This window comes from Gymnogyps californianus, chromosome Z (assembly GCF_018139145.2).
Source record: "Gymnogyps californianus isolate 813 chromosome Z, ASM1813914v2, whole genome shotgun sequence".
NCBI classification, from domain to species: domain Eukaryota; kingdom Metazoa; phylum Chordata; class Aves; order Accipitriformes; family Cathartidae; genus Gymnogyps; species Gymnogyps californianus.
This window is the reverse complement of record NC_059500.1, coordinates 43811995-43956173: the sequence shown is the minus strand read 5'-3', so window position 1 is coordinate 43956173 and position 144179 is coordinate 43811995. Positions and strand designations below refer to the sequence as shown.

At 38.4% G+C, this 144179-nt stretch overlaps 1 protein-coding gene across 1 annotated transcript; it reads right to left on the bottom strand.

Annotated features, from left to right (window-relative positions):
* Positions 1-25742: 25742 nt before the first annotated feature.
* Positions 25743-137539, bottom strand: PRUNE2 (prune homolog 2 with BCH domain). Its single transcript, XM_050913590.1, has 21 exons — positions 137525-137539; positions 137271-137375; positions 136605-136807; positions 135078-135241; positions 126983-127135; positions 124303-124397; positions 87460-87618; positions 79922-86465; positions 78885-79477; positions 78646-78776; positions 53273-53352; positions 52152-52352; positions 46094-46270; positions 40821-40923; positions 36982-37113; positions 36743-36829; positions 33240-33338; positions 31104-31139; positions 30545-30583; positions 28963-29010; positions 25743-26753 (listed from the first exon to the last, which is right to left on the bottom strand). Exons 1-21 carry the CDS (start codon positions 137537-137539, stop codon positions 26732-26734), a joined length of 9186 nt encoding a protein of 3061 aa, XP_050769547.1. The 3' UTR covers positions 25743-26731.
* Positions 137540-144179: the final 6640 nt, after the last annotated feature.

The following is a 144179-nucleotide window of genomic DNA, read 5'->3' as shown; positions in this document are numbered from 1 at the left end:
GTTAAGTGCTGCTCTCTTTAATTGCTGGAAAAAAGAAGGAAAAATAATTCCACCAAAATGATTTCACTTTCTGCCGAGTGCTCTGTGTCATTTGTTGGCAAACGTAATGGAAGGAAAAAGAGCAACAAAAAGTGACCATAAAATGGGTTTTTTGCATTAACAGCACTGGCTCCAGTTTTCTTTCCCATATTTGGTATTGCCTAAACTGCAGTAAATGACTATGATACAATTTGTATTTCAAGCTGCTAGCCTTGGCCAATTTTCAAAAAGAACTGAAAGCACTTAATGTGGGAACTTGGATTGTTATGTCCAAAATTATGTCCCTGCCCTACTGCACCTGAAGTTAGAGGCATCTTCTTTCCATCATATTCTTATCTTTGATCTTTCGTGCTTTACCTAAACATGTGAATCTACATGTCTCCTTGCACCTGGCCTGGCCCATGCTGCATGGCTCAGCGCCTAGTTAATTTTTAAGTCTGCACAAAGACATACTGCTGTAGGCACACTCAGAAAGCTTTCCTTCCCTTCCCTTCCCCTCTGTCTTGGAAGAACAGCACACCTTCTATTTTTTAAAACAATAGGAAATACATGTCTCTATCTACACAGGAATTTGGGCTCTTCTCTAAAGAAGTCACCAGTTCTATAGAGCCAAGTGGGTTAAAGACAAACTCTTCTCCATACTATTGCCTTGGCCAGCCCCATGCAGCTTGTAACTCCCTGTGCTGGTTGTTCATGCTCTCTATGGAGCCTGGCACTTAAGCCCAGAATAGGGAATCAGGCACGTACTTCCAGCATCCCTCTGGAAAAACATTTTAAATGCTGTGTGTAAATGCAGCCCAATGTGTACTGATGTTTGCAGATCTCTGTGCAGATATTGCGTGCTATTCGGACTTCATAACTCCAAAGGAGGAAGTATTGCTCTATTTGTCTGATGTCAGGTTTCTTGTGTCTTTCTCTGAGGTTATGGTACAAACCAATCAATATCAGAGGCACACCACCAGACTGGGAGGTTGGCTCAGGCTGATGGTAAGTCTCAAGAACTGACATCTGAAAAATGCCAGGCACAAGAAGTCAGGAAAACACAACAAAGCTATACAAGTTACAGTAGCCTGGACTCCACATAGTTGCAGGAAGAAAAGTTTATCAACTTCAAAATGCTTAGGCAAATGAACCTCAGCTGGAGGAAAAAACTCCTCACTACCCTGCCTTTTAAACATCTCCTCTATTACCAGGTAGAATATTCTCTGCCTTTATTAAAAAAATGGGAAGTAGAATAAAATGTCAGCCTGAATGTTAAATGGCAATCTGCAGAAAAGGATTAGGCTGTTGGATAAAACACTGCCAAATAATAAAGTATATTTCAAGAGGCCACTGGCATTTTTTTCTCACTGAATCAATTCCAGTGCTGCAGTTCAACATGCAAATCCTGGCTTCAGACCTGCTCAGTCCCCATTTGATCACATTATTCCTGCCATAAGGAGTCCAGCTGCTGGGCAGATTTGAGGCTCCGTGATGCAATTTCAGTGCTCTACAGTCCATTATAAGAAGGTTCACACATCACATTTTTGTTAGACAAAGAACATCAGCAGACGTTTAGAAAGCACAGTGACTTCTAGGCAAATTGAAATTGTCTACATTAACTTAGAGCCAAAAAAAGTCTTAAAAATGAGCTGTGAAAAGCAGAACCAGTGACGAGACTCTGCTTAGCACAAGCACTTCCTTTTTTCACATAGTAGGGAGATGGCAAGAAGGGACAGAGCATTCAGTGTTAGATGTGAAGAAGTGAAGTGGCTAGGGAAGCCCATGTAAACCTTGGGAACACAGTAGTATGGAAGAGAAAATGACATGGATCCATTAACTTTTTCTGGAGTTCTGGCAGTGGATGCATACTCAATGGACACATACTGGGGGGAAAAAAGAAGAAAAAAAAGAAAAACAAAAAAGATTACCCACAGTATGGCTTTTATTAGAGTTAAATATTAACTTGTCCAGAGGAAATGAAAGGCAGCAAAATGTCACAGGGTTATTGATTTCATTGTAACTTTATCCAAATGCCCTACTGTGGTAAGTACTAGGTAAACAAACAGGAAGACAGACCATCTTCTCCAAAGAACCTGTATCACAAAAATCACAGGGCAATGCACTAAAAGGCAAGTGAGATGAAAAATATATTTTGTTATACTGACAAAAATAGAATGAGAAAATAATGTGGAATAAAATAGATTGGAACTAGAAAAATGGGGAAAAAAACAGGAAAATAGGAAGGCTGATGAAAAAAGAGAGAGCAGAAAGGGAGGAACAGAAAAACTAGCAAAGGGTAATGATAGTAAAATGGCAGGAGATGGTGGAATAAACTGTTGTAATGAATTTTTGACATTTTAAAAAATTGTACATTCTGCCTGTTCATCTTTATCCATCCTGTCCACCACTACTGTGCTGAAGTATTATAAATGACTTAAAGTTTTACTTGTGGAAAACTACAACTTTCTGGCAACAGAAGCTGTAGTGATCCTGACTGGGAGACCACCATACATTTAGAAGCCAGTGACTCACACTGCAGCTAACCTGGGCAGGTGCTGCATGCCCAGCGTGGCCTCCAGGCTGTCCTGAGCCGTGCCGTGCTGCGCCGTGCTGCACGCCTTCCTCTGCCGCAGCCTGCGCGTGGTGCCGGAGGAGCCTGTGGGCAGCTCCCACTCAGCACTGGTGACAAAGCCTGGTCTTTAACAGTGCAACAAGAAGTTCTCTGGAGAACGTCTTTCCTTTTTGACAGTAGAAATGATGAACAGAGTTGCTTTCTTGCTAGGAAATCCTAAAACAGCTTGAATGACTGGCAGGGGTGACTCGCTGTCTTTCTCTGCCATGGACGGGGTCTGCAAGGCGTCTTGCACGTGGATCGGAGTCCTGTTCGATGCCTGGGGCTCCCAGCACCTAAAGGGATGTAAGATTATCTATGCTTTTTTCTTCTTATTGTGTTAGCTCTAATAAATACCGTTGTGAGTGATACCTTACAGGATCTGAGCACTTTTCTTACTGGGATGGCAACAGACTAGCACCTCCTGGGGCAAAACCAGAAGCCTAAATGAATATCAGCTCTAAGCAGCTAAAAACAGCACCTAGTAATAAAACTACAACATAATGAAGTTAAAGCCTTTACACTATTGTCCCAAGAACAACTGACATAATCTCCTCCCACCTGCAAGGTAGTACATATGCGTTCAGTATGAATGACATCAGGCAATGCCAGAGATTTGACAGTAAATGGAAATAAAACCCTTTCACAGAGTCTCTTAGGGTTTTTCCTTCCTGGAAAGTTAAATTTCTACCTTGCCTAAAATGGAACAACTATTTGGGAAAATCTCTCCTTGTGGAAAATTAGTTCAACATAATAATGCCTTTATCCTTTTTTTATCTAATTCTTGACTTAAATAGGAACAATGCAAATATCATTCTGAAACAAGGCCATCCACGCTGACTTTTACTAAACAAAAAAGTCTGAGATAACTGCACAAACAGAACAGTGCAGATCAGGATGCTCATTTCCATCTGAAAGTTGAAAGAAAGGAAGTTAAGCATTACACATCAATCGTCTTAAACCATGAGACATATCTCTTGACCCTGTATGCAGCCATATTCTAGCATTTTCTCACAATACATCCACAATCTTGCCTAAATCATAGCGGGAAGCCATCTAGTACCCACTACATAACACATTTTCATCTAGTCTATATAGGCTGTTCTTTAGGCCTAAAAGTAAAATAAATTGAGTTTTTAGGTTTATTACTACCAGACAGCTAAGACTGCTTTTCTTCCTTTGGGAGCATACACCCTGCTTACTATAGTGATTTATGAGATACTGTAACCCAGACATTTTTGTCATGAGTAGTACAGTCACTACAATTAGTATTAGAATATATTCCAGACACTTCATATGCACTAAATGGAGATCAAACTACATTATGTGCTTATACTGCAAGAAAACCACCTGATTCTGTGTATCCTCAGCATCCGGGTGATTTCAAGATGTCAGTCCAAGGTTAATGAATTACAAGAGCACAAACCAGCATCAACAAAGGCCTGAATCAATGCAAGAGGTCTGGGTCTCAAAATCCCTTTCTATTGCATATAGATAAGAAAATGCACCCTGTCATAACATAGCAGGACTGAGGGAGAGTTGTGGTGACAGGCAACACTGCCCTAGCCTTCCTGCTACTGCCAGCTCTGCAGATTTAGTCTCAGGTGGCCTTGGATGAGGGGGCTGCTCCCCAGCACGATGGTCTTCTGGGGCTGCACACAAGATTGGCAGTGGCCACTCGGGGCCAGTGAGCACTGGAGAAATATACGGTGGCCTTGGCCTGGGGGGCACCCAGAGGGGAGAGCGAACAGGGGACATCTCACGCGTCCTGCAGCTCGACTGAGGCAGAAGGGCACTGGGTCGGGGGAACAAGGCGCTTTGCATTTTTTCTGCTTCAATGCTAAGTTACCCTTGGTGCGACAGTTGATCGACTTCCCCTGCCTCCACTCTGACAAGGCATGTACCTTGTCAGATTTAAAAATCAGAGAATCTAGATGTCTTGAGAATTAGTGTGTTAAAATAGTTTTTATTCACCAGAAATGGAAAAGGTTGACAGTAGGGAACCACCAGTGCATAATTTATTTTACGTATCAAAATGTTACCCTTCTTCAGCTAGGCTGCTCTTCTTTAACAGTAGCATTGCCACAAAGATAGCACAATATTTATTCTTAGTCCTGTCACTACAATTAAGGAAATGTTAAAACCCGCAGAATATTTCTTTAGAGAAGGTGTTAACTGACTGACTGACTTCAACAGAGCCAAATAAGTTGTGTGTCTAATGGTACCAGACAATCTTTAAACAGAAGCCTTTTAGCTAACAGTAACCAGCTGCCCCCATCTCGCTGTTCTTTCACCAGTAAATTTTTCTTAAATTCCTCCATTTTATCTTTGTCCCAATCCCCCCAGGATCAAGTAGCACCACATATGGACATATGCAATTTTTGCAATGATGTCAGTCATTTATAAAAATTACAAGTTGGGCATTTAAAAATATAATAGTACATTATTCTCACTAGATACTTAAAAACAATGAATATAGTTTTATGCCTTCATTCAGTGTAGACCTTTACGCAGTTAATTTTAAAAAATCATGCACTTTTAGATGATAACTTTTTATTTAGACTATCATTATAAATTAAACCATTAAATAGCACTACTGTCTTCATGACAGAGAAATGGAAGAGAAGTACAGCAATGAATGTTTGTGTTTAGTTAGATGCATACTTGTGTAAACAAAAAATTTTTTAAAAGGCACGATGTCTTGGCAATAAAGAGAGGTTCCATTGCACTGTACAAGACATAATTTTTCAAATGCCAGAGATGGTCACACTATTTGTTAAGAAAGCCTGGAAAGAATAAAATAACAGGGAGAAAACCTTTGCCCATTCCCCCTGCACTGCTTTTTATTTGACATGCAATACCCAATTTCACATACAAGACTGACAGAAGAGCAGCTCTGCACCTAAGCTTCTCCCAATGGTGAGGACACTTTCCAGGGAAGAGGACATACAAAATTGAATGTTCAAAGCCTAAGAGGGACATCTGTAGGTTAATATCCTGTTCACAGAGCAGACACTGAAGCTTGCATATTAAGGGGATTCAGCTGCATCAACGCAAAAGAAAATCTCCTTCAGCTCCATCCCTAGGGATTTACTTGTCTCCCCTGTATCTGGATCCTGGCTGGATTCAAGCAACAGGTAGGTACTGAGCAGCTCGGGCTCAGGTAGTTTTAGGTAGTAACTGAGCAGTGGGTTTTATTTTTGCGACTGAGCTGTGGAAAGACATGGATTGCAGTTTGGGGCTTATCCAACAACAAAGTGCCTGGATCCTGCTTTACATGTGCACATCATTTTGTGGATCTAATTCAAGGTTAAACTGACAGTCCTCTGAAGAAACATGATCCCAAACCCACCAGCATGTCAAACTCTTTTTCCCTAGTTTACTTTGAATCAACAAGTGCCATCTACTTCAGTCAAACATGTTTTCCTTTCACATTTCTCCAGTCCTCTGTTTATTAGCCTTGTTTTGAACGCAGGAACAAGCTGTCTGGAACAAATTGTTCGCGGACACCATCTCACCCGTCACCTCATTAGGACTGTTGAGGCCACCTGAGATGCCTTTTTGGCTCCAAAAGTCACAGTGCTTGGCTATAGTGTGGTGCACAAGAGGACTTTATGCCAGCCTGGTCTCCTAGATGCTACTCTAGGGCTAATTTTAACTCCACTTGCTTCAGCCGGTCTTCAGCTGTGCATCTTCCTGCTTGTCTTTGCAAGGACAGACTGGCAGCCTCAGAGAACACTACATGGCTTAATTTCATTTTTCACAGAGTTTTACATTTGCTTATTTCCAGCTCCCTTTCTCTCTCCATCTGGTAGTAAACAATGGGAAGTCATGTCAGCAGTTGCAATACCTTTGGGAAGTTTGGTACCTATAATTCGTGTCATGTATATTACCCACTTGTAATTTGTTATGATGACTGATGACTCGTTCAAAGACCTTCTAGGCTCAACACTGAATCTTGCACTCACAGGAGCAGACTGAACAGAGTAAGGATTCACCTTGTCTCCTATGCAGGTATATTAGGTAATCCCAATCTTGTTTATAAATCCTGGGTAAAGAAAGACACCTGCAGATGTATCCTACAGGGAATGAGATCAATACCTTCACTAGCTCCAGCTGGGTAGCAGTACTTAGTATTCTCCAGGGTTTGCTCCATCCATAGACAGAGAGAATTACTCATACAGGGAAAAAAAAAAAAAGAAAAGAAAAGAAAAGGAAAAAAAAAAGTCAGAACTGAACATGATGGCAGAAAATAACTATGAATATTATGGAACTAATTAAAAATTAAAAAAATCAAGGGCAATCATCATGTGAAAGTTTGTTAACTAAGCAAAATCAGAGATAAGTTCTTCTTGCTTTGTTCTTAATTTTTCCATGACTTTGCATCTGGAATTTCATCATCAGTAGATCAGGAAAATTTCTTTGTATACAAAGGGTCTTTATAAAGCAGTGGTCAAAAAGAGCTTTATATCACAAAAGGTGGCTTACTTCCCATCTACATCAGTTTTCCTTGAGGTATCTGAATTTCATTTAGGACTCTACAAGTCTCTCTTGAAATCAATCCCATGCTAATTTTTTTGATTTTTTTTTTCTATTGGTGGTTTCATTTTAAATGGAAACTACCTCTGCAGCAAGCCCTGATGTACAACTACACTACTGATTTACCCGTATGCAGAAAAGTACCTGTCCAAACAAATTCCTGCGTTTAACCTCATTAATGAAAGCCAAGATACAATTGTTTTTCTTGGCTGGACATTTGGTTAGTAGTTTAGTCCACACAGCATAAAGCATGTTTGTTTAAGGCTCATAGGAGAGTAGAGGTCGGAAAAGAAAGCCAAGAATTCATTTACATTAAAAAAAAAATCTTTTAAAACTTTAGAGTAATTGTTATGCCAGATAAGGTTTTGAAAAAGAAACAAAACCTGTTCGGTAAGTTTCAGTTTGATACAAGCCAAGAGTCACCAGGAAATTCCAGTTCCACAGATGTTCTGCCAGTACTGGAAGGGTCACTCTATTTGCTTTAACTTCCCTGGCTTTAAAAAGGATGTAGTAGCTTTTTACATTTATTAACCAACTTTTACATTTAGCTTCCTTAAGAGCAATGGGGAAATGCTGAGGAAATGTGTATACATTCTTAAACATTTTATTGATCTAATGTCTTACGGAGCACCCTGTCTTTCTAGGATAATTTTTTTCAGTCTAAAATTACTCATATATATATTTCTATGGACAATGAATTTGTGCTAATGATAAACTCAATCTCAGTGCTGGCCAGCTGTAATAGGTCATTTCGCTCCTTAGTTAGGCACTTCAGTCAGTGTTTCTGAATGCTGCTAAACATGCTGACTGCAGAATAACAACAGGATACTTGGATTTGGCCAGGTGTTAAATTTCAAACCACTATAAGTTACTTTATTGTCCTGATTACAAGCTGGCTCTTTTTCTGTACACAAAAGGAAAAAAAAACAACCCCCACCCCAAATGGTCACCCAGCAGTAGCACTGTAAGATGTCACTTCAGCAGACAGCCACAAAACCATCAAACGACCCCTGGTTATCTAACCCTCCCCAGCTGTCCGGAAAGCTGCAGGGCCACGGCACCAACTTGCCTGCTCTGGGGCTCATCCCGACACTCCTGCTGCCACGGCTGCTGGTGCTGCTGCCACGGCTGCTGGTGCTGCTGCCATTGCCACATCTCTTCCCGCTCTGTCCGTGGCAGGGGCAGTGAGAGCAGCAGCACTGGTGATGCTGGCAACAGCAGGAAAATAGCCGACACCAGCAGAGCTGAGGATCGGAGCAGCAGCAGGGGTGCCCAGAAAGGAATAAAACTGAACCTAAGTGTGAAATCAAATGCTGTTCTGAGTCAGCTTGTAATCAGAATAATGCAGGTACCATCCACCAAGCTGCAAATGGGCTTTAAAATTAGTTGCACACAACAGAACATATTACAATAGTGGTTTCAAATGTGCTTGTTCATAGCCAATGGCAACTGTTTCTGTCACAACTATAGTAAACAAGAGGCAAGCATAGTGCTCTCCAAGGATGGGGGCGCATCATGAACCATCCTAGTTCTCTGGGTGACACCGTGGAGTTGCTGGAGTTCTCTGTATCTAGATTTGAAACTTTCTTTCCTAGATTTCTCAAAAATTGAACCTGTGTCTCTGCAGTCACTTTCCTGGGTACCTTATTTTACTTCTAGGTCTAAGCCCTAGGCTGCCCATTATTTTGTCAGGTCTATTCTCAATGAACTGTAACTCCCCAGAGGAAAAATATGGTTTTATTATGGACTATTTCCCCTGTAAGGGATTAGTCAAAGAAAAGATGGGTAGCAACTGTGTTCTTTTTAATCATTTTGACATCCCATCAGAGTCATCTGGCTGTACTTATTTCCAGCACGGTGTCATGGTAGGCCATTCTGGGCGCAGCATCGCAAACATTTGCCACATGCTGTGATTGTGAACCCTTCAAGGAAACAGGTGAGCCAAACTGATAGGAACTACTGTTTGCATGGAGGGAATACCATTTAGTCAACTTCCTTTTCTTCTCTGTCTCAGGTGGAATGCAAGTTCTCCACGCCCCATCCCCTCAGGATGCAAAACAACCTCATCTTGGAAGTACCACACACTTCACAGTCAGCTGCCTGAATTAGAGCAGATAACCCTCAGAAAATGCTTATCGCACTGAGTGGGGAATTCTCATTACTGTTTCTTGTCTGTTTTCATGGAATAGATTGGCTTCTACATCTCTCCATTTAAATAGGTTCAACATTTGTAAATACCCTGGCTCTTCCAAGTTGGAGACTCTAGCCCAGCCAGCTCACTTCTGTATCCATCCAAAGGGAATTCACTGAATGTAAAGGGTGTCCCAACTGACTATGATTTGGTCCTAAAGTCACTTCCGTTCACTTTAATTTGGGAATGAGGATTCAAAGCAAAATAGTTATATAGGCCTGACTACAATGACACAGACTTTCCTCCTCTCTAAATTAATGTGAACAGGAGTATAACTGGAGAAAAATAACAGTTCTGTTGAAAAGTCCTGAGCACATACTCGTGGAAACTTTTAAGAGGCTAATAAATAAGACCATTTGAGTGAATGAGGCTTTTATTCTCAGCTTGAGACTGCAGTGGCTGAAACTGATATGCAGCCAAATTAATATGAGGCACTCTCAGCAGAACTGAACTCTCTTATTAAGTAGTAGTTACTCCTGTTCTGAAGTAAAAGCTTTAGCTAGTCTGTGATTAATATTGTATATTGATTTGGTGTGAGGGCAATGAAAGAGGATTTCAAAAGTAATTATATCTGCCAATTTGAATAAATACTTTCCAAATCTGATGAACAGAACAGCAAACAGAAGACAGTAAATGTCTGAGGAGAAAACTGGCTCACATGTGTGGAAATATATGCATACCGAGGATGTCTGGAGGCAGGTACTGAGGTAAGTAGCCCAGCTGAGGTTGCCTTTATGCTAATGAGCAGCACTCAGTGGGCTCACCCTCCTGCCACGGCCTCCAAGCCAATGCATGCGCCTTTTAAAATATTGCTGATTTTTAAAAACAGATTTATAGTACATCATAATGTGAGGATATTAATACTTTGCCAACACTTCGCACCTTCCCTCAGAAAATCTGCGTGGCCCTTTTTACACTGCTTAGCACTTACAAAAGAAATCTCCTATGACTACAAAGAAACCCCAAACTGGACTGTGTAATTCTGTTTTGACACTACTGATGTTACCCCCTGTTTACACCAAAGAACAAAAGCACAGATATAACTTTCTGAAACTTATACACCGAAATTCATACAGATAGATTTAAACTTTCACTTGTATTTGGTGGTATTTAGGAAGCTTCAAAAGGTGTTAGTTGACCATTTCAGCACTATTGAAATTAAATTCATGACTAGTGTGCTCACAAATTAAATTTCATTCATTATTTGGTCAAAGTCACAAAAAAGAAAGAAGCAGAACCACAAATGTAATCAATGTATTACGTGAAGCAAAGCTTCATCTTAGCATTCATACAGACAGCTTCTGCTCACCAATGTAAGTGTTCACATTTTAGGAAATGGGAGAGGTTAGCTGGTTGTTTTTAGCTGCACACATTTGCATTGACTCATTCTGGAAAGTTTTTGTCAAGATGAGTATCCGCATACTAACTTTTAGTACTGAACAGGGTACTCCCCACCTACCAGTAGCAGAAATACTAGCAAAACACTTTGGGCCAATAATAATAGATGGCTCATCCCCATCTTTGAAATGGAGGATTAATAATAAAAATAATGACTAAACTGTTAGGGTATTGCAGTGGGACTAGAAGGAAAACATAAAAATAACAATATGATTCACCTTTTAGCTAAGGGAGTGCACTGTTCTAGTTAAGCAATTTCTTTTTTAAAAGACACCAAAATAAGTATTCAAATTAGAAAGCAACTTGAAATACAGTATGTTTGTTTATCCAGACTACACTTAATCTGGTGCTAAGCACAGAGTTGTGTTACTTAATTCACCTTGGCTCCTAGATGTAAGCAATGAGGGTGAGTATGCGTTCAGGACTGGAACACGGTGTTGTGCTGGGGAGCACCAAAGGCAGGTACAGCCAGTACAGCTGCTTATAAACTTACTAAAGTATATGAATAAGCATATTGCTAAGAAAAACGGTAAGTTTTTTTTCAACGCATCCTTCCATTGCTTAACTTTATTTTCTACCTGAACTTTTTCTCCCACATTGTTAGAGTGTTACCTTAAGGAAAAGAGGAGGATGAGTCCATCCTCCTGAAGGTCTGAGACCCAGGCAAGGGGACAGGCTTTCTGGTTTGTATGGTCTTGTAATATCTTTGTACAGTCATGTTTGTAAGGTCCTGGCTTACGCTGTGCTATTCCATTTGCTATAGCACTGCGTTAAATACACTTTTCACTTAGAATAGCTACAGACCTACTTACCACAAGAAGATCTTTTAAGAATAATACACCTAGTGTTTATCAAACACTGAGGTCTTCACAGATTGAGTACAGCCAATGGGTTTGGGGCCTATTTTCCCCAACCTTCCTCTCCCCAGAACAGAAGTAAAAAATCCATGAAAGGTCTTTTAATAGGAAGGGTAAGAAAGCAAAAGTGAAGGTAATGCATAGAATAATTGGAAAACTATGTAGCCAGTATCAAGATGTGAGAGGTCTGAAACTAAAAAAGGTCTCATTGGGGAAGGGCAGAAAAATTTGCAACCAGACTTTTCCTGGGGTATTTATATATCTGTAGAAATTGAGCCAAATAAATAGTCTGAATTCAACAGTGTTGCCAGTAGCTACCACAGATTTGTTACTCTCTGTATTTTCCCCACCTCATAATGACCTGCTTGTCCCAGACAGAAATACAGTTCAGCAAAACTGCAAGCTGAGAGGAGCTTGGTTAGTTTTATTAAAACTATTTCCTGAGCTAAATACAAGAGTCGATAGATACTGGGTAACATTTCAAATGAAGGTGTGTAAGAAAGCCTCATAATTAAGTATTGCAATAATACTTTCATCAGGTAGCAGACTAATCCTGATTCATCCAGACCAGTCCAGAACTAGTTTCTATCGGGTAGCAGTTTTCTCCTTAAGGAGCACCACAATAATAGGTAAAAACAGCCTTTCCTAGATTTCACTATAGTTACAATGGACTACTGCATTGTTAATAGAATAGCCAGAGAATGTAGGTGTGTAAGTGTACCAGCCCTACACTGGTTTTCTACCTATGCAGATAGTTACAACCCATTACTCTCAGAAATGCAAGAACACAGTGGAAGAGAAGGGTAATCCAGAAGGCTAGAAGAGAGCTCAGGGAGGGGTGTGTGGTGGGAGGGCAGCAGCCAGACAGTGTACAGCCAGAGGCAGGAGCGGATCTGGCAGCTGGTAAAGAAGGTGCTCAGATAAAATGTTTACTCTGAGCAACAGCCTCTCCGCAGGCCACCCTGGGAAGCAGAAATAGCCCAAGCCTGGCTTACGTGAAGCAGTGGTGAGGGGAAGGCATTGTTTGCTGCCTGTAAGTTGTAGAGTAAGGGAGGCTTCTGGCTCTCTGAGCCACTGCAGGGTCTTGAGGGGCAATTCTTCTTCAGAATAGAAAAAAATTAATTTCTTTAATACATGTATTTACTTTTAAACTGTGATCTGGCTCTACGCGAAGAAGCTCCCAGCAGACAGACATGGTCAGGTTTTCATTTTTCTTGTTAATATACTCAGGAAAATCTCAGCTTTGCAACCTGGATCACCAATTTGTATCTTGAATTCCCCATGCATGCCCAGTTTCTAATTCTTGAGTGAGCTTGGAACAGCTGACAGAGAAGTCTCCCTAAGATGAATCTGTCTGCTGATGGCCACAGCTACACTACATTCAAACACTTGTGTTTCCCAAGTGGAGGCACTGAACAGGCACCTGTAACTTCTGCATGTTCAAAGGAATGTGCAGTCAAACTCTGTTCAAGTTCTTGGACAGAGCTTAAGAAAAATTAAAAAAACACTAGAGACTCATAGAAGTTCAAAGTTATTCATATTGAAAATTGAAATCAGGAAGGATGTTTAAATAATCTGGAGTTTCCTTTTCTAAATCCATTACAAATATTTTCTGGTTTGCCCCTTCTTTATCAAGCAATTAGTCTTGTTTGCTCTCTTCTCCTGTTTCCTCTCTATCAGGTGTTGTCGGGGCTACTTGTGTTTACTTCCTTATTTGCCTTTCTTTAATGGAGACAAAATGTCCAGGCACCCAACAGACTCAGCAATTTACACAACAAAGTCCTAGGTAAAAGCAGCACAACATTACTCAAGATTTTCTCTCTCACACACTTGCACATCTCTGTTTGTCTTCAGCTGAGCAGTTATAACCTACTGGACGAAGAGCTATTCTGTTTGGTCATAAACCTTACCAACCAGAGTCTCATAGGAAGACTTGTCTGCCAGTTCAGTGGGCCAGCTCCAAAACTGAGACAGCGGTTCTTCCCATCATTTAAGACTCAACTATTCTGTACAAAGAGGAATAACCTCAAAACTTGGTTTATTTATTGAGGTCCCAAAAGAGAAAAAAAATACTTAAGTTGTTTGGGTTTTTTTCCCTCTATCAATAGTATATAATAAAAGTGAAAAAACACATGTAGTAGCAGAGCTATTAGTCATTACACTTTATTTTACCTATTTAAATATCCTTAATCCTCATGTATGCAGAGAACATCCCTCACATACACCTTGGGTCCTCCACAATATTAAGTACAACATATCTGATTTTGGAAAGACAGGCTGAGAATGAGTTTAGCTAAAATACATGGTTTAATAAAATTCTGAAGGGATGGGAATAATAATGACAGCATGATGTTCCTACCCAGGGTGACTGGCTGCAGCTCACCTTCTGGATTAGAAGGCCACCCAGTAGGGCTCAGGAGCATGTGGGCATGTGGAAGGGCAGAAGAACCTGGGAAAATTTGAAGGAATATTCCCTCATTTCCCCCTGACCAACAACTCTGAGGGGCTATCACACATCTGCTCAATCCATATATGCCACATGGATTAGTGGCATGAAAAGTCAAGTTGGTTGAACCAGTTGCCCATATATGAGGTAGGTTCCTTGTGGCCTCCCTGATGAGAGTCCCCTGGAAATCATGGGGGCAGCTGTGAGCTCTTGCAGAAGCTGGATGGCCTCCATGCTGCCCCTCCCGTGGGAAAAAGGAAGGTGCTGGCACCGACTGGGCACCGCATAGACATCAGATCTGGATGTGTGGAAGTGCAAAGAAACTAAAACAGGCAGGCCCTCCAGAGATTTTTCTTCCCCTTCATTTACAAAATCTGCCTACAATTCACACTGAGAAGGAGGGGAAAAAAAAAAAAAAAAAGACAGCAAGTAGCAGTGAGATGTTGCATTTCCAGATGGTGACTTACCACTGAAACAGAGTTAGAACTCAAACCACAGAATCTGCATTTTTGCAGTGTACCTAAAGAAATCTATACTTTTATCCTGTTGGGCATAAGGATGGCCAAGAGTATGCTCTTCTGGCAGACCTCAACTGAGGTAGCTCAGCTCAAGCAAGAGCAGCCACAGAGCAAGTCTGTGTTTGCATTGCACTTTGCTGTCAGGGTTGTTTGGACTTCCTGTAATAAATCCCCAAATTATAAGTCCTGCTGTACACAGAGGCAGATGCTGGATCCTTTACCAAGGCACTCTGGAAGATGTCTGCCCTTTTGGACAGGAGGGAAAAGACTTGTGGGAAGATGCTGGAGAATTCATGTCACAGCAGCTGTTCTATCCTGCGGCTGCACCTTGGAGCCATCCTGTTAGCAACTGGTATGTTGTGCTGACCTAAGGTTTAACCAGCCCACTCCTGGGCCACTTGTAGAGAGTGGTATTACCACAACTAAGGAGAAGGTTGTGCATATGGATAGAAATCACTCTGGAATAACATAAAAGTTTAACGTTTGAATTAATTTTGCAAAGAAGGCAAGCCCTGATAACTCACAGTAGGGGCTAGGAGTCAGAATTATATGCAGATCATATCTTTTTTTCAAGAAAATAAATACTGGAACACACTCAGGAAAATCTGAATAATAGTAAGATCTCAAAAGCTTGGTATTACCCATTTCCTCATGACGTGATTTGATACTGTAACATCAAAGGATGAGCTGTCAACTCACTGATGCTATCTCCACACTAGAAAACAATTCATTTGTTGTACAGGAAAGCAGTTTAGACCAGTGGATCCTTTAACTGTTGTATCCCTGGAACAGCTAACTTAACATCCAGCACAGCATCAGGCAGCAGAGCAACAGCTGCAGATGTTTTCTTAAAGCTTGAATGCAACATAAAAGCTTGAATGCAATATAATCTTTTTCAACTCTGGCTTTGCTCATATATTTATGCATCTATGCATATGTGTGTGTGTATATACATACATGCCTGATGCATCACATCACATCTGGCCACCTAGGGGAGTTGTCACCACCCTCTGTTGCACAGTGAGCAAGCCCAGGAGCTTCAGGTCAATAAAGGTACCGAGGAATCTTCTTGTGCTCTCCTTGAGATTCCCATTGCACCACATTCCTGCTTCAAGAGAAGGCAATTAACAAAATAGTGCTGTTTGAATTAGAAACATGAAAAGACTAAGCCTAGCATCAGTAGCAATTATTTGTTTGAAGCTGGGGTAACGTTAGGAAGCTTATCAATGGAAGAATTGCTAGTAAATGGTAACGCGGAAGTAACACCTAATACAGAGTAGTCAGAATAAACAAAAAAATAACTTATCAGGCTAAACAAACCAGAGACAAAAAACAAGAGTAAGCAATTAGGGATGAGAAACAGAGTGTCTCTTCTGGATTCTGTTCAGCATTCACAAAAAAAGCCCTACTCTCGATCTCATCACGCTCTCTTTCCTGTGCTCACAGTTTCTGCTCACAAGAGGGGGGAATGGAGTACCAGCTTTGTAGGAAGTGCAGCAGCTGAAATCACAGAAGAAAATGAGAAGGGTGTCTAGACAGCCTCAGGAGGGTGATTCTGAGGGCCCTTTACCCTGCTTTGTCCCTGTCTGATTTGGCTTTGGGGGAAAAAAATGGAGTTCCTTTTTCTTTCCAGGACTTCTTAGAAGAGACCTAGCAAATGAGTTAACTGAATTGGTGACATTGCCTGTGTGGGTTCATGTCACTAGTCTCATCACTTTTTACTCTCTTCACTATTCCAGCAATTGAGAAAGCACTCTGCAGCAGGTACTGAACCTGCCTGACAACGCTCCCATGAACTGGACATGTCTTACCAACACTGATAGCATTTAGCCCAGTACCTAGCTGATCACTGCTCCATATAAGGCAGAACACTTTAATCTAAAGACGCCTGAAGTGAGGTTTGGTAGGTCAAAATTATGCTTATTAACAGCAGCCTGTGTTTGATCTTCTGGTGCACTAGTATTGTCTGAGATAGAGTTAATTTTCTTCATAGCAGCTTGTATTGTGCTGTTTTGGATTTGTGACCAAAAAAATGTTGATAGCACACCGATGTTTTAGCTATTGCTGAGCAGTGCTTACATAGAGTCAAGGCCTTTTCTGCTTCTCACCCCACCCCACCAGCGAGCAGGCTGGGGGTGCACAAGAAGTTGGGAGGGGACACAGCTGGGACAGCTGATCCCAACCGACCAGGGGGTTATTCCAGACCATATGACGTCATGCTCAGCAATAAAAGCTGGGGAGAAGGAAGAGGAAGAGGGGGTGTTCATGGTTATGATGTTTGTCTTCCCAAGTAACCATTACGCGTGATGGAGCCCTGCTTTCCTGGACATGGCTGAACACCTGCCTGCCGATGGCAAGTACTGAATGAATTCCTTGTTTTGCTTTGCTTGCAGGTGCAGCTTCTGCTTTGTCTGCTAAACTGTCTTTATCTCAGCCCACGAGTATTCTCACTTTTACCCTGCCAAATCTCTTCCCCATCCTGTTGCGGGAAGTGAGTGAGCAGCTGTGGGGGGCTTAGCTGCCTACTGGGGTTAACACACAACATCTGTGAGATGAATAAGAAAAGCAGAAAGTTCTCCATCCAATAGCTGCTTCTCACAGATACTTCCAGGCTGACAGACAGAATAGAGATTCCAAATCCTATTATCCTATCCTAATCCAACTACTGAAAACTGAAGAAAATATTATTCAAAAGGAAATTTTTCCAAAGAAAACTTTTTTCAGAGAAAATAGCAGCAGCCAGGACCTATGAATTTTTCCTCCTGGGAGTACAATGACCACTTGAATACTGTTACTTTGCTGGTGGACCAGGTTCTGGGAATGGTGTGTGTTCAGGAAGTATGGTCATATCCGTGATGGAATTCCATAAAAACCACCAAAACCAACTCTTCAAAGAGTATCAGACCAGCTTTAGTGGATCAGCAAGGTCTCACTCATTTTGGTGCTTGCTCCCCAAATCTGCACAGTGTTAAATCCACTTGCTTTCCCCACACTGGTTTTTTTTTCCTCTTCCAGTGGTGATGGGGTAGGAAGCGGGTGAATGGGTAACTTGAGATCTTTTATTGCTGTATACGTCCATACCATCATGCACCACTGAGACACCTTCAGGAGATGGCAGCTTCTCCACTGAGCACTGCTACTGACCCATTAAATAGCACAGGAATTCTCTTCTGAGGCAAGTAGCTGCTTTTTTTTTTTTTTTTAAACATTGCAGTTTTGGTCTCTGTTTATCCTCTTTGGCATAGTTAATCTCCTATTCTGTCGTTTCTCTCCTGCAGCTATTTTCGTCTATGAAACACTTTTCCATATGCCCCCCTATTGCATCTTGCTCTTTCCTTTCTATATTTAATTTGTTCCTTTATTCACACCTATGATGTCTGATTCATGCCTATTCTCTGCAAGTCACTGGGAAATATGTAAATTTTTTTTCTAAATTCATGCAACATTTCCCATTTGTTCCAGCTTCCTCTTCTGTGCTGTCTACACAAGGGCTGAGAGGGTTTTATTCTACACTGAGTGAAAACTAGATTAAGGTACTTGTCTCCAGGGATTCCATCATTTCTTTAAATGAAGAAAGAAGAACATTTGGAACAGAGCTGACTTGCACTTCTTTGGAATCAAGGCTCCAGGCAAACAGGGCCTGCTGTGTTTCAGAAGTTCTCCCCAAGGAGAATCAGAATTTGGAAGAAGGCTGGAGCCCCAGGCAGAAAGATGTCTGTAACACTACCTTCCCCCGTTCATTTCCTGACCTGTCCTTACCTCCCCTATTTTTCCTTTCCCAGACTGATAATTTTAGCTGTGTTCCTTTTCCTTTTTTTTTAATAAAGCCCACATCTCACATTAATATTCTCTGTGTTCTTTAGGTTGACTGTTTAATGCAATGTTACTCATACTTCAAAAGGATGAAGACAGGGATGAAGTTCTACAGTTCTGATGGCTTAACACAGGTCGGTCATATAAAGCCAGCACTTCATTTTCTGAGTCACTCTTGTGCAGGAAGTCTGCTTTACATATCAGGTCTCAGGGAGCACTGTGGGAAGTACTCTGTGGATTATTTTCCTGCTATTGCTGGAGGCTGCTTTGCTTGCTGTCTATTGAAGTACATAATAGAGAGGCAAGAAGATAAGGTTCTGACATTTCCAATTTGAATTTTCTTTTAACTGCTTCTGTTTTTGTAGTAAGTTGTGATTTGGCTAAACAGATAATACTGGGAAGTGAGCTTATGCTTTTTATTTCTTCACCTGTATTTGATTTCTTTAAACAGTCTGGCTTGACAATCCTAGAGTTCAACAGATTTTCTGACAGACTAGATACTGTATGAGAGACACAGTGCACTTTTTTTTCTGCAGCAGCCCACCGCTGAGGTCACAGGTGGTCATCTCAAACACAAAAGAAACCTCATTCTCTGGAGTTGTCATTTACTTCCAAGACTATTAAGTTACTATTAGGTTACTAGCTAATGTTACGGCAGGGATGTGGGTCTATTGGTCTGTGGCCTCAAGGCATTTAAAAATCATTCAGAAATAGAGCTGTGCTGGATTCAAATTACCTGTTCATGATACAGAAATACTGGCTTCCAATGTAATTTCTTCTAACTTTATAATCCAAATATGACGCAAACTATAGTGATAACACAGTAGAGTGCATTCTTACGTGTAACATAATTCTGGATTTAAGACCAAAATCTTAGCCCACTGAAGCCAACAAATACCTTGCTAACAATGCTAACGTATGCATGCTTTAGCACATGAAATTACTTTTTCCTAATAATACTTACGAAATGACTGTTTGAACTTCTTTCTTCAAAAAGAGATGAAATCTGATAATAGTATTCAATTCTTTAAAAAAAATTCATAATTTTGCCTTGTTATTCCTGTCTTGCCTAGAAGACCAAGACACTGGATTTTCCATAATGAAGAAAAATGAGGAGATTGCAAGTGTACTTGTAGAATCAGTCATCTGTGTTTTTCCTTAACAATAATTATTGCTACAGGAACAGCCAGCAAAGATAGAGCAAAAAGCCTATACCAGTCCGCACTTTTAAATGTACTATTTACGTATTATTTACGATAAGCCTTGAGAGGTGTTCTGCCTTACTTCCACAAAGCTGTGTTTAATAGGGTTATCTTAAGTTAAGGAAAGCAAAGAGGAAGAAAAAAGAGGCAGCAGGCTCAGGCTGCATTTCGTTTCAGGTTCTCGAATTTGGTAGAGCTCAGCCCAGCCCATTCCATTGCTCCCGCTGAATGGACAAACCCAGAGTCACTAGAAGGACTAGTTGAGAGAAGTCACTCTGTGCAAGCAGCAAGTGATCATTTTTTCTTAAATGGGTGGATCTTTCTAGGAAAAATAACTGTAAGAACTAAGCTCATGATTTTTAAAGAGACTTCAGTAGTTTTGCAAAATAATTTATTTGGGTGAGAGTTTATATTCTGTAGTAGTTGAGCATTTGTCAAGGCAAAGATTGCAGAACTGTAAACCAAAACAGTGCAAACAGGAACAGCAACATTTTAACTTCACAGTGCCATTCTCTGACCTTCCCCTGAGCATAGGCAGATAACCACACAGAACAGCATCTACAAGTAAAATAGGTAATAATTTGTTCTTCACTAGATATTGCCTTCTACCAAGAAGCAATTTTAAAATGAAAGTTAAATTATGCTATAAGCCATGACTGCAATTTCATGATTTTTTTCTAACTGCAGACCTGGAAAGTGAAATGCTTTCTTCAATAAAGGATTTTTTGGTGGTTTTTTGTTTGTTTGTTTGTTTGTTTTTCACTTGCACAAAGCTACTGGTTAAAATGAAAAGATGGTGGTATTTAGCATGTGGCAAGACATGAAAACGAAATACAAACATAACAGGAATCAAGAAAGATCAACCAGCTGGATGGCAGACCAGTAGCTGTTGTTTAGAAACTAGAACAAGCTCCAACAAAACAACTAACTCACAAACGTTTACCTCTGCCTACTTCAAGTGCTGATGTACAGAAAGCAAGCCCACGGGAGGCAGGGGGGAAGCTAAAGGGCAAGGCTGCATCAAAGAAAGGATTAGAAAAAATTAAATGCTTACAGTAACAAGGCAGTGGTCTAAAGCCCTTGGTAAGTTCCCCATACATTTCAGGGATTTATGAGCTCCCTCATGAATTTAGGCCCTTGTTTTAAAGCTTTGTAAACATTTAGTTAATTGTCACCATCTGCCCGCAGAGTAGCTGTAGTTTGCAATGGGAACAGGGTGCTAGAGGGGTTGCATATCTGGAGGAAAGGGACAGCAAATGTGGAGTAGAACAGTGAATTTCGTCATGCTTGCTCTGTTGGCTTCATGTGTGCCGGGTAATACAGGGACACCCCTCTTGTCTCTAGAAATAACTATATATGGCTGCACAGCTAACACAATCTGAGACCTGTCTTTTATTCCCACTAGTGGCACCAGTAGGAAATTGAGGGCCACTTCCAACACTCAAAAACTGCCAAAGATTATACCATAAATCTGAAAATCCGTGTTTGTAGATTTTGTATTTCTAACAAAATACACTGCTGGCACTGTCACAAGCCTTCAACACAAAGAAGTTTAAATTTTAGAGGATGCAATTTTACCAGCCCAAAGGCTTCAGAGGGCAGAAGACCAAAATCAGGTGGATCTAAATAAACCCATCCACTATTTCCCAACTCTGTATTTGTACTTACACTTGAAGAATCTTTAATACTTTTTTTCATAAAGAAAACTAGATATCCTTTATTTTTTCTGTATTCTAATGCACAGTGATGAGTCCCAACAGCTCTGCCAACAGCACTTTCCTGACTTAACAACTACAGCATAACTGTGGTTCTTTGTCCTGCAAAGCTGTAGAAATTGTAACAGAACAAATGAGATTGGTACGAATGCTGTATGAAAGGAAATATGCATGTGTGTGAACGCAGTCAGAAACAGAGCAGAAGAGGGGTTAAAAGAACAGCAGGGACTGATAACAAAGAGCACCTCCGAGGACACTGATCCCAGCAGTAAAATCGAGGAATCTTTTTTTTAATGTCAGGACCATAAGACCTGCACTCTGGGAAGACCAGAGGTTGTCAGTGGAAGACCCTGCCACCTAACATCAGCAGGGTGGCAAAAAGGTTACAGTATATCACATACAGGGTGGTGCATGTAATAACTTGCTAAGAGAACAAACATATGCTTCAAACAAAGGAAAAAAAGCGGCCTCAGATTTATCAGGCTGAAGGAAGCATGACTCTCAAGCAAAGGACCAACCAATAATAGCTACTGACTCCTAAATTGGATGAAGGACTCAAAATCCCCACACCCAAAACCTAGTTTGCTGTCTGCAGTAAAAAAGACGAGAAACATGATGAGGACTTGGTAGCCAGCAGCTCTTGTCCTTTGTGCTGCCAACAACTGCTTATGGTCAGGCCACCCTGGGAACACATGTCCTGGTGCTTTTGAGCATGTGGGTGTGACAGTGTCAGTGAATGAAGCCTAGGAGAGGAGGAGTGTGAGCAGGTGGGAACAACTTACTTGGAGATTCTGTAAATAAATATGGTCTCCTTTCATAATATCCGGCATTCAGCTTGTTAAACTAGTTCTCCCATACAGAAAACAATCCAGGTCATCAATTTCTGCTTTAGCTTTAAAGACTGAGCTAACAGGAATACAAATCTTGGAGAAGCGGGGAAGCAGAAAATTAACACAGTTGGGAAATGAGTGATAATGTTAACTTACTGCATGGCAATGGATTTCCCTTTGTTGCTACACTTTATTTTACACCACTGAACTGTGCTGAAAACTTATTTCATGACAACCTTCCACTGAAAATCTATGAGAAAAGAAAATCTTTTTTTTTTTCCACTCCTGAAGAAACACCAAATGAGCAGAACATACAGTTTAAGTACTTTTACACCTTTTAACACCTTTTTTCTTGAGAAAAATATTAAGATGTCCCAAATATTCACAACATGGACTACTTAGAGACTATCAGAGAACAGGAAGATGTCAACAGTTAACATACGAGGGTTTTCTTTTTTGAAAAGAAGGCTTCTGTGTTATTACTTACCTGCATTTTCAGCTTCTCCTTGTATAAATAGCTGTGTCTATCGCACCAGTGTTCCCAGCTACAAAAGCTGAAAACAGTAGTCAAATTACTGGAAGACATAAATTGCCAGGTGGTGAGGCACACAGAAGGTAAGGAAGAGAAAATATCTGAGCTCTCATTACGACTGATAGTATTAGGATGACCCACAGCTCTCCCAGCTACAGCATTATAGCTGGATGTAAGCCATTCTGACCCTTGAGATTTAGGGTATAAATGATTACTGCATACTGGAGATCAACGGCCAACAAAACATTTAAACTGTAATTAAATTATATTGGAAGGACCTGGAGAAAGATAATCACAACCAAAACACAATTTAAGATTCCTGAAATCTAGCAGCACGTCTTTTGTATGACAAGGCCATAATTAAGTCCGCTTCTGAGGCTCAATTTAAGTCCTAAATGATCAACGCGTAAGATCTGATAAATCTTCAAACCTATCAAAAGTCAAGGAGACTATTCTCAACAAGCATGAAAGGTTAGTTTAATCCAACCTCTTTGACTTTGCCCTGAAAAGGTCTAAGAGCATTCATAGAGTTGCTTGCATGTGGGTGGCAATTAAGAAGCCATAGATTATCCCCTTTTAACTCATATTTGGTGCCTCACTGGCCAGTCCTCCAGGTTAGCTGTCCAAAAGTCAGCCAGGTTTATTTGAAGTAGTGGCAGTATAAATTGACCCATTTGACACAGACGTAGACTGGGACAGGAGTGGGCACATGGTACCAGGTAGGTGAGAGGACCGAACATCCACCAGCTCTGACTCCTTCCTTCACTGCAGTCAAGGTTGTGAAACTGCTCAGGGTGGTTTCACAGTCAATCTGTTTTCTGCCTACCATATGAGATGGAGTGAGACTATCTACGCACTTGATTTTTAGATAACAGCATAGACACAAATTAGAGAGCGATTTGAAGAGCTCCTCCTGCTTTCTTTCAGGAACAATACTGCTAGTATCAGCAAAGCAAGGATTTGAATACATGGAGGTGGGGAGTAACATCATGAGACACAGAATTGACTCAGTTTCAATTTTTGGAAGGACAGGTAGGGAATGGAAAGAAAAAACTATTTGTAACTATACAAAGAACTGTAATTTGAAACGGTCAAGTGTTTCCATGCACCCAGGGAATAAAGAAAAAAAATTGGAGGTGAAAGGAAATACTTCCAGTGGTGGGTTGCAGTTCTTTATTTCTGATTCATATGTATATATACGCATACAATGATATTAGATATCCTTGTATTGCTTAATCTATAATTTAAGTCAGCATAGGTCTTTTAACAAAAAAAAATTGCAACTATTAATTTGTATTTCATCTGAGCACTCTGATACACAGTAGAAAAAATCCGTATATAAAAGATTATATCTGTGCAATTATACGTACTATATTCCTCTTTCAACAAACTACTGATTTATTAATATTGATACATTATTGTTAATATAATATAGAATTGCCATATCATAACATTAAAAAACTTTTCAAAATATATTAATAAGCAAAGATAACCACACCTTGATCTTGCAATCATTTTTGCACCATCCCATTGAAGCCCCATTTTGTTTTAATGTGACATTTGGCTTAAACAAAGTCCTTCCATCTCAGGCTGCCACTATTAGTCCGCCCACATTAATCGTATTAATTCATGTATAGCTTTGCTGTTCAGTAATTTCACACAAAGCCTTTAGAATTGAACTCACCTCTGAGCTGACATCCACCACTAAGACCACAAATCTCTTATACCCCACTTAGATCTCAAACAGTGCATAAAGATTTGTGCTGAACCTCTGCTTTTAGCAAACCCTTCTCCCACCTATAGCATAACGCAAGTCATCTGGCTCATTCTAGGTGGCTTAAACTACACGTCTACAGAAGATGTGACTTCATGCTACTAGATGTTTTTAATACTTTAGATCTAGGTGAAGCTTAATTAGCATCTGGAAGTTAATACAAATATTAATCTGTACATAAAACATTATCCCCAATATACTAAGTGACAGCACTTTTATAAGGCAGACACAAGCCAAGATTCAAATATCTGAGAAAAGGTGGAAACTACCAGATCCTAATTGAGGGCAAGGTTATAGAGCAGCAACAATGGTCAGCAGGATTAGGCCCTTCCTCTGTGAAAATTAACAGGAACTGACAGAAAGATGCGATACAGCAGACTAGCTAGTATGACAGAGATACAATGTACCACTGTCAGTACAGAGCAAGGACTGCAGAGGTGCAGATATTTCAATTTTGATGCTGGCAGACAAGAAAGCATTTGGCAAGTTCTTGCCTTTCTGACAATTTTGTCAATCTTCATTACAGTAGCTGAACAACTGTGCACGCGATGATGGATGCTTGCTTCCTTGCTGCAGACCACCTTGCAAATACAAGATACAAATTGACAGAGAGGGAAATGTGCAAACCACAGAACAAAAATATCAATCTTTTAAACGAAGGACGAAATATAATTTTCACTCTCAGTTTAGATCCTACTGAAAAATCAAGGCTCATGCTGTCCTGCCTTTTGCTTAAACTTTATTCCCCAAGAAAACTTTTGCTTGTCTTCTCTTTCATTAATAATTCTGGACTGGAAGCAGGACTGGAGTTAGTGCACACATAAAAAGAAGGTGCAAATTATCTTGAATTGTTATGTCTAACGACTTATTTACAGACAAAGTACAGAATACACAGATGTAATTCTAGGGCATAAGGGAATCTCGTGAAGATAAGAATAATATTTCAGAGAGTGCGTAACACTATTACTTCTGTTAGGACATCGCAAAAGGCAGGTGAGTCAGCAGGTTTGGAAAGTGTATGCGTGTGTTCATTAGGGGAAGAGAAAGCATTAGTCATATTCTTGACTCTTGTCTTTTTAAAGCAGACAAGCAGAATTCACTCAATAATTTGCACTCTCTTGCAAAAGAATGGTCTGAGAGAATGCAGTTATTTTCCAGTGAATATGAGGACTTGCTGCAGTGTCTTTTGTGCCAGTAAACAGGACAGTAGCAAACAAGAAATGCTTAAGGTTTTTTTCCTTTTCATGTTTTTACTGCTGTGTTCTATGACACAGACAACAAACTGCATTGTAATACTTATTTTTTTTTATTTTAGATACACTTTGACATCTACTCCTAACAAATGAGTGTGACTCCCAACTGTAGATTTATACATTTAACCTTCAGTTGTTAGTAGGAAATACTAAGTACTTGTTTCATATTCATAGCATTAATAGCCTTTACAATTGGAGTTAGGATGCCATCTGAAGACTTGTAACTTTAAAAAAAGTTCTGGAAAAACAGATTTAGAAAAGAACAACAACAACAAATTAATGCTCCAAGGCTTTTAGAATATATGACAATCATTTACAGGATTAGCTGCTTCTAAAAAACTATCCCTAAAATAAAGATACTAAATTAAATTATTAAAATAAAATTAATTTCAGTTACTCATTTGTCCTCTGGGAAGTCTGTTTGATGACTAATTATTATTTTCTTAGCATATCAGTCTTTCCTGTGACCAAATAAAAAAGTCATTAGGGTTAAATAAACATGGAAAGACTTTTCAGACAGCAAGAAACAGACAAATACAAGGAAGTCCTGCATCATTTCTAGAATTATTTTTAAACAATAAAGTTGCTGCTGCTCTGTGACACAACCAAGCTAACATTTATTGTAACAATAACTATTCTGTTCAGCTATGCATAAACATTAATATGCTGAAGACAAAAATGAAACAAAAATCCACATCCTCATTGACTTGTTCATGAGGCACACTAATGGTAAAATGGTGCCCTTTTAAACAGAAATTGCACACACACAGAGAAACCAATGCTAGATGATACAGCTTTCCTAATGAAAACTCTGTTTCTGAAAACAACACAAATAACCGGGCCCAAAATTCTGCTGTTTCCATGGCAACAGGGTTGGCCCTTTTGGTCTTCTTGACTTGCTGAATGACATGGAAAAATCACAAACCAAACAAAATTAACCCAAATTGCCTATTGTACACCATGGTCGTGGGTGTCTGGGTGATGAAAATCCAAGCGAACACTCTTCTTCAAATGCCTGGCAACGATGCTTTTTATTTCAGGGTCATGTCAATGCTATATATTAAAGACAAAAAAACAAACACAAAAGAACAACAACAACAAAAAGAAATCAGTGCTATGAAACACGTGGCTAGTCATTTCCCCAATCCTGAGCTCCCGCAAAGTGTTGAGTATCCCCATCTCTCATTTACTTAAATGCATTGGTGTCAAATAATTTACACACATCCTATCTACTATATATGGAAAATACACACCTTAATAAGATCTGTTACTGTTTTATTAAAATTAATAACTACATTCCTGGCAACTCCCATCTGAAGTAGACACCAGATGTGGAAAAATCCACTGGTGGAATGACACCACAGTGCAGCAAGATATGGGTGCCCCTAAAAATAGTTCTAAGAGTACAGTTTTGCTATCTAGTGCAAAGCACATTTCATCAAATACTTTCAAAGCGTTCTTCAGAATAAGAAGTTGTCATCATAAACGTTGCATCAAAATACAATTTTCCTCACAGAATACATAACTATTTAAATCACCCTCAATATTTATGAACTGTTACAGAACACACAGGGTTCTTTCACTGTGAATTATTTCACAATGAATTTTTTTTAGAAGTCCTGAGGAAGTGCAAGAAGTTGAACAACATAGAACACAAGAGAGCATGACAATAGACAAAAGCCTTTGGAACAGATATGAAAAAGACAACAGAAGCAAACTAAGAGCTGGGCAGACTCCAGAGAGGTTTCAGCAGAAAGTATACAGAAGAAAAGTCTGTGTAAAACTGCTGTTATCATTGTGGAGGCATTTACATGGGAAATCCTATTTCCTGAAGAAATGACACCAGAAATGAGTGATATGACCACAGGAAAATTATCGCCACTTCTGAAGACAGATTCATATTTATGCAGAGAAAATAAATGGCAGGAAGGAGCATTAATTTGGCCTCAACTATATTTACTTAAGTTAAGTATAAATTCTCTTCTTATATTGCTTTTTGCTGCCCAGCTTCTCTTTTGAGAAAAACAGAAAAATTGTTCAAGCCACAAAAAGACTAAAATCATAAATGAATAGTCTTTAACATGTTATTTATTTTCCGTTCTCATACTTTAAAAAAACAGTTCTCATATTGACTCATTACAGAATAAACAGTGTCTCAGGAAAAAAAAAAGATGCTCAGAGCTTTTATGTCAACTGCTCCAGGAATCAGGAATTTAGCTTATGGTTCTAACCTATGTATCAGGTATGACTGTGACAGTTTACTACAGTACAATTTTATTTTAAAAAAGTGAAAAGAAAAGCTCCATTTTATTTATGCATCTGTTTGCTACACGTACTTCTAATTATTTGCCTGCTTATTAATACTCATGTTGTTGATGGAATCTTTTACTGAGGAGTCAGGTTTACTATATGCTATTTCCTGAACAATATTCCAGTGTGAGACACCAGGGTATTTCTACATACCAGTCAGCTGGGCAGGGACAGCAACGTCCCCAGTCACTCCTCCCCTGTACACACTGGCCAGGAACACACACACCGCTGCAATGGCTAGTCCTCCTGACATGCTATTCTAGCAATGAATTGTTAGTGCTTGCGTGACACACTACAGCTACAAACACCCTCACTGATGCACGGTAAGAGCAGTGCAGGGTTTTCTATTTGCATGCTTCAGTTACGGTATCAGACAGACGAACAGCATGCCAGAGGACTCACACATTCCCATTTCCAAGGGAACCAGTCCAGCTTTGAAAGGAAGAGACATAAGATACTGGAGATTTAATCAGGGAAATAACTATGAAAGAAGCTGAGAAGCACAAAAAGCAAAGAGAAGGAAGACATGAAGAGCACGACCCAGAAATCAAAGTAAAATATAAGACTTCTTAATCTGTGAATGAGAATGGCAAGTTTACCACTTTACATTTAATTGAGCATAATGCATGGGACCATCTTCACTCTGATCATGTTGCACTTTTTCTATCTGTTTTTCACATAACTTAACCTGAATATCCTCAGGCTAAGAATTCTATCTGTCTCTGCTTGGACATGGTCGAGGACACTTTAAACACATCTGCAATGCAAATATAATAAATCCCAACTTCAGTGCTTTTTCTGCTTGCATTTGTTGAATCAATTTCCTGAAAATAACTATAAAAGCATTTAGGTCTCCAAAAAGCTTTATGGAGTCTACCCAGCCTCAGTTCCTAGCAGCGTGGTTGTAAAATAACGTTAAAATATAATGACAGTATTAGGCATAAATTCTTACTCCTGCTCCACTGAAGTCATTTCTGGATCATTTGAGAGGCAGCTAGTTCTGGGTACAAGGAAAAAGAGGTAGTAGTAAACATTTCTTCTGTGTTTATTTCTTTCTCTTTTTAAATATGACATCAAATTTGGAGGATGTAATAACTAACTGTAGTGAATATATTTGACAGCACCAACACACAAATGTTATTGATAGGAATGTAGTGAGCTTAGTGCCTGCAATACAAATTAGTCTAAGTAATAAATTTTTAAGCTATTTCTTTAAGTTGGGGAAGGGAAATGCACTACAGTGACTTCATACATCCAACAATAACAATAATCAGTGATGCCTCATATGAATATTTAGTTCCCCTTTCACTTGTTATGCTGCAGCCTGCACTCTTTTAAATGAAAGGAGTAACAAGAAAGCAGCTTTCTTCCACAGAGTTTTCATTGTTCTATACTACAATGCATTTGAAAATGTTGGAACAGAAGGGATAGAAGTTGCATTTCAAGATTGGGTGGGCCTCTTATCTTTTGTTTAACAAAATATTCAGGTGGTATCAGATAACTACTTATGTAAATCTATTACTTCTGAGGCAGTCTAACTGCTAGAATCAAAACATAGTGGCCAGTGTTTTGGGTGTTTCTCTGTGGTCATTTTAAAAGCTGTTATCAGGAGAACCGGAAGAAAATGTGTACCGCACAAGAAGAAACTTCAGAAAAAATACCACAAAGAAGAAACGGTAAGATGAAAATTCTGAAGTGCACAAGCTAAAGGAAGGAGACTGAAAAGAAACTTCAAAACCTCAAAATCTTTGGTTACAAAAACCACAGGGAAAATGTCATACTAGAACTGACAGACACAGCTCCTTTCTCCAGAATCTTGTGTACAATACACACTGAAGAAAGTGTACTGGATACTTTCTAAGCTCTGCTCAGTGAGTCAAGGATTGTGTCCTTCCACTTAAGGACACAATGTAGGACATCGTGTCCTACAACATACTGCCTCAGTACATTGAAGTCAAAGCACAGAGTTACAAGTTTAAAGTATCTGGTCATCAGCTGACACTGATTTATTAAGTGACCATAGACAATACAATATTATCAAGTATTAATCCACTGGCCTATCCAACCAACACTGGAAAGAGAGGAAGTTACCTACCTACCTTAACTGAGAATGAGGTACAATATCTATCCCTAACTTAGTAAATTGTAAAAAATAATTTTAAAAAAGAAATACCTCCTCAAAAATTTATGGATCATCTGACGTAATGGGTGAAGGGTAGAAATGTTTAATGAACCATTTTAATGGAGTAAAAAAGTGATTTCAGTCCTCCCCATGACTATAGAAACAATCATCAAAAAATAGCAAAAATGTTTTTTATAGTGTAAAGGTATGATTATTCCTTACTGAGACCAAATGGTACAAAAGCAGGCTGCTTATAGTGAGAGGGGAAGTCAATTCACAAATGTGGCAACTTACACAGTAATTGAAACTATGAGCTAATTGCTGTACCAAACACACAACATACTACTGCATTCAGTCTATTCCTGTGAAACAAGTAAATACAATGCCAGCATTCAGCTGAAAGCTATCTTACTTAGCTGTTTCTGAAGTTTCCCTCAGCTCTTCATCCAGTCTGCATGAGTAAAAGTTATTGATATAAAGAAACAAAGAAGCAAGCAGAGCATAAGAGAGAAGCAGAGCAATAGCAGAGCAAAGAACAAATATAGTACATGCTCCTAAAATAGGCACTCAGTATTATGCACTGACCCTAAAGCTCTTCAGTTCAGTATGATACCATTTATCCCTGTGCTCAACCCACCTTTAATTTGTAACTCCTTATTTAGCTCATTTGGAGGCAGAAACATAAAAGCAGCAGGGATCTGAGGCATGCCCAGTGGACAGAGCTGAAAGCATTCAGTTGCTCTATCAGATAGTATTAAACTAGCTGCAGCCTGGGCCAAGTCAAGGACGTTTACAGTTCAGTAAGTTTTATTTGCAAGGGAGGCTGATCTCAACAGCTTGAAGGGGAAAGTAAGATTCCACATCATTGCAAGTCCTCTCTCATTCAGCTGTTGAGGTCGCCTGCAGGTGAAAGGCTGTCACACAGATTCACTCCATTATGAGCAGCAGCATGGGCTAGAAAGCAAGTTTACCTCATTCTTCTCTTAATACACTTCTCTTCGTCATACCTTACAAGATAAGAGTGGGTGAAGGAAGACAAAAGATGTACAAGTTCATATGATACAACAGGCACATTGTATCCCACTTCAGTAAAAACTACCAACCAACCACACAACCCAAATCCTGGCATAACCTTATATACTTTCTACAGGTGGGATTCCGCATCACCATAGGTGGTATTTCTGTTCTTGCCAGTGGAGCAATTATGAAGTCGAAAGCTGAATTTTATTTTATTTTGCTACAGGAATCTTTCTTAATTTGCAGCAGAAAGGAAGCTATCAGCTGAACACTGCTCTTCTCCCTGTGGCATGGGAATAACCTCTCACAGTGCCTTGAATGCACACACCCACTAGATCTTCATATCACAACATCTTGAAAATGCTTGCCACCAATGGGCACAGTTGTCATGTTTCAGTTTTTTTCTTCAGTAAAATAATGATCTATCTGGCTGCTGATGACATGAAGTAGGCAGTTCCCTAAAATTTCTTAAGTTCTAAGTCCTAAAGTTTCTTTAGTATGGGTGCTGTGATCATATCACCTTTGGTCTGAGAGGTGAATGGACTTTCCGAACAGTTTTCAGTCTACAGGGAAGAAAAGATGTGTGTAACACAGATGTGTGTACTGCTACGGACAGTGTAACAGTAAAACATAGCAAGGAAGCAGAGAGAGAAACACACCGAAGTATCACGTTACGGTCTGTATCGAAGGGAACGATAAGAAATTAAAACGTTTACAGGAATCAAAAGAGGAAGGGAGGGAAAGGAGGAAGGGATGGAGGGAGCATGAAAAAATTTTAGGGATGTTAAAATATTCTGGGCATCTCTTTATCAGGTGACCAATGACTTCTATACTCCATATTCTTAGCATCACTCCACCTCTAAAGAAGTTATAGCAAATAAATTTGAGTGAAAGTACCTATGATCCCTGATTTCATGACTGTAATTTACTATTTTTACAAGTGCCACTGCAAGAACTGAGCTTCCCAGTGGCTCCCTGGAACTACACCACAAGTATCAGAGCAACCACCAGCTTGATGAAAGAAATTATGCTGCTTTCACAACTACTGAGAGGCAGGTGTGAAAACTCCTGCCTGGGTTGAAGAGATCTATGACAGCTCCAAAAGAAGTGTTCTTCATACCTAGTCATTCAGAAACCATAAGGAAAAGACAAACATACTTCTGTATTTACTCATCAAAATACTTTCTAGAGCAGAATGTTCGCCTGTTCAAAACTTAGGACATTTGATAAAAAGAATAATTAAAAAAAAGCATTCCTGAACACCATATTTTTTAATAATGACCACATGAAAACCATGATTGATTTCCATGGTTTTCAGTCTCGGTATACCATTTCAGTTCGTTGTTTTCAGGTCTGAAAAAAAGCCAGCTGAGGTGAGCAATTCAAATCAACTTCCTACAATTTTTTAATTGTATTTAATCTTTCCTTTAGAAATACCTGCATTTAAAAAACCTTTACACATAAGAAGCAAGAACTGAGACACTGTCTTTCAGTGGTTTTGGGTTAAACCATGAAAATCAACAAGATAAGGAACGGTGAACCGATGGACTTTCAGTGGTTTTCTACTGAACAGGCTATCTTTCAATTATTGTTTCAGTTCAAAGCTCTGTATGACTAAAACTTAAAAACACTTCTACTTAAATAGTGGTAAAAGTTATGGAAAAATATAGCATAGGTGATACGTGTGGAAGGGTTAAACTTTTTTCCTATTTTCTTTCTGGGTTGCAATTAGTGAGTGAACAGTCTGTTCCAATTCAGATTATATGGTCATAGGGTTGATGAAGGGACTCTGAGCCTGAAAGTTTCTCTTCATTTTACCAGCAGTATCATTTGGTCCAGTACAAAACCTTCTTCCTCCTATAAACGCTGGTTCCCCTAGGAGTATATATTTATTGTGTTTTGTGATTCCATTACACAGTGTTTTCCTGCTTCTGAGTTTGACAGTGGAATTTTTGTGGAACAACACATAAGCATTTGGAAAAATATCAGGAAGGGGCTTTATGTTTTTCTTACAGACTCTGAAACGCTATTATTAGTTTTCCGAAATAGTTTCCATTGGAACAAGTACACACTTACTGTACATCACTTACTTGACAATACTGTCTGGTATGTGCACATATTCCATTGGAATCATCTCACGAAGCTCTGCCAACGTGTTGACGTACTGTATCTTACTGCTGAACTTAGAGCTGAAACACAGAAACAACATGTTAATTGACTTTCTGCCCAAAATCTTTTATGATATATTAAAATAAAAGAGAAAGTATACATTTAATATATTAAATAATTAAGCGTTTTGTTATTCATATTTCAATTACAGACTTCAGCTGATCATGAGCATACCTGAGTTCTAGTGAGGCTGAAACCAAGTCTAGACCTTTTGCTGTTCCTTGCTTAGGCTGAATCACAGTATTTAGGACAACATTATAAATTGTAATGCCTACATACTAGGCAATGCAATTCATTTTACAGTTCGAAGGAGATGTATTAAAATTCTGAAAAGAATCAAATCCCCTACAGCATACTTACATGTAAAAAGAGATGGGAAGCATTCACTTAATGTGGTCATGATGAATTAACATCAAGTGATTGTGATGAATTAGCATTTATATTTGACACTGGTTCTCAAACATAATAAAACTGAACTTCCTCATTTGGTTAGATGAGTACAGATCTGATTCTGTATGTGCATGTTTATTCTTACTGCAGGGCCCTCTTATGAGGAAATACTTCCTTTGTTTGTTTCAACTGTGCTGTATGATAATTTATTGTGTTTCAGAAACGATCACTCGGAAAAAGGCTAAATTTTTCAGAAAACACACTTAAAAAAATAAGGCTATTCACTTGTCTAACGTGAATTATTTTATATGTATCAGCTTATGAGAAATTTCTCTTTCTCATTTGGCTCATAAAGCAATTTTCCAAATTTAGCTCTGGTTGTGTTTAGATAATCTTTTAACATCAGTAACAGTGACGAATGCACCTTGACCGTGAATGTTCTTAAGTGTAGGCCATGAAAAACAGAACATATTCTTGCTATTTACTGCTGATTTGGGGGTATGACCAGACAACACGAAGCCTCTGAAATAGCTCTGAGCAGAACGTTACTGCCCTTCCCCTTACCATACATATCTTCCTAATAAGGTAAAGTGAGACGACTGAAACAGGAATACTTGAAGGTACTGTGAATAGTTGTTTAAGCTCACCCATTTTAATTTGTCTCTGTACCAGATTAGCATCATTAGGCACATGCACTGGAGCAGGCCAATGGTCACGTTTTAAGATGCATGAATCACTCACAATTGTCCAGTCAAAGCCATGATAGCATACAGATAATTCTTAGCATTTTATCCAAAATGTTAATCATAGTCTGCATCATCTGAACTGCCAGCTAAAGTAACTTGGCAAGCTGCAAGCCAATCAGAAGCTTCTAAAGACTGGGTGAGGGGAGGAAAAAAAAAAATCTTTCAAGGGTTAATTTTTCCACTTGAGGATTCTCCTGGGTCCACTAATTCCACCACAGTGATTGATTTCTGAGTAACTGCTTCATGTGTACAGGCATCCCAAATACATGACTGAAAAAAGAAGTCCTTGTTTCTTTCAGACTTTAGGGGAGGCGTGCTGCCAATAGTGGTAAACTTCCTATTATTTAACTATTTCCATCAAATGCCCAATATCTTTCACAGACACTTGCTTTATTAGAAATCAAATTTCTTACCTAACACAGCTAAGATGATCTCTAGTGTGCATATCTGGTGCATAAAGAGTATCTAGGATCTATCTTTGCAACCACTAGTTCTTTCATCTTGTGTATTCAGGCAACTGTTTAGTGTTTATCAGTCAAGATGAGTCCCAGACCCCACCGAATGACCTTGCCAGTTTTTGAGGTAGAATTGACTGTAGCATACTCTCAGTGACTTGACTGTCCCTTGCCATTCTGTTGTCTTTCAGCTTCTTGATTCCTACTGTTTTGTCCTGCATCTCAGCTGAAACAGAATTAAAATTATGTTGCTCATGTTTAGCTATCTCATTGAAATTTCTGCTTGCCTCGGGACCAACTCATTTCTCACTCTAAAATTCCCACTGTGCATGTCAGCGGTTTGGTGAAGAGCTCGGGGCTAGCAAACTAAGCTACAGCCATCGGCCTTCAATCTAATCAAGTTTCTATCTCCTTACATTGCTTGTTACTGAATTGACTCTCTCTTTTCCTGCCTCACGGAGTTTTTTTACTCAGCTTTCTTATAGTGCTCTTCTGTCCTCTGTGAGGGTTCAAATATCTTATGTCATCTTCCACAAAAGTCACATTGGCCATGTGTCCTGCCCACCTTTTTTCAGCTCCCATTTGCACTTCACTTTCTTCTTGCGCAGACACTCAATCTACTTGGCTGAAATGGAGAGTTTTAACTGGTCTCTATTGCATCTAGTTTTGTACTGTTAATCTGCTTTGCCAAACTACTCAGAGCGAACCTTTCCTCCTGTTTGGCCATGCAAAACCTCTAGTCACTGCTGCTCAGTATGGTCATTCTGAATAAATGACTAATGAATTCAAACAGACATGGCATATTTGATTTTTTTTAATTTTACTGCCTACCTTTCCTCTGGGAGCAAACAGGATGCCAACAGAAATGTCTCAGACACCAAATGCAACTCAGTGAATCCCCATCATTACTGTTGATAACTCCCAGTATTGTTTCCCTGTTACTCTGGTATTTTTAATTGTCACTTTCTACTTGATATTAAAGACACCACATCTGAAAGAAGAAGCTCCGTTATGACACTTAGCCTGTCGCACTTTGGCAGCAATGGGAGAACTCATGTGCTTCCCCATCCCAATGGCACCCTGTCAGGACAGAGCGTCCTGCAAGAGGCACCTCCAGTGTTCTCATCTGCAGCCTGGGGGCAGACGTCTCTGAGGTCTGTCATGACGTGTATTATTCGCTGTGTGGCTTCTGTAGACGATGCTTCTTCTCTTGCCTGAAGCAACTCTTTCTCACACCTGTCAGTCTGCTCTCCCTGATCTCAGGATTTCAACTGCCTATTTGCACATCTTCTTCAACAACTTGTGAGGTCTTCAGGGTCTGTAACATTTCTTTGTTTTTTTACTAATCAAAGCACTATTTTTGGTGGCATTAAGCCTTTTTTGGAACCGGAACTCCTATGCATTCAAACAGCTCAGGGTGCTGGCGGTCCTCTTGCATGAGCAGCAACTAATTTTTTTAAACCCAGAACTGTATCTTAATCTTGTCCTGTAGCCAGGATTTTTTTAATGAGGTGATTATCATTAAATGCAGATGCCTTTTCTACATGCCTTTTAGCTGGGCTTGAAACAAAGACAATTTTAAGGGAATGAATTCCCAGTTCTGCATATACGTACAGGTTTACGATATCATGCCTGTGATGTCTGCAACTAGATACTCATATAAATCACGAGTTCTTTTCCACTTACTTTAGGAAAGTCAACTTCAACTATCAAAATCCCCACATGAACTGAAAAATGAGCACTCCTCAGTGAAAGATTAACGGCCTTGTTTGATGATTTAGGGTGCTTTTGTATTCTCTGAGACATAGAAAATCACTGGTATTCACTACGTACCTTATAAAAGGTCGTGTCACAGCCAGAATTGTCCTGATAAACCACGATGGATGAACAATTATAAATGACTTCAAATTCTTCCGTAATCTAAGTAAAAATGAAATGGTTTCTTAAAAAAAGAAAAACCCACAAAGCATACAAAAAGATCATATACAGTGAACGCTGTCATACAGGGAATTAACAGAAATGGGCAGTTTTCAAAATAATGGCTGTGGATCAGAAAGAAAAATACTACTCACCGTCGATCAATCATCTGGTAACATTTTTTCATCCAACCCAGTCCAGGCATCCTCCTTCTTGGTGTTGCTCCATTCAGGTAGACAATCATATAGTCTTCAGCTACCATCAGCTCTAAAGTACTGATTACATAGCTGATAAAAGTACAGAAGTAAGTGAGCGCATACTTTACATTATCCACTTATGCCCAAACTAAATCAGTCTACTAGGAATAAATCAAGGCAGACTAAGCAATTTATGACAAGACAGCGTTTTGTTTTCCTTTAAGCCAAAGCAAACATTTAGCACTGGTCGCCATGCTACCTGTAGATGTATAACTAGAAAACCACAATCTTATCTGCATCTTCAGAAATATGTGGTTTCCTTACAAAGATACGGTTTCATAGTGAGTTTTCAAATCTCACAGGTGACTTTGCTTTTTCTTAAAAGGGCATTAAATCACGAGATTTTGCAAGGGACAACGTGGCAGGACCACGTGAAGTTCCAGGAACTTCTGAAATTAACTGTTGAGAAACTTCTCTTCACTAATTAATCGTCATGTTTGTTCAATGCAAAAATAATAAGAGTCAGGACAAGATGCTTGTCTATAATTCTTGTGATCTTCACACTACTGCTACTGAGTCTGTGACTGCCAACTACAAACACTTTGAATCTCAAGGCTAATAAAACTTGTCCATCAACCTGCCTTCTGAGGGGACAGAGCACTGCATGGCATCACTTCATTTTGTGAGCAAAACACTCCAAACACTTATTAAATTCCTCAGCTCGGCAATGATAATTCAGACAGAACAGTGCTCTTGGGGCTAAACTCACCCCACCTAGAAGACCACAGTACTCAGTGAAATGAAAGGGTAGCTTTAAATTCTTGTCTGGGACTATATATGCCGATGCTCCGCTCAGTAGTCCCTACCTCACTTGGGACTTGTTCATCACAGGAATGTTCAAATTGTTCTCTCTACTATCCAGCCCCAAGGCATGTCTATGTAAAAACTACAGTGAAAAATCACAAGTCACACCTTAAAAACCTGAATGCCTCGGGTTCGCTTACTACAAAAGGCAGCTCTATCCCTGAGCATAATGGCCCCTTTCACAGGTGTATGGGAATGACTCATGGTCTAATCTGACCCTTCAATTCCTTAAGATGCAGTTTCTTTAAAAGAATAGTAGGAAATCTAGTTCTCACCAAAGAGAGTGATATTTTACCTGGGCATAAAGTAGGCAGGCATTAACTGACCAGTTTCATGCATTTGATAAATCCCATCTAAATCACTACTCACTCAATGCTTTTCACTGCTCTCTTTCTCACCTTGCAGTTGTTCATTTCCTGCTTTTGCCTGACATTTGTAAAGGCTCATGTCTGACAGTGAAATATCAAAGCAAGGGATTGTATGGACATTCTGACGCAAAAAGCTTAATTTAACTGAACCTACTGACTATTTGACAGGTTATGAAATCAGCCCTTCCCATAGGGCACAACATCTAGTGCTTTAAAGGCATTTAGACACTGAAACATACAGAAAAGCATGTATAAGTACTTCTCAAAACACTACAAGCCTTTCAGTTACAGAGACAGTCTGAAAAATGTCTATGTTTGCCTAGGTGCAAAGGGAATTGTGAATATTATGAATAACTAGTTATAATAAGAACAATCATGCATACTTCTCACCAGGAATAAGAGGAGTATTACAACAAAAAGGAATCTGCTGGTTTTTTAGTCAGATCTCACTTATCTCATGTACTTTCACTCAACAGCTCTTAGTCACTGTGGGTTGAATTAGACCATTTGCCATTTTAGGGATGCTGAGCTCTCTTGCAAACCTTACCTAACTGGTAATTTCTTATTATTTGGTAGTAATGGTAATTTCTTTATTATTTGAAAAGATGGACAGAATTTTTCTCATTGACTAGAACAATTCACTCACTCTGAAAGCACAAAGTGCTAGTTTTGATTTTCAAAGTGTAGTATTTCAAGTTGTGATTCTTTTAAAAAACTTTTAATCTCTAGACTGTATCAGGCAGCCACAAATGAAGCAGCAGAATTTTCTGTGTTGTTCTGCATCATCTAGAAGAAGTGCTGTAGAAGATGCTCTCTCAAGAGTTTTGGCTCAAACCCAACTCTTCAAAGACAGTTTTACAGGATTAGTCAAGGTAACAAACAGGAACAAGGTAATGGGAAATGTGAAGGGAACCCAGATGGGAAAGTAACTGCAAAACTCAGGAACAACTGAGGACAGCTGTTAATCAGAAACTAGAGGTGGCTTATATACTGCAAATGCACAATTATCTATCAGAAACATGCTGTATAAAAAATGAGAAGAGATTTAGTGATTTGTATGTCTCTCCAGACCCCTGTATAATTCAATAGTAAACAATTCACAAATATTTAAATATATCAGTTATTGGTTATGTGGTAAACTGTTGCACTTCCTCTATTTCAATGCAATTAATAGGCCTACAGCTGAATGAAAGGGGTGATCTGACTTTCCCTTTTCTTGTTGTCTTACAGAGAACCAACAGTCTATAAGCCTTAAAATAAGCTGAAGGTTCACACCCAACCTGAACTCTCTCTTATACTACTACCGCAGAAAAAGACAGTGAGCTATAAAATTGACTTTGGCAATGTCCTCGAGTGATGTGGAAAAGCCTCTTAAGGCTTGAAAAGGCTTTCTCTGCAAAGTCCATTTACCACCAGCTCTATCTATGAACAACAGTCTTGGGTGAAGTCAAAGAACAACTATTTACTGTCAGTCACAGTTACTGTCAGCTGTGTTCCCTAGTTATCAAGTTAAAACCACTGTAGCAATTCCTCCCCTCTAAATCATTGGGTATTGTGTAAATCAGTTAATGTAGATGACATGGGGGTCTTAGAGGCTCTACCAGACAAATGCTAGCAGTTGGTCTGACCTGGAACTAAAGCACTCAATCTTGTTTTTCACATGTAGACACAATTTTGAAGGCATTGGCTGTCACCACGCGCATCTTCAAGGACTGGAGTTTTAAGGAGACTGGGTCTGTGCCTTTGGTGCCTTGTAATCTGCAAATGGTGAAGGCTAGGCCTCTGCTGGCTTTAGAAATGACTTGCTGAGTTTTAGCATAGAAAATGCTGGAATGATTGATTTTTTAACAGCTGTGAGTGGAAGTAGCGGGAGCACTTCAGGGGAGTGCTGCCTTCACAATTTTTGGCTGCCAAACCAAGTTGCTATTAGGAGTAATTTTCCTGCGATAAATTTGGGTTCATGTGGCCAAATTTGTGTCCTGCCCAACTGGCCCCTGCCACTTACAACTGAATCAGAAGCAGCTGGAGTCAGAAAAAATACCTAGAGCTGTTTGTGTCAGCAACTGTCATTTATCCTGTATTTTTAAAACAAGTGTCATAAAATGGCCCTATGATTCCTAAACACAGCCACAGCATATATTAAAAAATATGATATACAGTGATACATCATGTTAATATATAATAAACAATGAACAGTGAAAACCAGTGTGGTGGCCTAACTCCCTGCTGATTGTTCTCAGCAGGGGCTGGAAATCACTAGTGAAACAGTGCAATGATTGTAGGCCCACGAAGCTGAAGATACTGCATTCCTTGACATTTAGGGAGATACTACAGTCAGATTTGGTGCTGACAAATACACCTTAATTTGGGAGGGTGAGTAGGTAAAGAATACCAAAATAATACTTCACTGAGCAGTTTATCTAAAACTGCTATTTTCCTTGTCATTCAGATCACTCCCTTTCTAATGACCAAAATTACCTCTTAATTAAAGACAGGTTATCTCTCACTACATCATTATGAGTACTAACTCAAAAGACTTTGTCACATTGCTCACATATCACTCACAGGAAAAGATTTTCCATGACATAGTTGTAATCAGTTCGACTGCTGTCTGGCAAGAAGCATGCCGCAAACACAATGATAGCATTCAGACCATCACCATAGTATCCTGTGGAAAAAAAGAAAAGGCATTTTTATCTTTGTCAAAGGCTCTTAAGATAAATTTAAAAAGAAATCTCAAAGTCCTGGAATAGAGCTACTATGTCTACTGCTGAAGAAGACCGAAAATGTACGACCTATCATCAAGTGATAAGGAAGTAGGATAGCCAGTTATGGTGAATTCCTGAAAAACACACTTAGCACACCTATGAGTGAACTTTTTACAGAGACCAGCAAAAAAACCTTGTAAGTAATACAATCTTATCTGAATTCCTGGTTCATTGCATCTCTATGGCAATCGTGCTGAATGCTCAACTTAGACTGAGGCATAAGGGGCTAAAGAAAATATCCTACATTTGTTACCCTGCATCTTTTGAATGATGTTTCATGAAGTCTCACAATCCAATCCCAGTCAGCTTTTGCAGCTCCAATGGCCTCAGGATACTACAATTATGACTGCACCCCACTATACCGTAAAAGCTCATGGAGATCAGTTAAATCACTTGCTGCAAGTTTTGTATAAAATACTTTTTTACCTTGGACACTCCAGTTGTCCAATACTGGCATTCTCTGGACTGCACCACTGCCTAATGATAGCTGTAAACCCTCAAAGCTGCAGCACTAGCATTCTGGGGTCCAGGACAGTTGCTTGTTACCCAAAAGAAAATTTTCTTTTTTTTCATGATGGATTAATGCTGGTTAATCTTCTCCACAATCCTTTGCAGCTGCTATGGATTTCTGTATTATTAATAATAAATACAAAATACTCCTGCATTTCAGTTGAAAGTTTTGTTTAAAAAATACATGCAACAAGGAGGCCATTTATAAAGATGCTGTAGAAAAGGTAGTAGGTAGATAGCACTAATGATGCACAGAGATAGAAGTTGGATATACTTAGAGAACGACTTGAAAGCCTTTCAAAAGAGGCTAGGAGAAACTAACCATGAGGGAGAGATGATAATGTTTGTGAAGGAAACCCTGAATCTCCCTTGGAGATAGCAACACATTCCTGACAATATTAAAGGATAATACTGGCACCTATACAACGCTTTCATAAGGAGATTTTAAGATTTTACAGTGCCTTTTGGATACTAGAGAGCAGTATCCAAGCCTAACTCAAACGTTCATAGAACTTCTTACATTGCAGTCAGTCAAGCAAAGCAAAATTCTCTGTGGAAAGACAGAGGTAATACACAATCTGCGTATGCTAACCAGGGAAGAGTGAGAAACTAGTTTGTTTTCTCCTTTCTCACTCAACACCTAAGATGCGTCTCAGCTAGCTGAAATAAGGAGAAGATGTTAATGTCAAGGAAGTAATTTCTTACATGGCTTTGTAAAGATCTTCAAAGAATCCAGAAACCCTGACAAAATGGGTCCTTCAAGGCACTTGCCCATGAAATCTTCCGTGCCAAGGAGAACCACAGCTGATTAATCTCAACACTATCCCAGTCATGAGGACATGCACAGAGGCACTCTCCATTTAGGGCTCTCAGCTGTTCCTTAAAGGACAGAAAAACACCACTGCTTCCCCTGTTACAAAGGGGAGCAATGTCTCTGAGAGGAAAATGTGCATGTCACGAGCAAGTCTCCTGCCTCAAGCCATATTGTTTCAAATCAAGGCTTGGCAAAGCAACCTGCTGAAGGATTATATCGGACTTTTTTCTTTCTGAATTTGATTTGGTAGATTTGAGTAAATATAATGCATTGGATAAGACGATAATACATCTTGTTGATGGTAACACCAACATCGAGTTGCGAATGTTAGCTAGCCTAGACCTCATCCACTGAAGAATCACTTAGACACTGCAGGAAGCTTTCTGTCCTTAGCCTTAACTCCATCCTTCCATGATCTTGGCATCTCTTGTCTTCCCAGCACTGTGAAGTAACTTTTTTCCTGGCTCTCAGAGGCCAAAGGCCAGCCAATCTACAGCTGGGCTTCCAGAGCTAGAGAACCCACTGCACAACGGCAGCCCAGCATATGTCCACTGTCTTCTCCAGTCCCACAGTGCAGTGTTGCTCTCCATCCTGTTGAAGGACATCGACAGGCAGAAGGGCTCAGGATTAGGGTTTGAGTTCAAGCCAAAGGGCAATGTGGATATAACCACTTTAAACCATGTGACATGGCATGGTGTGTCATAGCTCCAGCTCATGTTAGGATCCAGGAAACATGAACAGCATATCTATAGATATAGATATACATATAGGTGATTGACTTTGGTGTCCCAGTGAAGATATCAAGGTCAAATTCAAAGAGCAGCATTGCATTCTCTAGCAAGGATGTATACAGGCAGGGCAAAAAAACTCCAGTCCTGTTTTCAGCTCCTTCACCTGTTAAGAATTTTACATGAAGGAATATACCAGTCTTCTTAAAAGAAACAAAGAGAAAAGAACTCCACCTCCCACACTCATCACTTGATACTACTCTCTGTTATGTTTTCATCTTTTCAATAGACGCACTTACTTCCAAAGAGACAGTACTCCTTTCACCTATCGCATCCTAGCTCATCCCTCAGCTAAATCATTATAGAATAAGGCAGTATTTTTTTCCCCCTCAGCTTTACAAATAGGGAGGAGATTTCCTTCCTTCCATAAATTTAAAAATCCTTAAAAGACTTTCAGGACAATTTATATCATGCTGTCATAAAGCAATCTGTCCAGCTGGCTCAGGAGTTTGGCAGTGAGAGCACATTGTGGCAGGTGTGTCCACTAAATTACACAACACAGTTTGCAGTTCATGTAAAGCAAAATGATTATGTGCAGATGCCACCTAACAGCACACAGAAAAAAAACCCACAGATAAATCTAAGCCACTTTTTCTTACACATGCTTGTAGACAGGGAATGTTCACCCAAGAGAGAAGTGCTTTTTAATTCATCACTAGAAGCCAGTACAAGCCATTTGCCCAAATTGTCAGTCAGCCTATGCAAAGAGACAGATCTCTAAGAAATTTCTCCATCAATATATGTGGAAGGCAATCTCACACCTAGACTGCCAAGGCTACTCTCCTGTTTTGTGGCTACCATCTAGATTCTGCATTTGGTGTTATCTGTCATTTGGCAGGGAGGAATGTTCAGTAGATCAAAAGATGCTTGACCTGACTTCCAATTAACGAATTTTAGCCAGAATCTGTTCTTTATCTTGAGGTTAAAGGAAAGATTCGTGGCCTCTAAAGCACTCCAAAGATACAAAAGTATTGCCAAAGGGAACATCATACAGAATAGGTCTAGCCACCATAATGTAGAAACTGTTCAAGCTGTCCAAAGTTTTCCCCTGATCCATGCATCAAAATGATTTTGTTTCCACATCTTCAGTCTGCCACTTCATAAACACACAATTTAATCCAGTCCTTAACTTGCTTTGATATGGCTAGATTTCAGGCAAAATTTCCAATTTAGCCAGTGGTGGGCTGCAACTTACTGTTACATCTCACACCATTTCTTTTACAATGGCTAAGTTGCTGACCAGCACCCATTCAAAAGTAAAGGAAACTTAATGTTCTGTATCTTATTTGAGCGATCTAACAAAACAAGATGTCAGACATGTAAAATTTGAATCCTGATTATTTCACACTGAGAGCCAAGCTGAATGACCTAGACTCCCATCGATAACTGTGCATTATTATGTACTTCGTAGTTGCCATCAGAGATGTCTGCCACTGGAACTAGTCCTTGTTCAACCGTCAAGCAGTGCTCAATTAAGAGCTACTTCTCCATGCACTAAAATGGACCTGTATTTATTTTTCATAAAAGCTGGTATAAATGTATACATCACCATCTAGTAGGAACTGTACATGACAGTTTTCACCCCAAATGTACCTAGTTTACAGCATACAAAAAACATCTAAATAAACACCATTAGCAAGGCCTCAAAATACTTTCTGTTTGTTTCCTAAATTATGCCATCTGTGTCTGTTTGCTAAACTGTGTCTGAGGTGTCATCACATTCATAAATCTTTGATGGCGTTGTTATAGTGGGAAAATGCTTGGAGGTTTCAAAGTCTTTATTAATTCCAACTAAACCTTCTGCACACTGGCCACTGTGAACATCTGTAGGCTAGCATTTAGCTGCTTTTAACGTAAATGTGTAAACCTGAGGACCACATCCTCAGGTAATATAATTAACCATTAATTTATTTATGTCACTTTTACCAGATAGAGATTCAACATTGAAAATATACTGGAAACAATGGTTTACCTTTAAATGATGTTACGGATCAGCAACACTGTCACAGAAGCTTCCTCATATAAACTCACAAATCTTACCTCTGAGATGCTAAGTTACCTGCCTCAGTTTTTGCAGGAATAGAATAACTCATTCCTACTTAATACCTTACTTAACAGCTGGCAAACAGTGTCCCCCAAACATAGAGAATCCAAAGATAATCTAAACCTGAGACACCAAAGAAAAGGCGCTTATAAAGACTTGTTTCATTTTCTTCCTTCAATATCTATAGTAATATTTACCCATTTGAATTAATTTATACAGAAGGTGCTAGTAACACCAGAACTACAAATTCTCTGAGGAGGTTAGGGAGCAGATGAGCAAAGGAGACAATATGGCAAGCACATGAGGTCATTTTCCTACTTTAAATGTTTTCTTTGCTATGTTATTTGATAATCATTAACAAATTATGTGAAAAAAACATAAAACAGTTGCAGGTGAAATGCTACCTGCTGACAACTATAAATGGCAGAAACATAACATAAGGAGCTCAGCCAGACAAATGGAAGCCCCAGGGAAGACTGTATTTTTTTTCTTTTGCCACTCTACTTGTTTAGATCTGTGCACCCACATGCATCAGTCAGCAAATTACAGAGCATTATACTTCCTCGTGCAAAAGTTTTTTGCCAAAATCCACAGAACAAAGTTTTCAAAATTTTTTTTCGGTAGGACAAAAGGTTTTTTCCTTACTCTAAGACAGTTCTAGCCTACAGTGACCAGATTGTTACTGACACATGTCTGTCAGTTCATTTGCTGGTCCTGAAATTGCTTTGTATTTAACATAGTCATTAGTCATTGCCACACTGAATTGAAAGCCGGGTTGATTTCAGCCATGGCTGAAAAATAAACTCTCTCTCTCCTTGCCAGTATGATAACTGAACTAAAATAGAAATAAATCATGCTCAATAAAGCAAGAATTTTTTACATCAATCTAAAAAATGCATTCAGGAGTTTCCTACCTCCATGTGAAATGACCTTTTTGTAAGGTTCAATGACTTTCATATCAATTCTTTGTTCTTGTTCTCCAATAACCACCGTTCTCCATAACCTGTTGTCCTCTCGCTCCTCTTCGGCAGTGTACTCTGGAATTGATTCAGACTCCTCCTGGGAAGCATCCTTAGTAGCATTCTGCTCTTCTGAAAAATAAAATTGTATCTATTACATCTTCCTGTAAAAGCTCTAAATATTTTCTCTGTTACATACATTTGAAATGGACAACTGAAATCAGCTGGATTTTTACAGCACTATCCTGGATCTGCACTGGTATAAATAAGAGCAGAATTTGATAATCTAGAAGACAGTAAATGAGAAGTTTCCATTTTTTTAAACTTTTCATCATTATGAACATAAAAAGAACAGCAGCAATTATCACTATGCAGGATACTGCCAAGGGATTTTTGCATTTTTGCATGCCATTAATAAAACTGATCAGCTGCTCACTAGAGGTACTGCACTGTAGGTCTTTAAAAAATCTTTGTGTTGCAGGTATAAGAACTATAATAAAAAGCAAAACAGGGAACTAAAAGTGAACAGTGATGCTTCTTGTCTAACAAGGAATTACCACAGAGCTGCAACTTCTCAACTTTTTCCCAGTTTGTCTCCAATCTCTTCACATCTGGCACCAGCAAATATGAAGAACGGCCATCTTCCTCTGCTTCAGTCATTAGATAATGCTGACTCCTCATATAAGCACAGTATTCGCCTCCCCCAGGGCCTTTTGTTTGAGGTTAAATACCAGTTCCCTCCCAGATGTGAAGTACAGAGCAGCCAGACAATCTGGCCTGTTCATACCAGCACCCATGAGAGAACAGGCACATGTAGTCCACAGACAGAATGATCACAGTAAATAAACTGCATGGCTGACAAGAGACTATGAAGTCTTATAGCACAGCCTCTCTGCTGGATACTCTTAGTTTCAGAAAAGCTGTGAAGTAATTAACAAAATCTACATTTCCATTGCACATTGATGAGATGGCTCTTAACAACAAATTTAACTGCATTCCAATTTTTCAAACTTAATGGCTGGTTACAGAGAAAGTGACATGAAAAGTGATTCTGTCCACAGCTGGAATTATTTCATTTCCTTCTTTAGTTATTGTTAAAACATACTGTTTTTTCTGTGGGAAAAAGAAATCCCTCTTTTGTACTATTATTCTTGCTGAAGCACCTTTGCCTTGTGGCTGTGTGCATATTATTAATTTATCTTCATAGTAAAGATTCTATACATCTTATGCATTACACATATTTGAAGTAAACAAATAAAATCAATTGTTCTTTTTAAAGTATTATTCTGGCTTTGCAGTCACAAGTAAGAGCAGAATTTGATCATGTAAGTCAATAAGCGAGGTAACGGTAAATAAAGATATAGTGAGATACATAATGACATACATGTGTGTACATAAAAAGCTTATCAGACATCTTATTTGAAAATACCAGAGAGTTCTACGAGAGTTAAGAATAAACTAAAAGAAGCGATTTTAATTGACAAGAAGAAGTAAAGAACACAATGTTTCATGGAACTCCTTAAACCTTTCTATGTATTGGTTTACCTTCGGATGCCTCTTTGATTAATAGAATCATAGAATCGTTTAGGTTGGAAAAGACCCTTAAGATCTTCAAGTCCAACTGTTAGCCTAGCACTGCCAAGTCCACCACTAAACCATGTCCCTAAGCGCCACATCTACATGTCTTTTAAATACCTCCAGGGATGGTGACTCAACCACTTCCCTGGGCAGCCTGTTCCAATGCTTGACAACCCTTTCGGTGAAGAAATTTTTCCTAATATCCAATCTAAACCTCCCCTGGCACAACTTGAGGCCATTTCCTCTCATCCTATCACTTGTTACTTGGGAGAAGAGACCGACACCCACCTTGCTACAACCTCCTTTCAGGTGGTTGCAGAGAGTGATAAGGTCTCCCCTCAGCCTCCTTTTCTCCATACTAAACAACCCCAGTTCCCTCAGCTGCTCCTCATAAGACTTGTTCTCTAGACCCTTCACCAGCTTCATTGCTCTTCTTTGGACACGTTCCCGCACCTCAATGTCTTTCTTGTAGTGAGGGGCCCAAAACTGAACACAGTATTTGAGGTGCGGCCTCACCAGTGCTGAGTGCTTGAACTACTCACACAAATGGAAGCATATGATCCTTAAAACACACCAGTTTATCATAAGAATTAAATCAATTATCTTTATGAAATCAGGAATAAGATAGTATACTGTGTATATACCACATATATCTACACACATAGAACCTATGGGCACATACACATACATGTACTGACTATTAATTTGTAAAACTGATTTCTGCATTAAAACCTACCAATAATTCCACCAAATTTGTTAGGAATATCAAGTTCCGCAAAATACAAAAAAAAGCTTTGAACTTTTTTAAAAAATATATATTAGGTTGAGCACACATTTGTTATTACACTAGGACTAACGAACTGAATTTCTACTGCCACCTGTCTTGTATTTTCTGTCCCTAATACAAAGTATTATCAGCAAATAATACTGGTGGAATGTCCCCCTCTCTGAGGCAGATTCTCCCATGTGCAAAAAAAGCTGAGTCTATCATCAATTCTTTTCTTTACCTAATTCCTGCCTGCTGGAATCTTGCAAGAAAGCAGTAATATTTCACCTCCTACCTCACTGCCTAACCAGCCAATGAGTTAAAAACATATTCAAGCAAAATTGCATTAATGGTGGAAACAGGAATGGAAGATCAAGAAATACATACACATGCATATATAATGTGACCACACAAGCCTTTTTTCCTTGGGAACTGCAAATAAAGGGAGTTCGAGGAGATCCAAGGTTGGGAAGAAGAACGGACAGCAAAAGGTGATTTTTCTCAAGTATACTATTTCAAATTGGTTTAACAGTTGCTGCTCAGTAGATTATATACCTTGGAACTGAAGTATGTATTCGTGCCTTCTCAGGGTGCAATGCACATGATGTTTAATAACATACTTAGCATTCAGTTTTGAAATAACGCACATTCCGTGACATTGGGAACAAGCTTACAAAATGCATTACCCGGCTCCCTCCAGACCTAGATACCTTAATGCAATTTTGTATGATGCTAATTTTGTAAAGGTACCATGGGAAACAATATGAAAACCACATGCATGCAGTCAAGCTATGCAAACTTTGACAGGCCATCACAGGGTGGTCCATTCCTTTAAGGATATAGGGTCCCCACAGGATGCTATTACGCAGCTCAGGTGCTTTCAGAATAGACAGATGGGATTATCAGAACAGCCTAGGAAAACTGTCTAGTCAGCTGGTTCCTCGGAGCGTAGAAAGAGCATGGCTGAGGGAGAGAACTTCAGCTGGCAGAACAGCTTTTGTGAAAAGAGGCTGGGCTAGGTAACTGGCAGACTAACATTGAAATTGTATTTGGGGTTTGATAATTTTTTTTTTGTTGGTGAAACTGCAAATGATGAAAAACAATTAAAAGAGATCCTGATAAAAATTACGATGCTGGAACTGGCCAAATGAATTATTTTTCAATAGAAATGGTACTAGATCGCCTCCTCCTCACTAAGTGGCTATGCTTTACTGCCTGGAGTGTTGATTGTGCAGAGAAAGATGCACCAGTGTGAAATTCGGAAAGGAAATAAACATCTGCAGACAAAATAATAAACACTCTTCTACTTTCCAAATAAAGCCGATATGGTGGGAGGACTTCACCTATATGCACATATGGTTTTCAGAAATGCAATTTTTATGTCATCTAATGTAATAATTATAAAAAGCTCACTTCAGAAACAAGAGCAGGTTCTGAAAGAGAATGTTTAAATGTTAAGGTATCAGTGACAAAAAAAACCGCTGTGAAACTGATGATCGACCAATCCCTAAACAAGTCAGGTGCTAGTTTAAGACAAGTGCTTTAGTATTTCTGCTCTCATCTATTTTCTTGCACATTGCAGTTGTGATGATTCTTCTTCATCATTCTTTTGAATTAATGGGTTTCAGTATTTCTTGTATTACAGAGCCATCAGTTTTCCAGCAATGTGGTGGGCCCCTGAGTCATGACAACAGTCTTGCTTTTCTCAGTTGCCTCTTATAGTTCAAATGGACCTTCAGCAGTCTGAGCATGACAAGCTAAAAATCACTGTTCTCTACAGCCTCAATAGCTATGTCTTCTCAGTTGTTACTTCCCTGGGTTTGGCACAACAGTCTAGAAACACTGATCTGTGGGAGATTATGAGTGCTGGTAACAGCAGAGTGCATACTGGTTAACAGTAGCATGACAGAAGTACAAAGATAACAAAGGCTATTTACCATCCAAATAAACCATCCTGCACTAGTTCTTATGACTCTACTCTTAGCTATCAGATTCATGTAATATATAGCCTACTTATTTTGTTGCCAGCTTATTTTGATAAAATGTGATTTTTTTTTTTCTTTTCTACTCTCTGTTCCTGGCTCATCTAAGTGGAGGGCATTTTGCCGATCAAGTAGGTCTAAAATCAAACTACACAACTGTAAAAATGTCACTCAAGCACCTTGAGTTCTTCTTCACTTAGGAGTTCGGGGAAACTGGTCCAACTTTAGCAACTGAATGAATCATTGCATTTAGAAAGTAGCAAAAAAAGCTGGGGAGAAATGCTTGCCATAAATAGAACTGCCACCAAAATCACTGGAGTTGATTTTATTTACTTGAGGGCTTAAAGGCAAAATCTGTTCCACTGCAGACAGAGATTTTTGCTCTCACACAGTGGTCACAACAGTCTAAAACTGCGAGCACATGCTGCTCTGGTGTGAGCGCGCGCGCGTGTGTGTGTTAGTTTTAACCTTTGCTACAAAATATTCTAACCATCAAGCAACTCATTACTATGCTTTGCATCCACCCATAAGGAAATCGGCCTTCTAATGAGAAGTAACATTAGAGACGCTCATGCATGATTGAGTACACAGTAATGCCTCTTTGGCAATATCACTTAAACTGATGCAACTGTTCTTGTATGCTCAAAAGAGCATACAATTTTTAAATTATAGTGACCTCACTAGCAATAGAGAATTTAAATGCAAGGGAAAATTCAGTTTAAATTGATCCGTTTTTAAAGTTTCTTTCTGTTGTAGATTTTAAAATGGTCACACTCGTTTTCCCCTTAAATAGCTTATGATCTCTATGTATTTACATTAGTGAATACAGTCCTTATACGGTTCTTAAGGTACAAGCAAGGAATGAGTGTTAACACCCTATTTCATACATCATGAGGGTAAGTAAAGTGAGTAAGACAGTGTAAAACACTTTTACACCACGTGAGAGAAAATCATTAATATGCGAAGGAAGAGTGAAGTATCCATTGCACACTTCAGGGTGTATCTATACTGTACAACTAGTCCTGCTGAGAAAGCATATTTAAACTGGTGGAATGAGGAATTCTGTTGTTCCATCACCTGAGCTAGCTTTATCATGCCATGCACATACCTTCCACATCTCAGCTTTCCAACCATACATGGGAATAAAAAAAGACCTTTCTCACTAGCAAAGACCTCTCTCACCACACTGTGTCTACTTCGTTTATACACTGCAAGCTCTTTGGTGCAGCTTATGTCAGCCAACACGTTTTGCACAAGGTTATATCCCTAAGTACTACTGATGTAACTGTAACCTAGAGCTGGCCAGAGCTGCATGAAGGTGCAGTTAGCTATAGCATTCCCTACAACAGAGAGCAACTGCTTTCCCCTTCTTGAACAACTCTTTTCAGACAAGTCCTATGGTAGTGGACAAAAACAGGACTTTGAATTTGTTTCTCTCTAGGTAGCTCTTCTTATTTTATTTAATCAGCTGTACTATGTCTTTCTGCACTCTGCATAAGTAGAAATGTGTTACTTTACACAGGGGAAGAAAGGTTAAAAAATAGCAGACAGTAAAAATATCTGGACACCCAGCATTAACTCTCAAATGCTTTAACCGTATTCATAGCCTGACAGACATGAGACTGATCATGTAAGCAGTAAAAAAGGAAACAGAGATGAACTCTACATTTACAATCCAGAACGTTACCTTGTCCAGTGTATTCAAAAGAGTCTGCTTCATCAGGAGTGTCAAGGTCATCTACATTGATGTCAATTTCGTCTGGCGTATCCAAATTATCATCAGAAAGTACAGACCCTTCACTCTGGTCCAAAGAGAGATTGATATTTGGAGCAGTGAGCTTTATCCTTCTGGGATGGGAACCATCAAGATCAAGAGAATTGGGAGGTTCTGAAAAAAGAGGAAGAAAAAAGGAACTTTATCTCCTCTGCATACCATTCATCTCCCAGATACTTAAGAATCACCTTCAAACACACTGGGACAGATCAATTTTAGTAACACCAAGCCATTTAAGACCACCTAACATAAACCACAAATATAAAGATTAATGTTTAAAGAAATAAAACAAGCATCTACAGGAATGGCAGATGTAGCTGGGAGCTCTTAAATTATGCAAAATCCAGATTCACTATTTTGCAATCATCAGACAAAAATCAAGCCCTGGACATGCTCTGACCCACAATGTTTAAGAATTTAAAGAGCAATATACAAATCACTTGAGTTACAAACAAAGGCATTGCTGAATCCTGGAAAAATTAATATGAGTGAAAATCCACTGTAAATATTTGGGTTTTTATGCACTTAGTGCTATTCAAATGGTGCTGATTTGCAAGTAGCTATGTCTTTAGTTTTAATTATACAATATCTTATTCAATACAGTAACAGAGATAAAAATACCTCTGAGTCTTTTACTCAGTCTTAAATACAAGTAGTCTTCAACAAGACAAAAGCTAGATATGGCTTTGCCCCCTGCCACTGCATTGTGTGGCACATTTCAAGCTGTTGTCTGAAGTATTCTAATGCTAACTTAGTTCACTTAGACAGTAGTCAAATATAAGATAAATAATAGAGACTACTTAAACTTCACAAGGACTAAATGGGCGATGACAACAATGCACAAGAGAAAACGGCACACTACAATTATCATTTCTCAAGTGAAGAAGAAAATTGACTAAATAAAGCGAACTTAACACTTTTTCTTTTTAACACTGAACTGATTCTTTACCAGCACAGAAACATCCTTCTCACTGCGTAATTAAATGCCAAGGGAATAAGATATAATTAAGAAAATGAGTAAGAGCTTCTCTCACCGGGTCTCATCTCTGTAGAACTGGGGCTTAGTACACCCTCAGCAAAGGGGATGTCCATTCCCACATCCTCTTGCACCAACCTGAGAAGTAAAATACAAAGCAAAATCTTAAAGAGATGCGCAGGTTGACCTTGCTATCAATACAGCTCATGATCTCATACGGAACTGAAACCTTCCTCAACATAGCCAGTGCAGAAGTCTGATCACAAACTGATGTAAGGGGGAAACAAACACAGCTGTTGTAATTCTACTGTGCATTCTTACCCCTTATTTATGCACACATCTGTAGAGCCTTTGGAGACTATAGCTCACACATAGCCACTTTTACTTGGATCAAGACATAGCACTGAACAACAACAGGCTGGCAAACAGCAATGTTTCTCATTTCATACAAATTAAGTTAGTCTTTTGTCATCTGGCAAACCAGACACATCGTTGCAGGGAGCTTCAGCTACTCTTTGCAAACTGCATGCCACAGTTAAGAGTTCCGTAACAGTATTTTCATTGCTGTACATACAGTTACTGTATAGCAAAAATGATAGAGTGGTTTTTTTCATTGTTTTGATATAATTTGTACTTCAGAGCAATTCTGACCCAAATCAGTCATTTTGTAATACTGAAACAGTAGATATTCTGCATTGAAAGAGTACAGAAAGCACAACAGTGAGAACCAAAACTGCGTCACAGATTTTCAAAGACTAAGTTGTTGCAAAATACCCTACCTAAACTCCATTTTTAAGAAGATAATAAGAAATTACATTTAACATACCTAGATAAGACAAGTAAAAGGCATTATGTGGTGAAAATAATAACAAAGGTGTTTGAATGTTTAAAGCAAATTGACTTGAACTGTTTTCATTTCTATTTTCTATTCAAGTATTTTACAAAATGCTTGCTGGGAGAATGGTTCAACTGCAGATAGGAAACAACATTTTATATTTTCAAGACACTCTTGACAGCTTCCAAACTATTTGCACTAAAGAGGTATGACTCCAAAAAAGCTTCATTTATTTTATCAAAATAATTATAGCATTTTTTCTATATTCCTCTTCCAAACTCTTTATTTTTAAATTTCTTTTTTTTTTTCCCCACAAAAGCTGAAGAACAGACAATTTTTACACTTTGATTAACAGAACTGTGATGAGATCAAAGAAGATACCTTTGCCTGCCACAGCATCAGCTAGCTGTGTTCTGAATGATTCAGCTGAATGGGTCTGAATAGGCTTGGCTTGTCGCTCCTGCAGTTTCCTCCTACCCTCACTTTCCCCATGAGCACTACCCTCATTATTTTACTGTGTGCAGACAAGACTCTTCTGGCCAATCATTGCATCAGAGTGTGAGTATAGTTTCTGTCATGTCTTGTTAATTTCATATAGATTGTATATAAATGCGTACATGTAGGCTTGCCTGTAAGTGAGCCAAAGGCTTCACTGTGCTTAAAGTTGCAAAAGATCCTTACCTCAAGCCCCATACCATCAAATTCCCAATACAGACAGGCAAACTAGAGAACTCCCACTTTTCCCATGAGGCCAGAAAGAAAAAAGACAATATAAAGCTAGAGTCAAACATGTTGGTGCTGCTCAACTCATGATGAGACCTTGTCTCTCAATAAAAACAAAAACATATTCATCTTGCTAATTTTACTACATTTATTCCCACATACTGTAGAGTACATCTTTCACAAATACAGAGATTAACTGCTTACTGATTTCTACAAAACATGCCAATTCTGGAATATGTTTAATTACTGTCAAATAAGGCTTGAAATATTCATTATCTTTGGATACATAATAGAACAGTAAAGAAATTTGATCAAAGTATCCTGCTCATGAATAAAATGAATGGCACAAATTTTCTGTAATGTACCATTTCCTTTTTTTCTGCTGTGTAGCATCATCTGTGTTCAGAAGCTGTACAGAAAACTGATACACAGAATCCCATCACAATTTACTTAGAAAATGTAAATAAGTCATTAGAGTCTTTGGCTTTTTTTGGTATCTGTTCAATTCATAGCAAAATGTGTGTAATGAAGTCTAATTTATTCATCTGAACTTAGCAGAGACAAATCTGAATTCTAACGAAGCGCTGTAAGTAACAGCTGGATAACGTAAGAAACCACGGTGGTGGAAACAGTGTGGGGAGAGGATGAATACTTCTAATCCATTTTAAATTCAGATTAAGATTTTATTTGGGGTTTTATTAACCTTTCCAAATATAAAACTATGAAAACTGCTCAGATGAAAGCAGCTCAGGACTAGTCATATGATGACTTATGGGTACTCAAGGGTGCATAGTTTGGCTGGACAGAACACGGTTTTGATACTAACATATAAACCATTCATTTATAAAATCTCTTACAGCCTTATCACACCAAATGACAACACCTTACTGAACAGGCTTCAGAAATCACTGCAGGAAATTATTTGAAAGGAAATGCTCTTCTTTCAAGTTGTGTGAAGAGCGAGCTACAGGACAGTGAATTTTCAGGCTTTCTGTATTAAAAAGAGACAGTATTCTTTGCTGTAAGCCTGTAAAAACGTTTGAGCAGAATGAAGACCACCTTCTCTGTATGATAAGAGCATGACTGAGTTTTATATACTCTATCCCTACAGAAACAGTGACAATTATCATCTGAAAAAAGCAATTTCCCACAAATAATTAATTCAGAATTTTGAGAGTTGCCTAAAATTTTTGCAATGCCTGGGACAGAATTATCCTAAGTCATGAGATTTCTGGGATTGCCTCAAGACTGCTCTTGTTCCTGTGGCGTCTTTATCTTTTTTTAAAAAATGCATATGTACTTGGAGCTGGCATTGCTGCTTTCTCCAGAATCTCTTACACTTGCATGAAATAAATTTCAAATGTTTTTCTGCTTTCAGTGGGACTACTACGGCTGAGTTAAACCTGAATTTTATATTACAATTGTGTTTACAATAATGCTACTTTTCTAGGGAATTGAAAGATAAATGTGTTTCATATCATCATGTTTGAATTACTACTGAAATACAGCTACTGCTACAGGCAATATATTAAAAAAATACTCCTGGCTTAGGGGTTACAAGTAAACAGCATCAGAATTTGTCTAGGAATCTTTAACTTTATTTTGATGGCACAGTGTTTTTAATGTCAATAATCCATATCGTTCATATTGGGATATTTGATTTGGGAAGCAAGACTCTGCGGTCCTGAAAGATCTGGGACAAGGCAGGCAGTTAAAAATCAGTTCAAGCCCAGTTACCAAAAGCATTGCTGACACAAGGTTATCCATTGTATTTTCAATCTCATAAAAGACGTTATCACCTTTCAGAAATTTTTTAGTTGAGATTAGATTTCCTCTTTTTATTTTTTTTTTAAATTGTGTCAGGTTCTCATTTACTCTCAAATAAACAGTCAATGTGCTTTTCAGAGAAGAGAGAGTCTGACTCTGGAGTTGGTCACATTTTTCCAGATCCCCTGTACTTTACTCAAACAGATTATAAAGATTCCTTGCCAGACATACATACTGTATGTTCAGTGAAAGTTCATATTTTTTAAAAGCCGTAGTTAATATTTGTTCAGTCACAAATTAATAGGCAATACAGGCATCTTTCAAATCTGGTAGGTTTAGAAAGCCGGTCACAGAGCATGGCTTCTGTGACATTATACCTCAACATATGGCTCCAGACTCCCCATCAGTGTGAGAATGAGCAAGATATGGACGCAGTTTGTTTTCTACCGACATAGCTCCCCATTTTCTGATGGATTTTGAGAGCATGCTATGCTGAGCAGCTCAACACCTTGCAGAGTAAGTAATTTCTGGCTGTGCACAAGCTCTCAACAGATCTCAGCAGGAACCCTAGTAATGGAAGAGGGACTCCAGAAACTTAAATTAAGCAACTACTTCCTCTTCCTTTCCCACAGACTACTTCACATACTTCCAAAATTCTGGCTTACAAAATTCCTTGCCTTCCATATAGGTGCAACTGATGCCATGGATGATGTGGCCAAAAGTATGAGAAAAAGAAAACACTTCTCTTTTTTTTTTTTTCCTCCTTTTAATGAATACTCCTTATTGAAGAAGTAAATTAAGTTACTTTAGAAAGCTCCATTCTAATCAGGTATGATTTACTGGATTGATAAAAAAAAAGAATCTTTCACTCGGAACAGAGGTCAAAATCAAATAAGCTTTTTGTGTCATAAATGACTTCTTTCATGTGGTACACAGACCAGTCATTTAAGGATCAGCTGCACTAGGAATCAAGTTACTGCATATTTGCTTTGATAATTCAGGTCTACATACTTGTTCAGAAGTAGCTAAAAAGCTCCTGTTTCTCAAAGGTGGATCAGAGACAGATAACAAATTCTTATGAAAAGAGGAAAGAGAGGCTGGAGGCTGAAATCCTTTCCTTGCTCTTTCTTGGTTCAGACATTCTTACAGCTCAATAAATTAATAATCTTTAAATAATTCTTAGTGCCCTCTCAAATCAGTATTTCTCAGAATAAAAGTTATCCTTCCTGACTTTTCTAGGTACAGCAGCATTCTGCTATTTTGGAAAGAGCAGCTCTGAATATTCACAGCAATATGTCATAATCCCTATGGGCTTTGCTGCCTCACCCTTGTGTCATATGTGATATATCACCAGTTTCCCAAGCTGCTCCACAGCTATTACATATCAAGAAGTTAATTTCTTTAGTCTAAACAAATAATTTCTCCAATGGGTTGCTCTGAATGAACACCTACAACCTGCACAAGACAGCAACATTAATCCAACGGTGACCGTCATCTTTTTAAAGTGAATCCCTCCACTCCAACCCACCACAACTTGCTCACCAGCCATACTTTAAATTGTATACATCTTCCAGGCTTCTGTACTCACCAATGCAAAAGTTTAATCTGAAGTGGAGCCTACAACTGCCAAAAACTTTTCCTAGATAAGTAAATCATGTTTCTTCCATGCTATTCCCTCTATACACAGAAATACTTTTATACTTAAATTTTCACAAGATGTTGAAGGTTTTTATAAAGTTTCAAAGCATGATTAAGTAAAAGGAATGACATGGATGAAATCACCTCAGCTCACATTAATACATGCTTGTTTTGGAAACTAAATGGGAGGAGGGGAAATGAAATACAATGAAAAGGTTATTCAAAGACTAGACATCTGGCTTTTTTCATATTCTCAAATTCCACACATTATGTAGTCACACCCTGGTCTTGGATGAAATAAAAGTCCTGCTTATAGCCCACTGTCTCACTGGTTTGCAGTGAAAAATTGAGCTGTTTTGAGGAAGAATGCATGAACTGTGAAATTTTAGGTACAGAAACAAGGTAAGGGAACTTAAGTTGTTCCTTGAGTCGCTTTTGCAGAACACAGGCAGCACGAAGTACTTTTCCTTTGAACCCCTCCTGTCCCCACCCTGTAACACCACCCACATGCAAGCACAGAGACCAGGAAAGGAGAAACGAGAACTTGAGGGACTGGGCATGACAGTACAGTATTTTCCTTGGAAGGTATGAAAAAGCCCTTGGTGTTTATCCAGTGACACCTGTCCACTGACTCAGCGTGACTCCATCTGAAAGTGCCCTTATGATTAAGCAAGGTGAAGTGTTTTGCTAGGCCAAGGCCAGAGTAGACAGCACCTTGTGTAAGCCCATCTCTGGCCTTTCTCCTGCCAGAGGCAACCTACTGATGGCTCGCACAGCATTTTGATTGCTCTGCCTGGAGGATGTCAAACCTCTTTTGGACAAAATGAGAATGCTGTTCTTCCATACTCAGAAGCAATAAAAAGCCTCAGAAGTGGAGTCTAAAGCAAATCATTAAGCACTCCACCAATCAGAATTTACATCAAGGAAGAGCTGACACAAAGTGTTTTCTTAATTACTGTATTCCTCTTCAGTTTACAATTCTGTGCTACAGAAATTTATATAAATTTAAAGCCAAAATATCTCACCAGATAGCTCACTTACAAGGGGTGTTTTGCTATCATCCATCTCTGTAGCTACTCCAACATTCACCTCACCTCATATAAAAGAATAGCAAAACCCAATTATCACGATTAAACACTTGACACGTTATTCCATTTTTAGAACAGAAACTGTTTTGCTGTTTTGCATTTATATCCAAATAAAACATCTTTCCCCTTCTTTCATATGTTATATATGTTGCTCCAAGCTTGTGGCTTGTAATTGCTGTTTCATTTCTGTTCAGAAAAAGTTAGAGTTTAGAAGTTCGCAGACCCTTGCTATAATAGTATGTTTTAAAATAACAGCAAGTATCTACTTTCTGAAATCACTACTCTTTCTTGGAGTGCTCAGAAAAGACAGAATATAGTCATTCTGTCCTTTGTTTTAAATAGGTGATGGTTCTTCTGGTTATAGAGGCAACTCCATAAACTACGTTATAACTGAGATGTGTTATTTCAGAGACCTTTAATGCTAAATGACTAATAACAAATACGAATTTAATGTGCATGTGTTTGCGTTTTGATGCTTATCATCCATGTAAGATGGGTAGAAATGTTCTACAAGCAAAGTCAGAGAACTGTTGGACATACTTCAATACCAACTGTGTCTATAGCCAAAAGGAGATGCTATAGGAAATAAAGCATTAGTATATAAAGTTGAAAAATAAAACCTGACAAAATATGGGCTTTAGTCTGAAGAAAGTTTGATGAAAACACACAGAAAGAAACAGAGAAAGAAGCCAGGAACATTAGTCCCCAAAAACCCAACTGGATTGTGCACTACAAGAAAAAGAAACCCATTAGCAAATACACTCACTAAAAACAAGCCCCAAAATTACTTCCTAAAACTAGTCGTTTGCTACAAAATTTCCAGACAATAAATAAAAATTTCTACAGTTGCCTATTCAGAGATAAAGGAGACTGCAGTGTGAATTTTTTAGGTTCAGCAGAATTAATGATCCCTACACTGTAGTGGAGTATGCAACAAATCAAAGTGACATACACTGTGCAGGATTCAGTCAATATCAGTCAGAGCCTATGCTTCAACTACATCTACGTACCAAGAAAATGAGCATATTGGAAGGAATCCACTCCAGGATATCTGAGACTAGAAAAAAGTCATTACTTTTACTCACAGCTGTGTAAAATAATCATACTGTATACAGGTGACTTGTAAAAATGGATTAATTTTATAACCTCCCGAGAGCTGCATTTACCAACCATATGTTAGTATACTAAATTAACTGTGTTTCTATTGCTATTTATTTGGTAGCTCTTAATCACAAATTAGTTCAGGAAAAATGTATAGACTGAGCACTGGAACCTATGCATAGCATGAGACTTTTATTCCCATCTCTGGATGCAAACCAAAAACCCCCCAAAATTATCTGTGGTGCTTTGTTTGAGCCAAAAGCTTTATTAATTAACCATCTGTGCAAATGTTAACTAATCATTGTCATACTGCTGCACAGTAGATAAACACATGCTGATATTCCTACTTTACAGAAGAACATGTCGCTTACTTTCTCAACAGCCACAGAATAAACCATTGCTAAAAATTAGTAAAAGTCATAACTTCCTAGTTTTTCACACTTCAGTCTTTAGATTTAAAGCTTCTTTTACTGATTATACTGTTACTTGATGTTTTCCATGTGCTGATTTGTTACTCCATTTTCAGCATCAAAGTTGGATGAAAAAGTTAGGCGTGTCTGTAAGAGGTAATATTCTTTCTGTAGAAAAATTCTGTATTCTAGCCAGAAGATTTAAATTGTTTGTATTTCAGTATGTTAACTGAAAACATGTTAGAATTCTTGCTTTGGGCCACTGAATAAATTTTTTAACCATTTTTTATGAAAATGTTTCCTAGTCTCCACTCAACTTTAGTATCTGTTTATCTAGCCATCTTTTTCCTTGCTCCTCCTCTTAAATCTATACTGTAAGCCTCAATTTTTTCCAGGTAGCCACTCATAGTAGTAGGCTCTCCTGTCAGCGCTTATCAGTTTAAGACTATTAAAAAATAAAAGCTGCTATTCTTAAGCACACGCTGCTGCTTTCACTGCTGCTAGGCAGCCACAGGCTGTCTGTCCTGACTCCTTGCCAGCTCCCTCACTGTGTCACATCGCAAGAGAAGCAGGCAAAGCCAGGGAGGGATGGAGGGAGCCATGGAGGGACAAATCTAAGTAAATAGATGAGTGATAATGGGATTCAATAAGCTATTTCATCAATCTTATGTATATGCCCATGGATGAGGAAGGCTCATGGAAGGAAGCCAGGGCTCCAGGCTTCTTCAATTATCTGTGACTTCCAGCCACATGAAATAAAAGAGCATCTCTATATAGAATGAGGGAAATCGGATTTAAGTCCAAACCTAGATGTCTTGTTGAAATGGGGTTTTAGGAATGCAAGCCAGGCTGATGCTGCCTGCAGCAGATCCCAGAGTCCCCAAGAGTTTCTTCCTAGAGGTTTGTCACCAGCAGGTCATAGGATGCTACAGGAAAGACAGTGCAACCCAACGAACAACTATTTAATAACTTATCTTCTCCTTCCTGCATCCCCAAGCGTTATTAACTGTGCACCATTCAAACACTGCTCTAGAGACAGGACAATCAGTCCTTTCTGGTGCTTTTCAGAGCTGCTAATCACTTGAGTATTGGGCATTTCCCAACATTGTTTAACATACCTTGGACAACAGCTTTATGAGTTAAAGATAAGGAATTATTCACTGTTACAGAAGAGAAACAGAGAAATTAACTTCGAAAGCACCCATTAATTGTGAGTTCCTGATATGTGATGCCTAATAACCTTTGGGTTTTTTTCTGAATATGTAGCGTTTTATAACATCTTCTATATGCCACTACTGATCCTCATGACTAGCTGCCACTGAAAAAGACTGGTATAGTCAGACCCCAGTGGCTTCACTTTGGCATCCAGAAAAAGAACAAATCAGACAGGGGTCAGAGGAGAAGGATATGTGCAATTCAAGCAGCTGCTGACTCCTAGTGACCTGCCCTGCACCACATAACTTCATGGCACGGACACGGACAGGGGACAATTCTTCAGGGTAGTGTTATCTGACTCTAGACATCTCATCTATCAGCCCATGAAATAGCGCTGTCTCCAACTATGCCTATTACAGTGGAGTGCAGAACGTGCTAGGCATTTCCTAATATTATCATTTTAATAATATTTTCTTAACTCAATATTTTGTGTGCAAAAGCAGGTCGAGAGTACAAATTCTAAGGTAGAAATAACATGCCACTTGACATCTATTGCTCTGCTTTGGCATTGCATTCACATACCACCATGGTATGCACACACATACCATGGTCTTGCCCTCAGAGCAGGGGCTCTCCTCTGTTATGTGCCTAGCTCAATGCTGCTTAACCTTTACTGAGCCAGTGGAAAATTACTAGAATTAACAACACAAAGTTGGGGAGCCTGTGTGATGGGTGCTCCTCCATCAATGTTGGAAGATCACAAGGTCTGGCAACAAGCTATGTATGTTCAGAGCAGTATTAGCGTTTAGAAGGCTTGTTTAAACTTATCTGATCTTTCTGCTCGTAATAACGTTGTTAATATTCCACAAATAACATCTAGATGATCAGTTAATCAACAACCACTGTTGAACAAACACTACAAATGCACTGTAACAAGGTAATGCCAGCAGAGAAAGTAGGAGTTAAATCAATCTGACGTAAAAGAGCCTTAAGTATATACAACCTGAAAATGCATTTTGTTTGAAAATTGTATTTCTAAAAATTTATTAAAGTGCCAGGCCTAATCACAGAGCTGGGACCTGATTCCCACCTTCCACTTTCATGGAGCAATTTTCTTTCCAGCATGTGCGGTTCACAGTGACCATTTTCCTGCCATACTGTGCTGTCAAGACCATTCATCAGAATACCTGCAGCTTCAAATGATGCAATTGGCACATGAACAGCACTTGAAAAAGCAGCATGCACCTTATAGCCAGTGCAACCATCTGCACTTTCAGGAAGTACGCTAATGCTTTGAGAGTAGTTAACGGGGTAGAGGTTGCAGGATCAGAAGCAGAAAATCTTCAGGAACTTCTACATTTTGCACCCTACTGAGATTCTCCAGTGGAGTTGTGAAACTCCCCTCCAACTATTATTACAGTCTACACCTTATCAAGCACATTTGCTTCCAAATGAAGACATGCTAAAATGCCTCAGACTGCTCATTAGTAATAACCACTAGTTCTGCAACTGAGCTAACTTCTGAACTTCAGTGGCTATCTCCTGTTTTCTACTTGGCTTTTCTGTAATACTGTCCACTTTTTGCATTGCTTAATGGATTTGTTACTCTGTGTGTATGAATGCTGACATGTACAATGATCATGATACTTATTATCATACTACACTAGCTGGAATCAAATGTTTTAACTAAGCACCTTACAACAGGTGAACTCTGTCTTGCTGCATGATAAAATGTGTTTAGGGATGATTTTCAGAGCTGTTAATCATAACAACTCACTTAACATCAAGATGTACAGATTCGTAGCACTTTTATTGATCTGTTCATTAAAGCATTAGGATTTTTCTAGCACTCCTTTGATTTCAAGTTCAGCCTTTGCACAATTTATAATATGCTGGTAGACAGGAAAATATACATGGCAACAGTTATTTTATACTGTATAACTTCTATCCTTTCCTGCCCTCATAATGCTTTTTCTCTGGTCCTATTTAAGACTTCATTCCTTATCCTTCTCAAACAACTTCTATTCCTTCAATACCTTAAATCTTGTGAATTTGTTCATCTTCTTTTTTCTTCTCACTTCTGTGTCATTGTACTGCCAAATTCCATCTTTCCATCTTTTCCATGTTAATGTAACTATGATTTCACAACTTCTGATGTTCAATGTTGTTATAATTTAGATTCATATCTTACCTACTGCAGCAAACCTACAAACACCCAATGAACAGCTACATTTTCCCTATCTTGGCTATGACTGAGCTAAAGAAAAGGCTCTAAAAAGATGCCGATGTTAAACTTCAGTCTCTCTTAAAGCTGCAGTTGTCAGAGATGTAATAGATAGAAGGGGAATGTAAGTGACAATGCAGAATGTGGAGAGGGAATTTTAACCAGCAAATTAAAATGGAAATACCCTAATGGGTGTAAATTGGTAACTGAAAAGTTCCCACCCATACTGGGTGATTTGCAACTTGGGAAACATACAAGAAAAGCGCAACCATGAGCCAGAGGAGACACCTAATCAAGGCACATAAGCTCTACTGAAGTTGTAAAACTGGCACCAAACAAGGCAGTCCTGCAGCCTGCTTGCACTGGCAGGAGGTGTTCAGAGCCGGAAAGATTGTCAGACCCTGCAGTAGGCAGGTCTGAAAAGGCATGTGCAAAGGGAGATACGAGACGCAGAAAGCCACCAGTTATCTTCAGAAGCAGAACTCTGTCACTGAGTTGGAAGGGCCACAGAAGCAGTAGGAAGATAAAAACCAACCTAAGTGTCGGAGAGAGGATAATCTCAGACATAGCAAAAATGCTGTGAAAGAGCCAGAGCGACAGGAAATGCCAGACTGAAGAAGTAACGTTCAGGAATGAGGTGAGAAAACAGGGCTCCTCCTTCCCCCACAGGGCACTCCTCACACATAATAGCTTGAGAAATACGAGGGCAAGGTTAGCTATATGCTCTACTGCTTTAGACAAGCAGGTAAAGGTATATCCTGCTGGCCTGCTGTCCATCAGACAGCTCTTTAGAGTTTGCTGCCAGCGTTTTCTGCTAAGGAGGGTGATCTTGTTCTTATAGGACACAGTCAGCTTTCATCTGGTAGCCTGAAATAAGGAAGTCTGATCTGCTGCTGTCTATTTTTCACAGCTGCAATGGCTATAGAGGAGACCACAATCTACAGGATATGCTAAGAACTAATTAGTAATATCTGAACGAGTTAATTCATAAAATCCCCTAACAGCTAAGCCATTTCCTTCAATGTCCAAAGGAAAAACAAGTAGATAAACTAAGAAATCTGTCAAGCAACTGGACTGTCACTCCCATCCTCCCCTCTGCCTCGGTCTCATTTGTTGTTGCAGTAGCACCATATTTTTCTGGATATTTGTACAGGGTCTGATAGGAAGTGTCTCCAGTCCTGAGGACACGGCAGTGATAAAAACAGCTTTATCAACATTCACAGCTGCTAACAAAATCATATTCTCACCTATACATTATTTCTTGGTAAGTTTGAGAGCTGCATCTTTTGCATGAACAAAGACTGTGGCTTAAAGATTGATTTTTTTTTTTCTCTGCCTTTTTCTACAGATATATTACAAGCTGCTAAATAACATTGCTCTCCTGTTACTGCTGAATTCTACGGAGGTGCCACAAAACCACAACAGACTGCTTGTAGCAGGATCTAAGTTTTTACAGTAGTGAACTTACGCGTAAGCCAGACTTGTCTCTGATGACATGAATTTTCTATAATATTGTCCCGATTTATGCAGGGCCAGATAACAGCCAGACTCATCAAAGACAGGAATAAAAAGGCTATTTTAGACCTTAGTGCTCCCCTGCTCTACAAGACATAGCAGTGGAGAGCATGAGTGAGAGTAGTGGGAGGAACACAGCAGTCCTGGAAAAAAAGTGTTTTGGCAGGGTAAGGATTGGTGTGTGTCGTTCCCCGCACCCTGACCCCCACAGTTGCCTTAATGCCTCCTGACAGCGCTGCTAGAGCTGTGTGCATCCTCCCTTTCTCAACACAGCTCTGCTTCCCAAGAGTATTAATAAAGATAAGTCCAGAAATTACCTCTCTGCCAGCCCCCCATTTCCTTAGAACGATTCTGGCTAAATACACCTACCAAGCCTGCATACATTTCCTTTCAGTGTTGCTCTAAGTAGCTAATATTTAGACATTCTATAAATTTTCATTGCCTCCTGTACATCACTATCATTTGTTTGCTTACCACACATAAAACTGAAGAATATTTTCATTCCTTCATCACAGACAGAAAAGCAAACAACTGAATGGAGCTGAATCAAGCTCCTATAATTAAATTTAAACAAAAATACTGCCTGTACAAACCAACTTTTGCAGTAATTTTTCAGTCCTCTTACCACTGAGACTATTGCTGCATCCTCGAGCGGTTAACCTTCAAAGATTACATATTCTGTTCACTGCAACATTTTAAGAGGACATTGTAAAAAAGTAAAAAATCATATGCTTCAGTTGATAGCAGAAAACCTGAAAACAATACCATTGTCAAGTAGTCTACAATGACAGCTATCACAATCACTATGCCAGTAATCAAGCAGTCTTAAAAGCAAGTTATCCACTGACAATGCCTCACGTTCGTTCCTTTTTTCCCCACCATATCCTCAGAGCTAGCCAAACAAGCTGAAAATAATCTAACATGCTAGGTGACCGTGCAGTGAAGTTTTGTTTCCTAATTACAAATACTGTGCCTGCGCTCAGACAAAAGAAATCCCATTGAACTGATGTAAGCTTCTCTCATAAAGAGCTGCAACAGAATTAAAATACAGCTGCCTGGTTTTCAGTAATGAGGTCCTGGGTGCTTTGCATCATGCTGACAAACATTTCCCCTTTTTCTGTCGAAAGTAACTGCAACAATAGAGCCATTAATCAGAAAACCTTCTGCATATCAGCCTCTTGGAGTAAAGAGACGCTTACCTTGTAAAGACTTGAAGAGGCCTTTCTACTGGGAAAATAATAAAGATGCTTTACTGCTGCACTTCAGCATCCCTCTTTCTGTAGCAGTTTACTAGGAATACACATCCTCCACCATTTTCTTGTCACGTGGCTAGTGGTACTGCTAAATAAGGGTGATCACCTGCCTTCAGATAGTCGGCTGTGTGAACCAGCAGCTACTGGGCTTTGGTTAAAGCAGCGCTTAAATGTATGCAGAGCTGTGCTTTGGCCGTGAAAATTATTATTTTTTTTTTTACATTCCCTGTGGAGCTTTGTCGGAGCATTCCCAGACTTTGATACGGCGAGTCAGCTGGCAGTAGTGAAAAGCTCCCTGCTGTTTCATTTCAGAGTCCAAGGAAAGCTTGTGATGAGAGACTGCATGACAAAAGTTCTTATGGATTCAGCCTGTCTCAGCCCTCATTCCTGTTTGCATCAATGGTTATAGAGCACATGCATATTCAAACATGCTTTACATAATTCGTTCGCTTTGCAATTCAGCTATGGGAATGCAGATGCAAATTTAAAAAAAAAAACCCAAACAACCACCAGTTCAGAAGGCAGGGTGAATTCTGGAAACACAAACTGTACAAGCACCAAGAAGCAATGCTCACGGCCTTTGCTCTTGACTGTGTTTCTTAGGGGTGTGCTTGAAGGAACGACATTTCTTCCCAAGCAGTGCAGTCCCACAGTCCCCTTTTATAAAAGCCTGTTGGGGGTAGGGTCCCTAGAAACTCCAGGTTTCTTTCCAAATGCAAAACATCGTTCAATCCTATTCCCTTGCAATCCTGTGGGGTTAAAACAGCAAGGCAACAGGCCCTAGGATGGCCTAACCTTCAGCTAGTTTCTCCCTTCACACTGTGCAACTCCTCCTTGAAGATGAGTTACGTGAGAACTGGAGATGCTTTCACATCAAATTGCTAGGCCATAAGCAGTCAAAAACAAACAAAAGCCTAACCCCATTTGCATGTCAGTACAGCTCCACGCACACCTACAGCACAGTGTAAATAAAAATTCAGTGGCTCCCACCTTGTTCTTCATGGTATTAGTAATCCTACAGAGAAAGTTCTCATCATCTGCTACAGATCTCCTGAGAAATCAGTCCCCAGCTGCTATTTTGAAGAACCACAGACCAACACCATGCATTTAAAAAAATTTAAAAATCATCACCAATATGAAAATACATTTCTAAAGAGGACATTGCTGCAGACGTGATCTTCAGTGCTTCTGTCAGCTAGCTCTACCTGAAATTTCCAACAATGGGGATACTTTTTAGCACTTTTTCAACTGGACAATCTTTAATTCCTTTGAAATCAAAAGTCCAGACACCTAGAAGCTGTATCCAGGAAATAGGGCTATAAAGTATTTATGTACAATAGAAGTCATTAGCAGCATGATTATGATGAAGCTATGAAATTAGTAATGTGGCAGAAGCTATGGCCTTGATCCTCCGTGCTCAGAATGACACAGAACATCTTTGAGATTTTAGGACGCTCTGCTGGGACCCACTAAGCTCACTGGGGCTCACTGTCAAAGTCAGGTCTGTGTCAACAGGGATAAGTTTCAAAGCTCATTAATGCTTTAGGCTGAAATCTCATCTCATTGATCACATTGATTGGAATAAATTATATAGTGAATTAGCTCAGAAAACTGTGGGGTTTTGAATAGCGGGGGAGTTTTTCATGTGACCGCTAAACCATACTAACATAGTCCAGGTCTTCTTGCTTTAAGAAAGTGGCTGTATCAGCCCAATCTCACAATTTAAACAAAATTTCAGGACCACAAGTGAATAATAGTAAGTAGGGCTTTTTTCCTTCTAAAATTGTTTTTCAGTCACTGAAGTATTGTTCTCATTAAAAGGTTTTTATAAAGTACTCTGTATTTGTCACGTAAATACTAACGCTGTTTTTACAAAAATGGGATCATCACCATGTTGGCTGCTGCCATTGTTTAACAGCTGCCTCTGCAATGGAAAACTAGGGTTTTAGTTTTAATTAATTTTCAACATCCAGATGGTGATGGAAAATACTGTATCACCCCAAAATTGATAACAAAAAAAATGGTTGTCATGACTTCATAGGCCAAATCAAGTAGAGGGCAAGAAACGGTGTTACTAAAGCCCATGCATGAACAGCATATGTTGTTACTTCCATCAGTAAAAAAGGTTAGCAGTGACATTCACTGACATTAAAATAGATTATTACAAAATTGAAAAAAATAATAAAATAATAAAATATTTTAATGTATTTACAGCTATGTTGTTGGAAAGTTCCCTGCTCTGAATCTGTCCCAGGGATTCTTCTATTTTCACAGAAGCAAATCTTCACAAAGGCTAATATATAACACAGAGCTTCTAATACATAATGTATATTACTATAATGATTATAATGCTATGATACATAATAACGTAAAATACATTAATTATATACTTTCCCATCCTAAACTCAGATGAACACTGAAATCTCAAGTTCTGAGCCATCAATCTTAAAGAGTTCTTGCTCATGCCAATCTAAACATTTTGTTTAGTTTCAATTTGCTTTTTTACTTTTGTTACAAGGCATTAACTTTCATTTACATGGACTTTCCTACAAGCAGCCTTCTCAGTTGTTGCTCCTTTCCTTACATGTTTCGTTTTAACCTTTAAAGCATGGTCCTTGTGTTTAGTCAATTGTCACGCTTTGTGCTGCCAAGTGGGAGACCCGAGTTCAATTCCCATTTCAAGTCCATAATCTTGCAGTTCAGCAGGAGCTGGAAGCACCACTGAAGCAGCATGCCTGGTCCCTAGAGTGCCTGGAATTGCTTTCCAGCAAATCTGGCCAATTAATAAACAATCTTGACAGGAGTGAAAGATGACAGCCCCACGGGTATGCAAGGAAAAAAGGAAACAGAGGCATCCAAAGGGAAGTAAAGTTACTTTGCAGAATGTGGCCTCTTAAACTTACAACAGATTTTCAGTCCTTTAGGCTTCCTACATATAGCATCCTGCTTTGCCCATTAAAGCAAGAAGCAAACCTGAGCTCCCTAATTCATTGCCTTATCCTAGCTTTGGCATGATAGAACAGACATTTTGAGAAAATACTGGGTGAAACCCTTGGTCCACTGGAGTGAATAAGAATTATTTCCCTGGTTCCATTCTGTCAGTATTTCAGTGCAGTACTGGATATTGATATTTGACCTGAATCATTAATGGCTTTGAGATATATGATGTGCATTTGGCTAAATCACAGAGACAGCAGAGTAGTCTCAGAACTCTTATTAATCTTGAAATAGTCACAGATTTTTCTTTCATTATATTTAATTATCTTTATTCACCGTCAACCACAGGCAATGTGATGAAAACGGGCTTCTCTATTAAAAATTTACTGGATTGCTTACAGTACTGGGCAATTTTAATAGTCAGCAGCACAGCAATGGTCATAGACAGATATTTTGGACCGAGGCAGTGGAAGAACTATCTTTTCCAAAAAGTTACTATACAAGTGAGCAGAAAAGACTGATTCCTCCTTCTTTGAGAACATTCTATTGGAAAGATAAATGAAGCTTTCTTTTGCGGAAGCCTTATTCTAGTGGGTTAAATAAATCTTGGCAGTTGTTCAAAGGAAGTTGTCTTTCGCTCAGTTTTGCCACCAGTTTTCCAAACTCTCCCCCAAACCTTCCAAACATCAATGTCCTTATCTCTACTGCTCTCACTACTTCTTATTTCTCAAGTCAATACGTCATTTCATAGTATTTCCCTGAGCTCTTTCTAACCCTTCCTACGAAGGAAGAGGATAATCCTTCCCTACAGCAAAGGTAAGAGCAATAATGATCTGGTATACAGAACCACTAACACACCCTGAGGAGTGTGCTGGTAGGTAAAAGCTAGCGTAGTCATCTGCATCAAAAATCAGTCTCTGCCTCCTGACCACTGCATCACCACTGAGCTTCATACAGCTTTGTAAGACAGGACAGCTTCTATCAGGAAGAAAATTACCTCCAGTCTTTATAAATTTTACTGCTGGCAGACCTCCAGCCACAGCAGCAGCAGCAAAGTATGTTATCCTGCCTACCCAACATTTGTTCAGTGCTCCACGAATTCTTCCTTTTTACATGTAGTCACTCTCAGCTGTTCACATATGGAAAGCCATATAAAAAGCTATTTTCTTTCTGGAGAGACTGACATTAATAATGTTCTACCAAATCTTTTTGTACTTTTTTTATGAGGCCAAAGAAACCTCTAGGTTTTATTATTTCTGGTGTTTGTATATTACTGACACAGGTCTATATCTTTTCTTCAGTGTTTTAATGCTAGCAAGCATCCTCATACTTTTCTTATCTTCCTGCTGCTGCTTTTTCTTGCAGAAGGAAAACAGGACAGGAGGGAACAACTTTACCACCAGTCACAGACTTTCTTAAAATGCACCTGAACAGCCTGGAGAGTTGTTCTGCTTGACATTGGGATGAAGGGGACAGTGACCAGCAGACATCAAGATTTTAATCCACTGCTTCATTCTCATTTTTGTTTACGCTTTCTGTTTCAACACTTTAATTCCCTCTTCTACAAAACAGTCAATTTTCTTAGACAAAGTGACAAACACTTTCTTCATGAAAGCAGAAAATAATGCAAACTGCATCCTTTACTGACCCTTATTCCACTACTAAAGGAACCTACTTCAGCACAGTATGCAAGCATGAACTTCAGTTTTTCTAAACAGGGACATGTGAATAAATTGTAGATTCAGAAAGGGGCTTAGAAGGCAGTTACTGAGTAAATGCCTCCATAAATTTTGGACTACCAATTCAATTGTCCATTGGTTGGGATGTCCCCATCATCTGTTTGAGTACCAACGATGAGTTTATTCTTCAGAGATCATAGAATCATAGAATGGTTTGGGTTGGAAGGGACCTTAAAGACCATCTAGTTCCAACCCCTCTGCCATGGGCAGGGACACCTTCCACTAGACCAGGTTGCTCAAAACCCCACCCAGCCTGTGGGGCATCCACAACTTCTCTGGGCAACCTGTTCCAGTGCCTCACCACCCTCACAATGAAGAACTTCTTCCTTACATCTAACCTAAATCTACCCTCTTTCAGTTTAAAGCCATCACCCCTTGTCCTAACACTACATGCCCTTGTAAAAAGTCCCTCTCTGGCTCTCTTGTAGACCCCCTTCAGGTACTGGTAGGCTGCTATAAGGTGTCCCCAGAGCCTTCTCTTCTTCAGACTGAACAACCCCAACTCTCTCATCCTGTCTTCATAGGAGAGCTGCTCCAGCCCTCTGATCATCTTCGTGGCCCTCCTCTGGACCCATTCCAACAGGTCCATGTCCTTCTTATGTTGGGGGCCCCAGAGTTGAACACAGTATTCCAGGTGGAGTCTCACCAGAGCGGAGTAGAGGGGGAGAATCACTTCCCTTGACCTGCTGGTGATGGTTCTGTTGATGCAGCTCAGGATATGGTTGGCTTTCTGGGCTGCAAACACACATTGCCGGGTCATGTTGAGCTTCTTGTCAACTAATACCCCCAAGTCCTTCTCCTCAGGGCTGCTCTCAATCCAGTCTCTGCCCAGCTTGTATTTGTGCTTGGGATTGGTCCCACGTGCAGAACCTTGCACTTGGCCTTGTTGAACTTCATGAGGTTCGCACATGGGCCCACCTCTCAAGCCTGTCAAGGTCTCTCTGGGTGGCATCCCTTCCCTCCAGCGTGTCGACCACACCACACAGCTTGGTGTCGTCGGCAAACTTGCTGAGGGTGCACTCAATCCCACCGTCCATGTCACTGACAAAGATATTAAACAGTGCCAGTCCAATACCAACCTCTGAGGAACGCCACTCATCACTGCTGTCCACTTGGACATCGAGCTGTTGACCATAACTCTTTGAGTGCGACCATCCAGCCAATTCCTTATCGACAGAGTGGTCCACCCGTCAAATCCATGTCTCACCAATTTAGAGACAAGGATGTCATGCAGGACAGCGCCAAATGCTTTGCACAAGTCCAGGCAGACAACGTCCGTTGCTCTTCCCTTATCCACCAATGCTGTAACCCCATTGCAGAAGGCCACCAGATTTGTCAGGCACGATTTGCCTTTAGTGAAGCCATGTTGGCTGTCACCAATCACCTCCTTATTTTCCATGTGCCTTAGCATAGTTTCCAGGAAGATCCGCTCCATGACCTTGCTGGGCACAGAGGTGAGACTGACTGGCCTGTAGTTTCCTGGGTCTTCCTTTTTTCCCTTTTTAAAAATGGGGGTTATGTTTCCCCTTTTCCAGTCAGTGGGAACTTCACCAGACTGCCATGACTTCTCAGATACAATGGATAGCGACTTAGCAACTTCACCCGCCAGCTCCCTCAGGACCCACAGATGCATCTCATCAGGTCCCATGGACTTGTGCACCTTTAGGTTCCTCAGATGGTCTCAAACCTGATCTTCTTGTACGGTAGGTGGTTCTTTATTCTCCCAGTCCCTCCCTTTGCCTTCTGCGACTTGGGCTGTGTGGCTGGAACACTTGCCGGTGAAGACTGAGGCAAAAAAGTCATTGAGTACCTCAGCCTTCTCCATGTCCCGGATAACCAGGTCTCCCGTTTCCTGCTGGTGAGGGCCCACATTTTCCCCTAGTCTTCCTTTTATCACCAACATACCTATAGAAGCTTGTGTTTGTGCCATACATAAATACATGAAGGTGAAGTACATACTAAAAATAAGGAACCTAATTTCTATACCTTGCCAAGGGGTATATGAAACAACAACCAGCAGTCCACAAGTAAAGCTTCCTTGCAGGAAGCAAAGGCTGCACTAGAGAAAGGCCCAGATTCAGGAGCTACTTCTAAAACTGCTATCATAGAGATGGGTGTTACAGGTTCAGAATGTAAACTTAATTGCATAAAGCAAAAGTATTTGACAAAACAAAAAAATGAGCAGAAAGTGTAATCCATGCTCAGGGCACAGCTATCCAGCCAGACCTTGAGATTAAGGGTGCTCAATTTTCTTATACCAAGCAGGCTTAATTAAGCGTAAGTTAGGAAATAGACTATTCAGTCAAGGCAAGAGTCACATTTAGGGAAGAATCCAAGAAACTTTCCTGAGTCAAAATTATGGCCTTTCAGAAGTACAAGAATTCAGGCAGAAGGACACTTCTGAGAGCCGAGTATCAGTTACTTAGACTTTGGTTCAGTTCTACCAAAGCCTACTTCAAAGATGTAAATATTTGGCGGATGCAGAACCTGATGACTAGCACCATCATACCATCCAGAAACTCTATTGCAATAAGAACAAGAGAAAAGCCTTAGTTTCTTCTCTTATGTGATGACACCAGTGTTTCTGTGCTAACCTCCCACAGGGCTGGCAGTTCTGCTGTATCACATTGTTTTAAAATTTGTTGGCCAAGAAGGGCAATTAATTTCACACTTAAAAGCTGCACACTGAGGTATGTTTTAAGAAGGAACTTGTGTTTTTAAAACTGTCAATGAAATGCATTAGAAAGCATTTCTAAGTACACACTTCTACTATATCAGTTGTTGTTTCTTCACTGTTTATGTAAGAGGTTTAATGAAATTGACATATAATCTGGAAATAATTATTCCCATATGTGTTTTATCCTTTCTACCATAATATTTTTTGTGTGTTTGCTTTGGTTTCAAAGGAATCAAGGCCTCCGTGATCATGCTGTGGGCATGCATAGGGACATCTGCATGTGTCTCTGCTATCCCCTAAAAAGTCTGAAGTCATTATCTAATGACCAAAGACATAAGCTTATGACAAGTTTATTGAACATGAGCTACCAAGCACGGGGGAAGCTGAGGGGAAAGCAGCACCATAAAAGCAATGTCTATTAGATATGAAATCCTCATACAAGAGCAGTATTTTTAATAACGTTAATGGTGGAAAAAGCTTCCATTAGATTTCACACCTTATCAACAAAAAAGTCTAACAACAAAACATAAACCCAAAGGAAAGTAGGTTTTACTGGTTCCATGCTTCCATGAATAATTGTTAATGCAGATGCTGAATAAATTCCTTGCTTTTCTTTACTTCTCTGGGCTTCAGCATCACTAGTGTTAAGGACAGAAATGGCCACTTCTATCCACTGAAAAGGCATTTGGTATTAAACAAGTATTAAACAACTTCTGAGTCAGATAAGAAAAAAGCCTATAGTGGAAGCTATAGTGACCATATATATATTCTATACCAAGAACTACTATATCCTTTCCTTGCAGGATGCACCATATTCCATTATGCATTTACGTTTTCACTGAAAACACTCTTACATTAACATGGACCGGTTTTGGACTTTAATGTGGGAATCAGTCCAAGAGAATATACTAAGCTCTAAGAATAATGAACATACTACATCTGAAACACCAATGCGAACTACTGTTGTATACAAGATTCAAGTTTTTACTTTGGGAACTTACACAAATTCCTAAAGAACAGCAGAGTTCTTCTCAAAGTGGATCTAACAATTCATAGCAATAAAGACCCCTATAAATCCATGGCCACAGGAATGATTTTTCTAGTGCCAGTGTAAGTTCAAAAATCAGATTCTTTTCTTGAGGTATCTAACAAAGATTCTTACTGCTTCAAAGTTATCTCAACTCCATTGTGTTGATTTATAAAAATAACTTAAAATCAGATACCTAGACCAGTTTTCTTTTCCTCTCTAAGAACATCATGGGCATGTAAGCATGGCAAGTCAAACCCTAGGGTGCTGCCTGCATGTAATTAATCAGTGTGACTTAAGCAGGGTCAGCATCTGGCTGCTTTTAATATAAAATGCTTTATGGGAGACAGAGGAGTTGACAGCTGATTTGTTCATGTCAGATTTGCAAGCCTGCAACTAGCCAGCACCCTTCCTTTTTCCTGTCCCATTCACCATTTATTGTGAGCAGAGGTGGTAAGCGCTTTTTGCATTAAAGATATACACTAGAAATTACTGGTTTGTCAAAAACCAGCTTTATTCATTGAAATTAGTTGGTTTTGATGAACTCCCAGTGAAATCCTGCAGAGATAATGGAGGAAGAAGACTTCCAGGGTGTGGACTAGTCCTAACAAGCAAACCACCTCAATCCAAAGCCACCCTTCCACACAATAATATGGATGCAAAACAACTGCTTGGGGATTTTGCTTGTTTTGCTTCTTCCACATTTCTCTTTTGTAGAAAATGTCTACTTTTCCTTCTGGAATGGAAGTTAGAAGCTTGGAGGATTGGGTGCAACAGAAATGTTGTGCCAACCAGCTCTTTTGATAGTTTCAAGGTCAAGCACTCAGCATTTGGTTTACTTCAGACCTGTCGTGGTTGAACCCCAGTCAGCAGTCAAGCACCACGCAGCCGCTCCCTCACTCCCCGCTCCCCTGCCCCGCTCCCAGTGGGATGGGAAGGAGAATTGGGAAAGAAGGTAGAACTCATGGGTTGAGATAAGAACAGTTTAATAACTAAAGTAAAATATAATACTAACAATAATAATAATGAAATATAATAATAATAATAGTAATGAAAAGGAATATTAAAAAAAAAGAAAAAAAAAGAAAAAAAAAAAAACCAGTGATGCACAATGCAATTGCTCACCACCCGCTGACCAATGCCAGAGCCGCGATCTGCCCCTCCTGGCCAACTCCCCCCAGTTTATATACTCGGCATGATGTTCCATGGTATGGAATATCCCTTTGGCTAGTCCTGGCTATGCTCCTTCCCAGCTTCTTGCATACCTGCTTGCTGGCAGAGCATGGGAAACTGAAAAATCCTTGGCTTAAGATAAGCGCTACTTAGCAACAACTAAAACATCAGTGTGTTATCAACACTATTCTCACACTAAATCCAAAACACAGCACTGTACCAGCTACTAAGAAGAGAGTTAACTCTGTCCCAGCTGAAACCAAGACAAGACCGTACAGAACTGGGGAGTGCTCGTCTTCTGCTAACCCTTCTGAAGATTTGCCTCTTTCTTGAGGGCAGTAAATGCTAACCTGCATCAGTAAAAGCTGTCATTGCCCTACCGAAACAGAGCTCCTCTCATCTCATATCCTCCTCAGTGCTGTTCGTCTAGTCAGATTGAAGCGATTTCAGCCAGGGGTAGCATGTGAGGGCAAAGTATGCTCTGTATACTACTTAAAATCTTGTCTGTCAAGAAAAGCTGAAGTCCTATACAGGTGCTTAAGTTTAAGCCTGCAAGTAACGTCATTACATTTCAGAGTATCTGATACTGGGCTTTCTGTTTAGGATGAAGCCAGCACTTACTGTATATTAAAAATAGCTCAGCTATAACAGTGTCTGATCTTGTGGTAACGATACGCTCTTTGAAAAATGTGTGAAAACATTTAGAGGGGAGGTATTTTAACATCTAGGGGAAGATAAATCGCAGCTATTGAAGTATTCATTCCTGAAATCTTAATAAAATGTGAACTGTTTGGGGTGGGGAGGGTGGGAGCAAAAATCTGTGCTTTTCTATCACAGATTATTTGTACATGCTGTTATCAGGGTTATATTATTATACACAGGCATGTCACCTTTAAGGGAAAAAATCCCTACTGCTAAAATTGCAAAATGATTAGTGAAAATTTCAAAAAGTAAAGTCTAAAATAAATTGCAAGCCAATTAAAACCTGATAATAGAAGTTGTGAATGTGATGTGTATTCTACACTGAACTGACAAGTGCTTGGGAGAAACTTGAAAAAAAGTGAAAAATCAGTCTTGCATTTCACACAAACAGTATGTTTCCACGTTTGACACCACATATGTTCTTTTGGGTAAGTGTGCTTCGAAAGGAGTAATAAGTACAAAGCAGTTACACCCCCTGGTTTTATTTGTACCAGGAAGTTTCTTTTACTGCTCACAAGAATTTCACTGTATAAATGCAATGCCAGGTTCCTCTTTGTAAAACTGCGGCATGTCAGTTGTAGATGCCCAGAAGAAACGAGGTCGGACTTCCACACTTGTATCTCTGGGGCTACCCTAGAAGTCCACTGCAGCAGTTACAACCTGCTGGTTGTAAAAGAAGAGGAGTCAACAACAGAAGCACCCTCTCCAAAATGCTACAGTAAATGGAGTCAAGAGAGTCATCTCTCTCTCCATCTGGTGACACAGCAGAGAGACAGCAGGCAGTAGTAATGCTGTCAGCACAGAGGCTGCACTTCTACCCAAAGGCAGGTGCAAATATACTCTGCCTCAACTGCCAGTCCAGTCTGAACAGACAGAAAAGCTGCTTTGACCGGACAGAAAAGCTGCTTTGACCTGGCTATAGCTTGGAAATAACCACAAAGACCATAATTTTCCACCATCTTTTTCTTTCCTCTATAAGCAGCACTTTTTCTGACTCCGGGCCTCAACTCCCTCCCATCTTCCTTCCCAGGAGTTTTGCATTAGGCAGACAGTACTTCACTTTGATCCCTCCATAATCTCATCACTAGCATTGTATCTGGACTAGCAATACCATCAGTACCTGGCTTTGGCCTGCATTCCCTGGCCACATCTGTTTCAGATTTAAAGGTAGGTTATAAAGTCTATGGGACTTCATAGAAGGAAGACGGACTCATTCCTGCAAGGAAGTGGCCTTACAAGCTTCCTGCATTGCAAAACAATCCTAATTTGTCTCATATTAAGCAATCAAGAACCAAGACTCTGTTTTTAAAAAGGGAGGAATACAGTGATACTTAAATCATGTAAATATAATTAGTACTTCAGACTTGAAAGTCCTGCCATCTATTCACAATATGTCATACGCTTCGATAACATTAATAACAAGTGAACAGAAGACTCCTGAAAGGAAACAGGTTGGTTTTTCCTTACCCTGATTTTTGACTCAGTTCTCTTTCACTGTTGAGAAGCACCATTTCCTCCTTCATTTCTTGTTCTGTTGCTATGTTATTTCCAAGTCCCTGCTGAGAATTTGTTTCCCTTGCACCATCACCACCAGCCACCTGCAACACATGTGTTCCTGTGATGCCTGAACTCTCATCCTCGGTAGTCAGGCTGTCTGAAGGAGAACAGCCCTCATGTTCAAAAGATTTCTGAAGGGGAGTTTCTACCTGAAATTCTGCCTGAGTGTCAAGAATCAACTCCTGTGATACAACAGCTGCCAGTTCTTCGCCAGAATGTTCAGACCCTGATTTTGGCATCTCTGACTCGGGAGAAATTTCTTCAGGTGATATGTCACTGGCTTCATTTTGGCCCAATATAATCCAGCCCTCATCTTGCCCACAGCTTTCCTGTGATCTCCTTTCATCATCCAGCTTTTGAGCCACAACAGAAGAACTTTTCTCTTCTAAGTGAACAGAGCCCCATTCAGTCCCACAAACAGAGTGATCTTCCCTTTCATTTGTAATGGAGATTGGCTGAAAGGTATCCAAGGAGCCCGGTGAAAAGCCTTCATGAGATTCTGTTTGTTCAGCTACGTTAGCTTCTTGAAATGCAAAATCACTTTCATTTCTTTCAAGGGTATCCTTCGATGAAGGTGTATTTTCTTCCTCGGTAACAAGGATGTAATCCATCTCCAGTGAAGTTGGATCTCTGTGCACCTGCATCCTCACATCTTCCTTACTGTCTGTACTTTTCAGTTCAGGGCTCTCAGAGGAATTTCTCAGCTTATTCTCCCTACAAAGCAGGGAGTTAGTGCCAGCTTCTAAAAAAACAAGCAAACAGAAACTCCTTTTAGCTTTTGAATTACAATTTCAGTCACCATGATTTCTTTAAATCAGTACAGTGAGATAAAGCTCTTCTCAGTTTGCTTAGCTCTGTTAATGTGTACTTGAATTTTATAACATCATCATCATCATTATTGTTAAAGATTATACATTAACACTGCAATCATTCCTAAGGGACGAACGTCCCATATGCTAGGCCCTGTACAAACAATAGAAATAATGTTCCTACTTCAATGTTTAAAAGCTTTAGATCTGTCTAGAAGGGTAATGCTAGACGTCTTCCCAAAGTACAGAGTTTTGTACATCAGGGAGACACACAAACTTCAAACTTCACTCAAAGCCTCATCATTCAGCAGTAATACTCCAGACATTTCCTTCTTTCTTTGTCCTGTGAACTTGCTCTGGAAAGCAGGTTTTCTTACCATCAGGTGATCTTTTATCTCCACCTGGCGGTGAGTCAGGATCAGTTGTTTCTGCTTCAGGTTTTCCTATGGAAATCTCAGAAGCTCCTAGAGTTACTTCAGACTTGGAGAGTGAAGGTACTGATGTGTGATCTTCCTGAAGGCACTCTGTGGATGTTTCAGACATCTGATCTTTAATGCTGCTGTCTTTGGTCATTAGGATGCCTCCTGCACCTTCCGAAGGAGTTGGCAGTGGTAAAGGTTTTTCCAGAGAAACACTGTCACAAAATGGCTGCTCTAACAAGAGCTCATCCTTTGCATACTCTCTGCTGCCAGAGAGTTCAGCATCAAAAGATACATAGGATGGTGGAGTACACACCACTGGTGATTGGTCACTGGGCACTTCCTTAAACACAGGAACAAGATTTTCAATTACATCTTCAGATTCTTTTGCTATGTCATCAACCAGTTGATTATCTGAATCAGATTCACGGGCTTCATCACCACCAGGCTGAAAGGATTTGGGAAAGAATATCTGTTTATCCTTTGATTCCCCTTCTGCTGCTTCACTGCCTACTACTGCCAGTATGTTCATCCCACCACATGTGCTTGCCGGGACATTAGTCACTGATGTGTTCCTGACGTTATGTTCTACCCCTGTCTCAGATTCATCCACACATTCTTCTGACATGTCTAGCTCATCAACAGTTATTGCCATATGGTCAATATCAGAATATTTTCCAACTTCAGCCAAGGCACTAATTCCTTTTAAGCTTTGTTCTGCCCTATCAGGTAGAGTGAAATCCATGGGAACCAAATGCATTTGGGAGGTTGCTATTTGAGCTGTATCAGTTGGTGTTCCTTGATGGCTTGCAGGAATAAAACTTTCATGGAACGTGTCTTTCAGATCTAAGGACGTCACTTCTAAAACTTCATTGGTAATTTCAGCCAAGTCAACTGGGTCAATAACAAGTTTATTTTCTAGACCATATTCTTCCAAAATTGCAAATTCAGGAGGCTCCTGAGTATTAGAAGAGATTAGCTGATAGGATTCATCGGTCTTTCTCTGTTCATAGTCCTGGGGACTACCACTTTCAGACTGTGTCTCTACCTCCTGCATTACTAACTGACACTTTGAATCAAAATCTGCCTCTTTACTCATATTTGGCCATGCGTGAATCAGCTGACTATCTTTGTCTTCAGGCTCCACCCCCATCTGAGAAGATGGGATAGAGGCATGCTTAGCTTCATACTCCTGGCAAACATCAGGACTGCTTGGTGCCTCTGAACTGTTGTCTTGGTCACAGTGTCTTAATATATCAGGATTTTCACCATCTGATTTCAAAATGACAATCTGCTCAGCATTAGTCCACAGGTCAGGCTCCACTGAAAACAGCTGATTACTTTCTTGTGTGTTATCTTGTAAAATATCTGGGACAAGTGCAGTTTGGGGAACTAATATACTCCACCCTGGACTTGACTTTTCTGTCATTTCAAAAGATAAGTCTTCCACAGTGAAAGCATCTGGCAGGGAGTTGTGCACTTCTAATCCTTCACAGGTGTCCTGCTGTTGTTCTTGAGTAATGAGACTTGCATTTCGCTCATTGTCTTTTGGTAGATCCAGTACAGTGATTTCTTGAACTGATGTATTTGGCATACCTTGTTCCTCATCTGAAAAAGGATTCTGTGGAGTCAGTTGATTTTCCTCATCTGCAGGCAACAACTGCTCTTTCAAGCCCCTTTCTTCTTTATCCAGTATGAAAGGATCAAATTGTTTGAACTGTACAGTGTCTTGATTTATTTGACTATCAGGAATATTCGTAGGATGTACTAGCCTTTCATTTTCTTTTTCATCACAGTACAGGGGAGGAGGCTGATTTCCATCATTACTTGCATTAGTGAAATGTGCTTCTGTTAGTTCTTCATCTTGTGAAGGTGATCCCCAGGAGTCCTCTTTACTATTTGTTAACTGGTTTGTTGCAGAGTGACTTGAAACAGAATACTGATCTTCCAATTGCTTTTCTTCACAAGGCTGTGAATTCCACCATTCTGAACTGTCATCTGGAAAACTGGATGTTCCTACTGTGGATTTTGGATCAGTTCTTAAATCAGCTTCCAATGACATACTCCACATATCTACAGCTTTTGAAGAGTACTCTTCTTTATCGACAGCAGCAAAAGTCAGTGTAGTATCTTCATTCATTTGAATCAAATATGAGTCTTCTCCGCTACCTGTTTTTTCACTGAAAATGCTCACCTGAGCTTTTTTCTGAAGTGTTTCCCAGTGGCCTAAATATTCAGAAGTCTCATTACACTCCATTATAGTCAAGTCCTCCTGCAATACTTTTCTAGCTTTAATTGTTTCAGGATTTTCATTGAAGATGCCTACCTGGACCTCCTCTCCCACCTTAGTTTTTGCATCTAAATTGTCTTCATCTGCTTCAGGACTTGTTGCATTGGATTGAGCATAATCCTGTCCAAATTCAGACGCTTTGTGCTGTTTGTTTTCATACGTGGAATCTTCATGAATCACTTCTGGACATGCCTCTGAATCCTCTGAATCCTCATTTATGTCAGGACTTGATAAAGAAGATACAGTATCATCATCTACATGGGCATTCCAAAAATCTAAGCTTTTAGGAACTTTGTTCTGTTCAGCGCTTCTTTCAAATCCTTCTTCACATTCATTCCCAAATTCATTCCTTTTACAAGCATCTTCAAGGTTTTTACTATTTTTAATATCCCACATATCCCTACTTCTTTTGTGATGACTGGCAACTGGAAGGTCTCCCCACACATTCACAGATGCATCACTTAAATCAGGACTTGTTCCACTTGAGTGTGCATAATAATTTATTGAATCACTCCACACATTATCTTCTTCCAAATAACTTTTGATCTGTATATCCTTTGAAAGGCTACTTGTGGTGTTTGCCATTTCAAGGACTTCACTTGCCTCAGGACTTGTTCCAGGAGATTGCAAATCTTCACATGGCTGTGAATTCCAAGCAGTCTGGGGAAAACTGTCATTAAGCATTACACATGGCTCTCCGCAAAGATTACTAGCAGGTTCTAAATTTTCAGAGTTTTCATTTCTTCCAGAACCTATTTCATGTGAAAATGAATTTTCCACCACAGACATATCTGTAATGTCAGGAACACTGACATATCCAGAAGAAGGACTCTTCTTAAACTCATCTATGAAAGACTCTTCATGAGTCCTGTTCAGTTCTGAGCTATTTTTGAAAGATACTAGCTCAGAATTACAAATGCCTGGATGGTTAGGAACCACTTTGTGTAAGCCCTCTTTCATTTCTCCCAGCGTTTCTTGTGGGTCATTCATCAAAGGAATCGATGTGGCTAGGCAACAACCACTCTTTCCAGAGTCATTCCAGATGTCTGAGCTTCTGAGCATTTTAGAAGAATTATTTTCAGGATTATCACTACCCTTATCAGAACCTTCAGAGATACTTTCCATCTCAGGACTTGTTGCATCCTCTATCACTGTAGTCTCCTTTTCAGCTTTCTCAGAAAGCAGCTGTGATGTTTCACTATAATTGTAATTTTGTGGTCTGAAGTCATCAAAAGATTCATAATTTCTGCCTTCCTCAGAAGCACTTGGAGAAGATTCTACATGATTCTGTGACAAGTCTTTCCTCTCTTCCTGACTAACCGGATAACTTTGATTGGAAAATGACTCATTCTCTGTGACTAACACTTCCAAACTAACACCATTCCTCATTTTTTCTGGGGAGCTGGGAACTTCAGTTGTTGACCTGTTTTCTTCCGAATCTGCATTACATGAAGATTCACTGTCCTCTTGCACTGGTTTATTACAAACGTCACTAATCATTTGCTGTCCACTTGTCTCATCGGTTCTCTTACATTCCTCTTTTCCTTCTTGAGAGATGACAATGGCATTGTCCCAGCCTTCCTCACAACCCTGCTCACTCTGTAAAATCCATGAGTTCAGCTGCTGCACTGAATCCTCACTATCCAGCTTTTCATCAACTTCAGCAGTGTTTTGTGCCGCCTTCTTACTAAGTATCTCACTCCCTAAGTCACATATGTTCAGATCCAAACCATTGCCAGTGTCTGAAGTTGACGTAGATGTGTCTGTGTCTTCTACAGGAACACTGGTCACTGTTTGTATATTTTCAGCTGCAGTCTGCCTGATATTTAATTCGTTCTGTGGTGGTGATATGTCATTCACTGTTTGATTGTATACAGGTGTTATTCTTCTATTTTCAGATATAGAAAAATTATTTTCACTGGCATGTATCTCAGTTGAAGAACATTGATTAGCTGTTTGTTCTGAATTAAGGAAAGGTTTAGCAGAGGCAGAAAGAGCAGTAATTTCAGAATTTCTTTCTTGTAACTGGGTGACATTATTTAGGGGAGTGCTCCAGATGTCCGTGTTTCCAGCACTTGAAAAAGACATGTTTCTAGGAGATAACGGTTCCTTATTTGCTTTCTCAGGTACTTTTGGCTCAGCCAAATTTGGGTTTATCAATTTATCAGTAACTATTCCTTCATCAAAATCTTTGTCCTCATTTTCTCTTTCGCCTTCCACATATGTAGGTGATATATATGAATCAGATGTTGAATAATTGGTATCTGGTGGAGAAACAACTAAATCTTCACCTATGTTTGATGAACTAAGATCTGAGCGTTTATACAAGAAGGTATCCTCCCATGGCACCACTACTTCTGTTACTTCTTTCCTGATGTTTTTATCATACATATTCCAGGTCTCTATATTTTCAAATTGTTTTGGTCTATGTTTAGGGTCACCAAATACAGTTTTTTCCTCTGTTTGCAGCTTGGAATTATTTTGCATATTGTTGAAAACAGAATTTGTATTTTCAGATTTTCCATATTCTTCTACTGAATAATATCTTTCTTTATCCCAGGCTTCTGGAGATACCTGGATAGGTGGATTTTCAGTCTCATTGTCTACTGTGATTTCTGAAGAATCTGATAAACTAGTTTTTGATATGGCCCATTCCTCAGGAATATTCACTGATTTTTTTTCTCTATCCAGTTTGGGCATGTTCCATACATTTTCTGAGGATCTAGCAATATCTCCTGCATCAAACTTAGTCCAGACTTTGTAAGAGTCTCCAGCTAGCTCACTACCTTTCCCTTCACCACTACACCATGCATCTGACATCATAGGTGTCGGCTGACTGACCTTCCACGGGTCAGTAAAGCTCTCCGGTTCTTGCTTTGTCTCCTCTAAAGAAGCAGTTTGCAAACGCAAATGTTCACTGTTTTTCTCTTGATTCTCATGGTTCCAATTGTCTTGTTTAAACTGATTATCCCACAGACCTGCTCTCATGTATTCCATTTGCTTTGGCTGTTTTTGGAGGAATACAGAATCTGAGGCTCTTCTATCAATATGTTCTCGTAGCAAGGGACTTTCTTTACAATCTTTCCATAAGACAGGGCTCTGAAATACAGATTCCTGCTCACATGAACTCCATGTATCAGCATGTCTGGACTCCAGGTCAAAGCCATCCCACCAGCTCCCATATCTAACACGAGACTGAGAATAATTTGTGCCATCTATTTCATTAATTTTTTTTATGACATCTTGTGGGAAAAATAAAGGCTGCCCATTATCTAATGGTGAAGTTTCTACAAGACTGTTCATAGGAGTTGGTGGAATTCTTGAATCAGCAGATTTCAACATTTCTGGAGAAGAAGAATCACCTTCAACTAAATCAATCAAACTTGAAGTCTTCTCATACGTTTCTCGTGGATTCTCATCAAATTCAGCTAAATTGTCTTCCTTATTTGTTATAAGTAAGTCAGTTGAATAATTTGCTGTATCGTTTTCTAGCAGGCTTGCCTCATCAAGTTCCTTCTGCACAGTGAGTTGTTGTCCTTCTGATGAATCACTATTAAGGAAATAGTCATCTGCTGGGGAACAATCAACAGAATGAGAAGATGACTCGGATGGAGCTGTAACCACGGGTGCTAGATCAAAATTGAAAAGATCAAAGTTATCGCTATTGTCTCTAGACTGAGGTTTTTGTTCTTCGGCTATTGCTCCTTCAGGAATAGGGCTATAGGAATCAAATCCAGGCAGAAGACTGTGATGGGAAGCAGCACCTTCTGCAACAGGGCTATCGTCACTAAGGAAAACAGAACTCTCCTTGGAAGACCGGCTGCTTCTAATGGTAGCCAATCCACTGTCTGGACTCACAAGGTCTACATTCACATCAACATGGGCTTGCATAGATCCATTTAGATCTTGAGGATTTTCTACAAAATTGGCAGAACTGGGTTGTGGTTCTACATCAGAACCATATAACTCCATAATACCAGAAGATCCTTGTGAAAGTGGAGCACTTCCAGCAACAGCTTCAGTAGAAGAAGTTCTACTGTTTGATACCATTTCTGGTTGTCTTCTATTTATAACTTCCTTAACTAGAAGAAAAATTTGATCACAGGTCACCAAAGAATTTTCTTGATGATAAATGAGAATTTGGTCACATCCACATTCTAGAGGATCCAGCTCCAAAGAAGGACTCTGACATTCTTCTAATTCACAGCAGATCTGTTGAAAAATAGGATGTTTCAAAAGCCATTGCAGTCATGGGGATAAGGGCACACATTGACTACTTCATAGTGTAACACAGCCATACCTATCTATTCCTATTAATCTATTTCTTGGCCATTTCGCTGTAACAGCCTTATTATGATCCCTAAATAGATGAAGTATTAAAATAGAAGATCAATACAAAATATGTATTATATAATTGACCAGAATGTTTACCTGAAATTATACCATTTGACTTTCAAGTTCACTTTTCATAAAAAGAAAATCCAAATAAATGTTTAGTTGTTGCCTCAAGAAATCTGAGTAAAATATGTAAGGGTACATGAAAAAAGTATTTCTAGAATGGGATAATTAGATTCATAAAATAAATACATTTATATTGACCTTGAAAGCAATAGAGTCATTTAGCCACCTGTCCCTAAAATCAGAAGTTTTTAAGACTGAGATAAAGGTTGAAAAAGTTGCCACTGAGATTATTTCTTCCATTTGGGGACAAATATAGTCAACAAAATGGACAGCACTTGGCTTTGGATAAATGAACATCCTAGTAGTAATTTGGCTTCATTTCAGACCTTAAATTCTTTAGCAATAACATACACATAGATGAATTCTTGTCATTACCATTTACAATGTGTTTGCTCATCCCTCACTGCCAAAGACTCATTTGTGTAGACCACAATACAAACCCAAGCCAAAACTAGTAAAAACCCCCATCATTCTGTTTTAGCTAAATTGCAAAATCTTATCTCTTTCTGTATTTCTTGTAACCATACACTTTTTCTATTAGGCTGGTCTGAAACAATCATAAATACCACAATCTTTCATTTTGCATCATATAAATAATGCAGTCATTTCAAATAACTACTCAGTTGCCAGCCAACTGTTGCTACTTTTTGACCCCACTTAATTATTCAACATGTTGGTATATACTACTTTAAAAAAACATTTTTTTCAGGAAAGATATTATTTGATTCTTTTTCCAGGTACTTACTTGATTGCCTAGCTCTAAGTTTTCCGAGTATACTGCTATTTGTCGTTTCGTTTGCTTCTCATCTGACAAACAGCTGGCCAAAATGACAAGTACATCAAACCCATATTTATCTATGAATGCTTTCAGATCACCAACGAGACTCCTGTGTAACACGCAGTCCTGAAATATGGTAAGAAATTAAAAGAAATGTCAGCATCTTTTCCTTGCTCTTTCCATCCAAATCTGTGGTGAAAACAGCCAGAAACGTTAATAAGCATCAGTATCTGTAACTGGCAACAGAATTCCGTTCCATTTCTCAAAACAGCTATGTGCTTAAAAAAAAATCAAGAAGTGGTCTCACAGCACAGTAATGGACTTTTATTTCTGAAGAACGCTAAAATACTAAATGTAGGTTTTGCCTTCTTGAAACTGCTGCTGAAACAGAATTCTTACTTGTTCCTGCTATTTGCTTTTGCAAGGTTGCTTAAAAGTATTGGGCTACTGCTATTTCTTGAATAAAACCCCTTTTTTGTTAGAAAAAAAAAAATTGTACGAAATCTGTCATGTCAGTATTTCATTTAAAATAATAGATGTTAAAATAATAGTATTGAGGTGCAAAATCAGGCACTCAAAAGGAAACTGTATGTGCTAACTTAATTTTGCAGTCCTTTATACATATCCATTATGATGTTACATGATTGTATACAATTTTACCACAGATTATTCCTTTATTCCTGCTCTTTGAATTCTGTGCAAGTCTTCAAAACAATAACCCCCCAAAATAAGAACAGAGTAAGGCAAACTAGTTTTAAAATCTCTTTCTGTCAAAAAGATGCTTATTTTCACAAACACTCCACACCAAATACACAGGAGGTAAACACTGCATTTGTCATTCCTATTCTCATTTACACTTGGACTAGCCCAATGTTGAATCATCTAGATTTTGCAACATAAACCATACATCCCTCTTTCTCACCTGGGGACATAATGCACGAAGTATAAATGTCTCTCTTCAGTCCTCAGTTCTGATAACTGCCAGTGAACAAAGTCTTAGAAATTTTATTTTCTCCTTTATGTTTCTGCTATTTGTATTTGAGATAATTTTTTGTCATCTTCTAGCTAATAATTCTTCTGATGCTGCCAAGCTACACTGGCCCTGAATAAACAGCAGTTCATCATGAACACAACACAACTGTACATCCAGACTGGCATGTTATTCCCCTGCATCTGTCTCCTACCTGATAAATTACTGTTTTGGTTAGATATATACAAATACTATTTATTAATCTACTCAAATGTGTCCACAAAATGTGTCTCCCTCCCTGTAAGTTAAACTTAAAACAAAAAAATCTATTTGTCAAATGCTTTGGAAGTGGATTCTTTTCCGAGATTAGAGATGAAGTTCCACTTTAACGTTCACATAGCACCTAAAAGTGAGTTTCATGTGAAATTCACATAGATTAATGCACAAACAAAAGTCAGCTGTCAGTTTATTGGTGGACATTCAGATACGAAATCTGAATGGGGGGTTATGGTGAGGAATTATGGCAAATAAGGTTTGAATGTCCAAACCAGTAACATTTTTCTGAAGACTCAAGAATTGGGTATATTAGAAAAAGTACCAATATGTACTTAAGCATGGAAAAGTTACTTCAGTTATCTCATTCCTAACTGCAGTTGGAATAATTAAAATCTATTCGAATAAAAAATTTGAACTAGAGCAGATTCAAAACCATCTGAAAATCCCTGATAACTCCTTATCTCAGTTACCCACTCACAGCCAATCCAAGAAGATTGGGAGGTCACAGGGAACGACATGGACCAATCAAGGGTCTAGTCTGCAAGGTGGTTTATGGCTGTACATAAGGTAAATACATGATCATTCTAAAAAATGTCCAGCCTTCAAGGCTCATGATGCTTTATCTTCTATATTGCTTGTATCAGCTGAAAATGCAAGGAATTAGAAATTTTCTGTTAAAATCATGTGACTGAACTGGAAGCCTCAGGAAAGTGACATTAACTGAGATAATATCTGCCAGCATCTCAGCCCACATTTGGCATTCACAAAGTGGTAGGTTGGGGAGTGCCAAAAATCCTGCTTTCTGCAGTATTTTGAGGGAGGAACCTCTTAACCTGCCCATATGGCAATGGAAAACTCCCTTGTCACATCCATGGCCAACTGGAGAGTCAATACGTGCATGCAGGGCAATCGGAGGTATATTTCTAGAGTTTAAGGCCAAGGACCACTAGGGCATCACAGAGCAAGACTACGAATAGAATAGAACAAGATACAACATTCACATGCCAGCATTTGGTAGTGGTAACGGTTACCACAGCAAGGGTGTGGCACCAAATGCCATACAATGTGTCGTGGTTTAACCCCAGTCAGCAACTAAGCACCACGCAGCCGCTTCCCCCTCCCCCTCCCAGTGGGGTGAGGAGGAGGAAAGCAAAGGAAAAAAAAAAGTAAAACTCGTGGGTTGGGATAAGAACAGTTTAATAACTAAAGTAAAATATAATACTAACAATAGTAATAATGAAATATAATAATAATAGTAATGAAAAGGAATGCAACAAAAGAAGGGGGGGGGGAAGGAAAAAAAAAATCAGTGATGCACAATGCAATTGCTCACCACCCGCTGACCGATGCTCAGTTAGTTCCCGAACCGCGATCCGCGCATCCCGTCCAGCTCCCCCCTGTTTATATACTGGGCATGACGTTCCATGGTATGGAATACCCCTTTGGCTAGTTCGGGTCAGCTGCCCTGGCCATGCTCCCTCCCAGCTCCTTGCACACCTGCTTGCTGGCAGAGCACAGGAAGCTGAAAAGTCCTTGGCTTAAGATAAGCGCTACTTAGCAACAGCTAAAACATCAGTGTGTTACCAACATTATTCTCACACTAAATCCAAAACACAGCACTGTACCAGCTACTAAAAAGAAAGTTAACTCTGTCCCAGCCGAAACCAGGACACAATGAAAGGTCAGTTCTACCAGTCAGAGCAAGAACTAAAGATGTAAATGGCCGTGGTAAAGCCCCTAAAGGTGCTAAAATCTGAATTTGCCTTGTGCCCTGTTTTTTGCTAACTTATGTCATATGATCAAGAGCAACACGGAGGAATTGATATAGCAGCAGGTGATCCAGTAGCCTGCTGCTGTAAGTGGGGAAGTTGCCAAGGATCTATCCCTGGTGGAGCAATTGGACTAGAGAGCTTCACATTGGACCACATTAATGTAAACAATAATGGATCTGTACTACCTACGTAATTACCTGATCCAGCTACTTGACGTTCTCTCCATTTCTTCCATGCTCTCAAACTCACTATTATTCAGAGTGTGTATTTTTTCTTCTTGAGGTTCTCAGCATGTTGATGACTGAGAGAAGCACAAAGATTAACTCTGAGCGGGCTACCTGTCCCTCTTCATTGGGTACAAACTGCAGAAGGAGATCAGTTATGTACTATACATTTTTTGCTCCATGCTTCACATCCAGCTTGACCTTTGGGCTGCGTTGCACTACACATATTCCTTGGGCGCAGGATAAACTTGGCTAGCTAACCGTACCAGAGAAGCCTGCAGGGAGCATCCATTTGGTATTAGCAATTATGTCACCTGTGCATCCTTGCCTTTATCTAAAAGTGCAGCAACAAGTTCTCATATGAACATCCTTTCTGTTTTGACAGTAGAAATGAGGAATGGAGTTGTTTCCTTCTAAGAAAATCCTGTAATAGCTAAAATGCCCCAAAAGGTAGAAATCTTTCCTATGAACAGGGTGTTTCCAGCATGCTGTGCGTGGATTGGAGGCTTATCCAATGCTACACCCCTCAGGGTTCCTACCACCTAAAAGGATGTAGGATTATCTATAGTGTTTTCTCCTTATAATGGTAGCTCTAATAAAGAGCATTTTAAAAGATACCTCACGGAGTTTGCATGCTTTTCTTACTGGGATCATAATGGACCAGCGCCGCCTGGTGCAAAACACTATCAACTGATGAGAGACCGCTCAGAGCAGCATGGGAATGGGTTTAGGTGTGCCAGCAGCATACACCACATTGAAAGAAAACACCTTTAAAGAAAACATGCAAATTATTTGAGGATTTAAAAGTGCAAGAGGGCAAGAGATGTTTTACAGTGACATCCAACCAACAATAATACTGAGGAAGTCATTAAGGCATGTCAGAAGTCCAAGTCAAACAAAATGATGCCGATCACATCCCATTTATGACTTTACCCCATAGCCTGTCAATGAGAAAACTTTCTGACAAAAACGTAATTATTCAGCAAAGGTATAAGACCCAAGACCCTATTCATTCTGTGGCATGAGGAATAAGATGCAAGCTTCTTACATTACTATTACTAAGCAACAATTAATATTCAAATAATACCTGACAATGTAAGTTACTCAATTTTCCCATAAACAGTCATTTTAATAATCAACAATAAATGTTTCTCATAAGTTGTTACTTCACTAAGTGCATCCAGAAATGAAACACAAGGTGAACAGACCTCGTTAAAAGAATAGGTCAAAGAGTAAATTTGCTGGCAAATGCTGTTGACTAAGCTAGTGACTGAAAGCAAGATCAGATTACTTGTCTTACAGCATCATGACTCTACCTCATCAATTTTTTTGGCTGACTGGACAATTAATCAAAACATAAAACTAATTATTAATTTTAAAATAAGCAAAGGTAATTTTATTAATGTTAATAAATATTATTAAGTAATCATTTTTTCTAAAAGTTAGTTTAATTCCATCCCTCCCCCCAAACATCCATAAAGTTTACTCTTTTAAACTAGTACCAACAACACAGTTCAGATACTCCCTTCACAAGCATTCAAACATTCAAATAAATACAGTTGCAAACAAGAAACTCTTAAAAATTACCAAAGACTATATATTGAAAGACATGGTAGACATATGGACTCTTCCACAAATTTGCTAACCTAAGTAAACAACCAGAATGTTGTATGTATTGTAAATGCTAACAGAAAATAAAACATTTCCTTCAGAAATGAAAAAAATGCTAATCATTTCAACAGTTAAGCTGCTACATCCCAAATTAATTATAAGCACTGTAAAATATGCTGTTGATGAATTAGTATAGTAGGAAATACACTGACATACAGCCAAACCATGACAAAGGTCAGTCAGCTATTCATTCTTACACTATTTTTCTTTACTTTATTAGCATGTGCTGTCTTAAATATTAATTAATATTTGCATAGTGTACAGCAGGTAAACAGCATATGTAAATATTATTAGTTGTCGTAATGCCCTCTAAGTAACCTATAACCAAAAATGGGCTGTAAGTATACTTGAAATGTAATACACTTGAAACAAATAGAATCCAGTAGTAAATATATTTTGCAAATATGGGTACTGGAGAAATTTAGTGTCTTAGCATTTGTAATAAAATTGTGCATTTGTTTTGTCTAATGCATACAAATAGTTTATATAATGCTACAACATAACAATATGGTGAACATTCTGAAATGACAAATATTTTTTTATCATCCAGGTAAACAGAATGAGAAAGTTTAAGAAATCCACAGACTTTTGAAGGATTTTTGAACGTGAGTGACCTGTTTGGTTATTATGTATTTCTGTAGAGAAATACCATTTTATGTAGGCTGTATATTGTTGTGAAACTTCTTTCGCTGAAACTCGATTTTCTTACAGGAATCTCTTTTTTTAATTGACTAGTTAACATGACTACAAACATGACTGATCCTTTAAAAGAAGCAAAATCTCCAAGAAATATCCAAAGAGAATTTGTAACTTCTCCGTCTCTAGCAACACTTTCTGATTCTTGAAGCCAACAGCCAATTACCCAAGTGATCACTGTAGATGTACATTACACACACTTCTGATTCTTCTAAGCTAACTGTGTCAATATTAACCTGACCAAATTAAGAACAAACTGTCTCTTTTGTTCTTCACACTCCTCACATGGAGAGCACAATATGGCTTTTGTCAGAGGTGCTCCATCATTTTGGCTCAAGGAAACTGTCAGTACAGTTTGGGATTCGTTATTCATGGGCAGATACCCTGATGGGTCTAATGAAGCCTTTCTGCTGACAACTCATTTGCTAAAAATACCCAACCATCACAAAATATAAATGAGGAATATCACTGTAACCCATTACAATTTTCACAACCAAAGCAATTATCACAATACAGAAGTTGATACATACCGCTTCACACTGTATTCTCTTAACATTTCATGGTCAGTACTTCTGCATTCCAGTTTATTTCTATGTGATCACTGATAAAACTTTATGACATACTTAAATTGCAATATAATAGGGTAAACACCAATGTTATAGCACACATGCAGAGCTAACAGTCTGTGTGCCATTTGTTGTAAATCCAGCTAATTACTAGAAGCCCCCTCTTTAAAAAAAAAAAAAAAAAAGGCAAAAAAGCAGAAAAAGACTTAATTTTTTATAGAAGTTTTCAGGTAAGGTCATTAAAAATGGAAAAAAACAGTATAAACAGTACAATGTTTGTAAGAGTCCAGAAACACGGACAAGTATATTCACTATTTTACCTCTTTTTTGTATCAACACCACTGGTGAAAATGGTCTATACAAAATTCACCGTCTTTTCTGTAAGGAAAGATTGCGTTTTTCTGTTGTGCATTTCGATCTACCAAACAGCAGCTCTGCTGTACCGATATTTATCAGTCTTCTGAAAAGAACAAAAATAGCAGCTAATTCTGCTTTCTTTGTGTTGCTGTCTAAAGTTTCCAAAGAGAAATAGGTATTAGGTCCTAAACCGAAGAGCAGGAGAATGGGCATCTGAGAGCTTGTGCTACCCAGCTCTATAGAGACCCCAGTCACACCTTATGTTTAACTTCAGGCATCCTGAGCTTCACCTAGAAGGAAATTTAAACAGGAAATATTATAGCATTGTGAAACACTGCATATAGGATGAAGTGATGAATGCCTGTTTAGCACTGATCTCACTCCCCTTACTATAGGTGATGGCTGTGTTTTTACAGTCCATTATTTTCATTAAATGCAGAATACCAAAAAAAAAATAAAGCAAAGAAGAAAGAAGGATTCATCTGTAATAAAAGAAATTATCATGCTTTGTTCAATGAAAGTGTGTTTAGCCAGTTTCATGCTGGAAACAGTGCCTTTTCTACAGCACTGGTAAATTTTATGATAGTGTGCCTTAATAATGATCCAGTCTTTATGAATTGAGGTTACAACTAAACAAGTTTTATTTGCACTTGACACAAGTACAAATTCTGTGTATTCAAATTCAGCCTTGTCCATTTTAATGTGTTTAACTAGAACCTATAAAGATGTCCATATTTTATATGTATGTAGCACAGCACACGATTTCCAGGAAAGACTGGAAAGTCTCAATACATTCATAAAATTTAAAAAAAAAAAAAAAAAAGTTGTTCAGGTAAACAGCCAAACTTCAGTTCCATTACTCCACATTTTCAGAGCTAGATGAGACAGCTTTGAATTTAGCAGCTGGGATACAGCGTCTCCATGTATCTTAAGAGATGTTATGATATCCATTTAATGTAAGGATATCATAATGGCTCATTTGGCTTAGAACATTCCTTCTCCGGCTGGAATACCTGCCTTCAGTGGCCATCAGTGCTACCCACCTGAAGGAACACAAATTCTTATCCGTAAGCAAGGCAGCCTCCCCTGACTACTGAGGCGCACAACTAACTGCCTGAAATACAACAGTCAAAAATGCTCCCTGGTGTCGGTGGGGTCTATGCACATACACTCAAAGAATGTAATAGATCAGAAGGGCTGGAGATGAAGTCCTGTTAAGGCGCTGCTGCTACTGCATGAGATAAACATTAAGCACGTAGCCTAAAGACATAAACAAACACAGGTAATGGTGTGCATACTGTTGTGGTGTGCACTGGAATGACATAATATTAGATGGCTGTGACCACAAAATCTAGAAGAAAAAAGGTTTCGCAGCGGCACAGGAACCAAAGAAGGGATGTACATCATCTAGTCTAGGGAGATAAAAGTGAAAGTGCTTATTTATTTCCATCTTCAAGGGAAGAAATTCAAAGTGCTTGTAATTTGTCTCACTGTTAATGGATGTTTTCTGTAATAAGAAAATCGTGACTGATAAAGCTGCCATTTTTCAGCATTTTTGGCAGTTGAAGGATAAGTATTTTGGAGTTGTTAAAAATACAAAATACAGCAAAACATATAGATGGAATTTTCAAGTTTAAAGGCTTAAATGCCACCTCCTTTTCCAAGTGTTTCTTTAAAACTCTGCCTCTAAAATAATTAAAGGGACAAACTAGAAAACTTGCAATCCTAACAGTACGACTTTTCCTGCAAGTAGGGAACTACAGGGAAAAGTACTTACACTATGGTAAAATGTATTCCCTCCAGGTGATTTTAAAGGCTGAAGTAAGTATGTACATATTTTTCTGGAGTGAACTGCATGGAAAGGAAAGTCTCTTATTTTGAAACCATAGGTATGAGTATCCAAAGCCTAAAAGTAAAGGAATCCAGGGACCTGCTTATGCACCACATTTATAAGCAAATATAACCTGTACAAAATATGCACAAAATATGTACAAAATGAAAAGGAAAAATCTCCATACTAAAGTACAGTATAGTATATACAATCTAATACATTATTTAGCTCAGAAACTTAAGAGGCGAAAAAGAAACACTATTTTTGTGTCTTACTAATCAACAGGCCACGTAGACATAGCATATGATATGCTTTTTTATTCTCCTTTATATTATTCTGTTTTCTGGTCTTAGGTTAAGAACTTCCATCTGATTTTTCCATAGCTTGTACATCAATTAAAAAATACTGAAAAAGACACAACCTACCACTTCAGTTACAAGGTTCATTTAATCACATACAATATTTGATTTCACTGTTGACTGATTAGCAAGTGGTAACAAGCAAAAGGCTGACTTGCCAGAGTGATGAATTAAAACATAAGAAACATCACAACCATGTATGTACTGACCAGGAGCTGTCTATTTTAGCCAGCCAAGTCTCAGGTGTAAGTTTATATGTAATAATTCATACCTTACAAAATAATTCCCATGCAAACATGGTAACGCAAAAACACATTTCTGGCTGTCAAGAAAATTTCTGGCAAAATTAATCAACCATTCATCCATTCAGGCTCTTTGCATACCCTTTTGTCAAAGAGGGAATACTAAGAGATTTCTTCCCTCTTCCACGCACTCATTGCAATGGTTTGTAGAATCCATCAAGCCTGAGTTGATTTATTGAACTGTCTCTTAGCTCAGCAGTATAACTATAGCAAATGAACTGGTAACTTCTCAAAAAACAGCAGTGATTCAACAATATCTGGTTTATTTAATTCCTTCTAACTTCAGATTAGCAGTTTCTTAAAGGCACTGACTTACATTCTTTAGAAGTTCTATCTGCAATTTTATGCCGGCATGTTTTGTTTCCATTCCTTTTTTTTTTTTTTTTTATATTTCGATATTTGAAAAAGGCATTTTTGATTTACAACTGATGCTAGAATCTACCTAAATTTTCACATCTTCACACTAGCTAGTATGCTTCTCTTGCTAGTCAACAGAGCTTTCAAATTTAAATACAATACTGCCATGTACTTTTATGTGAGCCATCTTATCCATTATGCTTTGAATACTGAAAAATAATTACCCACTTAAAGTCCCCACCTATTTCTTTAATCACATAGACAACTTTGCATGCATAGTCAACTATTTTTGTATTTATCTAATCCCTTCACTAGTAATGAGAATTGTTACAAAAAGTAGTTAAGGCACAAAAAACAGAGATATGCCAAGCTGTTTGAAACACTGTTTAAACATGGATTTTATCGCTAAGCATCGTCCATTGAGCCCCATGGAGCACATTTATCACTCACCAGCTTTGCATTTTTCTTCATAAAGATATATGACCTTTGCCTATTAGATTTCATTAGCAGGGCACCATACAAGGCTCCTCTGCAGATGACAGGATAGAAAGCTAAACAACCTCGCCTGAAGGATTTGTGAGAACAAGCCCATCTTCAATCTTTGTCCCTGGGAGGCACTTCTAACACCTGCCAACCACAGCACTATCATCAGAAAAACATTTAGAGATTTATCTTCAGGCTGGTGATTATAAGAGATAATTTGTTTGGAGTATGGATAAAGTTGGTCTAGCATAAACAAACTACAAGCTCAAATTATACGACGAACCTCATTAACTATTGATTTAACCACTGCAAATCCATGAACAAATGTTGTATCAAAATGTTAATTTGTCCTAAGATATAACCAAGGAAAAAAAACAAAATGGCAAGGCAGGATGGTGAGCTATTCTTATGTGCACTTTTAATGCTTGCAGCTTAAATTGGAAATGGAGACTTGCTTCATTATAACAATGACAACAGTATACTATTGCCATTTTCCCATAAACATGTAGTTTTGTCTGGCAAAAAGTGCTACATCTCTTTAGTTGCTGTCATTATAGAAGGATGAAACAGTGCTTTCTCTCCTACTTTCAGGAACACTTTTTTTGTTTGGAGACAGCAAGACTGGATATACCATTAAAAACGCTTTCAATAGCAAGAAGCTAGCAATATTGTAAATGGATACCATCACAGGCAGACGGTCTGAAAACTTATATATACATTTATACCTTCTATATTATACATATCACACACACCCTCCGTGCCTGACACAGGAAATAACTTTCTCCTAATCTTTGAAAATTACTTTTATTCAAGCTAATAAATCATCAGTCTTCAGCCAAGAGCATATTTAGAAATAATGTAGCTGAGTTAGTCCTGAAGGCTTTTTTTTTTTTTTTTTTTTTTTTTTTTTTTTTTTTGATACAATGGAAGCCAACCCTGTCCCCTCTTTGGTAAAGGAGAGAAAAACGCTGCCAGACTTCCTACTGCAGCGCAAAGAGAGCAGCCAGCAAACATCTCCACCTGATGTTGCTGGGATATGGCCTAGCAGAGTTCCATTGCACCATGTCTCCGCCGGCATCCCTGTTCCTTAACACCACTATGCTGAGGGGGAAAACTCATTTGTGTATAGGAAGTAGAAGGAAACACGCAGTTCTTCCTCCAGTGTGGCACTCTGAACAAATCATTCGGTGCGACTTGTACTTAATAACAAAATACTAACGTTTTTAACACTAATATAGACTGTAAAAACAACAAAAATCTTTTGGATAGAACTCAAAAACTTGCAGCTAAAGCAGTCAAAAGAAGGGGAAGAAACTTTGAAAATATTTTGTGGGACGACATTATCTCTCAGCATTCATTCCTTCTAAAAGGGAATGGTATTTAATGTGAAAAGATTAGTACATCAGTTAAAAAAAAACCAACAAAACCACAACAAAATCTGCTGGGAAATACTGTTTTTCAATCTGAGTGTTCCTCACACAGCAATGCAGCCATGCAGATGCACTGACACTTTTCTGTCTTCTGGTTCAGTCACCAAAATTTTCAGTAATCTATAATCCCTTAAATATCTTTAAGTTGTTGAAAGGTTAAATGGCAATTTTAAATCCCAAGTTACTGACTTTTTTATTTTTTACCTTTTTTTTTTTCTTCCGTCACATTTACTTTGCTAGTTTATGTAAGCATCTCACAATCTCACTACAGGAATAAACCACGGTTACTTAATTGTTAAAGCTATTTCACTCTATTTACACAGATGGGCAAATGATTTTGGAAGATAATTGATCTGGAATAAAAAAAATGGACAGCTCTTATCAATACAGGCCCATCAGGCATTCAGATTTGTGCAGGATCCAAACCTCTTTTCCCCATTAAAAATCCTGCTTTGAAAAGATCAGCTGATAATAAATCAAAAGAACCATTTGTGCAGGATTCAGATCTATCACTTTTAATATATTGTAAGTTGTTAATGTGTCAGTTTTGGATTGTTTCGTCAAATTTTAGTAATCGGTGAAGTCTTCTGTTTCATGTAGCTACCTCTTTTTCTGCCTTTCTAAAGAAGCTGTTTGTTTCCTCTCTTGGTCTTTTGATTGCAAACAATTTTTCTCAAAAACTGTACTTCTTCCATTCATTCTCTTGACTCCAAAACACTATTTTCTCCTACAAGTTTTCTTCCTCCAGTGCTGCAAATTCTTGAGTTACATGATTTTTTACTTTCCCTATTACCTGTCATGAACTCTCTGTTCCCATTTCCAATTTCTCATTCTCCTTCCTATTACAATTGAATTCTCAGCAACAACCACTGATGCCACTTTAAGAATTTAGTTTTAGCTTTTTATAGTTTTTTCCTATTCTCCCAAATCTCTCTGATAGCAAATACAGTTTCCCATTGAGGCAAAATGCTCTTCGATTGTACCTCAGTCTTTATTATACTTTTATCCTTTGGTTCACAGTAAACATTTTCCTTTCAGCAGCACAGATCCATGCCTTTGAAATGCCCCACTCTACCTGGGGTCTCTGCATATTAAAAAATACAAATAATAATTATTACCTTTAGGTGTTCGTTCTGCAAGCCTGAATGAATAGGCCAATTCAGAATCACATGAACTAGAAGTTAATGGAAAGCCTCTCGCTGACTTCAAAGGATTTGGCACATGCTACTAATGTACATGTAAGTATTCTCTCAGTCAGTTCCCTACACAGACAATATTCACGCTATTTCTCAGGCACTCAAGTTTAGCAAAATGCCCTTCCAGGAAGTAAAAGTTCTCTGCTAAGTATGTAAAAATTTTAGAAATGCATTTTGAATTATTTTGATTAAGTCAGTTTTGCACTGTTTGCTAAATCACTGGCACCTTGCTGGGCCGCCCATGCTGCCTTGTCGATATGGAGTAAGCCTCATCTGGAATACAACTGGAGACAAAAGAGTAATTAATTTTCCATTCATTCAGTTCATCTCTCTGCTGAGGAAGCTGAACATCTTCCTCCAAGACACACAAACAAACAGAGATCAATGTGTTTTCAGTGGAACTGGCTTCAGTCTCATCTGCACTGGCTGTTTCTGAACAGGAACTAGGAATTGGACAGAGATCATCAAATACTGTACACCGAACTTTGCCACCAAAAAAAATCCCAGTCTTCTTACAAATAAGAGTAGCAATTCAGTTTTTTGTAATTCTCTTAAGTTTTCCCAAGGATTCTTCTAATAAGCACTTACAGTTATGCAAGCAAAATGCCTTTAGCAACTCATTTGTTAAACAGTCAGTTCCTTCAGAAGAGACAAAAGGAGTCATTGCCAACACAAGCGAAAACAGGATAAAACAAAGTTCTTTGCAGATGCCTGTCAGGGGACACACACTTGGTTAAACCAGGCAGAAGTTCAGCTGGGGCACCCTTGTCTCTGTTTTACATTTAGAGTAGCTAAGACAGCAGCTTTTACCATTGAGATGGTTCAAGTTTCTGAGAACAAAATACAAGCTGTGTGTAAGGCAGATTTTGGATGACAACTGGCAGGATCAAGTTCTCCAGCATACGTGCTTTATTCAGGTTGTATGCTTCAGAAAGTTGTGCTTTGCTCTCTCTCTAGACATGTAAAAATGAAAAATGAGATGCAAAGCAAGATAGTACCCTGAATCCAACTCAGAGTTAACCACTCTGAGGCACAGGACCACTGCTCTGCTGACACTGGCATGTAAATCTAGTTTAACAACCATTGGCCCTCAGGCCCCAAAGCAGCCGGAATACATGTAATACGGTTCTAATTTTACTTGATACTTACATGGAACCCTCAATGTTTAAAAGAAATTATGACTAAGAGTGTGTAAAAAGAAAAAAAAAACTCTTTTTTTTGCTAAAGAACAATAATACAGGGATCTTGTTAGGGTTGGTAAACAAAAAAGTGCTCTAAGTTTTAACACTACAGGAAGAGTGGCATGCAAAATCGTTATTTTCCAATATATTCAGTAGCCAGGCAAATTAGTTTCCAAAAACTTTTGTTGGTGCTGATCACATTAGGTCAGTACCGCCTCTGCAGCTTAACCCAAGTTTAAAATGGGCTTTACCAACTGTTGGCAATTCTACCCTGTGCACTCGTGACTCCAGCTAGCACAACTGACTCTCCTCATGCCATTACAGCTTTCTTCCAGGCACTTAAATCTTGAGTCAAGCCTAATCTGTCAGGTAAATTGTATTGTAAATAAGACTGTTAATAAAGTAAATAAATATATTTAAATATAAACTCAATAAATAACAAACTAAAAAATTAACAACAAAATAAATAAATAGCAAGTTAACAGCACATATGTGAGTTTGCCACGGGCAAGCCATGCATAGCTGTAATCCCTTAAAAAACATTTGTTTACCCTCTGCTTCTTGAATGCAGTCATGCATTGTCACTGAAGCATCTTTTTAACACGGTAAGGAAAGAAACAAGTACTTCTCAGCAATGTCAAAGCAAAATTTCATCTAACAAAGCAAGCAGCTTATTTACTAAATTTTGTACTGCTACACATTGACTTCACTGTAGCCTGTTGATAATTTGAGGTTTCAAAACTAACGTTTTGAATAAAACTCTTTAAATGTTGAATTTGTGTTGTCTGAACACTGAAGTAAACGAAATAAAGGTAGGGTGGTCAAACTGCTAATACACTTACAGATAAAATGTACTTAAAATATACTCAAATCTTACCAAATTCATGGAACTGAAGTAATTCATGGAAGTAAAAAATATATGCATGAGCACCTTATTAATTAGGCCCATAGTTAAGGCTTTCTATCCTGCTGGCTCATTTTTAGAACGCTCTCAGTTCAACCTCTGTGAAATTGATGTCTTTAAATTCAGGGCCTCATTTATTTTCTGAAAATATTATTAAAAACATTAACATGTAAATGAGAAAGCTGGGGCTCCAAATAGCATCCAGTTTTCTTTCAAACCATGAAAAAAATCCACATGGAATGACACGAGGGCTTTACCTCCATTGCACTGTGCATTGCAAAACCATCTATTGCTGAGTGCTAGAGAGGCATATAGTGGAATGCATAATAAATTATCACAACCTTGCAGTAGCTGATAAGTAGTAAAGTAAAGGCTCTTTTAACAACTTGCATGTTAAATAGTGCAACTGCCATATTACTCTAGTTTTAGCCTCTTGCAACTCTGTTAAGACAACACCAGAATAAACAGCAGCATCATAGACCTACAGCTCTTTTGATGAAGATTCTTGTATTATAATCCTTAACAAAAAGAAAATTTTAAACCCCATATATGTGAAAGAAAAGAAGACAGAATGGTCCAGAGCTCGAAGGACATAAAGGCACTGACTTATCTCTCTTTACACTAAAGCACGAACCCTTCTATTCCTCCCTCTTACAAAAGGAACTGACCATGGCTCTGCTGCGTACTTCAGCAGAACAACATTGTTACATGCAACGTGTGGTTTACATCCACCGCTGTACTTCCACCAGGAAGGAGAGAAGGAGTGATGAGAGGAAATAGCGGAAGACACGGTACCCTTTCCAGTCCTTTTAGCATAAAGCTGCTTGCAAATATCAGAGAGGAGAAAGAGGATATGGCAAAGAAACTGAGAACAGGTAGAAGGAGAGGGGTGAAAAGAGGGTATCCATAAAATTGGCATGTGAGTTCATACCAGCATAATACTTAAAAAGAATTCTCTGTTATGCTGAGTTCATTCAATAAAACATTGAAAAACACAAGGTACAGGAAGAAATAGGAAACAAAGTATATACAATAACAAGCATTATGTCATTCGAGTATGAGCATTACAAAAAAAGGGAGCAGACAAAAACTCTTGATTAAAAGACGTTTAAATCCGATCGCTCTATCAAGCTTTAGTCTTTTATCCTTGTTCACCCACCAGATGGTGCCCTTGTAGCACCCATGAACAAGCTAAGTGCATCCCTACCTCTGTCTACAGACACAGACACATTTCACTCCGTGGGTTTTCATACCTGTTTCTGAAGGGATGGTTTAGATATAACACTGACACTTGAACTGTTCTTAAAAGAGAAGAGTTTTCAGATAGTCCTTGGCATACAGATTTTTCAAAATCTCATTAGCAGCCTGACTAATTTTGGTGGCAGCGTGATCTACAGGCCATGCTTACCCCTATGGCAGCTGGTATCCACTGTGGTATCCGGATCTGTGAGCAGGAGGAGAATGACAGTTTGGCATCAATTAGGAGAGGACAAAAACCCTGAGAAAACACTGGAGGTTTATTTTGTTGCCTGAAACATGGTTTTTAACCTGGAAATACTTCATCTCTGCAGAGCTGTGTATTTCTCCCACAGTGATGGAGAAAGCTTTGCAGCTGTTCAGGTTAATGTGTTCCTGTTTGTCCGCTGACATTTAAACTGGAGGATACACAGCATTCTTCAAAGCTTGATTGGCACATGGAAGTAAAATGTGTAATCAGTGTTAATCTCCTAGTCTATTACTACTGTCTTTCATAATCTACATATATTTTACAAAATTCTTTAGAAAGAAATGCTGTCAGAGCAAATGATGCATCAAATTCAAACAGGCCATCAAGATTGCTAATGGATTTTAATAGCAGCTATTACAGCATAATGGTATTTTCCCAACAGCTGTTTGTTTATAAAATTTTCAGTTTACAAGACCTTTATGTCCAATCCCAGGAGACATCCCTCAATTCATTTATAATCATTTGGTTCAACCTACATATAAATGCTGTCTTATTCACATTGGGTGTGTTTGTATATGTGTATAAGACATGAGCGACTATCACAGCAATGAAAATGATGGGGAACCTTACAAGCTAAACTAATTAGTGTATATCTCTTGACTTTAACAGCAAGTAAGTGTTTTATATGTTTCTTCTCTCTTCCCACTCTTGAATAGCTCATTGCAACTAAGAAACAGCTGCCTGGATTATAGCCTATTTTATGTCTCAAACTGACATATGATTATTTGTTTAGTTCCATGTAGCTACACCTGTTTAAGACTTTGAAACACAGTGCTAGGTATCACAAGGGCATAACTGCGGCAACGGGCCAGCAGACAATGGCACAATGTGGCCTGCAGAAGTGGTGGAGAAGCATTAGAGGAAAAAGACCTTGGCAGGCTTCCAAAGTTTGATCTGAGCTGGAAGACCTGCCAGAGATAAAAACAAAAAAGCATGACTTTTTCTAGGTTTGGGCTTTGTTTTGGTTTGTTTTTTGGGGTTTTTTTGGGGGTTTTGTTTTTTTTTAATGTAGGATCAAATATTTTTAGGTATCTATTAGATCCGAAATCAGGAAGAAATAGGAAACTAGGTCCCTGACATGCTTCTTCCATTGAGTCATGTTCGGAATTGAACTGTACTTTACCAAATCAGTTGTTGGGGTTTTTTTTAAGTATTGAGAAGATAACTAGGAATGGAAGCTAACTATGAACAGAGCAGAAAAATTCTTGATTTTATTGAATGAGTTTTTTAGATGTTGCACATTTGCAGATGGCTGCTTGTCCAGCTTTTTTCCTGATTCTCAAGCTGCCTATGTTATATAAATTTTTAAATAACAGTTAATGCTGAAGTCTGGATAAATGCCTTTTAGTATATGTACTAATGGATAAGTTTTTTCCAGAAACATCTAGACCTAATTAATTTTGCACCTGTGTTGTTAGCAAATATCCTACTAACAACAAACACTGGAGAATTTTTGAGGATATAGGACAAGACAGAAAAATCACACACTTCACTTCAAACGATGCTCTCTTTGGACAGTAGATGGCTCCAATTTTCCACAGAAGAAAGCTACCACTAAAATTCTCAGCCAAGACTGTCATTTCCACAATACAGGAACAGGGCAGTTGGTATGCAGCAAGCAGGATATGAATAAACAAGCTGTTAAGTGGGTACTGTTTGTGAGTAGTGTTAAGCAGCCACCTTCCAAAAAGGCACCTTTCACCCATACTATAAATGTTCTGGGTAATTAGCTTATAGTAAATGTCAGCTACAGCCAGGCTCTGTAGATTCACATTCTACCCCTGTGCTTGCTAACCTCTGTGTTCTGATAAGCACTGAGCTGTCTCAAGTAATCAGGAAACTTACTAAAAGAAGAATCTTTACATTTTTTTCATGGAGTGCCTTGACATTCACAGAGATTTACGTGGAGAGCCACCACCTTCTCTTCCTAGTCGTTTCAATACCATACCATCACTTACCACTGCTATTTGGTTTATGCTGGTTTTTCACATCCATTCTGCAAAGCATAGCTATTAGCAGAAGTTCTCATCCCAGAAGTGCCAAAAAGTTAACAAAAATATTGTTTCTCCCAAGACACATGGTCTAAGGTCTCAGGCCTTTTGTCTCCCCCCATGTTGGCCGAGAGAGTTATGGTCAGATGTAGTTCTAGCCTTGCAGCTGATAAAAGGAAAGCAGTTAGAAAGCACAGTCTAAATGTGATCAAGTAAAATACAAGTACTTTCTACCTCTAATCAGCTATAGAAGAGTTGGGCTTAAAATATCCACCAGTGAGATTAGACTGCAAAACCCAAACCTGGTATTTATAAACCAGCTGGCATAAAAAAAATAGACAAAAATCACCTCAAACCTGACTCTTACTGGTTACTAGTAACTCACTGGCATCACACTGGAAAGAGCCTATTTTGTTGATGGGAAGTTAATCTGAGAACAAGTGGTGACACTTTGGAGTGGTCTACTGAGAAAACCATAAGAAAAAAATACTGATTCAAGATCGATATTTTTGCCGTTTACAGGTGGACCCTCCTATCTTACATGAGGACCTCATGCTTATGGGTACGCCACTGAATATCTTTGATTGGTTTTAACTGAGAAATTCACAAATATATAGAAGAAAGATTATTTATCTGTTAGTTTTGGAACTCTGAGAAACTGCTTGGATTTGAGCTTCAAGAACTTACCCATATGTCACAGTATTACTTAATTTTGTTGGACGCTGTAAAAAAGAACGTTGCCTTAATTTGTCTGAAAAGCGCACAGCGTTTGTGTAAGTACCTTCATGTTAGTACGCAAAAAGTTTCCCAATGCCTTATTTTAACTTCATCTCATCTATGATCTTTCCAGAAGGTTTGTTCAAGGACTTTGCAGTAATGAGATATCATCATAAGTGGTCTCTACATCAGAAAGTTAGGAAAGACTATGGTCTTCTGTCTTACTTGTCTTGGATTGTCATGACACCACAATGATTGGTGGCTTTTCCACCATTGGCCAAAAGGAAATTTCAAGCTCGGCTAAAAACATGGCAAAGAAAGCTTAAGAAATCTAAAAGGCGGCTGTGATGGGAGATGAAAGATTGCCAATCTTCTCCATGAAGCTTTCTTTTAAAACACTAATAGCTTTTCAAAGAACAGTGAGAAACTGAAAGCATAGTACTTAAACAAAACACCTAAAAATTAGTAAAGGCAACACTCAGGCTTGAGGTCTAAACTTTTGTTTACTGTTAGAGCTGCTTGTGGAAATAAACTTGTTTAAAAAAATCTCGTGTATATATATTTTGTACTGTATATGTACTGAATATTTCACATATACTGTATATAACCTGTATACATATACTGAATATTTCATATTTCAACTGTGTCCATGTGCATATATACATTGTCAAAATAATATATTTGTAAGTATATAAACACACATATACACTACTGCTTATGTATTTCAGTTCAAGTTGACCCAGTACAGCCAATCAGTAAGTAGTCAGGAAATTAAGACTTTACAAATACTGTAATTCAGAAGAACACTGTTTATCCAAATAGTACAAAGAAGCTGTGGGTCAGCAAGTTTATTTAGATTAGAGATGTTACAGTGAAATATTCTAAAAGGAAAGATAAGCAACAGAACATACTAACTTATCTGTGGTCATTTTTATTTTAAAAAGTTTGGATAAAGGATGACTTATTATATACTTTAGAGTTTAATGCCTCAAACTCTATTAACTGATATCACTGTTATAGGAAAGCACAGCCATAGCCACAGAAGTAAAAGCTATGTAGACGTCCAGAGAAATGCAAAGGTAGGTAAATAGGAGACTCTATATAAATACAACTTAAGAGTTATTAAGTATTTTCTTCATAGTGTTTTCCTCACAATTTTGTAATAACTTAGTAGCTACCTTCTCAGTTCTGGCAGAGCTGTGCTCAACACAGCACCTGCATCTGTCTTTATAATAAGTGTTCTGGCTGATGTGCTTCACCCACCGTTAAGTTCCCACAATTTAGGTTTTAAAGTACAGCCATGCTCTGACACAACCACAGCAGAAACCAAGTAGTTCCTGCAGTTAAAGCTGTTTTGCAACCTATTTTTGGGACATACATAATACTCAGCTATCTCAATTACTCCAAGAAGGTCAGAAGATTTTTTTGAGTTTAAACTGCTGTTTAAAGAACTCAGAGTATTAAATTTAATTCTTGCTGCTGTTATAGGCTTCCCACAGGATCTCCAACATATCCTGCATCCTCTACCCTGTGTACCATGCTGACGCAAGGAACTTTCAGTTGAATGATAAAACTAGAGAGATTCCAAAAAGAAAGTGAAGATACAAAGTATTTGTCAGATGCCTACTCGAATGCAATTTTCAGCACTTCAATATGTATACCATGTAAGCTTACTCTCTGAATAGTTTTCTGTACAATAAATGAAGGAGGGGGAGCCAACGCTCTTTAGAATTTTCCTTGCATGTTGCTTGTACTTTCAGTGTGGTACAGAATAGTATGCAAATATACCATACTATACACATATAGGAATGCTATCTCTTCCATATAGAATACATCTTATTAAACTCTTTCTGAACAGTGCATTACATTTCCTTGTACTACTGAACAAATACTGCATTTTTTTCTGACACTGATGAGTGAAGTGAGAATTCTGTATATCAGATACTCACAGAGGAGGAGATTAAGGGAGTACTGAGGTTTTCTGGCTCAATTCATAAATCATCATGTGATCTTTCAGGATTCATAATAATCCATAAGAATAAAATTTCACAGAATCAGCACAAAAACTACATAAGATGTGGTACTCCCTCAGAGTTTATATATCATTAATACATATCTACTCAAATGTTTTGCCTCAATAGTAAGAAATTTGTCTATTTCACAGCAGGAAATCTATGTAAAATAAAATGTAATGCAAAATTTCTAACAATGCCGACTGGACGCAAAGCTGGAGCAGAAAACACAATGTATCACTTGCTATGGCCACAATAAACTGGTAGCCTTTAAAAGGAACAAATGTCTTCAATATTTTTTAACACAAACACAATATATACTCTGTTTCCACCAATCACCTGAACATAAAATTTTGTCTCACTGACAAGAAAGCTAGCACATATTTGTGTGTCTTGGTTTCTGTTAACTTCTCCTTAGTTATTTTTACTGAACAAATTATGCACTATTATTTATTTTATTATTAGGAACTCCTCCTAAGCTGTTCATAGAACTGTCTAATGAATGGGAGGTAATCTACCACTGCTGTCACCAAGTTAATAAATTTAGCTGTGCTTTTATTGGTAATGAGCATTATTCTAAGAGAGACACAAGTACAGTTAACTGTAATAATGCCTGATAACGCTCAATCCTAATCTTCACGGAACTTATAAATACTGAGTAAACATGTTCTGCATCCTCTCTCAAACAAGTCTACATCCTGTGTTCTCACCAAAAAATACCCTCTTTTATGTATAAATGGAACCTACAACATTGAATAATTGGCTGTCTACTTACTATGTCAGATTCTGATTTCAATTATATCTCATGAGGTGAAAAATGGCTTCAAATGAGTTAATATAAGACGCTGAAGACAATTTACATTGGACAAATACCAATGCACTGAAGAGATACCAATACATCTAATCAAACATCTTTCCAGATAGGATGAGTTTTGATGTTTCTTGTTTCTTTCATGTTTCTTTCATGTTTCTCCCTTTTTTATTCTATATTATTTGGAGAATTGCTTAGGGTCTTATGAATTTTTAGTACTGACTTATTTCACACAAATTAATGGATAAAATATTTCTATATAGCAAGATATTTCATCAGAGAATGCAAAACAATGTCCAGGATCCTAATAAATACTGTTATGTCTGAAATGAGTTATCTCAGTAGTGACTTAGGCTCAGATTTATTGTACAGTTCATCAACTTCTCAGCATGTTGGATAATGAATGTTTCATTTACATTGCTAATTGCCAAGCCATGGTTCCTTCAACCTTTAACCCTTACGCTTTATCACATTATCACCATATGTCAATATAATTGCATTTAACATTCCAAATAACTAACATTTTCATGAGGTCAAGAGATCTTTTTTTTAAAGCTTTACCAGTGGGGTATCTTTAAAACTACCAAGAAAAACAGCATTATACGGATACTGCGAAACTAATGCAATTTTTTCTTCAGGAAAATAAAGCTTCTATCTTCTGACTCAAAATAAGCTTTTTTCTCTTAAATTCTGCATTTGCCTTTGTAACTAAATCACTTATAGTTCTGTGAAGAACTTCAACTTTACTGCCTGTGATTATGAAACACTATTAACTAAGAACTAATATGAGATATCTTCTGTATCTGCATAAGATTTTTGTCTCTAGTTTTCTTTGATCTGTGGAATTATGCAGTTATTTCCACGTATCATATCATCTTGATCTTCATTCTGCTTTGCCCAGATAGTAAAGTATTTTACTGTAGGTACCATCCAAGATGCTGTCTTAGGCTACGTCTCTGGTATAACAGCATTGCTACTCATCTGCTTACAATTATACTTTCCCTCAATGAAAACTGGACTGTATCTTACTTCTAGAATACGCTATGGACAATGTTAATTCACTCTGTACCTGAAAGCCCCTTCCTTTCAGTTGACTTTCACCACAAATACTTCTTCCAGCTCTGAAATCTGCATTGTCAATAGCACAGTTTAAGCCAAAGTCATACACAGAATAAGCTGTTCTGGAAAAGGATTTTACTACCATGTGTAACCGAGTCAGTTTTACTGCTTGTGCATGGTCAAACTTAAGAGAGAAATGACACTCCTGGTTGGTAACAGTTATGTCAGACGAGACTCTGGCCTCTCTCCATTTCTTTGAAAGAAGAAACTTTGGCAAGGTGCTTTCTCAGAACAAGTCTGAATTTGAGAAAGTTAGAAATCTGTTTCTCAGGATCTGAGTCAGAAATCTAGATGGATCCTCACGGACAGAAATGAGCACCAAATTGGATTAGAATAAAGAAAATAGGTAATTAAAGATAAAAAGACTAAGCCTAATTCATTTTCCATGTAGCAAAAATTTCATGTTACAGAGCAGATAGACAGCTCATATTTCTCACAGCTCACATGTTCCTCACATATATGTGGTGCATATACATATCTATACACACACATAAATGTATGGCACACTTTTATGCGGCATGCAGTGCCACAAATTAGTAGCCTCATCTCTTAAGAACAATCCTACGGCATAGTCTTGAAGGCCACAAGTTGGTGAAGCTTCAAGCTGGTTTACATCACACCTCATACTGGTTTATGCCTTTATGTTCTGTGCCATAGTAGCTCACTCTCCTCTTCTGTCATCATTTTGTACCTCTTCTCTGACTCTTGGAATGTCCTTTCTGGCCAGACATCGAATCCCTGAAAGCTCCTTTCTTTCAGTTGCTTCCACCACCCACTTCTACTGCAGAAACTTCGCCTGACTCTATGCACAGAACACTACAACATAATAACCATACTTCAAAATTTTAAACTATAATGGAGTTGCAGGCATGAAATACCCAGCATATTTTATGAGGTTCATATACCCCTCTCTTGCAACTTGCAACTACAAAATAATAAGTTTTAGCACATACTGCTGTTAGCATGACCCTCTTGCCAAGCTGTAGACAATCCCTTTTCAAATCACCTGCAGTATCCACCCAGTAAACATCCATTTGTCATTGCCTGCCTGATCATCTTCCGGATGTCACAGAGAAGGACTGTTTCTGCTCCCTGCTAACTTGGACAAGACATAACCTTCTGATTTAGCTATACATAAAACATGAGAAAAGGCTGGAATCAGAACCATAAAACCCCTTTGAATTAGATTAGGACCAGAAATGCATGTATTTTTTTTTTCTTCAAAGTGTTTCAATCCATTAAATATATATAAAAAAGGTAAAAAAATCAAATTCCATGTTACCACTGGGAAATGAATATTCCTTCATGCACGCCAGCTGAGACTCAGCACAAGTATTTCGCTTAAAAGAATTCCTAAATATGAGGAAATTTTAGCAATATATGTCAAACTGTGTGTTCCTAAGAGATTTAAGCATATTGTGGTTATCCATTTCCAGCTGCTTCTGTGGAGTCAAACTTTGTTTTTATGTTGACAGATAACATTATTATCACATTTTGTGAAGAATAGTGGCATCAAGCACAGATACATCACTGACTGTGCAGAACGCCATTTGAAAATATGCTTGTTTTTTAAGTCTTTAATAATGGATCAAAAATGTAGCTGAATTCAATGCCACTTTAAATGTGTTCAGAATGTGAGTTCACAATGACTGAGTGTACAGAACACAAATGATCCCTCATCACTTAATTTACTTTAACTTCCCAATCATTTCCAGTTGACAGAAGACACTGTAAATTAACATTTTTCTAAAATGGTTAAAGCATAAAATTCACAGAGTCCAAAATAGTCACCAGTGGCACCTGACTTCAGCTGGCTGTTATTCACAGAAATGTAAATGCGTAAATAGGAATTAGTAAAATGACTACTTTCATGGCTCTGTCCACCCGGGCATCTTGAAAATCTCACTTTGGATTTTACTGCTACACTGATAGTACTAGAAGTCCACAGGAAGTGAGGCTGAGGTTTGACTTCTGAGTAAATATTGGTTTATACTACAAAACACAACTCCATTACCTCAGAGGATCTGTGTAAGTGTAACTGACTGGAACACTGTAAACAATTAGGCTAATGATATACATGAAGGAAGAATGCATACTAGATGATAAAACAACCAATATTTTCTATTTATTCATCTACAAGTATTTACAGATTAGTTCATGGAGAAGATCAACAAGATGCAGCACACTAGAAGAGTATAAAATACCCAACAATAAGCAGAGAAACAGAACTGGCCATTCCAGTTAACCCCTGTTCAAAAGACTGAACAAGGGGAAATCAAACACAACTGCAAATACTAATATACAAGTTAAATATGCAAGCTGTGGATCTCACTGCCAACCTGTGGAGATCATGCTGAGACAAACATTTAGCACCATCCAAAGAAAGAGTTTTGTATTTATTTGAACTAAATACCTGCAGGTGGTGTAAATTAAGTATTTCCTCTTGAAGACTTAGAAAAAATGTTGCCTAAAGGAAATTATAACATGATTGTTCAATGCAGAAGTATTGCACTTTCTTCTAAATCTGAACCAAGCACAGTTATAAATTATTTGTCTGAGTCCTCAGATGTGGAACAGGAATGTGCAGGTTTCTTGCTGGAACAGAAAGCACCCAGACAGAAAGGAAAGTATGTGCTTTACCAAGGTCTGTTGTACGACAATAAGGCAGAGGGCAGGCCTTAAACCATGGCTTTTTAGAAGCATTTTCTTTTGTAGCTATTTACTGTTTGTAATTACAATATCAGGCATGTAATGGCAGCAATTTCTATTTTCAGAACAATGTATCAGTTTATGCAATGGAGTTTCTTCTACTCAGATATGCCTGCTCCTAACTGTAAAACAGATAATTTTTTTTTATTCTTTTTTAAATATAGCGATGCAGACCCTCCTGTGAAAAAACTTATTCCTGAGCTGGAATGAAAGAGTGCTCACTTGGGTTGCTGATACATGCTTAGTACTTTGGTTTGCTCTCCAGTGATTTTCCACACAGGCACACTAAGGAGTGGGGCTGACCAAGTTCTAAAGAGTCCTTGAAGGACGGTTATGGCAGCAAAGTCCCTAGAGGGAGAAGGTAACCCACAGAGAGAAAGAAAGCACATATGCAACAGTAAGAGAAAGCCCCAGGAACTCGTGGGAGATGGGAGGTTTTCAAAATATTGATGCTGTGGATTTCCATGGTTGTGAGTCTCGATAAAAATCCATACCATTATTTATTTTATATTTTGTTCTTTGCCTGTTCCAAATCCTAGCAGTGGACCAGAGCATCAACACGTTCACTCAGTTGGTGATCCTCCTGTGGGGGCCCAGGGAAAAGCCGAAGTGCCCCATGCCACAGTGAGAGCAGCAATGTTTTCACCAACTGCCCTTCCTGGCGAGAGCTCAGCCCTGGGGGGCCTGGCAACATGCCAGATCGGAGCAGGGAAGGTATGATTTACACACTGCCATGCAAGCTCCAGCAAATCAGTCTCATGGCAAGAAAAGCACAGCATTTCAGTCTTCACAAACTCCCAGCAGAGTGGCAAATACATACATACTCGACTAAATGCCACAACTATATGGGCTGAACCTGAATATGTTTAGTGCAGTTTAAAAAAATGGGGTGGGGGAGAATACTAATATTTTCATTGCCTTTTTTTTTCTGTTCACTCACTGTGTGTTTACCATAAATTAGACCTGCTGAGAGTGTGATGCTGAGCAACCCATATGGCAAATACTCAACTGAGATGTGAAAGGAAAATCACTTTTTTGTTTCTGAATTATCTCTAGTCCCTTTATTTAGAAAGTCTTGTTTAATAGCAAATGCTGAGAAACAACCCTCCTAGTGCTATTTATATAAAGAAGAGATGACAAACTTTTTAGACCAAAACAATACATTTTCAGCAGAATATGATTCAGTACGTGATGAAATCTGACAAAAAACAGCGCTTAACTCAGTGCTCAGTTAAGATTTTTAGTTTTAAAACACAATTACAGGAGTTCTTGGTTGTACAATTGCTATTTATTCAAACTCATCCCCAAATCCTTCTTGAGCTAAAACAATCCACAGCTAGTGTAAGTCCATGATGTTCTACCAAGTGAAGAGTTGACCTAACAGTTCCCATTTCAGGTACAAAATTAATCTATTCCAACCTTTTTCCCTTCTAGTCTGTGACAAACGCTCAGAGAACGCACTAGCATACACAGATGTTTGGCATCCATGAAACCCCAAAAAATCAAATTCTAGGTGTGGAATCCAGGCACAGATTACTGACTACATCTCTCTGGCAATCTTGCAGTGGGGGATAAAAAGAAGATTGGACTGCAAGAAGATTCCCTGTGGACTCTGTTTACTCTTACCTTTCTGTTTCCGTAAGTCTACATCTTTTTTTTTTTTTTTTTTTTTTTCCCCTGGGAGAGGGAGGAGGGAGGGAGAGTCATGTTTTATGAAAATTCATTGGAAATGTAACTAAGAAAAACGCAAGAAAAACAGCAAGACAGAAATGCTGAAATGCAGTCAGGTTACAGACTACCTACTAGTGAGATATGTCCTTCTGTAAAAAGAACCAGAACTGGCAATAAATAGATACCAACTAATACCTTTTGTTGGCAAAGGCAGAATCCAGGGTAGGAAAGATTTTCTTCAACTGGTTTTGCTGTTCATGCAAAGGAAGAAGAAAAATCATCTGGCAACGAAAACAGATAATTTTGCCAGGTTCTCTCTTTGAACTTACTACTAACTCTATAGTCTCGTTTGACCTGAGCCAAAGAACTAAGCTACCCGTATTCAGATTCATTATTTCTTTCCTACAGAACTGGCGATAACATTCTCCCAAGTGTGAAAGAGTTGTATATACGCCTGAATTCCCCATCTCTACAATGCAAATATTGTGATTTTTCTAATTTGCGGAAGATAAAATAATCAGCTGCCATAGTTTTAATTTGGCATAAACTTAGTGGCCTCAATATGCTGATATAAAGCAGGAAAAAGTTTAAGTGCTGTGTTTATCTCATGTTCAGAAGGAAAGGGGACTGTAAGAATCCTGGAAGACAGCCGTCCAATATGCATAAGGAATTCTGATGCATTGAGAGCTACATGATCGCAGCTGAAGAAAGTATCCTGTTCTACCTTTTTTACCTAAACAGTGATGAGAACTCTGTGGCTTTGTATAAAACCACAAGAATTACGCTAGCATAAGAAAGGAAAAATCTCTCCATAGCTAAGTTTTCAGTCAAAGCCTGATTTTGTTATTAACCACAAATACGGAGAAAGTTATGAAACTCACATTACTGAGATTTATTCTTCAGATAAAGTAATTAGAAAAAAAGATCAGATAGGAAAAAAAAAATGCTAAAAACCTACCTAAGACCTTGAACACTTCCTACTCTTTTTATCACAATCAATAAATTCAATCTGTACTTAGCAACTGTTGTTAAAGTTATTGTAATTATTTCAGAAATGGGGCAATTTCAGGACTAAAAATAATATATTCATACATAGAATTTCTTATGGAGAAAAATAATATAATTCTCTATCCCCAAAGCAGTGCAACATTACCTTGAAGGAATTTTCATTTGATACTTTATTTATCAAGTCTACACAGAAAAGGAAAAAATGGTCAAAAAGTAAGACGTTGCAATACTTGCAACAAAGGAGTTCTGAATGTCGGTTTTTCTAGGGTCAAACAGCCTGCAGGTTAGACTTAACCTGTATTCACTTAAATACAAAAAATAAAATTTACACAAGCAATCTAGCTATGGAGTTACAGAAGAAATTATATTTTTTGGTGAATAACATTCATGCATCAGCTTTATGACAAAAACTACATTTCGTTAGAAAGGCACAGAAGCTGTGCATAATTCTGAATACAGAAGCGGTGATCTTTCTGAGAAAAACTTTATGTCTCCTAGAAAGAGAGAAAGAAAAAATTGCATTCTTTGGTAGAATTACAGCTGGTGTTCTTAGCTACTCTGAATTTGAGTACTCAAATAGGGGCTGAAGGGTTTCAACTTGCATCATTTTGTATTTTTTTGATCCCTGTATTATAAATGAAATATATTAAAATGTATATAAAATTAAATAAACCCTGAAGTTTTCAGTCAGACAAAACACTTGACTTAAAGTAAGCCTGAGAGTGTACCCAGTTACACAGAGTCAAAAGAAGGATCTTCCCTGTCATCATCTAACCAGAGAACATAAATGCTGAAAAATCTTACAGAGCACTTGCTCTGACTAATTCAAAATTCAAAAACGTTCCTACATCTTAAAATAACCGATAGCTTCAGGACTAAGCTCCTGCTATGTAGCAGAAGGTATAAAATTCAATGGTGTATGCTAAAAACACAGGCTATTGTAATGTTTACAAGTGTTAAGCGTTCACTTACGTTCCAGTTCAGAAGGTGCTTTAGGCACATGCTTTGCCAAACAGATGGAACAAAATGAATATTTCAAGACACAGCAGACATATTTTGTTGATTTTCTGCATCAAAATGTCACTATTCTAAATAAATATTGCATGATTTTAAATGTGGGTTTGGTTGGGTTTTTTTTAATTTCTAAATGAAAAACACAAAAGCAGTCACCAAGGCAGACATTTGCTTAGAAATACCCTGTATCTTTCAGTCACTTCCTGTGGACAGAATTTCTGTCTTCTGTAGTAATGCAACACTAATACTAGCAAAACCAGAAGAAGTCCTTTTCCTTATAGCTGGAATTATATTGTAATCTTGGATCAACAGTTTAATGTTCTAATTAAGTTGTTTTCCACACAACAGCAAAGAAAAAACATAAACTAAATAGCAGAAAATAGAATTTAACTTTTCTGTAATATTCATATTGTTGATATCCCTAACTATTATCAGTTCCTATATGCTCATGTATTATGGCCCGATCTTAAAATATTAAATGTCCAAGTTAGGTTTTACATTGAAATTTAAAATAAGTGTATTGTATTTCATAGAAAAAACTCTTTTTATGCTGAACATTTCTCAAAACAGCACCTCCCGCTGTCAATGTCTATGCCCCATGAGCAGCTGAGCTGAGATGCTACTGACAAGAACTAGAAGAGTACACAAATGATAAATTAGTCAGCTTTGTAGAAGTCAGGAATGCAGTCCAATAATGATACTGTAGATTATAGCCTTTTATTTAGCTGAGAGATAGTGCATATTATACAGCTGTATTTCAAAAAGAAACTATCTTAAACACATTTCATAAATGATACAAAAGAAATACAATTTATCTTCTTGAACAATGTACTTGTAAACACAAGCACATTTTTACTGTAATGTTAGTAGATTAATCTAATGTCTATGCTTATTCCTTTAATAATTCTCATAGTTATTTTACTTTGTTTATTAACTTTTGAACCATGATTGAACAAAAACAGTAAAGGCAAAATCATAAACAATAGCATGGACCAAATTTAGACCAGATATCACACAAATTATAACCAATGAAGTCTATCCAATTTCTTCAGACACCGAAATAAGCTGAAATCCTACATACATACCATTGCAGACCTGATATCACTGTATACATCATGCATTCTTAAAGAGATACTGCAAGTACAAAATCTCTGATGCTTCTGGTTTACTACGAGTTATGACAGCAGTATAGAATAAAATAATCAAATACACCGTGCAAAAATGACAGTTGAATAAACCATTATTTAATGATTTAAGCACAGGCTGAATCGGACTGATTGATAAATATAATGGTCTTGGCCAGTTTTACAAGTTTACATTTTTCTTACATCACAAGGGACCATAATGAACACCTTGCCTGACATCCTACATGTTTTCATGCAGAAACATCTCACTGAGTAGGGGAACTTCAGTTCATATCACCCTCATATCATCTTCTGGAAGGGTTCTGGTCTAGATTTTAAAACTATAAGCAATCCTGATAATCACTGTAATCAATGTTGATTTTGCTGCCATTTGATTTCACATAGCTGATTAGGAAGCACTTAAAACCATCTAAGGTTCTCCCCACCAGTTTCCTTTCATACCTTTAGAGACAAGTAACTAACTACAACAGAGAATTCAGCAGGTCTGCCTCAGCTCTCCACACCTTGGATTGCACTCATTACAACTGGGGTACTTCGGCTGACCTGAGGCATCAACAGAACAGCTACCATCCTCCAGAACATGGCAGTCTGACGTTTAAACACAAGTACGGTATTTATATTAATGCCTGTTTGGTGGCATTACTCAGTCCTATAAGGTGATGACTTAACCCTCCTCATACTTCTAAAAAAGCAAATGAAAGTATGTTCAAGCTTTGTATACTATGTATGTTATACATTTTCCTACAGGCAGATCTCACACACTGACATTTTAAGACCTTAATTAAAGTTGATTTATTTACAAATGGTATGTTTTCAACTCTCAGAAATGAAGTATTTAATGTTTTATTTTTAAACACAATTAAAAAATAATATATAAATATATACATACTGCAAATGTAATACAGATAACAAATTCATTTAAGCCCATTTATGCACATTAGTGACACACCATGTGGCAGAAAGACTAGGACTACAAGAAGACCCCTTGGCGATTTATTTTATATTAAATCCCTAATGGCCTCTTCTTATCTTTGCAAAAATATGCACAAAAGTCCAGACTATGCAGCCATTGAAATGAATGGTTATTTATTTGCTAAACGAGAACCCTATGTTTAATGTTCCTTAGACATAAGGTAGTCTGCAAAAGTCGCATTCCTACAGCTCCATACATCATTTATTTTACATACCCTAACTTCTCACAACAGGCATCAGAAAAATACTTCTGAACAGCATTGCTATTGTAAGTTGCTGAGAATTTTGTTTCCAATTCCATTACTGAAAGATTAAATGTTAACATGTTTATTTGGGGTTTTCTTCTTGTTTTGTTTTTAGCATTAAAAACAAATTCATAGACCAATCTGATGCCATTTAAAATATGTTTATATTTATACTGCAAGAGAAAACTTCCCAAACACATAACTATGGTCCAGTCATTACAGACAGACAACAAAAGTTGAAACCTTCAAACAAACATGTTGTAATCTCAGTTAACTGCGTGCAATAGTCTACCTAGCACTTGTTTGACATGCTCCAGCTGAGACAGAGATTCTTGATTTCCTTTACAGAAGTATTAAAAGCATCACTTTTCATAATACACAAATAAAATTGTCCAAATTAGTAACATAGTCACATGCCATACTACTACCACAAAACAGCCTGAAAATTAAACCATCTCTCTGAGGTCAGACTATTTATTCATTAGGAAGCAGATCCACTGTGCGCGCAAACATTTCTAAATTTCCTAAGTTACTGTTGCTGGAACAGCCACCCTGAGTTTCTCTGAGACACAGAGCCACAAAGAGGAAAGTTGTTGCAAGAGCCAGAACTTTCCCTTGGTACCATCCTCAACTCATTTGCACTACTAGATGCTACCTAAGGACAGTCAAGCTCACTGTGCCGGCATGAACTTGCAGGTCACTTTCTTGGGACAACGCCACTGGTGACAGCAGCCTCCATTGAGGCTCTCACATTTTCTCTAAACCTCTTAGTTGGCATCCCCGTAAAGGTGGCTCCAACCTTACAATACTAAAAGATTACACAACCTCTACAACCTGGAAACTGTCTTTATGAAGTATTCAGATACCATGGCCAGAAACATGAACAAGAACCTCAACAGATTGGTCAGCCTTCAGAATGCACGTATTCCCTTGTCTGTAATAGTCAATAGCAGACGATCATAGACTATTTGCCTTGTTTTCAACTGTCTGCCCTGCTACTCCCTGCAGAAACTTGATTTTCTAACTTCCTAAGTTACTTCATACTATACTACAAAGTTAGAATAAATTTTCATGAATCAAAAGATTAAAGACTTAGTCCAACAAACACGTTATTAAGCTACAAACCTAGATTGTTCTTCTGGTGCACTAGACTTAAGAAAGCAGAGAATAGAGTTCAGTTTACAAAGGAAGTATTCCTTTCTCAGGAAAAAAATGACTTTTACAGAAAGTCACATTGAGAAGATATTTCTTACTTCCAAGAGAATTCCAGCAGAGAACAAGCAAAATATACTCTCAGGGTATAACATAATGTAACAGAAATTAACTGTAATGCATGCACTGAATTTTTCTACAATATCCTATGAGTAATCATTATTATGACTTGGGGAAACTTCCCGGCAAAGGCAACAAAAATAACTGTGATCTGGGCGCTGTCACTTTTCTTTTGTGACTCTCCTGAAAAAATGTTGCTATGCATGTAAAATCCAAGTAGCATACGCTCTGGCAGCCAGTCACTGGAGACACAGGTCTGATTTCAACTTACAGCTTTAATGCCACCTAGATCCAGGAAGCCCAGATCCAAAGGTAGTTATCTCAAGAAATGCAAAGCTGCATATAGACTTTTATAGAAACCTAAACACACCCCCACGAAATGCCTTCCCTGCCTTTGCCACTGTCTATTCCTTTAATATCTGAAAGATTTACTTTTATCAAGACACTTAAAAATCAGTCCGTTGACAACCAGTAAGCCAACAGACAATGGATGTAAATCACACACTGTTGATTGATATCAATATGTACATATAAAGCACTGAGATCAATTGCACTACTATTTTTGTATTCATGTCTTTCTTCACGAGAAACTGGAGAGCAGGAGTGTACCTGCATGTGTCCTACATGTTTGAGTACTGCTATGCAATAATACTAGAAGTAATTATGAGTATTAACTCACAATTGATGACGTATTGGTTACCATCATTTCCTTCCTTATAAAGCACAGAACTTAGAAAACATTCCCACAGATACTAGGAAATCTGTATCAATACTAATAAAAATAGGGTTTATAGCAACATATCTAACAGAAGCTTCAATTAATTTAAATTCACGGTACATTTATGAAATAAAAGATTAATATCCTCATTTACAGAGGGGAAATTGAGGAAACAACTTATTTATTTAACATAGGAAATCAGCAGTAGAGAAGGGAAAGGAACTTAGCTCCAGGTCAAGACTTTGCTAAAAAGAGCATCCACCCTCTCAAGAACAGAGAATTTTTTCAGAATCTACTTTCAATAAAGATCTGTAAAACTTGCCGTAAAAAACAAAAATAAGGAAAGCTTAGAATCATTTGAGTATGTGCTACCGAGGTGTGACATTTGTATCACACTTACTGATCTCTCTCTTTATTATTGTGAAACTCCGACTGAAATGAGAGCTTGAGAGTTGAGCTGCAACACTTTCACTCTTTGTGATACATATCCAACACAGCAGGGGATGCATGCTTGTGAACAGCTTACTCTACCCAACTATAACCATATAATTATCATCTTTGTTCTTAGCAGTATCACCTACATGGTAGACCATTGAACCAAAGCAAATAATCAAGCCCATAGAAAGTACTTTAATGAAAGACACTTTTGCATACCTGTTGATTTAAAAAAAAAAAAAAAAAAATTGACCATGTGAGATTTCTGAAGAAGCAAACACATTAGAGATTCAAGACCTGCAGCAAAACCAAGCCTGTTCTTCATGTTCCCTTAATGTTTAGTCAGGTAACGTCTGTAAAGAACTTTGAGGATGAATAACAAATCACCATTATTACTGCTGAGAAAATCCTGAAGTCATTAAAGTTTGTGTATTCTGAGTTCATAACAGAATTCTAAGCTGAATAGACAGACAGGTCTGGACAGTTTTGTCTATAATTCTTTTATATGTATTAAGTTTCTGATACTGGGTGAGGTAACTTGTGTAGACTGTTTTTACAAGCCATCTGCTTTACCATCGTGCACACCATATCATCCCTGGCTCTAGTAAGAGCAAGTAAAAAAGGTCTTATGGTGGTCAAGCACTGTAAATCAGGGAGTTCAGAAAATGTTTGAACAAAGGGCAGTAATGCAGCAAATGTAAAACTGATCTTCATCCCAACTATGAAATTAAGTCCTTTTAGTACAAAGTGTGACTTTGTAAACCTTATAAAACTAGAAAAAAAGCAGTTATACCCCTGAAAAATGAGCTTTCTGAAGCAAATTATTCACTGCAGAATAACAGAGAGCAAAAAGTGAAGAGAGATACCTGCAACGTCCAGAAAAATACCATCAAAATGCTAGTAATAAAATTACTTAATAGATTGGGATTAAAAACCATCTAACATCAGTAAAACACTGATCAGTTTGTTCTTTTTACATGCAACTGAATCTCCTTTTTCTTTCACGATGGCCACTAGATATGCCCTAAGAAAAACAATTATGAAGCATTTATTGCTTGACCACCAGATCTTGATGCTCCTTGAACAAAGTATGTCAGCATCAAATGTTACATAATCACTAAAAAAAGTTTGAAAATATGCCTGCTTTTGGGACTATGAAAACCTACTGTTGCCAAATTCAATTTGTGAGTTGCAGCCAAAAGGAAGACAAGTTTTAGGTTATGATTAATTTGAGTATGTAGAGTAGTAAAGATGAGTTCAGCCACATTTAGCTGGAGCTTAGATCTGTGGAGTGCAAGGCCTGCATTCTACACAGTCTACTAAACAAGACTAAAAGGAAAATAAATAAAAGGAAAATTTAATGCTAGCTCCTAATTACTAGCCCTCTGTGTCCACCATTCACTGAAACTGACAGAACAAGAGAGTCAGATTTAAAACAAAAGAAGAGGAAGACCTTATTAAGAATTTTTTTAAAATTCCATTTCCTCTTTTGGGGATTATCTTACAATACTCTTTCCCCATCCCCTTTCCTCCCAACCTTGGCATAATTTTCAGCAAAATTATGGTTCATAAAGCAGTGCAAGTTTGGTGGCTGGTAAAGATTGCTTGACACTGAGAAACTAACCAAGAAACTATCAGATTCTGCCTCATTTCTTGAAGCTTTGCTACCCAATTTGCTTTGTATATTTTAGTATGCAAGCACAAATCTATGGATAATTATTAGCTGAATTGCACCACAAACTTCGTCAACCACAGAAGCACCTTATTTTTTGTAAAATGCATCACAAAAGACATGTTGTAAGAAATCTCATAGGATATACACAGGTAAGAACTATTCAAGTGAATTTTTTTAGTACAATTTGAGGTAAAATAAAGTTTTGATTAAAGTAAAATGCAAAAGTAGAAGATGACAACTTCTTTTGCATGTCAAATACTTTTGTATGAGTGACCTTCAGGCAAATGGTGAGATTGTAAGTTGCAAATATATACTACGTAAAAGCGTCTCTGTTGTTGAGATTTTCTTCAATCTAGTTAGTTTTATTACTAATCCGTATATCAGTATGCAGACTTCCATCAGAAGTAATACTGCCATGTCATACTTGTTCAGTGATCTAAACATTAATATTTTTAATTAATATTTTTACATAATAGCCAGTAACATTTATATCTACTTCAGGTCAAGGCAAAGAGCTACTGACATCCATAACACAAATCATCTTGAAACAATGATACAAAACATACTACACAAGAGTTTTTCCTAAGCAATTACAAAATGTTTGGGACTGGTCAAGAAAGAAAATCCAAGCAGCCACTTTCAGGCTGTCTCAGGGATACTCATAAAAACAAATCTATAGTTTTGATCCAAAAGACCAAAATTCTAGGAACTTCTGTGCCATCGAGGTCTTTTTGTTTCTGCCAACATTTTCATTTAGGCAATGTGGCAATGGACACCCTTCATTACACAGTTTCAGGATAGGTTTATAGAAGGCATAAAAGAATATCCGCTCCTCTCAAAAAGCTGAAAGTGTTAGAGTGGCTTTATAAATTGTATGCCATACTGTAAGTGAAAAGTAGGACAAAGTCCTAGTTAGTAACTACCTACTGAAGTACGACAGAAAGCACACACCTTCATTTCACCCAAAGGCTGCAATTTGCTGATGCCATTGTTTTAACACACCATGGTACAGACTAACAGGAAGGAATAACCAGATGCATAATAATCTAAGTCAGACTACAAACAGCTACTGCTTCTTCAAAGTTAATTACATCACTGAAAATTCTGCTCATATATAATCTTGAGAAAATAACTGGCTCAAAATCTTTGTTAAGGAACTGCCTCTGTATGCAACAGGGCTGTTTACCAACTACGTTGTTTAGGTTTCCTCTTACCTCCAGTGTCATGTACACAGTGCTAATTGCTACTTTGATTTCTCCATCTGAAATCTCCTTGAGATCCTTCAGCATAACCTCCTCAATACTTACACCTGTTTGAGAAGAGAAAGGAATTTCAATACATACAATTAGCTACAGCTGACCAGATGCAGCAACATAAATTAAAAACACAGCTTAGACCTTAATGTTGAGCCTTCTGTATTTTAGGACATCCTATGAGAAAATTAAAACCAACATTAATATTTCAATGCTTAATGTTTCTAGAGGGATTTTTTTAAGCAAGGAAGAGATTTAAGGGGGGGGGGGGGGAGCAGAGGATGAAGAATTGTCTCCTGCAATGAAATTGTGTAAACACTCACATTTTTTAAGCGAACTGAATTCCAGTTGATGATAACCGTACAGATAGACCATTCCTACGGTCTAATATGAAATCACTGATATGAAACACTTCTGGAATGAGTAATATATTGAAAAGCACATGTGGAATACTACAGTATTTATAAAATATTCAGAAGCAAAGCACTTAAGATATTGGATAAACACAAAGTCATTCAGCCTTTCTGACCTTCCTCACAAATTGATACCAACACCAATGGGTTTTTCTTATGTACATCAAAAGGTGAATGAACCAACTAGATATTTATGTACCATAGAAACAGAAGTACATATTATTATCAGAAACAACAGTGTAAAATTGGAATTGCTTTACACTGCAACCAGACATGTTGATATGTTTAAGTACAATGTATTGAAAATCCATGTGATTAAGTTTCTTTAACGGGAGATGTCTGTCTAAAATGCTGTAAAGATTCTCAAAATAAATATATATCATGTATAGGAACATGGTCATATCATGTGATCAAAAATACAGACATGATAGCCAAATGTCTATATAAAGAAAGCTGCGAGCCACTTACTTCAGTGTAGGGTGGCAACTAAAATGTCCATAGACTTTTAAAGCTTAGCAGCATAACATCCAAAATGTATTTGCATGACTCATTTTTAAGAGGGAGCCAAATACCAACTTAAGCCAAAGAAATGAATCCTCTCATTACTGTTCCTGTATAGAGTCCAGCTACTGCATTCAATCTAATGACAAGATGAACTGGCTAATGTTCACATATTTATTATATTTATATGTCTGTCCTTTTAAAAATATTTATAGGTGATCTGTAGATTTTCTGGTGGGCTACAGCCCACTGTGCCTCAAATAACAAACAAGTTCTTGAATTCAGGCCAATAAATCATTATTTCTGCATGAAACTGAGAACTTTTTTGCTGAATTGTCCTAATACTGCCTGAAATAACAGGTACATAAGGTAAAATATTCAGCAGAGTTTAGTGCCTTCAAAGGAGTTCAGAAACTCAACAGCACCTTACTAATACAAATGCCACATGAATATATGCAGTGCTAAATATGTACCTTGTAATACACAGCAAAGAGCAGGTATGAGATTAAAAAAAAGTGTATGACATTGCCCTCCTCACGTGGCATATACAAATTATTGGCAACCAATGCCATGCAGACTGAATCCGTTATATCTACTTGTCCAAGTTTTGCGTTGGATGTTAGGGTAAAATTCACGGGCCAAGTATATGACAAACATTACTAAACCATCTTCCCAGGCAACTGGCAGAACTAAGAACTGAGCTCCATAAAAGCCACTTTCACTGGGTCTCTCCAATCCAGGCTGCATTCAGTTCATTTCTGAACTATGATTCCTTGACTAATGTCTGGAGGAACTTCAGGGAACTATGTGAAGATTTATAGCCCTGAACTGATTTAGCTTGCGACCTCACTGAAAGAAAGGGCAAAGGAAGCAGCACCTCAAATTCTGTCCTTAAGTACCAGCTAGGGCAGCCATCTCAGGCTGACGGTCTGATTTCAGATGAGAGGCTTCTGCAGATGGGCGGGTAGAAAACGGTAAAAAAAGACTCTGAGTCCGCATGGACTCTGTACATACCTGATATATCTAACAAATATCTCAGTAATTCAATACTCGTTCTTTGGTAACCACTTGGTAGCAAATGCCATTTAACAAAGACAGTAAAAAATGAGAGAGTTATTGCAACAATTTTCTTCAGGCTTTCAGAGCATCCCTTCAAAAGCTTGCTACCAAATTTTGGGTTCAAACATTCCCACTTTTAATCACTGAAAAAATGACAACTGTGTTCAGCTATTTCTAGCAGAAGGAAATGAAAGAATTGCAATTTTCCCACTGCTTCCTTAATCTTAGTCTGAAGTCCAATTCACTTCACCTGTACACAGCCCTCAATAAATCTGGGAAGGTTCAGAAGATAAAATCCACTCCCACACCATGTAGGCAATTGCAGCACAATTTCTGCACATGGGCTGACACATTGATTTTACCCTTATACTTCATCAACACAAATTCTTGACTAGCAAACACTTGTAAAAGCAATATATGAAATAAATTGTTTATTTGTAAAAGTAATACAAGATTATTCAAGAGTTCAGTAGTTCCTCAACAGAAATCACAATTCCATGATTCAGAATGTAAGCCACTTAATTGAAAACTAAATATAATACATGTAACTGTCAATGAAGATACCATGCTGCAACTATTTTCACCACACACAATGAGCTGATATATTCTGATACAGTTACATAACTAAATTTGCAAAAGGTCTGAAAAATGGAAGCAAGTTGCACTACCTTGTGGGTTAAACTGAGTCTCCTGGAGAACAGAGATAATTTCTTCTCGTGGGGGAAGATCTGGAAACTTTTCCTCTAGGATTGACAGTACTTTCTCCTGCTGCTCTGTAATTCTGTCAGCTTCCAAAGACATGCACTTGAAGAGAATGCTTCCTGAAACATTGAAAGACAATGCCTCCGGTAAACAGCAAAGAGGTACTACAGAAACAAGAATGTTTACTGTACCGCCATCCAAGCCCTTTCCTTTTTGGACGTTGTTTCCACTGACGAGTTCACTGAATTAGATATTGAATGTTCTTCACACAGAAGCATCCTCCTAACATGAAGGCAGTTTCTAAAATCTAAACTGGGTGGCTTGTCAGGGCCCATGCTACAGCTAACTGGCTGGTCCCAGTGCTGCCAGGGTATGCAGCATGCTTCTGTACATCTAACACAGCTCTGTGGCATGGGCACTTAGCGAGCAGTGGGACACCAGGGCTTGTTCCTCTCTGTAAGCATTAGAGCAAGTGTTGGTATGCTTGGAAACAGTAAATCCACATTGCCAACCTTCCTTCTACAGACGTGTCAATGAACTGCTACAATGGACATAAGGAAGAAATTCTTTATGATGAGAGTGGTGAGACACAGGAACAGGTTGCTCAGAGAAGTTGTGGATGCCCCATCCCTGCAAGTGTTCAAGGTCAGGTTGGACGGGGCTTTGAGCAACGTGATCTATTGAAAGATGTCCCTGCATGTGGCAGGGGGGTTGGACTAGATGATCTTAAAGTCATTGGTCATTTTGGTGTAACTGACTCTGGCTAATTCTTTGTCAGTGAACATACCAAAAAAGCACAGCACATTCAGCCAAAGGAAATGACACATTCAATTTTAAAATTTAAGAGAAACATAATCCATTAAATAACTTCAGCATTATTGGTGAAGCAATAATTGGTGTGCTCTTATAATATAGAGGTGAGTTTGATGTCTTTTCAGACAACTATGTGCTGCATATATTCCATCCTGAATGTGAAACATTCCTGATGGTTCAAGGTTTAAAGTCACCCTTTCATTCCCTGGAGACTGGGATCCCACTTATTAATATACCCTTAAGATAGCCTTTGCTTCCAATTACTCACACTAAATTAAGGATAATAAAATCTTATACTTCAGCATTGAAATTATTTATTACTGCACTGTGCACAGCGATTTCAAACAAGTGTATGATTGCATTGCCTCATGCTAGGTCAATGAGCAAATCAGTACAACAGTATAAGATAGTTACTGTAAGCCAAAATGTTTAGGCTTTAGCATTGAGCTGAGAGGAAAAGAAAAACTTGGACACAGCCATCCTCAGTCTCACTAGACTGACTAGGACCCAAATCTAGTATGTATCTGTTTTTCTCCTACAGTATCATCACATAAAATAATGAAAAGCGTTTCTTCAAAATTCATAAAGCACTTGCAACACAAAACAATATTGCCATGCTAAGTACACACCTCTTCATTAGACAAATCCTGTGTGGATTAAATAAGTAATGCTTAACAAGCCAAAAGCTGTTCCCTATTAGATATTAATTTCTGGAATTTCACATATATGAAATTCCATTCTGTGTTTTTTTACAGATATTGTAACTGCCAATATTCTTTTAATTCTCAGCATCCCTTTCTTTATGTCAGTCTTATCATCACTTTAAGACAATGCTCCTGTCCTATTTGATAGTATTAAAAATATCAAAGAAATACAGGCTGCATGAAAATCAAGTATACTGACCCAGATTGACATTTGTAAATTTAAGTACACAAAACTTGGCTTCACAGCAAGCAGACTTCAGATGTCTGCAGGTGAATAACAGATATATAAAGCACCCAAGATATCTATATATATTAGCAAGGTCTATTTTTCACTCCCTTTTGTATGAAGCAAGTTTCTCAATCAGCAGCCTCCAGGATAATTAATCTAACAACATCCCTTCATTGTTCCCACCTCTAACCAGGTAACAGTGTCTGTGCTACATATTCTTGTCCATACCTTGGGAAGGGCAGTGACCAGAATGAGTTACACGGCCCACAGCACACTCCCAGTCAGCACAGAGCTGCACCTGGATAAATGGCAGCTCAGGGACCATTAAAATAAATGAATTATTTTAGCAATAGCAATCTTCTGCTTTTTCAGCACCCTCTTCTTCCTCCTCCAGGAGCAGACAGGGAAACTGCTCATGCACACAAAAAGCAAATGGAGACTCCAGCAGAAAGTACTGGACCTACAATGCATGCTCAAATTCATCATACAGTCACCTACTGGAGGGAGGATGCAGCATATCCCGTACAGCCTCCCAGCAGCACTAGGTTGAGCTAGGCAGTCTGTCCATCTGCATAAGTCCTCAGACACACAATGTGCCAAACTTTTACCACAGCTGTGTGTGCTTCGGGGGCAGAGTACTTGTGGAAGACCAAGAACAGAAAATCTTAACACGAACATACTGGAAAATGCAGTAAAACGAGAGGTGTGAGTTGTATATCCAATCAAGCTCATCAGTTTTGATGTCAACATGACGTAAGCCTCATTGTCTGCCTAATGGTACAGCAATAACTACTATGTAGTGGGTTTGGTGTCAGGTCAGCAACTTCTGATTCATTTTAGCTCCACACACAACAAATCATTCCAGCCTAATTACAGGATTGATTGTGAATTGAGCAATAACTACACCACAGTTTTTATCCGGTCAGTCCTGGATTTCAACTAAGCTACAAAACAAGTGCAGAACTACGTCCTTCCTAAAACATAATAAAAGCTCAACCATACAGAAACGGTCAAATGAAGACAGTTTCTGAGTCTCAGAATTTAAGGAAAAGTATTTTTTCCTGTTTCTCACAGAAACAATTCCCAAACTATTACAATAAAAGGAAGCAGATCATTTAATTAACCTTTTTTCTATGTCAGTATTTCAAACAGGTAATGTTCCCATCCAGCACAGGCAGTTTCTACTGTAAAGTTCAGGGCTGGGCCACCAAATTAAACTGACTAGCTCCAGGCCCAATGTAGCCCAGCACTTCTAGAGCCAAGCAAAAGTGTATTGGGAGGCAAGACAGGAAAGGAGTTGAATGAAGAGAAAGAGTCTCATATTTCTCCAACAGCAGGAAATAGGAGAACTGGCAGCAGAAAGCTGTGGTTACACCAAGACAGGTTCTAGCAGCCAGGTCAGTATCTGGCTGTGATTTTAACAACTGCCTCAATCACAGCAGCTCTGCAGCACCAAAAACCATCATAAGTATCTGTTTGCTAAAATAATACATGGATTTCTTTCACACCAAAGCAGTTCTGCCGTAGTGTTGCAGCAGCATTGCTCATGCCAATAAAACTAGCTTAATTCTCCTAAACACATGGATTGGTGGAAGGAAACTTTTTACATTATTTACCTATTCCCCAATCAAAAGGGATGGAAAGATTGCCTAGGACATCCTATGGCAGCCTACCGTGCATTTCTACAGGTACCAGTGTGCATTTGTCTCTTGCTTTCACATGTGTGACAAATTCTCGGTTTCTTCAACAGTAAGGCCATCTTGGATTTGATCCCATCTTTGGCAGAACACAGACATTACTGTAAAGCTGTAAAATCAGAATGTGTTTAGACATGCCCTGTACTGCAGCATCTAACTGGAAGCCTTTGCCTTTCACTGCTCAGTTCATCTCAGGGTCAATCCCTTTGCGTATTTCGATCAGGGATAACATCTTCAAAGAACAAAGCAAACCTAAAAATTTTGGGATTTATCACTTCATACAAGAATGAAATGCAGTCAGCCTGAAATAATGCCTCATCATAGGCAGACATCTTAGAAAGGTTTTTAAAAGGCTGTTTTTCCGACTTGTCACAGCAATACTGTAGTGCTTGCAATTGCTAACTTTTCTACTAGGATGAAAGCAAGAAAAGGATCCTTCTCAAATTAATAGGGTGTCAGCAAGCCCTAAGATCAGCATTTAGTCTTCCTTCATTCTTTAATACTATGCTCATCAGCAGGAAAGAAAGGCACATATCTTCTCTCCCAGGCTTCCTCAGCATCCCTGTGAGGGTTAAGATTCCAGGTAGTTTAGAAAAACAGTTCACTCGAGATACTTTTGCTTGGCCAAAGGTCAGTAATCCATTTAGTCATGTGCTCTCTTGTAAGTACCTGCTGTAAAAGAGATACATGGGCTCAGAAATCTCCTGCAGATTTTACTGAGTGCTGGTGCAACTCCCCCAGGGTTTCTGAAAGCATAATGGAGGCTGCTCTGTCTGCTGACAAGCACAGAAAAAAGAAATTTATAATAGGTAATACAAGATTCAATATTATTTCTTGTGTACATCACACTACATTACAGATACTTTTCTCCAAAGGAGAGGTCACTAGAAAATAGGCTAGGACTCTTAAAAAAAATGTGCATTTTATTCTTTTTTGCAAAGCAGTTTGGAAGTGGAGCACTAGTTTTGCCAAAAGCAATTGCTGTGCATTAATATTAAACATGATCTAATGAAGGCAGAAGTCGTTTTGGGAAAACATTAAGAACAGCACAAGCATCTCCTGAATTATAAGTTTATGGCTGAGAGAAACAGTACAATGAAAATATAGGCATTTCTCCTGTTGAGGTTTTGTTCCATGACCTGGAAAAACAAAGGACAGGGAAAAGGGGAAAACCAACAGTCCCTCATGGAAAGTATACTTCAACACTCCCTATCCCCCCAAAAAAACACAAACCAAAACTGTAAAACAGACCCAAGCAAGCAGTGTTCATTGTAATTAACAGGAAAGCCACAAAGCTGGAATAAAATGTAATCTGGGGGGGAAGGGGGCAGGCGGAGGGAAGCATTGCCTCCAAGAAAACTGTTTCCATACATAAAAACAAAAGTATCAGTCCAAATAAGTGCAGCCTTTGGTGCAGTTCAAAATGCTCCTTTTTTTCTGGCATATGTATTAAGGATGCACCAATTAGGGAATATGTGAATCATCTGATCAATGTACAAGACAGAACAAAAAAAAAAAAAATTGGCATCATTCCCAAAGTCCTTAAAAGGGCATTTCTTCACATTTGTCTGGGTGGCTAGAATAACAAACTAATCTTCTCTACTGAAAGTCAGACTGCCCCAACAGGACATGAAAAGACCTCAGCTATGCAGCTCACAACTAGCAAAAGCAGATTCACATTAAAAAAAATTGCTGATGCTCTTGCTGTAAATCTGTCTCTATTTACATGTTGCAGTCTGCACCTTGTGGCATCCTTCAAGGCCTTATACAAATAAACATAAGGAGGCATTTTTGAGAGTGCACTGACCCAAGGTACCTGACAGTGAGTGCTTGGAATCACATCTTTGCCAGCTGGCTGCAACAGAAAATGTAATGATTCAGCAGTTTAATGGATCTTGAGTTTGGCAACAGTCCCCTTGTAAACATCTCTGGGGAAATAAAATAATACAGGCCCAAGACTCTGGCAGGTTCTATAATTGTTTGCTTCTGGCACAAATCCAGGGACAGCATAAGCTCTAACTTAAGTCAAATACGGCTGTACAACACTCTGACTCTCCAAGCAGGCTCTATTCAAAGCCCAAGGGTAGAATTAACTTATAGCATGTCTGACAGGGAGACAAAGATACCAGGAAAGCATTCAGCTGAAAAAAAATCCTTAAATATTAAACTGCCTAAATCAATAAAGCTCAGTTTCACAGTAGAAGTCTTTTCTCTTGACTTTTTTTTTTTTAAACACAGAAGAGCAGGTGAAGTTTGTTCAAAGTTGAAATATGGCAGGTTATAAATATCTGCCTTTGTTATTAAAATTAAAAAAAAATTGCTAACAGACTGTGAGAAAAAAGAAGTTTGAAAAAGAGGCAACAAATGAAGCTGTCACAGCCACTACAGGATAATTATTAAAACACGAGATACTTGTATTACCTGGCAAGTCTTGTAGCACAATACTCACTGGAAAGCCAGAAAATGAAAGATGAGTTCCCAGCTCAGAGACCCAGGTGTTCGGATCTCTCAGCTATGAAAATAAAATCCTAATTCTTAGCACCCTGACTTCCACTTTGGCCTTCTGTTCTGAACTTCCTCTGAAATTTATACATACTAACAAGATACAGATTTACATTGGGAGTAAGATAACAAAGTGGGAAAAACCCAGTAGGGCTTTTCCATTGGCTCTATGCCCATGGAGTGCCACCAGAGAGAGGGGCCATCCTGCGAGCCTCTACACACGCATTCACTGGTAGTGAGAATGAAGCAGCCACCCCTCCTTCCAGACGATGATATGTGGTCCCTTTATTTCCTATGCTCACAGGCGAGATGAATTTCAAAAGCTATACTTCATGGGCAAGGACTTTGACAAAAGGCCACAATATATACAGAGAAACACAAAAGCTAGACTTGGGTAGGTTGTATTTGATCTTTTATTTTCAGACTGCTTGTAGTTTGATCTGCCATCTACATACACTTGTATGTAGGAATTTTATTTTTTTTATCTTATCAAAACCAGTAATGGGATTCACTGACTTTTCTGAATTTGCAATGGAAGGTTCTTAAGTACCGAAAACTTTTTCTATTTTAAGAGACCCACAAGAGGACTCACTGTATTGCTTAGTCTTTTATACGTACAAACTGCATTGCTGGGAGAAGTAGAAAAGCATCAAGTCACAAGTGCAGCTGTGTTTTGTTGTTTAGGCTTTGTCAATCACTTCTCATACCATGCAAGAGAAGGTATGCAGGGACTCCTACATCCACTAAGTTCCTCAAACATGCACTACCAAACACAATAATTATTAAAACAAAGTTACTAATTTGTAAAAAAATTTAAGCTACTATCTCCCTCAAAACTGGAAGTGCTATCTCTCATGCAAACACTTTCAATACTTCTCTAATAAAAGCACTTTATTTTAATTTGGATACAGACTAGAGAGCCAAAACATGCAGACATTTACAACCATGTACAGTACTTGAACATGTTCTTCTTTATTATTCAGAGCACTGCCTCCTGACTCTTTCCACCACCAAACAGGTATCCTGAGAGATCCCCGAAAGCCTTTTTTGGTTCTGCCTCCAAAACCAATTATTATGCTTGGTCATTTGCCTAGGTTCCTGGATAGCTACTCAACAGAAATTTGGAGCTTACAAAAATATTTCATGGCAGGTTTACTACAGCTTATTAGCATGGAAACATACTAAAAGAGCAGGCTAAATGCTGTGTCACTGTTAATGCTTCTTCTATGGAAACATTAAAAAAAATAATTACTTTTTGTAATTTCTCATAACATGCTCATTACATTAGTTATCACATTGATGAGTACAATGACAAGCAAAGACTCCAGTAGCTTCTGAAATCTAAGTGTAGGCAAGTTTTCATAATCCTCATTAAACATGCCCACATTAATTTCTTAAAAGGGCATTTAACAGTTGCCCATCAATTAGAACCTAAACCCCTTAAAATTCATTAAACACTATTAAAATTCAGCAAATAACTTAAACGCAGCCATCAGTTCTTTTCAACCCCAGTTTTATTTCCAATTGAAGAGTTCTGCTGCAGCAAATAAACTGAGGAAACTAATATAAACTATGAACTATGAAGACAGAAATTAAAATACTTCTGACTGTTGAAGCCCCATCCTTTGTACTCTACTGGGCAAATGATACAAAAGCAAAGGAGAGCGCAATGAAGATTTGGTTACAGCATTTTTACACAGTAAAAGTTTTGCATCACGCCGTTAAAGCATCATTCTATAAAAAGGGACCACCATCAGGAGAAGCTTTAACGTGTAAATATTAGATTCCAATCCATATTGTTGTCCACAATGCCCCCGGAATCAACGAACTGCACAGCTTTTCCAGCTACCCAGCTGGTGTGTCGACAGCTCCCTTTAATATTCTTGTCTAGTGATACAGCAAAGACCTCTCATGCCTATTTTTAAATGCACATTTTTAATATTCAATATAATGTTACTCTTTAACAAACTCTTTACTCCCTGCTTCTTTTATGAAGCTTCCCGTGGTCTTTAAAGGGATTGTTAACCAAAGAATGGATCACACTCTTTCTGCATGAGCAGATTCAGAAACACTCCATTAAACCTTTCAGTATTTAATATAAAGAGTAATCTCTCACCTCTGAGGAGATAAGCCAGTTGCTGAGTGATTAACTCTGGTGCCTCTTGAAGAATCTCTTTTACTACTAAAGAGGATGAAGACGCTTGTAACTCCAGGCTGCCGTCACATTGCTCATCTGGATTGATGACTTTGACAACAGCTGATTCCAAACTTTTATCCTCACTATCAAGCAAATTTAAAAATTATATATATTTTTTTCTTTCTAGCTGTTTAGACAACCCAGTAAAACAGTGCAAAAATTTTTTGTAAAATTCTGGACTATAACACTATTGTTATTGCTACTTGAAGTCTGCTATAAAGCCAAAGAATGTCACAATGCAGTCCTAAAACTGTAATTTTTTAAATGAAGCGTTCACAGTGGTTTTATTGCTTGATATATCACTAAGTACTAAGACTTAAATGTTTACATTTCCATTATAAAAATCTTTTAAAATTAATAATTTGAAAAAAATATTTCTACATGCACTGAAAATATCACTCTTTATATAGGGGAGATTTGGGATTTTCCCCACTGAATATTTTGAAAACTTACAAAAGATCTTTTTTTTTTGCATTTTGACACTTTATGTTTCTGCGTATAATAGCAATAACAAAGCCAAACTATATTTAATAATATAAAACACTAATCATAATTCTTTAGAAGGAAGGAACACACGAAGGGACAGTAATAAACAAAAAGCAAATGTTACGAATAATTTTTACTTTGAAAAGTGAATGATGTACTGCGCTGACTGAAGTTAAAGAATCAATAGCTATGAGATTTACGCATATTTCTCATTTTAAATTTTCCCTGCTTCTATTCTAATCTACAAACCCCTCAGAGTAGGATGAGGCCATAGCACAACAGGACGTTACTTATCTTAAATGAAGTTCTAAAGAGATTTGGAACCTCTTCAGATTCTTTCCTTCTCCTCCTAGAATCATCCTTCCCTCTGGGCAAGACAGGCAGACCATTATAAAGAGGCTCCCTATAAAAGATTCACTATGGGCTTGTAAATATTCCCTCTTAAGGATGGGTGTATGGACTATGGTCCTCCACAGAGCAACTCTGAGCCTCTGGCACTGACGATATTTTGAGAAAAATGCTGTAGTTTGTAAGGACTGCAATAATCTAGCAGCCATCTTAACAGCACATATGCAAGCATGCTGGCCATCTTCAAATCAGTGTGAAAGTCTTAATGCCTTTAGTGCAAGGTAACTAAGAAGCAGGAGAAAAATCTGATCTCTTACTTACTGGTCACAGGAAATTTCCAGACTATTTAAACTAAATTAAGATATCTACTCTAAGCTGTGTGAAAATACGAGGTCCTTAAAAAAGGGAGTTCCATTTAAAGTGATGGAAAGATGACTATTTAGTTTGTTACATTTATTGGACATAATGGAAGACAAAATACATTTTAACTTGCTTTTTTTTTGTCTGTGTTAACATAGCAATACCAATATTAATGCAGAAAAAATGTAAAATACAATTTATAAAACAGCTTAAACCCACATAAGCCATCTTGTTGTACATACAATGCAATACCTTGTCAGCATGTTGCTATTTACAAGTGTTAAAGACAATTTCCCTTCAGCATTCAGCTGGTGCAAATTGATTTCATCTCGGAAGATATGGAATGACTCCGGGATATTCAGCTCCTCCAATATAAATCTTGTCTCTGTGAAGTAGCTAAAATCTCTTCTTGGTATGTTCAACACGGGTAAGCAAAGAACGTCAGGAGGACTGACCTGTAACGTAGGTGTGCATTTGTCAGCATTGCATGCAAAGACCTGTTTTTTATCAGGAAGATGTTTTAACAGAGTGTGCAATTAGAAATAGTCTGAATTTTCTGTTTGGTTTTTTCCCCTTTTACTTCATTTTTTTAAAAACGTCTTTTGCTTTTTTTCTTGTTTTTCTGTCTCTGTTTGTCTCCTACAGAATCACTGGGAAACCAGGAAGGAGAAAGGAGAAAGAATGATGTACAGGGGTGATTCTTTGCTGCTATTGAATAAGCCACCTAATACCCTCTCATTAATTTTTCCATGGAAAGAAATGTAGATTGTTTCTATTTAAGAACCTCACATCTGATTATAACAAAATCATTGTCCAGAATAATGTTTTTACAGTATGTTTTAACTGACTTAACAATAAGATGTCTGTAACAACCTGGAACAAATGAGTTAAGACCACTTGGCCCATTTTTTCCATTACCTTGTCTAGAAAGTAGGCATAGGCCAGAGTAGAAATGAGCGAATCCAAATCACAGGATTTATTCCCAAGGACAACATGGACTTTCTCCAGGCGTTTGCTCCTGTTCTGTAACACATTAGAAGACAATTGCAATGAGTGACAATGGTGAGAAAAAACAAAGCCCAATCACCAAGACACTTCAAAAGGTAAGTTAAACATCAAGCATTGTCCTCAGTTGTAGCACTTTTCACCACTGGCTGAAGGAATGCATTTACTGTGGGATCTGACATGTTTCCTTGGCTTCATAGCTCCCAAGAAAGCCAAGAAATCTGGGTTTCATACGAGATCCCGGTTTAGAACCCAAACAAGATCTAACCTGACAGAAGTCCCTTTAGCAGCAAAGTAACAGATAAGCAGCTTCATGTACATGTGGAAAAAGCTTTTCAAAACACTTCTGTCGTGGTTTAACCCCAGCCGGCAGCTAAGCACCACGCAGCCGCTCGCTCACTGCCCCCCCACCCCTGGGATGGGGGAGAGAATCAGGAAAAAAAACCTCGTGATTTGAGGTAAAGACAGTTTAATAGGACAGAAAGGAATGAAAAACAATGATAATGATAATAATAATAATATGACAATAGCAATACTAAAAGAATTAAACTATACAAAGTAAGTGGTGCACAATGCAATTGCTCACCACTCGTTGACCGATGCCCAGTTAGTTCCCGAGCCGCGATCCGCCCTCCCAGTTAACTCCCCCCAGTTTATATACTGGGCATGATGTCATATGGTATGGAATAGCTCTTTGGCCAGTTTGGGTCAGCTGTCCTGTCTGTGTCCCCTCCCAGCTTCTTGTGCCCCTCCAGCCTTCTTGCTGGCTGGGCATGAGAAGCTGAAAAATCCTTGACTTAGTATAAACACTACTTAGCAACAACTAAAAACATCAGTGTGTTATCAACATTCTTCTCCTACTAAATCCAAAACACAGCACTATACCAGCTACTAGGAAGAAAATTAACTCTGTCCTAGCCGAAACCAGGACAACTTCACAAATCTAATATGAAAAGCAGTCCCAAAGAACGTGGAAATACGCACAGCAAACTATATATAGTAAGTTGTAATTTTCATTTTCCCCTTTTTCTTTGCTCGGCTGAAATCAGTAACTAGATAAAGGAAGTGGCTTTCACCCTGACTCTTCAGAAGCTGAACACGCCCGGTGAAGCACTGAGGGCTTTGAGTTGTTCTCACTTGTAAAGGGAACTGAGTCTGTTCTGCACTTAATAAAATTAGGAGCCTTCCAAACACAAGGAAAAGAAGAGACAGACCAACTGTGTGAAAGCAAAATATTGCAGGGAAGTGGCTACCTTCTTCATAATTGCATACACAAAATGTAAGGTGATGTTTTTCTCTTGTGCACATCATGAATGTCAAGCTAGCTGCATGGAAACTTTCCAGTTTATTTTCCTTTAATGAGCTACACTTCTTAATTGGAGAAACATATCTGACTGATGCTAAGGTAGATGTTTCAGAACAAAATATACGCAATTAAACATTTTTGTTGTTGTTGTCGTTGCACACAGGCTGATGTACTTTTTGTTATTTTGAATTAGGATTCTGGATATCAAATAAAAAACTAATCTTTCAACAGAATTATATAATTAGTATAATATCCTCAATAATTACAAATGTGCAATTTTTTTTGAACTAACCTTTTTCCTCTGTGTCTAATCTTACCTCTATCTGGATACAAGGAAGAAACTTGGTTCTCTTTCCCTTATATGGAACACAGCCATCAAAATACCTTTGGGTAATAAAACCAGGACATCTATTCTCTATTCCCTATGTTTTGGGAAAGACAGACAGCTTTCTGAAGAGTACAGTGTCTGGAACAGATATGTTAATTTAAGCTGTAGGCCTTTACCGGCAATAAACTGTCTCCATTTTCCTCTTTTCAATATATTTTTTGTCATATCATTCTTCTGCAGCATACATTTCTGATTGATCTACCACCCTAAAGAATGAAAATAAAGTTCATGAGCTCATCCTTTTTTACTGTTATTCAGCGTACAGAAGTCCTTTTCTTTAGGTTCATCATAACTGCATCGCAAATGACTCAACCCTGAAAAAGAAGGAAACTGAATGAACTGACAAATTGATAATTAAATCTACAAAGTCACCCACCTCTAGGAATCGAGTGCAAACAAGAATATAAAAAATTTCAAGCCATCTGATGCTCTTCTATATCTACATATTCTGTACCTATAAAACGATTTGCTTCCTGTTGCTCATATTCCATAAAACACTATCCCATATAGAACTAGCAACAGTCATCTGAGTTTCAGGGATGAATGTCAGACCTATTCATGTCATCAGGTACATAAGTGTTTTCTTCTGAAAAATTAAAAAATTTTTTGTGTTGTCTTTAGAATTCATTCTCTCAAGCACTAAAATCTGCTCACTTGTTTTTACAACTCACATGTTAGCTGTAGCTTTGTTAAACTCACGTTAGCCGTAGCCTTGTTACACAGGTATACTGCAGTTCTAAAATCTGTAGAAAATCATGTGGGAGGAGAAATACCAAAGATGGAAGACCCTCTTTGTCTTAACAGCTGTTTAAAAGGAAAAGAAGAGTTCATATTTCTAAGAAAAAAAAAAATCAAACAAACCACCCAGCATCTTTCACTCATTTGTATGTGCCATCATGCCCCCCCCTCTTTATTACCTCTTCAGGAATGGAGACAGAATAATTACACAAAAATTGAAGAATTCCAAGGCTGGAAGTTCCTGGACCCTACCCTTGACTTCTGAAGAAATGAGAAAAGCACAGCTATAAAGAGCAGAATACAAAGAGAACATATATAGCGGAGCAAGAAAGCTATGGAGACCATCTCTTCATAATCCAAACAGGTCAACTAGCCATCTAAGGACTGATTCTTTAACTCCAGCACACCAGAATTTCATCAACACATATGAACCAGAACAGACTATGGAAGGACAGGCCATCTCCTTGGACTGTTCTCAAGAGCTTAACAAGAACTCTGAGATGGAGCTTATTAAGCTAAGTTTTTAATATGACAGGAAGCAGACTAACAAGTGAGACGGTGCCGATCTTGGTCAGGCTGTTAAAACACTATTCCTCCAAACAACTGCTGGTTTCTTTCAGAATATTTCTACCTAAGACAAACATGCAGTCGAGGTAGCCTACTAGCTACTGCCAAGTCTTTCCCAAAGGAAAAGGAATGAAAAACAAATTTCTGAAGTCGTTCAGGGGTTTCTGTTGCACACTGCCTTTCTCTGGTCACTCCAGAGAAGACATATTTTCATTTCAACCACTACAACTGGTTATTTTAATGACTCTACCTCTCTCTGAGTAAGAATCTGTTCATTTGCACACAACTACCCCATTTCACTCCCTAATCTCTCATTTGTGACTTTTAGCAAAGTATTTTTGCAATGAGGTTTTTCTAATAAAATATGACAACTATTCTACTAATGTTAAAATACAAAGTCAACCTGTAAGCTGTCTTAGCAATTCAAGTTTCTATTTCACAGATTTCAAGGCCAAAAGAGGCCAGAACAAACAGTCTGTGCTTCACATTCTGATGATGTAAGCCCCACTGACAAGAGAGAAAAGTGACAGTCCACATCTTGTTTCAACAGCCTGAAGAATTTTCTTCATTAAAAGAAGTGTGAAAGCATGATTTTTGAAGAGGAACCTTCCAATACCAAATCATGTATTACCAAACTAATTATTAATAACAAAATAAATTGACATTAATAAAGTTGTAGCATACATTTGGACAGTTAGTTCTTCCTGTAGTTCTGGAAACTCCTAAAGGGAGCAAAACATACCAAAACCAACCTAAAATGTCACTCTTAATCGTTACTAGAAAGCACAAGATGTTTGCTATTATTTTCCTAAATGAAATCCTCCATTTTCTTAACAAATATTCTTATCCACGTAAGTAATCTGTTCTCCCAAAGACAAGTTGGATTCGATGATCCTTATGGGTCCCTTCCAACTCGAGATATTCTATGATTCTATGATACATTTCTAGAAAACAGCATAAATTTGATGTAGATAGAAATAGATCGGGCTTGCAGACAATCTGCACCAGCCACAGTTAGAAGTCCCATCCTAGTTTTTGCATTCACATAGCAGGTGCTGTCCCATTAGAGGCAAAGTTAACAGGAAGATTAGAACCGTTGGGCTAAGCAGCAGCTCCCCTGCGCACACGGATGTAACTCCAAACCATAGATCAGGAGCTATGGTCTGAGAGCTGCCACGTACAAAACTGACCAGCCAAGGACATCTATAGGGAAGTGCATAAACAGGTACATGCTATCCCTGACACAGCTCAGTACATTAATACTGAATTATTTCTCTTCCCATTCACCAGTGATAACCACTGAAATAATTCAGTGACACATAAAGATCACATTTGCATAACCTATTCACACGGACAACATTTTCTACTCCAAGCACCTTTATTATTTGAACTGGGTATTTATCTGATGCCAGAATCACAGAAAATGTATTTCTATTTTAATAGATTACCAAGACAGCTAGGTAGCATCTCACACATTCTATTTTAACACAGCAAACCTTCTTGTACCAACAAACAAAACTTAGCGATGACCACAGTGTTATACAAGTGAGAGCAGGTTAAATACTGTTTTATCCTATGCTGGACAGACAATTCTACATCTGTGCATCAGGTAAAAGATCTACTCTGCCAAAATACAGTGATAAAAAATTGAATGCTACTGCAAACATTCATCTTAGCACAAATGGGTGCCGTCTATCAATTCTACCATAGGACTACGAAAGCAACATTTAACCCTCAATCTGATTTGCAGCATCTTAGAAGTTGTAGAAGTCAGTACTTTCAGCATGACATCACTTCCTCAGATAATCATTACTGGCAAAAAAGACCACCATCCATGGACAAAAATCATGAGATACTCCTTCAGGAACAACCAGGTCTTGTAGTCTATAACCACAATGTTGCTTACTACAACTTTTAAAGCAATCAAAAGCTAGCAAGAAAGAGGGTACTGATAGATCTGAAGTTATGTTAAGAAGAATAATTGAATAAATTGTTACAAAACTATTTTCATATTGATTAAAATGATATTTTAAGATCAATAGAACCCTCAAAATAACCTTTGTTTTCATCTTCCAGGGCTTAAATCTGAACTTATCCATAATAACACAAAAAGAACACTGCACAAAACAAGTGTTCCCTGCAATGTGCTGCCTCTTTTGTATATTTGGAACAGAAGTATGCTATCCCTCAATTCTCACATCAGATAATGGTTTTCAAAGAGCATATAAAAGAAATGGCATTCTCTAGGTCAGGTAACATCTTCAGCTCTGACAGACTTATGTGGAAAGTTTCCTCTCCTAAGTTGGTACCACCTCTTCTGAGGCTGGGGGAGCTGTCTACTCAGCTTCTATGACTGCTCACAGTTCAGAAACCAACATGAAACCAGCATGAGCTACTGTCTGTTGTGGTGACTTGATTTCTTACCTATTTTTTCTACAAGATCAAGGCACAATGTAGATCTTCCATTGACAGTCCTCACATGCTGTTTTAAAGATCAGTAATATCTTTTTTTCACCTTTCCTGATCTCTGCCCTTCTATTCGCTAAGCATAATTTTATTCTCTTCTCCTTCCCCTCTTGCAGGTCCAAGATACATGATTTCACCAGCATTTCCTCTCCCCATGTGTAACGCCCTGAATGGCTTTTTAGTATCTTACTACTACCTATTAATAATAACCTTCCAAAAAGTATACTCTCCATAAAAGGAACCCTGAAGTATGCCCCTCAAGGGCCATCCAAGCTTATTGTTTATCTTATAGGTCTGAGACTGCTTCCTCTTCCATCATCTCAGATACAACTAGTTTGAACAGGCTACTGCTTGCTAATCAGCCAGCTAGGAGAAATGCAGGCACATGGGTGTGAGGCTTTCTCTTCCAGGTCTTTCCAAGCAAAGACCCCAGCAGAGAAGCCCACAATCAGGAAGATGAAGCTTTACATGCATAAACTCTGTGAGACTTAGCTGCAATAGGGCTAAAACGTGATTAACTCCTGCAGCTACCACAGCTAAACCTGAGAAGAATCATGAACCCTCAATATCTCTAAGAATTAAAAAATTTAAGAGGCTGATGATTAAACTGGAAGTCACAAATTAAACTACATAAGAGACCACTGATCTCTCTTACTGCTGATGGGTTTTTGTTTAGCTAGATTAAAGGTAAGTTGTAAAATGTATAAACATTTTGCCTGGGATAAAATGAATTAAAAGAAATGATGTGTCATTCTCAGATGGCATCAGTCAGGATAATTCAATTCAGATCAGACCTGTACAGATCAACATTCACTTATCACGCTCAAAAAAGAGATGTCTAAACATTAAGCTACTTCTGCAATCTAGTAAGAGATCTCTTCTGATACTCTGATACTTACAGTGAAGAAACTCACATATCTGCCCAGTTTTGTTGTCTTTAATCACATGAAAACAGTAGTATGGCAACTGTATCTTTATGCAACTGCAGTCAAAAATACCTTTTATTGGTTCTTACCTGCATCAAACAGCTGATTCATTCAAACATACTGCATATACTGGCAATCAGGTTTGCAAAAACTTTGGCTAGGACATATTACTACAGTGATTCATCAAATTACAACATCCCAGTCAAAAATTACATTGCCTCTTCTTTCTTTCTTCTGTTAATACAGAAGCTGAAATGATCTTGCCAGATAAGAAATACTGAAGACTTTTTCTCGTATAAACAGGAACCCCTACAAAACGCTCACTGTCTCAAGGCAAAAATTTTTGTTCTTTTCCCTCTCCTTCATACACCCCCCACACACACGCACACACCCCCACCAACCCCCCCCACACCCACACAGCCACACAGAGC

Bases quoted from the DNA above. Each gene is read 5' to 3' on its own strand.
- PRUNE2 (XM_050913590.1), bottom strand. The intron at 127,136-135,077 runs GTGAGAGATTAC...TCAATGTTTCAG, and splicing joins ACTGGCTTATCTCCTCAGAG to GAAGCATTCTCTTCAAGTGC. The intron at 79,478-79,921 runs GTAAGAAAACCT...TTGTTTTTTTAG, and splicing joins AGATAAAAGATCACCTGATG to AAGCTGGCACTAACTCCCTG.